This window comes from Triturus cristatus, chromosome 1_1 (genome assembly GCF_964204655.1).
Source record: "Triturus cristatus chromosome 1_1, aTriCri1.1, whole genome shotgun sequence".
NCBI lineage: Eukaryota > Metazoa > Chordata > Amphibia > Caudata > Salamandridae > Triturus > Triturus cristatus.
In genome coordinates, this window is record NC_140579.1 from 1072315094 (window position 1) to 1072459272 (window position 144179).

Below are 144179 nucleotides of genomic sequence, written 5' to 3' on the forward strand. Positions count from 1 at the left end.
GGGGGGGGGGGGGGGGGGGGGGGAGTGTTAAAATACAGAATTGGCTTAGGGCACTGTTACTGCTCGCCCGCCTGCCCATTAGGAGACCGAGGTTTGAGCCTTTGCTAAACCCTCGGTCTCCTAAAGGGCATGCGCCAGCCAGAGCAGACACTAGTGCGCATGACTGGGCATGGAGCGAAAATTCGCTCACCTTCCCCAATCATGCGCACTTGTGCTGCTACCTGTTGCCCCTGCCTGTTCCGTCTGACCGCCCACCCCCTTCAGACTCATGCTGTCATGCTGACTGACATGATGGTCAGTTCTCCCTCTGCTTCTTTGAACTTAAGTAAACTGATTCAGTTTACTTAAGTTCAAAGACGCCAACGCTGCGGGCGACGCTGTGGGCGGGGGAGCTACGCCCCAACTCCCTAATGGACGCACCGCTACTGCTGCCACACACACACCATTACAGAGATGCAGAGTGAAAGGAACATTGTTAAGAATGTGCTTTTTCCAGCGTGTCTCCGTTTCCAGCGTGTCTCCAGGGGATGTTCATTTACCCCACATTCGGAAGCAGTGCGGGGCCAGGCGCCATTCCTTTGAAGCGGTGTCCCTGGTTTTATTTCAAGGAACCTCAAAAGTTATGTCAATAAAATCTTACCATGGGGAAACACCCCACAAAACTATAGTCCTCGCAAATCCAAACATAACATTTATGTCCCATGGAAATTTAGACATTCCCGGAACAAAGTCCCATAGCTTAGGGAACATAATTTAAAATTGTAATGCATCCTTACCTGCAGCAATGTGCCGCTTGCGTACTGATTAACTCAGATTTGGGGAAATAATTGGAGGGCGGCAGGGTTGATGCTGCTTTTACTTCGCGAACAACGCGTGGCCAAATTAGCAGTGCAAACACCGCTGGTTCAAGAGTAGCCGAGTCCGCACCACTCACTAAGCAGCGATTTCATTGCCTTACTCGGCTGTTCATCATGAGCTACCATGCAATCAGTGAAGAATGCTCAAATTGTTGTGAATATGTACGTGTGACTGAGCAGCATGACCAGCCTGTGTCCTACTGAAGTGGCCCAACTGTCTGTATGTCTTGCTACAAGCGAGCACGGTGGTGTGCCTGGTGCTGTGCTTGGCTTACACTCCGCTCTTTACCATTCTAACGGTTACAAATAAAGAAAGGCTCGAGTTACATAACAAAGGGGAAATATGGGCCATGTGGACTAAGTACATTTAGACTAAAACACAACATGTTACATTAAACAGATTGCTTAGGGACTAGGAGCCCTTTTTGGACAATGCAAGGTTCTCCAGCGTTGCAGAGGGACCAGACAAGAGGCGCCAGTGGGGCACAAGGCAGACAGACATCCGGCATGATTAATGGGTTTGCGTTTCAACGTGTTACCGAGAAACAGGCCACAGGCGCCAGGAGAGCACAACCCACAATAACAGATTCCTCCTTAATTGAGGTTTGCCGTCTGAGCAGAGTGAGTTTACATTTAACTCCAAACATTCAGAACCGTAACAAGTATGGACTTTGAGGGGGCAAGGTTGGACAGTATTTTTAGATGACTCACATTTAAGCCTCAGACTGGGACGCTTTTTTCAGCATTTCACATTCTTGTCCAAACATTATGGCTTTTAGCCCCCCCATAAAATGGCAACTACAGATATGAACATTATTGCTGCCGCACAATCTAAAAGGGTTTTGGGTGATGTTTTTGAAAACTATAACGGCACAGACTTTACACATCACACATTACACTAAGTTATTGTCTCAGACATTCTCGTTTTCCCTCAACATCTCACAGCACTTACAAATCTATCCTTTCGTGTACTCTTTGAACAGGTGGATTTCGAACACACAAGCACGAGGACGAGTTTTAATGCACAGAGAGGAATTCACTTGCTTTGATTTGGTTACTCTCTCGGTAACACGCTCTACACTTATCAACATGTGGTTCGTGTATTACACATGTAAAACACTATCTGCATTTGATGCTTTCCTTTCTCGATACACACTTTGGTTTAGGTACACATTTTACCACTACTTCTCGCTAGGCACACTATTGTAGTTCAACCACTAGCCGCTTTGCCTACAAATCGCTCACAGGGTCCCTCGCACAGGCGCCATCGCATAGGCTACCTCCCAACAGGTTCGCTTACAGACTCCTTCCGACAGGCTAGCTCCTACAGGGACCCGCACCCTCTCATTGAAGAACTCACTCACAGACACACTCTCACACTACTTGACTCACTCTCACTCACTCACTCACTCGCTGTCTCACTAATTGACACACTCGCACAGGCTCATTCTCATTGGCTAACTCACACGGACTTACCTAATTGGCTCACTCTCACTGAGTCACTCTATCGCTATTTGACTTACTCTCACTGCCTCACACTAGCAATATTTGACTCACTCGCACTGGCTCACTCATTGGCTCACTCTCAATGACTCACACACTTGCTAACTGGCTGTTTGACGGACTCACTCTAGCGCTAATTTACTCATTCACACTGACTCACTATCTCAGTAATTGACTCTCACTGGCTCACTATATCACTCATTGGCTCACTCGATCACTATCACTGACTCACTCAGGAAATTACTCAATCTCAATACCTCAAAAGTTGACTCAGTCTCATTGACTCACACTATCAATAATTCAAACACTCGCACTGACTCACTCTCACAGTAATTGAGTTACTGTCAATGAGTCACTCGCTCACTAATTGACACAGCCTCACTATCTCGCTAAATGCCTCTCGCACAGACTCACTCTCACAGACTATATTGGCATAGCCAATAGGTCTCGCCTTTGGGACCTTATATGTGTTTAGCCATGCAACAGTTGATGTTGTTGCACCAAGGATATTGTGCTGCATAACTAAATACTTATAAGGTCCCAAAAGCGAGACCTATTGGCTATGCCAATGCTTGTTTTGTTTTCCAACTGAGAGTGCACTGCGGCCTTCTAACCAAACCTCGGTGCCAGTGTGCTCACCCATTACAATATGTATGGGAAAATTAGTGTTGTATACTAAACATTAAGATGGTGACTGGAGGTTGAACTTTATGAGATATGGTCGTAAGGTATCCTCAATTTAAACTATCTGTCAATGAGACTTGTAGTCCAATACAGTGCAAAAGAGTGAATATGTAAAAAATGATTTTATTGATTGTTGGAATTATGGGCATGTTCATAATAAGGAGGGTGGCCCATTCATTGATTAGTATATACATTACACCCCTTGTTATAGGTGGAACTTATCAAGGCTCCAAGATATATACAAAAGGAAGTGATGGATCACTATAGAGAGTACACATATTAACGGCGCTTGATAAAACACAGAAATCTTAAGGTGGGTGCGCTACGTTCAATCTTGGATAATGCTACAGGATATTTACATGTCGAAGTGTAGGAATGTGCCGGTGTATAATAATATGTGGTCACTCACATTGTTATTTTAGTGGCCTGAGTTGCTGACATTATACTGACTGGAATTGATGCCTTAATGGACACTGATTGTCAGATTGGGACCAACGATTTTATATAATTGTGGTGAGGAGAATTTCTTATTTGCAACATGTTATGGTCACGGTTATTATTATTTTTAAATTATTGTTTTAAAAAATAATGGAATAGTGGTCCATTAGCCCCCACTTGACTATCTATGACTTCTTTTCTGATCTTGGATTCACTTATTAGGTGTGACATTGTGGTCTTTTTGGTTGTTTTGAAATTTGCACTAAATTTTGGATGGTCTCTATCCACTTTGGGATATTTATTATGATGTGTGTCCCGGACCTTACATATGGGTGATTGGTGGTTTTGGTCTATCAATATCATTGATTTTGAATCACTGATTTCTTTTTTCTGATTTTGGATAAAACAATGGTATATTCTCATTAGTAGGTATTGTATTTTATAAAAAAGATAAAAATACCTTTCTGTATACACATATGCGACAACATATATGTTTTTATGTATAACTTGCAGCCTTGAGGAAGCCCTGTTTAGGGCGAAACGCGCGTCGGCTGGCTGCTACATGTCCAGAAAGAGAAATAAAAGTACCTTCTGAAAGATCTACAGCGACTATCTTGGAAACTTTTTCATTGAGATGACGAAATGGTTATACTTGAATGTTTAGATACACATTGGATTACAGTGATATATATATGGTGTGCCTCGGTGTCTTGTTCTGAACAATATGTATGGTGAATTGGCTATCCCCAACAGGCATAGGGTGACTTACTTATAAAGTACCTAATATATGATACCAAGGGTACCCAGGGCATGCAAGACAGAGTGCCTCCCCCAGGGCTGCAGCACTAATTGTGCCACCATGTGTGTGACATAGTACAAACTGGCGCTCCGCCTGTCACTGCAGCCTGGAAGAGCAGTTTTAAAACTGCTAGTTCAACTTTGCCATCTAAAAAAATGGCAAACACACCACTTTCCTTAATATACATGTCACCCGTAAGGAAGGCCTATGGAGCCCTAAAGTAGGGAGCTGTATATTATTAAGTAAGATATATACTCTTAGTATGTCCTAACATCAAAACTTCCAAATTGTTGTTTTTGCTGTGGAAACGTTAGTAGCCCCATTGGCTAACAAAGAGTTACCCCCAGACCTCTCGGTCCAGTTGACTTCTGAATGGGACTACTGAAAAAGGTACTTCAAGGCATCAAATTAATCCTGGCATTAAACCAGGCTTGACACTCAATTCAAATTTAATGTCACTTGTAAGAAAAGGCAACTTTAAAAAAGTTGCCCCTCTGTTGCCCAGCTTGTCCGGTGGCCTTGCACAGTTGCTGGCCACCAGATAGCCTCCTGGGGAGTTGTGTGAACGACTCCCAGGCTCCGGAAAATAGCCTGCAACAGAGGGAGGTGATACCTCCCCCTTGCAGGAAGCCACAAAGGGTGTTGACCCAAAAGGCAAACTTTAAAAGGTAAAGCCGCCTTTGATGGGCAAGTGGCGATTTTGCCCACCAAAGGCAGTTTTTTTCAGATAGACAGGCTGGCTGGCGGTGGAAACACAGAGGGAAGACCAGTGCCAAAACTGGTTTTCCCATGGAACTGTAGCCCAAGGGTAGCAACACTCCTAGAGTGGGCTACCAAGCTCTTAACATTCAAGGAAGGGATCAGATACCTGGAGAGTGGGCAGAATAGTGCACTCTAGGACTGGTAGATGCCACACATAGCTGGAAGTTGTTACAGGGTGGAAAGAATCCTGGCAACCCATTGGCCAGCGACCACATCATCACCACAGGTCACTTTCTGGGCATAAATATGAGACCCTAAATCTCAGATCACAAAAGAACTGGAGAAAGGACCAAAGAAGGACTGACCTCATGAACCCTGGATCTGGCAAAGTGAGTCTGCACTGTCTGCTGGACTGTACCTGCTGCACCTTGGGCTAGCAAAGGGAAGGCTGTGCCAGCTGCTCCTGGCTTGTGGAAAAGTCATTCCTGGGCCTCAGACCAAAGAAGTGACACCAAGGGTCAGTCGGATGACTCCCTGGAACCAGCACCAGGGCCATCAAAGCTGAAGAAGCCCACACCGGCAAGTCAATTACCACGTTCTTGAAATTGCCGCCGGGCAAACCAAGAAACCGATCCATGATAGCCCAAAATTGCACCAGAGTCTACTGGACCTGGGAGTATCGTCTAAGTCCAGATTGGTGGCCAAAGACGGACACCAGCCTTCAGCAAAGAATACCACTGGACCCGCTGTGTATGGAGATTGGTAGCCCAGCCCCAGTTGAGGCTTTAAGAGGACATCGAGGGACATGACTCATGTGGCCAAAGTCGCCCCACCTTACCGATGGATCGAGGAATACCTGCAAGGACATAAAAAGGTTAATTCAAGTAACCCTATTCAAATCCAACATTAATGTACTCTGCCCACAGATGGTTGTGCTACCTTAAACTAGCACCCAAAAAAATAAAAATTACACCTTGTCCATGGCCCATACGAAAAAGGCAAGTATTGCTGGTTTGCATCAATTTCTCAGACTGCAGGGTCGTCCCTAAAACCGTTCTTTACTGTGCCGGATCTATGGAACACACTTGCGATCTAAAGTGATATTTTTCTCAACAGTTGTATATATGACCGGTGTTCTAAGACAAACCTGTGGGAGAGGAGATGAGAATATTGCACTGCGAAGAAACCAACAACAATAGCAACAGATTTATTATTTCTACTTCTCACAAGCAACCACAGGGTTGTGTCTCGGGAAAAAGGGGTGTATGGCTTTGCCAATCACCAAATAAACAGAGCAGAAACAATCGGAAAATGGGGACTACTTTAATATGAAGGTTTTGCAGCAATTTACAGAGCATCATAAATATATACACTTCATTTAGGCTATGAAGCGGATAGACTTATGTCCTTCACATGGGCTAGGCATCTGACGTGCAGAGGATAGCTATACTTTGGCAGCTTCGTCCGGGCCTTTCACGCTAAACTTCGCCATCAGTTTCTTCCAAATGCCCTTCTTGTCATCTTCCATCTGATCCAAGCTGTCTGTGACAGAGAAAGAAATCCAGGTCATAGTTTCAGTTATTAACTGCCCCACTGCCTTTCTCACTGAAGTCCTGAAAACTCACACACCAGGTCTTTGTAAACTTAGTTGGCATAATTCTTGCTCAAATACACAACAGGTGCACAGGGGGGAAACAGGTCAGATCGCCCCCCACTCAATCCCTTATAAACATCACGAGACCTGACCTCCCCAGAACAGATATTTTTACAATTTTAGAACATCCAGGGAGTTTTTTGAAGATATTTAACTTACCTCACAGGACAGGCTGACTGCCAATAACCTGTTAGTCCGACTGTTCAATTTAAAGAGAAAAAAAACATCAACCAACCACATATCATATACACAAAAGAGTGATTTAGAACCATAGCGATTTTTTGTAAGACAAAAACATTTGTGTAAGACAAAAAATGTAAGAAAGGTCAGAAAGCACCTCACGTTCGTACACCCAAGTTGCTGCTGGATGGTACTCGCCAGTATGCCCACGTTATCATCATACGTTGCTATCGTGACCACAAAGAAAAAACAGGTGTGTTGAAATTCCTCAGAGGTGAGAAATCCAAGGGAAAAAAAAGTGTCAAGCAGCATTGAAAGTGCTTGTCTCACTCAGTGCCCACTGGTCCCCAAATGTGAAATAGAGAAGTACTATTCTCGAAGTTAAAATGGGGTATCACTCACATGCAAAACATACTTTATTTAGTACCGTGAGTGTCCTCAGGTTAAAAGAAAGGCAAATGTTTGGCCCACTTTCAAGCACTCCCTGGCTGTCCTAAAATTGTAAAAAGATCTGTTCTGAGGAGGTCAGGTCTCATAATTCTTTCTCACCCAATCATCAAAGCTTTCGAAAAATGTTTAATTTACTTAAAATTAAAACAGGATTATAACGGTTAGGTCTCAGGGTCTTTATTGGAATTCCAGGTGGCAGTTTAGTCTCAGGGATGCTTGCTTAGGGTTTCCATGATTAAGTCCTCGAGCTATTACTGTGGTCTTAGCCAGGGCAAGATTAATGTGGACGATTCAATGGCAAGGCCAGGGGCGCCACCCAAGGGTGGTGCCCGATTGCCCATGCTATGGAATGCCAAAGGGTGTGGCAAAACCTAGGGTGACAAATTCTTTGCATGGGCCTTGCTTCTGCATTAACTCTCCACTGCAATTCCCAACACGTCCATTGAAAAATAAACTAACAGATTCAATGCATTGAAAATAAATTTGACGTATAATCCAGGCAAAATCTTTCAGTGTCTTGAGAACTTCACCGATTTTTAATAAATTTCATGCTGATGGAAGGAAGTGGAAAATGTGAGTTGATCAGTTAATGTTTATGTATTCTACATATTGCCACCTATTAAAATATATTAAATAGTCACTTAGGCGAGTGGGGACATACTCTTTGTCCAGGACAGTCAATACGAATTTAGAAAACAAAGCGTTTGGAGGTCATTTTTTAACCCAGTGTAAAAGCAATTATCATTTGCATTTACACTGGGTTAATAAGTGACCTCTAAACGCTTTATTTTCTAAATTGTGAGTTCTAAACGCTTTGTTTTCTAAACTAGATCACATTTTATTTTAATCTACTATGTTTGTTGCACTAACTTATGGCATGAAAAAAAATCCCTTTCAAACTTCTTATGAACACCGCAGAAGCTCTTCACGTTCTTAAGTACACTGGAGTTGTATCGTTTACCTCAACTAAGACTACATTTTACATACTCCAAAGTGGAAAGAGTGAAAGACGTAATCTGTAGCTTTTCACTTTAAAACAATAAAAATAGTTAGTTATTTCTGAATTAGTCCAGCAAAAGGATGAGCCGTCCATTAGAAGCAATGTATTAACTGGACCTTTAAAGAACCAGCAGTGTTAGATTCCATGGTGGTGTCACCTCCCTCCCCAACTCGTAGTCACAATTAGAGAAAGAAGTGAGCTCTCTAGCAGTACAGTGGCATTGCCGACCACTGGGTAAAGACAACATCCAATGTTCCCTACAGAAAAACCAAGGACTGCTAAGGAAATGCTGCATACAAATCATCAAGATGACAGCATGTGCTGCATGAAAGCAGAAAGAGTAGGTCCCTTTTCCTCTCCATAGAGATATCCCTCTTCCAGGTGCTCCAACCTCTTGAAGGCCACAGAGAGAGAGAGACACAAATATGTGCCTGCTTCTTTTGGGATCACTCTTAGGGCTTTAGGAAGACTAATCAAAACACTGCAAAGCACCGTTACCTGTTGCTAGCACCATTTGGCACTCCTCTGCTGTCACTCCGGTAAAGCTGGTCTCCTTCAGACGGGGATACTAAAAGATAGAGGGGAAATTTGTTGAGCTGTATGGAAACGCCACCCTAAGCAGCCTAAAGCAAGACCTGGTCTGAGCAAAACTCTGGTTCAGCACTCCTTAAAAACAATCTGTATTTATCAGCAAAACAAAACTGACAAAAAAGGATAGCAGATTTTGCTTGAAACTGAACTCTTGCCTCAAGTCACAGTGTAGGTTTAAATATTGCATCCAATATTACATTCCACTGATCCAAGTATTACATTCCACTGCTGTTGTCCCTGCTGAGCGCAGGGACAACCGCAGTGGAATGTCATCTACACTTTAAAAAAAAAGACTAATCTACAGCAGCGGGAGCACAACACTCTTTAGCAACACTTCCATTGCAACTATGCCCAACCAATAGTGGGATTTCGCAAACAGCAGGAGTCAATAGCAGCAGAATACAATTTGTTCCAGTACTGGTTCAAACCCAGACCATTCGTTTGCCTCATGCCAGTGGAATCTGTCTGAAGAAAGTGAAGCTATGAAAGAAATTGTATCCTGTTGCTGTAGTGGTAGTCATGTACTGCTAAACTTGGCTGTGGAGCTGTCATATGGTGCTATTCATCTATGAGAGTTCTGGGAGACGATACAAGATTAATTATATCAAGTTGGGAAGAAGAAACTCAGGTAGTTAAACAGGGCAAAAGAAGGGGGTGCATCCTTTCTACTCACCCAAGCCTTTACTAGCCAGCATTCTTTCCCCATGTGCTCCAGGCACCTGCCATAATCGTGTAACAGGCTCGCTCTTCATGCATAAGGTGTACGGAAGACTAAAAAAAATGTGTTATTCCACACAGTACACATGGTGTACAGAGGCTACCAATTTCTAATGTTGTGTAGTAGCAAAAATATTGTAGCATAATGACCTTTCATTGCATTTTATTTTCCAACCCAGGGTAATGGGCGATTATTTTTTGGCAGCAACGTTTTGGGAAATTATTCAGTTGCCACAGCGAGGAACCTATTTTGGTAATGCTTGAGGAGCTATTACTTCATGCCATCGGATACCATTTCACAAAATGTAAGCTTGTCTGTGTAGTTATGAAGTAAGCGAACCATATGAAAATCAGTCTAACCAGTCCAGAATTTCATTTGGGAAAAGTCTCACTGCATATCAACAGTACTTCTATTGATGTTAAATCGCCTTTAAATTTCACGTAAAGCAAAAATGTAAGCCAAGAATCCGGTCCTCAAAGTAGCAGGCTGTTTAAAACGGCATTAGCACACAAGAAACCCCAAAACTGCTTCTGCCTCATTGGGCTTGGTAAGGGGGTGTAACTGGAGTACGTAGGTGTAGCACATAGACTCGTCCAATTAAAAAGACAAGAAAATCTCTGGTAATATTTTCCTTGCACAGTACACTGGCCATTTGACTTTGCATAGTATATTTGAGCATACGTCTTCAAGCTCAATACAATGGGAGGTACATATTTTAAATACATTAACGTCAGTGAGGCATAGGATTTGCTACTGCAACTTATCCTCTGGTGCCACTGGTTTCAAAGGTGCTAAACCAAGGATCTGAAAACAAACAGGTTTCGGAAAACCCCGGTTTGTTCTCTGCAAATTCCATGTTGCTCTTCCTTTAGATACTCAGAAACAAAGAGGGGGCAGCTGATGGGATATGAGTGGGAAACCATAAACGTCTTTTAGGGTTCGCAGCTCCGACTCCTTGGCTTGTCCCTTGCAACCTCTGGCACTTCTTTTGAGACCCCGGACCTCAGAGGCGGTAAAATCAGTGCCTGGAATACAGCAGCAGCTCTTCCTTCTGGACCACGGTTGGAGCTCCTTCTCCTCATTTGCTATTGATCTTAGTTACATTGATAGTGAATAGAATATTCCATTATTCACTATTAGAACATTGGAATGTTGGAAGCTCCATTGAAAACAATGGAGTGCTCCGGGCATATAATGACTGGTATAAGCCCGGAGCTCCAACATTCCAATGCGTCTTTGTTCACAGCTCTGGCTGTGAACAAAGGCTTCAGGGAGCCTGAGGGGATTTGAATCCCCTTGCGCTCCCTGAAGGCTTCATTTAATTGTTAGAAAATTCTGCCCTCTAGTGGCAGAATGTTCTAATAGCCTTATAGCCCTTCGTAGCAGGGCTATACCGGCTTTTAAAGTCCCTCTGCTTTGTTAAAGTCCCTCGCCTTCGGCTCGGGCTTTAACGCTGCAGCGGGCCTTTAATAGCCGATATAGCCCGCTATGGCGGGCTATAGGCCTATATTAATGTAATAAAAATGGAGTACAATTAGCTGAAATATGACCTTCCCTGGCAGCTGACGTAAGTAAAAAAATACTTTTTAATGTATGTTGTGTGCATGCTTGCGAGTGACCAAGTGTTTATGCAAGAGTGTGTGTATTTATAAAGGTGTGTGTGAGTGAAAGTGAAGGTCAAAGGGCGAGTGATGTTACTTCTGCTTCCCCTGGCATTTTGGTGAATTGACATCCATGGTGACAATTCAACTCTTTTAGATCATTGGATGCTTATGGGTGCGTGGTATCACTTCCACCACCGCTAGAATTTTGGTGATTCAAACGTTCAACCTAGCTTAGTAGATGCAGAAATAAACCAAATCACCATCCGCACATCTGCATACGAACACTGCATAAACCCTTGTTCTATCCTCCATATCAGCCAACTCTAAAATGCAGCCAGCTCTTTATGTCCTTATAATTATTTTTAATATATTTTATTTTTTACATTTTTTTTAAACCTGGCATAGATTGTCAAATGCTAGAGGGAGCAAGAGAGTTAAGATAGGTAGGTAGAGATAGGTGCACCAGAAGAATGAACTGGCCACGGGTAGGTTCCGCACTGGGAACCTCGAGGATACACTTAGTTCCCCTTGTGGCTTGAGCGAGTCCACAGGTTTGTCCCTGTTGAGGCATTTCTACCTCACTCTGTCGGTGCACCTATCTATGGAAGGTATAACTGTACCTCACTTATGATTTATTATTTTTTCACACACCAGGACGACTCAAGTATCCTGACGTAAGGGGACGTGACTTTGACCTTCGTCTTTCAGTATTTGCCGCCCCCCCTTGAGAGTAGACCAGGTTCATAGGTTCTGATGAATTGCCGCGATCCAGTTGGACTTTTTAAATAGGCAAGAAACATGTTGACCCTTTTGCACAACTCACTAGAACTGGCACAGGTCTAATTTCCCCTCTCAGTTCACAACTTTTTCAGTCTGTTTTTATTTATGGCCCAGACACCCCGTGAATAAATTCCCCTAGGAGTATCCAGGAGCTATTTATAAATCACACTGGCACATTCCCACATCTACTCTCTTCACATAGGCTCGCCCTCACATAAGATAATCTAGCTTCATGACGGCAAAACCGAGAAGACCTCCGGCAAAGAGCCCCCTCACAGGGCCCGTTGGGCATTGCAGCACCGGCACAACGAGGAGCTGCCCTATGATGAAGCATGACACCCCTCGGGTGTGTGAGGGCCCTTGCTCCTAATTGGAGCTATACCTGGACGAGCATTAACTCTCTTGCTCCCTCTAGCACCTACCTACGTCCTCCATTACTGATGTGTCCCTACTCTTCCCCCTTCTTCTCCCCCTCCAGCCCCCTAGGAACAGCATACCTTTAGTCTTCAACTTCTGATCGGGACCTGTATGCTGGACCTATCAAGCCCCCTGTCCCTCCCTGTGAGATTTTATAGATTGTCAAATAACATTGCAGAGCAACAAACCTTAATAAAGCTGATCGGTTTCGGTGATCTCGGTCATATTTCCCCCGTTTTTCGAACTCAACCCTCTCATATACTACGAGTTGCATATGTTACACCATTCCAACATATTTCCTCTCCATCATATCTCAAGTACGAGTTGTTCTTATGCCTCTCTACACCTCAGTGCCCTACCTCCCCCATACTTTTTCAAATGTGTGGGACGAAGCCCATCCCCTCGTACACTATTTTCTCTCTCATTCGACATACATCATGCCCTTTTTCCAGTCTCAGAGTTTCTGCATATCACGATGCCCCATTTCCTATCAATTTCCCTTTTTGCTAGCAGGAAACCTAGATTGGCGCTCTTGTAGGATATGTCCTCCAACTCCTGCCATATTCCCAGATCCTAATAATTATTGCATGTTTGTAATCCTTAACGGAAATAGGCTTTTAAACCTATTTCTTCCACTCACTTGTAGCACAATCCGTTTCAAGTAATAATTGCACTAAATGTTATCATATTTGTTGTCAACCTACCTCACTGAGACACTAGTGCAGAAGTGAGGTATCTTTTACATGCCCACGTGACTTGGACACTTCTCAAACATGGTGGTTGAATTCGGAGCCATCTATGGTAAACATTTTCAGTATCTTATGGATATTAGAAGACAGGTTGTCTGTTATTAAGTAAAAGTGTCTTCACAAAACCCCAACAATCCTTTTGTCTGCACTGTGCCATTAGATATCACTCCATTTTGAGTTGAACTGCACAGGTCCAAAAACAGGCTCCACAATTTTCAAACAATAAATAACCAATCAATCATCACCTTTTCCCTGTAGAAATTGCTGTTGATGCGGGCCAAACTCTCGTACATCAAGTCACAGGTCTCAGGATTGGCGATCTGTACAAAGGGAGGATAGACGTTGACACACGTGTTATTTATTGCATAACACCACTGCCCATGTATACTCGGTATTACAAACAGCACTGAGGCGGCCCTTGATCTTGTTAGGTAGGTCGCTCCCCCACCACACAGCTCCGCCTGTGTCCCCTGACCCTGCCCCAGCTGCCGCTGCTGTAGAAGTTGAGGCCCTCCTCCACCCGCAGGCTACCACATGCGCCTCATCCCTGGTGGCCAGTGGTAGGCCTTAGGTTTGTATCACTGTCGCTGTCTTTCCCTGTACTGCCCATACTGTCTTCTGGTGTCTGTGACCGCTGTTGTCTGTCTCCCCCCTGTGCCCGCATTCTTTTCTGTGCCCATTTCTCTTTGCCTTCTGTTCTCCTCGTTGCCCCTTCATTCTGTGCCCTCTTTTGCCTTCTGTTCCCCCTCGATGCCCCCTGATTTGTGCCCGTCTTCTGGTGTCTGTGACCGCTGTTTCCTGTCTAACCCCTGTGCCTGCATTCTTTTCTGTGCCGGTTTTTCTTGCCTTCTGTTCCCCTCGTTGCCCCTTCATTCTGTGCCCTCTTTTGCCTTCTGTTCCCCCTCGTTGCCCCTGATTTGTGCCCGGTTGCCTTCGGTGCTCTCGCCGCTACCTTTCCCGCCGCTGTGTCCCCGCCCCCCTCACTGCCCATTCGCTGCCCCTGCCTCCCGCTTCCCAGCTGCTCCTCCCTCCCACCTCCCCATATATGGCAGCCGCGCGCAGCGGGCTCGCCGCTGGCTCGCCGAAGGCGCGCCTAAGACTATGCCTGTCTGCGCCCGTCCATCCCCGGACCGCGCCCAGCGCCAGAACCCCTGGTCCCCGCACCCGTCACGACGACCGCTGCCACTACGATGCCAGCACACTCCACGCTCTCAACCCCAGACGGACCTCCACAGACTACATCCTCCTCGGAGACCTGAACTTTCACCTTGAGAACAACAACAGCAACTCCACCACCCTGATCGCCAACCTCGGATTGAGGCAACTCGTCACAACGCCTACCCACTCCGCCGGCCCCACGCTCGACCCAGTCTTCTCCTCAAGATCCCACGTCTCCTTCAGCCACACCACCGAACTCCTCTGGACCGACCACCGCTGCATCCACTTCACCTACCAGAAACCCACCACTCACCACCACACCCAACAGATCCCTCGCCGCTGCTGGAGCAAAATCACCGAAGACCAACTACACGCAAACCTTGCTCTCAGCCCACCCAACACCGACGACGCTGCCTACAACCTCAGACGCTGGATCAACGACTGCGCCAACACCCTCGCCCCGCTGAAGAAACCCTCCTACAGAGACACCAGCAAGAGGGCCAGCTGGTTCACCCCAAAACTCCTAGCCTCCAAGCGAGGCCTGCCGGAAACTAGAGAAGAAAATGGCACAGTGAGCAGACTCCGGACAGCCACGCAGCCCACAAGGACGCCATCCGCAACCACCTTCACCTCATCAGGACTGCCAAGAGGACCTCCTTAAAAGACCGCCTCGACAACAACGCACACAATAGCAAGGAGCTCTTCAACATCGTGAAGGAACTTTCCAACCCCAGCTCCAACACGAACAACATCCCGCCGTCGCAAGCCCTTTGCGACTCCCTCGCCACTTTTTTCCACCGCAAGATAGCAGACATCCACGACAGCTTCAACACCCAGACAGCCCCAACAGACATCAACACAATTGACTCTCCGCACACCATAGACCACGACCCTCTGCTAGCCTGGGCCAACGTGAGCATCAATGACACCATCAAGATGATGAGCACAATCCACTACGGCTTCCCGTCAGACCCATTCCCGCACCACATCTTCAACAAAGCCAGCAGCTCCATTGCACCCCATCTGTGCAACGTCATCAATCTCTCCCTCGAGACCGCGACCTTCCCAGAGAGCTGGAAACATGCCGAGATCAATGCCCTACTCAAAAAACCCAAGGCGGACCCAAGAGACCTCAAGAACTTCCGGCCCATCTCTCTGCTTCCGTTCCCGGCCAAGGTCATCGAGAAGATCGTCAACAGACAGCTAACCCGATACCTCAAAGAAAACAGAATCCTGGACCCTTCCCAGTCAGGGTTCCGCAGCAACCACAGCACCGAGACTGCCCTCATCGCCGCTACTGATGACATCAGGACCCTGCTGGACAATAGTGAGACCGCGGCCCTCATCCTCCTAGACCTCTCCGCCGCCTTCGATACCGTCTGCCACCGCACACTACGCGCACGCCTCCACACCATAAGGATCCGAGACAAGGCTCTGGAATGGACCACCTCCTTCCTCTCCGGCAGAACCCAGAGTGTCCGCCTCCCCCATTCCAATCCGAAGCCTCCGAGATCATCTGCGGCGTACCCCAGGGATCTTCCCTCAGCCCGACACTGTTCAACATCTACATGGCCCCGCTCGCACACGTCGCCCAACAGCACGACCTCAACATAATCTCCTACGCCGACGACACTCAACTGATCCTCTCCCTCACCAAGGACACCATCACCGTTAAATCCAGCCTCCACGAAGGAATGAAGGCCGTCGCCAACTGGATGAAGATCAGCCGACTGAAGTTGAACACGGACAAGACGGAGGTCCTCATCCTCGGTTTCAACCCTTCAGTCTGGGACGACTCCTGGTGGCTGACGGCACTGGGGGCAGCCCCGACACCCACCCACCACGCACGCAACCTGGGAATCATCCTCGACTCAACGCTCTCCATGACCAAGCAAGTCAATGCCGTCTCCTCCTCCTGCTTCAACACCCTCCGCATGCTCCGCAAGATCTACAGGTGGATCCCGACAGATACAAGAAGAACAGTCACCCAGGCCCTCGTCAGCAGTAGACTCGGCTACGGAAATGCCCTCTACGCGGGATCCCAGACCAAGTTCATCAAACAACTGCAACACATCCAAAACGCATCTTCTTACTGATCCTCGACGTACCTCACCACAGCCACATCACCCCCCACCTGAGAAACCTGCACTGGCTCCCCGTCAACCAGAGGATATCCTCCAAGCTCCTCATCCACACACACAAGGCACTCCACAAGACCGGCCCAGCCTACCTCAACAGATGACTTTCCTTCTACATTCCCAACCGCCAGCTCCACTCCGCCGACCTCGCACTCGCCGCCGTCCCTCGCATCCGAAGAACAACCACTGGCGGGAGATCCTTCTCCCACCTCGCTGCCAAGACCTGGAACACCCTCCCACTGAGCCTACGACAGACGCAAGACCTGCTGACCTTCAGGAGGCTACTCAAGACCTGGCTGTTTGACCAATAGCCAGCCCCCCCCTCTCAGCGCCTTGAGACCCTCGCGGGTATGTAGTGCGTTCTACAAATGATTCATTGAGGGGAGAACCAGTTGCAGCACCTATTCTTGTCCTGGAACTGGTTTCTTGTGATGTGTTCCATCGGGAAGAGTCCTCCTCACATCCAAGAGGAGCAATATTCTGCAGGGTTTGGATCAAAGTAGGTCAAATGAATGTGCATGGTTTTCATAGTTTAAAACCAATCAGAACTAGGCAGAACAAAACAGTTGCTGATGAATACATTGATAAACTCTCTCCTAAAGCTTCTCATGGACACCACCCGTGCTAAAACAAATGTTACATTGTGTGCAATTCTGTCATTACAGCTAGATGCAACCTTGAATGTGTACAAATGCTATTCAGTGTGTGAATGACACTGTTCTTGTTCATGAAGCATGTTTAACAATATACTACTGAGACATAACAATGTGAGTTTATCCATGTAGCGTAATGAAACGTCACAAGTCTCGGAGTCCTAACATCTCTAAGATAACCAGAGTTCTGGTTTACATTTGTGCAAATTTCAGAAAAACAGCTGCATTAACACCGGCTGAGAGGAGACTGGTGCTTACAACAGTCATGTGCAGAGGAACATGTGGACATTCAGTGTGTGCTTTGCCATATGCCACAGCTGTTGTAAGGGGATCAGGGCTATTTTATTTCTTGTCAATGCAGCCTGACTGCAAATGTCTCACTTCACGGGCAATCAGCAATTACTTTTTTCCGAGTTGTGTTGCGGCTGGAGGCAGATGGCCAAGCTCAAGCAGAGTGCAGCTAGCCGATTCCCCTCCTGCACCTACTCAGCAGCACATCAGGGATAAAACAAACATAAGCCCAGCGTGACCTGTATGGAGACCGAAAGTGCTCGACCTGCTCACTTTATACCCAGGACTAAGAAGTTGACTCCAATTGTTCGCTGGCTGACTTCCTGTGTGGCTACATGGACTCAAAAACTGCAAGAGGCTTTTTCCTGGAATGACCAGTGGCAAGTGGACCCAGACTGGACTGTGCTGGTGGCCTCTGTTGGAGGTGATCCTGAACTTTTGAGTGCTGACCCTGAGGTCCTGGGAGCCTTAGAAGTGACCAAGAGGAGCTACTGCAGAAAGTTGGAAAAAAATTGGGACTTTGAAAAACTATCAAATCGCCAGAGGACTGGGAAAAATCACCCAAGGCACAACCTAAGCAGGCTAGAAAATCATATTGGTCCCACTTGGAGCTTTTTGCCACCTGAAAGAATATTTCAACTCTCGTAGCCAAGGTATCTGGTTTCGGTGACATCAACCTGGTTATGCATTTCAGGTTGTGGAGGTTTACCAAGCTCCAGAAAAAAAACGAAACAGAGTTATTGACTGAAAGATCAAAGATTGATTGAAGTTGCTAAAATTATTTGATTGAATACACAGTTTTGGGGTCAACAAAATTAGAATTTTCCCACTCAAAACTTTTCCCGCCACAACCAATGGCTTCAGTGGTACCTCAGCCAACAAATTCAAGTGCCCTCAACAGACACAGCCTTCAAACTTCAATTTGCAGCACCAGAGGATTTTGACTTCCAAAAAGTAAACAAAGTCATAAGGTAAAGAAAATTGGCTGAGGGCTCCTGCTCGATTTATCGGACTACCATTATATCACTGTGATCCTGAAATTGCACCTAGTTTCAGGCGCGAACTGTGACTTTTTACTGCGGCTTTTTGAACTACTGTCAGAAAAAAAAAATCTTTAGTTTACTGACTGGATTTTAAAACTTTGGGTCATTTTTCTCATTTCTTTATTTTTAGAAACTAGTTTGGGAATTTTTAGTGTATAGCCAGGGCCACTTGAATTATGCGGCAGGGTTGAGTAAATTACGCAGCAAGAAAAGGCAAATAATGCGCCATAATGCGGCACATTTTGTAACAGTATCACTTCATCTTTTTTTTTAATAAACATATTTTATTGAGTTTTGTTTGTCAACATCATGCACCAGGTACATCAATATACAATTATTGGACAGAAATAATGTTGACATATATAAGCAATATAATAGTTACTTAATTTAACAACTTAACTCAAATAAAACAAAACACCCAACTCGTTACGATCAAGGAAAAATAAAAGTATATCTTTACATAATAATCCAGTCCCTGAATATTGTCCCGGTTTATCTGCTCAATCAATAAATTGACAACAGTATGTATAAAAGCAGTGTTATTAATTGGGTGACATATGTCCAGTATGGTGGGTGGTGGGGGCGGGGTCAGTACTAATCCTCTATAATCCACCCATCACTGCCATATGTGCATTTGTTTCTGAGTGCAGCCACGAGCCCTAAAGATGGGTTCTTCAAATCCCATAAAAAAATCCATACCCAGTTTCCAGATGCCTAGTAGCGGTGCTGAGGGTGTCTTCCAGGAGTGTGTGATGTCTTGTTTAGCCAGGGTTAATCCTAAGAATAACAAGTGTCGCTTGTACCGATTGCCCTCATTATCCTCTGCAATATGGAGTAAGGCTAGTCGTGGTGTTCTACGTATGGTCCATCCCAGCACCTCATTTAAGCATCTATGAATCCCCATCCAGAGAACCTGTCTAAACCCGTGCATGCCCAGACCATATGCAAGAAGGTGGCTTCTTCCACTCCGCAGTGCAGACAAGCAGGGGACGCAATGAGCCTGGCTCTGTATAGACGTACTCGTGTGTAATATATCCTGTGCAAATATTTTAGTTGCATCAGCCGCAATCGCGAGGAGATGGCCGCTCCTCGGGGGGACTCCAGAGCCCCCCACTATCGATATCGGCCAGCAATAGGGCGGCTGGGCGATAGAGGCGATCTACAGCCGCGATTGCATTGTGTACCCTGCGTTTATTATGTCGCGTGGTCCGTTGGGGCATGAAGACGGCCTGATCCGGGTGGATCAGATCCGGAAGGTGAGCCAACAGCCTGGTGGCGAGTGCTTTTGCCAGAAGCTTCGCCTCAAAATTTAAAAGAGAAATGGGCCTGTAGTATGCATGGAGCTCTGGGAGGCGTCCTGGTTTGTGGAACACAACAATTTCGGCAAACTGCCAATCAGGGGGCAGACCAGCAGTCTGGGCTGCCTCCTGTACCACCTCCAGATAATAGGGACCTAGCAAGGCTATGTAAGCTATTTAAAATTAGCAGGGAAGGCCATTTGGGCCCGGCGCCTTACCCGTGTGATTGGCTATTGCAGCGGTTATTTCCTCCAGTGATAGGGGGGGCCTCAAGCAATTCACGGGCCTCTTCGGAGGGATATCAATAAAGAATTGCACTATAATTGGGATCAAGTACCTCATTGGCGGTATATAGTGCTTGTTATTAATTAGCAAAACTGTCCGCCGACACTGCAGGGCCAGTAATCAGTGCATCATCAGAATCTGGGAGGCAGGGCATGGGAGCATGTGTACGTGTTTGTTGGCATAGTCGAAAGAGAAGTCTACCAGACTTGTCTCTCCACTGATAGATTTTGCTTTACGTAGCAAGCCACGCATTCCACGCTGCATCCATCCGCATGCTCGGATATTGTTGTTGGACAACCCATAGTTGCCGACGCGGGCCGCACCGTCTGTTTGCTGGGCCCGCTGTTACATTGTCGTAATCTGAGCTTCTAACTGAGTGAGTGCTTGCCGATGCCTACGACGCTCCGCCGTACAAAAACTTATGTTCACTCCCTGTAGTGTGGGCTTCATGGCCTCCCAGAAGATACATGCCGATGGTACTGTCCCTGTGTTATGTGATTTATACTCAGAAAGTGCGCTATGTATATGAGCTCTTTATGTAGGGTTTTGTAGATGCCACATGGAGAGCCATAACCAAAAGGGGGTTTTGCCTTGGCCAGTCTAAACATGTATAGCTACGGGCAAATTATCTGATAAACCCCTAGGTAAAATCGTTGCATTCGGAACTCTATGGGCATATGTACGGGGGCCGAATATATAGTCTATCCTAGAATAGGAGGTATGGGTGTGAGAAAAGTAAGTGTAGCTGGCCTCCTTGGGGTGGTGTGATAGCCAAGTGTCTACCCAACCCACCATGTCTATCCAGGTACGGAGCTTAGTGTCGGTGTTGTACGTGATTTAACGTACGCGTTTGTACCAAAACCCCGTAGTCCTGTTTCTGCTTGCATGCCGCCTGACGTCACCGGCCAATCCGGTGTCGAGGATGGCTGTGACGTCGGGGGGCGGGCAGGCAGGGCAGAAGAGCGCGAGGACGCGAGCCGGCGGTGATTTCTCCCGCTGCTCCTCGTGGGCCGTAACTTTGTGCAATAGTTGTAATAAACCGTATGAAGCATCTATCCTGTTTCGCCTCCCTCATTTGGTTCCACTACAAATGGCGACGAGGGTTAAAACGGACATTACGGCCCGCGAGTGAATTGATTGATGCCTGATGTCCCCATATGCTGTTTCCACACGCTGGTCTCGCCTCGCTGATTCCCGTGCGCAAGAATCTTGCTACTGATTTCTGCTGCCTGCCGTTGCCTCCTGCCTCGAGGCCCTGCTGGTGTGCTGCTGGGGGCTGCCTGCTGTCCTGTGGTGCTGTCTCGCCCCGACGACTCCGTGAGCTGCACTGGTGAGCTGCTGTGGAGGGAGCGCCTTCTCTGCTGGTGTTGGGTGCTTCCATCTCCTGAGGCTGCGTTGATTGCTGCGGCGCCTGACGTCTGCCTCCCTGCGGTCGAGGTGTCCTTCCGAGCTTGGTGGGGAGTGCCCAGGATCTGCGCCGCTGTCCCACGTGTACCTGCTCTCCTGCTATGGCGCAACCCATCAACATATGTGTGCCGCCCCTCTTTCTGGACTCGCCTGGTAAGCCATGTATGAAGTGGAAGGGGTGGCTGCGCGCATTTGAGAATTACATCGTCTCCATTGACGGCGAGGGTTATAGCGCTGCACGCAAGAAGTCGCTTCTGTTCGGACTGTTGGGGAAAGCAGGCCAGGAGGTTTTTGACAGTTTGCCCATCTATACGGACCCTCCGGGGGCCCTTGCCCCTCTAGACGTGTACCAGGAGGCGGTTAAGCGGCTCGAACTACAATACTCTGAGGAGGGTAATATCATGGTGGGGCGCCATAAATTCGCTTTACGGAAGCAGGAGGAAGGTGAGACTATCGAGGAGTATATTGCCTGTCTACGTGTGTTGGCACAGGACTGTGAATTCGGGGAGATGACTGATACCTACCTCAGGGACCAGGTGGTGTTCTACTGCCATTCCAAAAAGGTGCAGGAACGGTTGCTTTCTTGCAGGAATCCGTCGCTGAATGATGTGGTGGCCATTGCGAAGGCCGTTGAACGTTCCATGGTGTCCACGAAAGAACTTGCGAGCACGAGCCAGGCTTCTAATGTGTTCTTTGTGCAGGACAAACAGAGGTGCATCCAGAACCCCAGACAGGGTGGCGAGCGAGAAAGGGGGGGGCAGGAAGCCACTCGCTTGTTTTAGGTGTGGGTCAAGGGATCACCTGGCGGATAGCAGGACATGCCCAGCGCTGTCCAAGAGTTGTTCTAAGTGCAGGAAGGTGGGCCACTTCGCGGCAGTATGCAAAGCCAGGAGACCTGGTGGGAGCATGAAAGTGAGCTCGGTGAGCGACTGCGATGCCGATACTGATGCGGACATTGTATTGTCCATTGATGCTGAGGATGGGAGAGTGAAGGGGCCTATTGGCTCCGTTCTGATTGGTGCAGTTGAGCTGCCATTTACGGCCGATTCTGGTTCCCCCATTACCCTGATTTCTGACACCACGTATGAGTTGAAGTGGCAAGGTGTGAAATTGCATGAGACGGATGTGAACCCGAAGGCTTTTGGGGAGAAAGACAGATGATGGGGTACTTCTGGGACTTCCTCACCTTCAGGGGGTGAACAGTGAGAACGAAGATCTATGTGGCTGAGAAAGGGAGGAGCCTGGTGGGGTGGAAGGATCTGGCCAAGCTGGGGGTGATGCTAGTCCCGGGGGCGGATGATCCCATAGTCCTGAGGGATGATTGGGTCGGCTACGTGCAGCCGGATGATTTACATGAGGGATTAGCTGAGGTCATCGGCAAATTTGAGTCTGTGTTTGAAAACAAAGTAGGGCGTGTGAGAGGATTCGTGCACGCCATACGACTGAAAGAAGATGCCGTGCCGATAAAACACAAGGTCAGGTCTGTTCCCCTCTCTGTCAGGGGGGAGCTAAAGGTTGTTCTAGATAGGTTGAAGTCGGAGGGAGTGATAGAGGAAGCAGGCGCATCAGAGTGGGTGTCCGCAATCGTGGTGTCCAAGAAGAAGAGGACAGGGGACATTCGGCTATGTGTGGACCTGCGATCTTTGAACAGAAACATTCTGGTGAACTGCCACCCTCTACCCAACATCCAAGAGATCCTGTCTTCTACATCTGGGTCGCGATTTTTCACCTTGATTGATCTGAAGTCCGCATACCACCAGGTGTGCCTCACGGAGGAGTCCAAGGCACTTACCACCTTTGTTACCCCGTTCGGTGCCTACAGGTACGTCCGCCTTCCGTTCGGCCTCGCCTCAGCTTCCGGTGTCTTCCAAAGGTTGATGGATTTGCTCTTCGGTGACATGAAGGGGGTTGAAGCCTTCCAGGACGACATTCTAGTCCACACGGCGGGTGAAGAGGAGCACCTGGAGCTGCTGGGAGAAGTGCTGAGTGTACTACGCGACAAAGGGATGACTGTCTCCAAGGACAAGTGCAAGTTCATGGAGGGCAGGATCGACTACTTGGGACACGTGCTGACCGCGGAGGGCATTGCCCCAAAAGATGATTTGGTAAGGGCCATACGTGATGCCCCGTGTCCCGGAGACAAAGACGCCCTACGATCATTTCTGGGGCTCAGCGAATATTACTCCAAATTCATGCAGGGATATGCGACCATCGTGGAGCCCCTAAGGAAGCTACTGAGGAAGAACGAAAAATTCACGTGGGCGCATGCCCAACAAGCTGCCTTTGATGCCGTCAAGCAGGCCATCGTGGCTGCTCCCGTGCTACAGCCATACAACAGGGCATTCCAGAATGTGATTACAGTCGACGCAAGCGCCAAGGGTATCGGTGCGGTATTTTGCCAGTTCCATGGGAAGACGGAGAACACGGTCGCTTTCATTTCCCGGTCACTGAGTGACGCTGAGAAGCATTACAGCACCATTGAGAGGGAGACGCTTGCATGCGTATGGGCCGTGGAGAAACTGAGGAACTATTTGTGGGGCATGGAGTTCGAACTAGTCACGGACCACAAGCCTTTAATCTACATGATGGACGGCGAAGGCCGCGGCAACGGGAAGGCCAGCTCGAGGCTCTTGCGGCTGATGTCCAGGCTGCAGGAGTATCACTTCACCATTAGACACATCAAGGGCGGCCTCAATTGCAGAGCGGATTGCTTGTCGCGCTTGCCGGTCAGCGGCGAGGGGGACGGATCCATGGATGACACGGAGTGCGTAGTGGCGCTGGTGGACGCTACGGCCATATGCGAAGGATCCATTTCGGAGGAGGAATGGATGGCGGCCCAAGAGAAAGACACGACTATGCGTAGGGTGATGGATCACATAATGGCTCGCTGGCCCCCGATCCGGAACTTGAACGGTGCGCTCCGAAGTTTCCAGCAGGTTAGCCCCGAACTCTCCATCGAGGGCGGCTTCGTGAAAAGACATGAGCTGTTTGTGCCGCCGGAAGGATTGAGAGATAAACTAATCCGGTTAGCTCACAAAGGTCACCCGGGCTCTACCGCCACAAGGAACTTACTCAAACAATACTACTGGTGGCCAGGGATGTGCGGCGATGTCAGCAGTTTTATCGACCGGTGCGGACCATGCTTGAGGGCCGACAAGCACTGGAAGACGGCGAAAAGTGCGCTGCAGTTGGTGGACATTCCTGCTGGTCCATGGATCAAAGTCGCTATTGATTTCGCGGGCCCGTTTACCCTGCTGCCCGACGAGTGCAGACATCTCATCGTCCTTACGGATTACTTTTCCAAATGGATCCACTACAAGTTCGTCAGGGAGGTTACCACTGAACGTGTGATCAGGGAGCTGAAGAGGGTCTTCGCTAGTGAAGGACAGCCGAAGATTTTGATGTCCGACAACGGCACACAGTTGGTCTCCAGGCAGATGAAAGACTTCCTGTCCAGATTGGGGATCAAGCAGGAGAAAACCCCGCTATACAGCCCTAAGAGCAATGGGCAGGTCGAGCGCATGAATAGGTTCCTGAAGGAGGGTGTGCAACAGGCAATTGCCTCCAATTTGGATGTCGAGGCATTTCTGGCGGACAAGGTACACACATTTCACAACACGCCCAATGCTGTCACGGGGCACACTCCGTTCTACCTGATGAGAGGGAGAAGGTGTATGAGCGAGCTTACTCCCAAACTTGATAGGTGGTATGACATGAGGGAGGTACCTGAAGATGTATCCGATGAGAGGCTGAGGGTCAAAGAAAGGATTGTGGCCAAACAGGAAAGCAACAAGCGGTACGCTGATGAGGTGAATAGAGCCAAAGTCAAAGAGGTAGCGCAGGGGGATTGGGTGTTGGTGAAGAAACCAACCAAAGTGTTGAAGGGAGAGTCTGTTTTCCAGACCCCTGCACGAGTGCAAGGAGTGACCAGGGGAGCTGTCTGTTTGGAAGGTGGGGGATGGCGGAGCAAGGACGACATTGTCAGGCTCAAGGCAGGTCAAGAGGAGATCATCATGAGAGGCAGCCAGGTGCATGAGAATGAGGTCGATGATAGTATGTACGAATGGCAGGTGCAAGAAGACATTGATGAGACCACTGAGGACGGTACGAGTGCGTGCCATGGCCTAGCGGACGCTGAAAGCCATGGCGACAGCAGTCCCATGTCAGTGAGGAATGACAGTCGCAATGTGATGAGTGCGAGCCAAGGTGGTACGGGCAACCGCAGCGCGGGGGCCAATCTGCAAATCACTCCCCGCAGACCTACAAGGCATATCAGGGCACCTAAAAGGTTCGAAGATTTTGTTATGAGATGATTGTTATGTATAGTTCTCTATTTTGTTAAGAAAGGGAGATGTTGTACGTGATTTAACGTACGCGTTTGTACCAAAACCCCGTAGTCCTGTTTCTGCTTGCATGCCGCCTGACGTCACCGGCCAATCCGGTGTCGAGGGTGGCTGTGACGTCGGGGGGCGGGCAGGCAGGGCAGAAGAGCGCGAGGACGCGAGCCGGCGGTGATTTCTCCCGCTGCTCCTCGTGGGCCGTAACTTTGTGCAATAGTTGTAATAAACCGTATGAAGCATCTATCCTGTTTCGCCTCCCTCATTTGGTTCCACTACAGTCGGGCGGGTTTGTCTTGGTTCCTGTATGGCGCGACCTATCTATCTCTACAAACATTACATCATTCCAGGCCCCGCCTACTACCACCAGGACCTCTGGCATACCGCCCCATATCACGGCCAAGTGATCCAAAAACTCTAGTCCAGAGGCGGGGGTGAGGGCATAAACACTACGAAGCATCATCTGCTCACCTGAGACTTCCCCATGTACGAAAATAAACCTACCATGTGGGTCAACTCATTTTTATAGCAGTGTAAATGAGACCCAGCGATGAATAAGAATGGCAACCCCTCTGGAACCTCTCACAAATCCAGTATGTAAGGCGTGTACATATCCATATCTGACAAGACAGGGTGCCTTTGATCCAAGCATGTGTGTCTCTTGCAAAAGGAGGACATCTACTCCTATGTGTTTAGCATGGCAGAGCACCGCTCCCCATTTAATCTTGTCCTGCATATCCCTCGTATTCCATCCCGATCCCACAACATGCATCAGGCCTGGAGAGCATCCTGTTAGGTCTGTTGCCATTGGTGAATGTAGGGATAGTATGATATGTTAGCAAAACCGAGTGCGTGTGATCCTAGGGCAGACTTCTTCAATCTGTGGGGTGCGCCCCCCTGGGGGGGCACGCCATCATCTCAGGGGGGGCGCGCACTTCACGTGAAACCTCACCTTTGTTTTCAAATGTCCGACGTCGACTCGAAAGTACGTTTACTTCCTGCATTTCTTCCCCATTTCAAATGGGGATTTTGGATTGGCTAACTCCTGCACAGCAGCCAATCAGCACTTAGTAATGTCATAACTGATATTACACCAATGAAGGGGACAGCATTACAGATGGAGGAAGTGCCGCAAAACCAGGAGCATAAAGCTCCTGAAGTCTTTAACTTTTTGGGTAGTGTGCCGTTTCTTCACTCCTCCCGTTTGCTGCCTTTTACTTCCTTAGGTTGCTGTCCTGTCGAGGTTTTCTTGGTCTGAAATTTGCATTTTGCTTCCTCGCCGTGAAGAATTCTTCTGCTGATGCACTGGTGTTCTCCTGCTGCTGTCGGAAGATTTAAACCACCAGTTTATTTGCAGCGTGTGAGAAAATATTCTTTTGATGCAAACATTCTTTCGATGTTTTTTAAGTCAGGGCAGAGGTGGGTGGGGGGAGGGGGAGGTTGGGGTGGGTTTGGGGAGACGGAAATCGAAGGCACACTATGTTAGTTTTAACTATCTTGCACTGGGGCATGACGTGCTCATACTTTTGAAATTTAAAGAAACCTCCCTGGGGGTTTCAGCAAGGCCTGTCAGGAAGAGAGATGTGCTTCTTATCTGGGAGGCTTGCAAATGTCTTCTCGGTACCCCCGGTTTTGCAAGGTATTGTGAGCAGAAACTGCAATATTTTTCTGTTTCTGTACACGTTATTTTTTTCTCGATGGAATATGATGCATCAAGTAAAATTGATGTGGGGAGAGGGGAGGGAAGCTTGGAGCGAATGTCTGCCCACCCTAGTAAGGTTACCAGGAAACTCTAGCGCTCGTGTTCAGCAGGTTTTTAAAAATCAAATCTATTTAGGAAGGGCCTGTGGCTCTCTAGATCTCCGCCCTTCCTCGCTCTCACACGTGCCTGCCATGGACTTTTCTTTTACAAATCAGCAATGTGTTGTCTTCAGTTGGAACAACTAATCTGACCCGGTCTGCACTACAGCTCCCAGAATACATCATGCAGTTAATTAAAGTGAGCTGAGCAGCGCTGGTCACACTGAGTCACCTGGCAGGAAATATTTCTTGTTAAGGCCTAACTATAGTAATTCGATTTATTCAGCCTCAGTGTATTGTGCAGTGCACTTGCCACCCGAGTGTGTTTGTGTTAATTAGCAAATACCTTTTTGGCAGCGCGCTATCAGGCAACTGCCTACAGTCCGTGGGTGCCAGTTGTAAAGTGTGTCACATTACAACACATTCAGTTACTCACTGTGCTCAGGTGACACAGGTCAGACCTCCATTGCCCCGGTGCAGAAAGAGTGTAAATCATGATCTACTGTTACACTGACTTAGTATGCTATGAAAATGTGCTTTTGCTGGCATAGTCACGTTACTCAAATGGGTGCAATTCCAGATATGTATGTTTCCTTCATCTTCACTGCTTGAGTTTGCTCGTGAGAAAGTGTCACTCATAGTCAGTGAAATGTCACTCACAATTACACTGAAATTATGAAAATGTCACACATAGCAATCTGAAACCTTGGCAGCACGGCGCCTTCTCCTGTTCAAAGAGATTTTCATTTTTACATTATTACAAAAACTCTTATATCCAAATGGGAATCACCAATTCACTCTTAGGCAGCCACTTATTACCAGACAAAAGAACACCACAAGAGAGCAAAGACATTTTATTTTCAGGGAGTAAAGCAAGAGTGCCTCATCCTCACGGAATCTGTACACACAGCACAACTGCTATCAAAACTCTCTTGCCTTTTAGCTCTTCCTATTTATGTGAGACAGGCAAACCCGTCACATTAATGTTGGTGGTGTTATAATCAATCTATGTCATGTGTAATACGAAGCATCCTAGTAAAAACAATTTGCGCACATTTTATCTTGGAAAATAGTGTTTTGAGCTGTGTAATAAGCCTCTGTCATTTAACCACACCCACTAAACACTCTTATTGTGTTGAACATTATTTGCCGGATTTGGCCGGGATATGCGGGTGGTGGTCGAATATGTAGTGTACCAGATTCCAGAAATTTCTCTGTCAGGTGGTGGGGGGGCTCGACATTTAAAAAAATTCAGCTGGGGGGGGGCTCAACGTACAAAAGTTTGAAGACCTCTGTCCTAGGGACATTTGAGCATCGCGGCATACATAAAACAAGACAACATAGTCATTAACTCGCTCAACAAACCCACCTCTCCCTAGACCACCCCAATACCTTGCAACAACTGAAGTAACTGTCGCGGGAAGCCCCACGTCCGAACGGGGGGCGGAATGTTGGCTCTCCATTGGAACCCCTGAGTCCCTCTAATACCCCGGGTATTCTACAGAGGGGTTCTACAGAGGGGACTTGAGCTAGCCCACATGGAGGTCCCATTTTGTGACTTACATACCAACGCTGGTCATCCAAAGTGAAACGGTGCACAGCCCCTAGAGGCGAACAGAGCCTAATAATACCCAGTCTTATTTCCGTTTAGTCTGCATGTGTTCGTCGTCTACTTTATTGTTCTTAGAGCGCCAGGTGGATCAGGACCTATGACGTTGTCTGTCTTTTGGCTTCGGTGGGGGGTCTGGTCGACTCTCCAGTTGAGGAGTCGGAATCTCTGCATAGTGGAGTATGCGGCTTCATGGTCCGTTGTTCGTCAGTACATTTAAAGACTTCCTCCGGAGAGTAAAAAAAGATGGTGCGAGAGTTAAAAACCACACATGACGGGTCGGGTACAGGAGCATGTAGGAGATATTGAGGTTGCGAAGACGCGCCTTGGCCGCGGTGAACGACTGATGCTGTTGTTGCACCATTTTTGTATAGTCCGGGAATATCATGATCCGCTGCGATTCAAACATAAGACCGGCTTGCGTCCTCGCCCACTGCAGGATGACATCTCGATCCCGGAAATTTAGGATGCGTGCAATCATGGGTCATGGCATGGCCCCCGGTGGAGGCCTCTTCAGCAGGGCCCTATGCTCGCACTCCACCACAAAGCACGGTGAGAAGGCATCGGTCGGTCCAAGAATGAAGCCACTGTGTAAGAAACTTTCCTGTGTCGTTGCCCTCACAATTTTCAGGGAAACCTACGAAGCGTAGATTGTTTTTCCTCGCACGACCTTCTACATCTCCCACTCGTAGGGCAGTTGTTCAATGGAAGTAACTTTGTGCTGTAGTGTGGTTATAGCATCTTCCACCCCCGCACTTTTCATCTTGGCTGTTGCGATGTGATCGACGGCGTTGTGGACATCCTGTCGCAAAAGTGTGACCTTAGTCCCAACCGCACCAATCGGGGTCTCCAGCGCCTGCCTAGGCTGAGTGATGGCCGCCAGGAGGGCTGCATTATATGGAAGACCAGCCGTGGCGGCCACGGTGAACTGCGACGCTGCAGCCGTAAATCGGTCCACAGTACTCTGTTTCGGGCCTGCCCCAGAGGCCCTTTTGTTGGACATAGTGTGACTTTCTCTATTTGGGGGCCTATGCCACGTTCAGTATTCAGTTATGTGGGTCCCATAGTATCACCGGCCAAGCCCCAGCAACTGACTGTTTCAGTCCTAGTGGTTGATTGGAGGATGGGGCCTGGTCAACCCTGATGTCCTGTGGACCAGACCTGGACCACCCGGCGCCTACACAGCACCGGCTCCCCCAAATATATGCTGTGTAATCCAACCAGAGCACTCTCACTTGCCCCCACCAGAGTATCAGCCGTGTGGCAAGTCCGTATATCACTGATTCAGCATGGCTGGGCGCCGTCCTCACTTTAATTGCCGGTACACCAAACCCAGCCAGTACAGTAGGGCCTTGGGGCAGTAGTGCAGCTCTACATCCAGGAGCGAGCAGGAGGTTAATGGGGAGCCTTCCCCGATCGCATGCTGCACCAGAGCCTAATATGGCCGCCTCAGCGACCGCAATCACACCTCACTCTCCCCTAATGGGCGCCTCACCTCTCTGCCAGACGGCGGCCTCTGATTATATCGCTCGGCTGCGACTTTGCCAAAACACGGGCCACTGTCTCAGCCCGGCCGCAGGCATCCTCCTACAGCAGTCACCCCCGGTGGGACCACGACAGCGTCCCGTGCACCAATCTCTCAGATCAGCAGCCCGAAGCAGCTTCGGTCTTTTCTTCGCGCGCTCTAGGCCGCGGTCGGCCGAGCGCGACAGCTCACGGCAATCCCAGCTACACCAGGCACCACACAGGACGGGCACCGAGGAGTCATCAGAAAGGTGATGTGTAGCGCTGGTAGGTAGGATTTATTCAGGATGTTGTGCGGGCCTGCGGAGCTTTCTCAGAGCAAGTCCGCCATGTTGAGCCTCTCGGCTCCAGACCCCACTTCATCATTTTTAAACTTTGTAACACTCTGTGGGCATTGGTTGCACCTCATTTGTACCAGTTCACCAACATCCAAATACAGCATTAGAGCAACAGAAATGTGATCAGTCCAGCTTTGCAAAGGGACGTCCACTGCGCGGGAACGCATGTCGTCGCATATTTAGTAACTTTTGAGCCATTTGAGCTAGAAACACATTTTTTTGCAGCAAATCGATAATCATGTAAAAAAATCCCCACAGCCGCACAATTGCATAAATCAGATGTCCCGGTGTATAGTGTATTGATCTTTTAATCGTTTTGATACTGCTAAATACTTTACACACTTTTCCTAACTTAAACCTAACTGCTCTGTGCCACAGCTACCAGGGGTTGAGCCAAGGATTAAATTATTGAAACTATGTGTTTAACCTGACAGGATTGTGGACTTATTATTTGGGAAGGACTCACTCTTCCCCCAAGTAATAACCCATTTTCTTACATCTGGGTACCAATACCACACATTTGCTTCCCTTCCGAATGGTTGTTGTTTTTCAAAGAAAGGAAAAACAACAGCTTATGGTTAATAATTGGTATTACCAATGTTAGTTGACAATTTTGCTGTAGATGTTGCCTCTCTCCACTCAGCTCCTTCTCTTTTCTCTCACCTTTGTCATGAGCTTTGGTGCTTTCTAGCTAGGTTTCTGCTATATAAATCCCATGTGTACAAAACTAAATCGTAAAACTCATTGATCAAATACTATTCTAATCGTATGTCACCAGATTGTTTTTAAATACATGGAAGTCATTTTTCAAAAAGCAAAAAGAAACCTAATGCTTACCTTTAATTTAAAAATACAGGGCTATAATGGTATCATATCAATCAGCTTTTGCTGGTCATTGAGCAATATCCAGTGCTACAATCCTGAGTGATGTAATTTTCACAATCATCCCACAATAAGTGAGAATTTAATATTTAGCTATATAACCAAAACATACCCTGATCTAACGAAAGTTGTACTTTTGATTGTAAAAAGTTGAATGAGAGAGGAGTTCCATCGGAAGCGACAAAATAAGGAGTCATGAGTCATACTGTTAAATTGCACAACTGATACAACAATGATAAGATGGATTACTGTAATACCATTTAGGATTGTGAATTTTGGCTTTGAACTAATCAGTAAACAGTGGTTATGTTTCTGTTTCACACAGATATGCTGCGGCCTACTTAAAGATATAAGAATTGTTATGACATATAAGCAAATCTAATTGTCTTCATTTTTTTTCCAGGTATAACATACTGAATTCACTTTTCGATTAAAACCTTTTGTATAAAAACCTTTGACCTGAGCCCACCTCTTCCACAAAATCACTTCAAATCAAACTTTATTCCATTGCTAAAAGCACAGATAAAAGAACATCGTAAAAACACAAACATCTACAAGGCAATTGTTCTAAAAAAGCAAAAAGAAATGTCATACAAAATTTTATAAAGTCATAATAAGATTTGGTAAAAATCCCCATTATAACTCAACATAATGAAATAGGCCCTTCAGAACAATATACTCTTGCAATGCAGAGGGGCAGAATTTTAGAAAAGAGCCATTCTAAAACTCACAGCAATAGAGGAAAGCAGTTGTAAAAACATTAATGCAGGTCTGCATTTAATACAACCCAGTTCCTTTATAATCAGGAATAAAATTGTGAAAATACACCATAAATGTTGCAGAAAAAACACAAAGTGAAAAAGAGTCTGAGATGAGGTTTTGTCACAGGGCAATTGCAAATTGTTACTGTGTCGTATTGTCCCAAGGAAGAGTTGCCATCTTAAGCATCCAAACCTAAACCAAGTAAGGAGCGAGCATTCCCAAGAATGTAACACCAAGTCTAGGTATTGTTCCGAATCTGGGCAGGCTTGAGTCATAAAATACTCTTTATTAGATGGCTTTTTTAGTTTATCCTCATTACCTCCTTGGATCTTTGTTTTCAAGAAAGACGTTTTAAACCATCTTTTGTCTATAGGTGTCATTTCAGATGACTCAGTAAATACAGCAGGCCTACCCAATTTCTCAGTACCAGACTTTATGTATGTAATACATAAAAGTTTCAGCCCATGGCCACATGCCTAATGATCTTGTATTTTGGCTTTATTTAAAGATGCAATTAGATGCACCATAATGAACTCCATAAAACCAAAAGGTACCAATTGACTTTTAAATGCTGCCCCTTGGAAAACAGCGGCACTTGGCTGCTGTTCAATTGACAGAGCAGGAACAGTCAGAAAGCTGTGAAACAAATGGGCAAACCTAATTTACACATTAACTAAAGTAAATGTAAAGAAGAAAGAAAGCGTCCTAGCCAACTTATCTTTAGGAACACATTTAGTTTTAAAGACATCTTGCACTAAACATGTAAAAACATGATAAACTGCAAACTTCAAAAAAGTGTATTTTATTAACATGCATGAGCGTTTTACCTTAGTAGATCAGATTGTATCACTGTATTGAGAGGCATTTATTAGCAGTGATAGTTTTCCAACATGATTTTGGGAACATTCATGCAGCCCCATTCTGAAAACAATGCCATTAGTGAACCAAGAGGCAAGTCATTTGTCAAGCGCACCTTGAGTGTAGCCTTGTTTATTGTATATTTTAAACAACATTATAGTTTACTAAATAAAACACTAGAGAAGGTTTTGTATAGCACACATCTTAAACTTGTATATTTTAAGGTGCTCAAATATGTGGTAATGAAGAAACAGAGGCAAAGTGAAATTGACCAGTTGCCTAAGATCACACAATTTCATCAAGTGGGGAAGCCAGGACTGATACCAGGTTTTCTGGTTTCACACTTTGCAATTCAGTCACCAGATGAGTATCTCTTTTCCGTCTCATGTTTTACATTAGAAGTTAATAATTTTAATCAAATTTTGGGTGCATGAGAATAGAGCACTGGTCGCAAACAGTAGTCGCGTGAAGATTTGATTTGTTGTCTACAACATGCATTTGCTTTGCGTGGCCCTTGGCCCACCTTTCATCACCCTTCGCCTCGGGCATGCCACAGACAGTACTTTGCGGCCCCTAGGGAAGTGTTTGCGAGTACCCATGACCTAGTCACAGCTCTTCATGTGCTGCATAATATGATGTATGCCCAAAAGGCGCAAATACAAATTATTTTCTTTGCCCTGTAAGCTACTCACATCATTGTAACTCCAAAGTCCTACACCATATGTCAAAACAGGCAAACATTTTCTATTAAAAATTTCCTTAAGCTGTGCAATTTTTTTGTTTCTGATGTTAGCTGCCAGATAAAATAAAAATCCAATGGACTGCGCAAAAAGTTGCTTCTTAAAGAGAAGAAAGAAGCTCAAGTGATGGCAGAGTCAAAAGACACCCCTACGTTGCTCTCAATAAACTTTCCTTTAATTGAGAAGTCTGTGCCCTTAAGATTTTAGGCCCACACACCATGGTGAATATTTTCAACCTTGGTTCCTAAATTAATTTGTTCCATAAGGAAAACAAAAAGGTGTCAAATCTTTTTAGACCATCAGCAGTTTGGGATAGAAGTACTGTGTCGTCAACATATAGCATACACAGCATATAGTAAAATGGGTACAAGCTTTTTCAAGTAACATATCCGGTCCTTTCTCAATAAGCTTAACATCAAGATCATTAATATACAGCAGGCACATAATCTGTGCCATCTATTCAATGAGCCACAAAATAATTAGCTAACATTGACCGTTTCAAGATTGTTGTTCATACCAATCGCTATGATACATTTTTCTTACGTTTCGAAAAAAACTACATATGTAGAAAAGAGAAATACATTTTGAAGTTTATCATTTAGCCCCTGCATCGTAATGCACTTATCAGATTAGTGTTTGCGGACAATTTTTGAGGATAGATGATTTGGTGACTTGACTGTATACCTATGGAAAAACAAGCAATTGGGGTCTTTAAATACAGTGGTGTTTAGGGTACTTAAACATTTTGGAGCATAGAACTGTAGAATGCAAGGGCAATGTAGTGAACAACCAAAAGATGACAGCGTTGCACTGCGGTGGCAGATACTTAGAAAGCAGCGTGAGTTTCATTCTTCGTGGTTATACAGCCTTTATGGTTTAGAGGTAAACAGCGGAGTCTTAAATAAGAGGTTGCTGACTTTCTTATAATTATTGGGAACCCGGGCACAAAGCGAAAACAAGAATTGCCCTTCTCTGTACAGAGACCAGAACCGCTGCCACAGCAGTTCCGATCAACATGTGAAACATCCGACAGATGGTATCCTCCACCATAACTGCTGCTTTAAAACATTATTTTTACAAAAACAAGCTATTTTTAAGAAATAAAAAAAATAATGAGCCCCACATCTTGGGAGATGAGAGAAGAAAAAAAAATCAGCCTCTGCATACTCACACCTCTGACAAGAAGCAACCACTTTAGTACCAAACAATTCAAGCCCGGATTTGACAGTAGTGTCCTATGAAGAACTTTATAATCAACAGGCGTGTGTCTACTTTTTTTATATCCATAGATTGTGCACAATAAACTCAACTGTGCTTGTCCATGCCCAATCACCACCTAGCTGCCCCACTCACACCCTCTTCCCCCACTGGTCTAAGTGCACAGAACAATGCAATAAATCAACTGGATTATCGATCAACAAAGATGGCGGCTTCGGGTGCTAAAACTCCATCCAAAAGTTAGGGATTTACGAGGGATCAATACCTGCAACCTTGATAATCCAATACCACTCCCAGGTAACACGGGACACCGTGGTTTTCAAGGAAGTGAATTGTGGACAACTATGTGTCAGAACAGTGTCCAGCACACTGGGGTCCACTGTGTCCTTCTACACCAACAACTGTGGCACAGTATACTCTGACACACACGAAAGTATGTCTCAAAGTTTAATCATAAAGATAACTTTTCAAATATTTCCCATTTCAAAGCCTTCATAAACATAATTTTGTTCACAGCTCCAATACTGAGTTGACAAGGAATTCTATTTAAGAGTTGAATAACTCAGTGTTTCAGTTGCTCACCTGTGGGTCATAAATCTGACTGAGCGCTGCTCATTTCCAGTCCCAGACTTTCATTTGAAAGACTTGTGAGTTCTGTTGGTTACTGCTGCTGTTGAGCTAAGTAGATTGACACAACTGACAATGGATTTGCAATAAAACATGTTAGGACTGGAAATATAATATATAATATAATGCCCAGAAGACATGGATCTATGTTAAAGTACCTGATGGCTCTATTCCATTAATTCAAGCATTACACTAATCACTTTTTTGTTTTCTATGCGAGACGGCTTAAGTGCAGCAGGTTACCCAGACATGGGTCCCATGCTCACTGTTTTACAGGACTCAAGCAGCACCTTACTAATGAAACCCAAAAATGCCAAACCTGGCCTGCGGTTGCTTTTGATCCCATCTATGGGCACTGCCTTTGGCAGTTCAGGCTAGACTTTCTTTTTGTAGCATGTCCAAAACGGATTTGCATATGGCTGGTCTCCATCTGGAGTTATATGGTGATCAAAATATAATGGACAAGAGTGAGGCCCTGGGTACCAGCGACAGAGATTAATTCAAGCACTCCTGCCATCATCTTTTGTGATCCTAAGTGAAACTCTCTAAATATGATTGGTATGCCCCCAGAGCTGGGTCACTTACAGAACACTAGTGCAACCACTTACCAATGAGGCCCAACAAGTCCAAAACCTGCCTGGGTCTGTGATCTAATCTGGAGGGGCCGTAGTGTTTGGGGATTGCCTCCCACTGAGAGGGGTGATGTCCAGGTTATCCACACGGGCCCTCATGAAAGATTTGGTCTGTGACGTGTGAAAGCTATCAAAAGGTCGGAACCCCGAAAATGGGGGTTCAGTAGGTTACTGCTGTGCCCCGTAACAGTGAGTCTGTGTCAATCCTCCTGCCCTGCGACACCACAGGGACCTGACCTGCTTCTACTGGAAACAGCAAGACTGGTTTGCCTATTGTTAATATCTGCTATAGCATAAGGGGGATCAAAATGAACATTACTGGAGTGCAGCGCAAGTAATTTACAGTAGCAGCAGCTGCCTAAAATGTATTCAAGCATTCAACCCATTATTTTTTGTTTTTCTATAAAAAACGTCCCAACGTCATCAGGAAATTGCATTCAATTCCTGCATTCTTCCTTCAATATATTATTATAATGTGCAGATGTAGTCCAATTGAGGTGCAGCACGACTACACATGGATAGCTTAACAGATAGACTGACTTTGTCAGGTACACTCAAGGAGAGGATGAGGGGAGAGGATTTGGTCCGTCGGCTAGACTGCCGACTTTGGTGCAGGAAACCAGGGTTCGCGTCTGTGGTATCCCAGGCTAGGGATGCCGGGCAGGTAACTAGGCCGCAGGCTGGGCAGCGCCACAAGTATTGGACACACACGCTAGATACTGGTTACTGGGCCGAAGACCCCGAGCGGTCTCGGACCCCTTTTATTTATACCCTCGGCCGTGCCCGTCCTCGGGGTGCGTGAGCTGCGAGTGTGCATGGCTCCGTCGCTACAACTCTCCAATGTTTTAGATACAGCAACTCTTCACAGCAAAGACCCCACTAGGTCCTTCTGAGCACACCACGTAAAGTCTTTCAGTCTCTGACTGGGGGTCAGATTCGGCCGGAGACCATACTTCTGGCTCCAGGAGTTGTTTCCCGATTCCGACCCTTCGGGCTTCTTCTCCGGCGCGGGGATGGCGCCCTCTGAGTTTCTCGAGTCCTCCGCTGCCCTTGAGTCTCTCTCGGATTGCGATTGTGACACCTCTGACTGGCTTCTCGGGTCTTCCGCAGGGGCTATGTCTTCTCCACCTTCTGGCTCTCCCATGGGCTGGTCCGGCTCCAGCACGTCCTTGGGGACTTTCATGAACCATGAGATGTTCCTTGTGACCACCCGGGTTCCTCTCATGGCCGATACCATCGTACCCTGGATGTTGACTATTTCCCACACTTCGGGTTCAAAGGGAGTGCGATATTTCCAGCTCGGGTGGCGGTCCTTTACTACAACTTTGTCTTCCACCTGAATGCCCATGAACTAGGCCCTTCTGGCTTGGCTCGCTTTGTCGTTGGGAGGCCTTCCTTCTGGTCTGTGCTGCGCCTTGGTCCAGCTTGGGCGGATTCCATGATCGGTCTGCAGGCACACTGTCTCTCGGAGCCCGTCGAAACAGCAGCTGAGCTGGTGCACACCGGGTGGTACAACGCGAGGTTTGGCGATATGCGCTAAGAAATTGTGATAGGCACTGCTCGGCATCGTCTCCTCTTTCCACCCCAATCCTGAGGGCCCGGTTCATTTTGCACATGAACCGTTCCACCTCGCCGTTCACCTGGGGCCACTGCGGGGTGATCTTCTGGTGGCGGATGCCTCGGGAGGTCAGGTAATCCTGGAAGTCTCTGCCTTGGAACGGCGGACCGTTGTCAGATTTGATCTCTTCCGGCAGGCCCATCATGGCAAACGTGCAATCCAGCGCGGTCTTCACATGGGAGAATGCCATGGGCGACACTACTTCTGCCACCGGGAACTTGGAATGTGAGTCGACTAGCACCAGCGTACTCCATACATCCGGGAATGACCCAAAGTCGATGCTTACTTTGGACCACGGCTCGCAACAAGGGTCTTCCGTGATCACCGGATGGGGTGTTGGCTCTCCGCCCGTGATGCTGCAGGAGTGGCAGTTGCGTACAACTTCCTCCAACATGGCGTCCATCCTTGGGAACCAGACCTTGCTCCTTAGTCTGGCCTTGGCTTCGGAGACACCTTGATGCGCCAGGCGAACCACTTCTTTCTGCAGGCTCTTCGGGATTATGAGGGAAGCACCCCGCAGGATTACCCCGTGAGGACCTTCACTGAGTTCGCTTTGTACTCTCCACACTTGTTGTCAGAACGATTGTTCCTCTGCGGTGAGGGCGCTGACACCTTCCAGAAAGTGTTGCCCGTACCTGTCGACCAACTTGCTCTTGACCTTGACAAGGCATTCGTCGGATTCTGTCGCCTTTCCGACGTCCTCGAGTGCGAGTGCAACAGGACATGCATCCAGGGAAATCATTCGGACGAACTCCTCCGTGTACTCATCATCTGCCGGGGCGTGAAGCGGCTGAGGTGGGCCAGGGTGCCGCGATAGAAAACCAGCTGGGTTGTTGGCCATGGTCTGAAGATAACTTAAAAACTGTACATTTGGAGCTGGACGGCCCATCTTTCGATCCATGGTGGGGAGAGCGGTGCCGGCGAAGAGTGGAACCAGGGGCTTATGGTCGGTGATCACCCGGAATTCGTGTCCATACAGGTACAGATGGAAATGCTGGCACGCCCATTTGATGGCTAGAGCCTCCCGCTCTATCTGTGCATACCGCATTTCCGCAGCCGTCAGCGCCCGACTGGCATAAGCGGTGGGTACCCACTCTCTTGACTCAGTTTCCTGCATCAGTACAGCCCCTAGTCCTACGGGGCTGGCGTCCACCACCACCTCCGTGCGCCGATGCGGGCGAAAGTACGCCATGACTCAGTCGTCGATGAGGGCATTCTTGATCGCCTGAAACGCCAGGTCTTCTTTGGCGGACCAGGCCCACGGTTGGCCCGCTTTCGTGAGGATACAGGGCGGCTCGGACAGAGACGCAAGATTGGGGATGAATCGGCCACAGTATGTGGCCATTCCCAGGAAGCTCCTGACTTCAGTGGCCAACGTAGGTCTCGGGGCTGATCAAATAGCCTCCGCTTTCTTCGGGTCTACTCGCAGCCCTTCTTTGGAGAAGATATACCCAAAGAAATCCACTGAATCCTGATAGAACGAGCATTTCAATTTGTGCAGGGTGAGCCCGTTGTCTGCAAGGCGCTGCAGGGTGTCACAGAGGTGCTTGTGGTGCTCCTCAAGCGTCTTGGAGAACACAAGGATATCGTCACTTAGGTTTATCACGCCCTGCAGCCCAGAGAGTGTCTCCCTTATGGCGTTTTGGAACATCTCCGCGGCTGACGAGATGCCAAAGCTCAATCTTCTGTGGCAACGTAATCCAACGCGAGTGGAAAACGTTGTGATGTTTCGGCTGTCGGGGTGGAGTTCCAGCGGGTGATACCCCTCATTGAGGTCCAACTTGGTGAACCATTTGGTGCCGTTAAGATCAGCCACTATGTCGTCCATCGTGGGCGTGAGATGCCGTTCCCTCTTTACGGCTTTGTTCGGTAGGCGCATGTCAACGCATAACTGAATGGCCCCTGGCTGTTTGGGTTTCAGGGCCACGACGAGGGGGGACACCCAGGGGGTGGGGCCTGACACCTTTTCTATCACCCCCAGCTCCTCTAGCTTCCTTAGCTCTTCCTCCACCTTCGGCCGCAGGTGGAATGGCCCCCGCCGATGTCTTAGCGCCATGGGCCGAATCGTTGGATCCACGTGCAACTTGAATGTTTTTCCTTTCAAACACCCTAGGCCTTTGAACAGCATGGGGAAGTCTTTCAACACCTCTCGGGCGTGCTGATCGTGCACCTGATTTGCGAAAAACACAAACTCCAGGTCTTCCGCCGTGTGGCAGCTGAGTAGGGTGCCTCGTCTCCTCTCGGTGACATGGAACTTCGTGTTCAAACTCCGGCCTTCGCTGGCGACCTTGACCTCCATAACTCCGCGTAGAGAAAGTGGCACATCTTTGTCATACGTGTATATCTGTGCTTTGGATGGTAGAAGTGGCGGGCGTGGCGACAATTTTTCATACTGGTCACTGTCCATCACGTTGACTGACGCTCTGGTATCGATGAGGGCGCTCACGGGGGATCCAGCTACTGTGATGTCGCACATGGGTGGCGGTTGGCGCCTCGTCCCTTCTCTGCCAACGAATGCCACAAAGAATACGTCGCCTTCCTTCGTCCCAAAGTTGAACCCAGGCTGACCGTCATCGACTTGGTCTTTTGGGTCTTCCACCGTTAGCTGGCGTACCTTTGACGTGACTCCACGGAAGCCTGGGGAGTTGTTTCGTCCTCTCCCGCAGACCTATGCGAAGTGGTTGAGTATCCAACATTGCGAGCACGTCTTCCCTCTGGCGAAGCATTTCCCGCCAGGGGGATGGTCAAGGCCGCAATTGATGGATTTAACCCAGATCTCTTGACTGGGGTTGAATGTATTGATTTGTTCTGCATTCCGTACATCAATTGTGTGACTTTTGATTTCTCGCCCGAAGTGCGCCAGGTATGCCCAGACGTGGGTCCTGGGCTCACTGTGCCACTGGAATCAAGCTATCCTGGCTGAAGAGGGGTGAAACCCCGAAACCGGTCCTAGGATGCTTGTTTCCGGTCCAGGGAGGACCTGGCTAGGCAGTTGGGGCTGGACTGTTCCCATGAGGCACAGGGTCAAGACTGATTTGCATATGGCCAGGTCTAAACTGGGGTGGCATGGTGAGCAAAAGAATGATGGATTTAACCCAGATCTCTTGACTGGGGGTGAATGTTTTGATTGGTTCTGCATTCCGTCCATCAATTGTGTGACTTTTGCAAGGTCGCAGTTACCGCATGCGTTTTTCTGCGGAGGTCTCATGGTCCCTCTTAACTGGGGCGGCAGTCTTTGGATCACATCTACTCTTTCCTCCTTGATCGTGGGTGTACGCTGAGTCGCAGTGAGCCGATAGAGGGCTGCCTCCATTTTGTCGGCCCGCGCGTTGGATAGTTCGTGGGACCTGGCATGCACTAACATTTTGTCGAGGGTGATGCCGGTCTGTCGCAGAATGAGGCGTCTTAACTGTACTGACCGACAACATTGAATGAGCTGTGCACGAATCTCCGCCCTCTGGTCAGGTAGCGTGCATGTGGACGCCAGCTTCCGCAACCGGACGTTGAAAATGTCGATGGTCTTGGCCTCTCCTTGACGCGCTTGCCGGCGCTTGAACCATTCGAAGTCCGGGTTGATCTGAGGATCGAAGTGGCGGTTGAGGGCCGCGACAGCCCCAGCATAGTCGCCATCTTCTCCTCTATCCGGCAAGGTCTCGAAGAGGTCGTATAACTCTGCTCCCCGTAGCACATCAGAAGTGATCTCTTCACTCTCCCGTCTGTCTCCCCCATCCCGACAAAGTAGTGGTCGAGCCGACCAATCCAGGAGCGCCACCGCGCCGCAGCGGTGGACGGGTCCGACAGTTCACTGAACGGTGGCAGCGGGGCAGCCGTGCCATGACCGGGTGGTGCGGGAGCCTGTTGAGCGGCTTGTTGAGGGGGCGGCCCTGCTTGGGGGCACTCCCACCACTGGCGCCCAGGTTGCTCATTTCCAGCCGCTTGTCTGCGACCCGGCGTGTCTGAGCACAGGATGCTGTCGGCGTGGACAAGGCAACGTGTGAATGGGAGCAGTTCTGTTAATACGCCAGGCAGGCGCGAGGACTGATTACGCAGCCGTGGTGCTGCGACACTAAATACCCCTGGTGTCCTCAGGCCGAGGTTGGTGGTGGTGGCAGTTTGTGGGCGCTTGACAGGTGCAGGCTCTGGTCTGATAAGAGCTGACTCACTTTGGTGACCCATTTCTTTTTTTTAAATGTTTTTTTTGCTGTGACTGCCAGTCAGGTATGGTCACTGAGCTCGCTGGTCACTCTTCCCCTGGGACCTCAATGCTGTGTGTGCTGGCCACTCTGTCCACTCCTGCTTCCTTTTCCCAGCAGGGGTGCTTCCTCTCCCCCTGTGGGATACACCCAATAGGCCCTGGGTGCTGAATCTGCCTGATATGCTCTCCTCCCCTCTGTGGCCATGCTGCAGTTCCCAAGATTTATGGCAGGGGGCGCTGTCCTTCCAGACGTCTCTTCGCGAGGGTCGAATCCTCCCTCCGTGCGAGCGCACTTGCTTGGGGGAAGCCCTGAGGCAGTAGCGGAGCTTCGCCGGCTCAACCACGTGACCGTGGGAGCGCGGCCGGCAGCGAGGGAGCGCCTACGATCTAGGCAAAGCAGCGCTGTACACAGGCGGCGCTTGCACGCGCAGGGACAGCCTCACCTCGGGCGCTGCTCCCTGCGCCGACGAGATACACCTCCTCCTGGACTGCCGGCACTGGGGGCGCGCCCGTCTAGGCGGCGCACACAGAGTCCGGACAGCAGAGCAAGGACTTCGCCGCGGGGTGGGCACCCGCTCCGGAAAGAGGCCGGTGACGGCAGACCGAGCAGGCCAGGCAACGGGACGCTGCAGGCGGGACCACCGGTAAGGGCAGTGAACACGGGGTGTGGTGAGGCGTGGGGCAGACCCGCCTCGTCGCCAATGTGGTATCCCGGTCTAGGGATGCCGGGCAGGTAACTAGGCCGCAGGCTGGGCAACGCCACAAGTATTGTACACACACGCTAGATACTGGTTACTGGGCCGAAGACCCACAGCGGACTAGGACCCCTTTTATTTATACCCTCGGGCGTGCCCGTCCTCGGGGTGTGTGAGTGCGTGAGCTGCGAGTGTGCACGGGCCGGGTGGCTCTGTCACTACAGCGTCAACATCCTGTGATTCTTGGCAAATCACTTAATCTCCCCGTGCCTGAATATGTAATGTAAATACGGTGCTCATGTACAGCGCTCCAATACCTTCGGGTCGAGTTTGCGCTATATAAAATATGCACATAAAAAAAACAAGCATTGGCATAGCCAATAGGTCTTGCGTTTGGGACCTTATAAGTGTTTAGCCATGCAACAGTTGCATAACAAAATACTTATAAGGTCCCAAAAGCGAGACCGATTGGCTATGCCAAGCGGCCGCGAAAGTGAAAGTGATCGCAATCAAACATCAAAGCGGCCGTGGGGCCGCGAAAGTGAAAGTAATCGCAGTAAAGCGTGGCACGTGCGCCCGCGCACATGCACTGTAGCTCTAGGCTGGCCTGGTAGCACTTTTTGGAGCCCCCTCAATAAGTCTCGCCAGACCAGCGCATGCGCTGGGTCAGGCGAGACCTAAAAAGGAGACTGTCAGACTGAGCCACCCAGTTAAAACACCACGCCTCAATCACCTCAACGTGAGCGAAATTATATTCTACTTTTAAAAGCAATGAGATGAGACAACAACTGATTGGTCCAGCTGTTTTTCTGCTGCGCACGCGCAGCAGGGTTGCAGTGGGTTCGGGTGATTATCTTAGTCTTCCAGCGAGCTTACTTGAGTATTCTCGCCCTCGCGGAAGGCCTGAGCCACGCGCTGTCGCAGAAAAACCCCAAGGTCCCGGCCACGTTTCGTTTCGTCCAGTGTCCAGTGGCCACTCTTCGCAGAGTTTCAGGAAGCGACGGTACCCGGTGGCCGCCATATTTGTGACGTAGATTTCAACACTCCACCCGGTACGGTGCCCTGAGGAGGAGCAATTCAGTCCGCCTCCCGCCTACCCCTTTGACGTCATTCATTATTCCCTATACCCTATGCACATATACAGCGGAGGGCGGAGTTAGGTTTACTTTGTCCTAGGGAAGAAAAACACACCACGTTGGGGAGTGGAGAGATACATCGGTGAAACTGGTTGCTGTCTTTGTGCCTCCTACGAAGTGAGCAAACGTTTTTTATATCCACCTTGCCCAGTGGGATCTATTGGAAACATTCGATCCCAAGTTTTATTCATTTTTCTAACATAGTTCACATCACATAAAAGCAATAGGTCTCGCCTCTGCAAGAGCTATTGCTTTGCCAATATGTTTTAGCCATGTTGAACACCAGCGTGGCTGCTGTTCAATGTAGCTAAAAAATGTTTTGGATCTCTTTATATAGCGCGAACTCGACCCGAAGGTATTGAAGCGCTGTACATGACCACCGTATTTACATTACATATTCAGGCACGGGGAGATTAAGTGATTTGCCCAGAATCACAGGATGTGGACGCGACCGAGGCTCGAACCCTGGTTTCCTGCACCAAAGTCGGCAGTTTAAGCCCACGGACCACATCCTCTCCCCAATTGTTGGTGTAAAGGGTACATTTCATGGAGTGTCATGTCTTGGAGGGAGTAGAGTGTCGTAAAGTTTTGGAGTAGAGTGTCATAGAGTAGAGTGTGTCTTGTCTATACAGTTCTAATGACACAACACGAGGAGTGTTTAGAGTCTTTATTTTTATCATGGCAGCAAGAGGGAGCCACATGCTATACCTTCACTTCTGTGCATGTAACTAACCTCGCTTCTGGTGTCTTCCCCTTTTTAGGTCTCGGCCTGACGTAGGCAGCGCATGCGCTGCCTCGTCATACGAGGCTTCTTAGAATCGATACGATTCCAGAAGCCTCGTCCCAGCTCCGCTGTAACTTTTGATTTGTGCGCGTTGTTTTGCGTCGCAAATTATGCCAAAGGCAGCGAGTGCAATGATTGCACTGAAGGCATTGTTATATCTTATACTTCCTAGTCCTGGCTGCTCAGCCTGCATGAGTGTGATGTCATAGAATGTTGGGTGTGTGTATGCTTTGAATGAGGGTTCAGTTAGATCGAGTGGGGCTGAGCAGCAGGATGCTGCTCCCGGTGGGGCAATCCTATACCATCTTACTTGAACAATAAATCTACTTAAATATATCCCTGGTTCCTGGTCTACTTATGACAGCGCTACTTTCATCAGTTACAATAGGCATGTCACTCCCTTATTGTTGCCACCCGGTCTCCTTTTATCTACGCCCTGCGGGATTGGATCTTCTACCCCCGGCGTTACACTAGTGCCTTTATTTACTGTGGAAGCACTGTTTGTTTCCCCTTCCGTCTGTCTCTCTGAGACACAGCTGCTTACCACTGTTGTTCTGTACCATAGCCTGGATGGTTCTCTATTATGTTGATTCAAAAAGTGCTGATGTGAGTTTGTACTTCGAACTACAGCCGAATGCTGAATGGACCCTCTGTTCTGTTCTTTGGAAGTGGGTGCTGAATCGACGTTGCATTTTGTTCCTTAAGACAGCACAGAACGTAAACTTCACTATGTTCTGCCACACCAGCGATGTGAAGTCACACTATGTGTAAGCAGTTGCAGTGAAGCGACACCGCGTTCTCTCGAGCAGAGATAACTGTGACCTCACACTGCGTGTTAAGTAGCAGTGAAGCGACGCTGCGTCCTCTAAGTGTGACTCAGCGATGAAGTCACACTGCCTGTTGTTAACTAGCAGTGAAGTGCGTGTTGTTAATGGTCAAGTGACAGTGCATCTTGTTCTATGGCACAAAGATGAAATGACAGTGTAGTTTATTCAAAGAACGTTGAGATCACCTGTGTTTTCCCTTATTGTTGCCACCATGTCTCCTTTTAGCTACGCCCTGCGGGATTGGATCTTTGACCCGGGGCGTTACACTAGTGCCTTTATTTACTGGGGAAGCACTATTTGTTTCCCCTTCCGTCTGTCTCTCTGAGACACAGCTGCTTGCCACTGTTGTTCTGTACCATAGCCTGGACGGTTATCTCTATTATGTTGATTCAAAAAGTGCTGATGTGAGTTTGTACTTCGAACTACAGCCGAATGGACCCTCTGTTCTGTTCTTTGTAAGTGGGTGCTGAATTGATGTTGCATTTTGTTCCTTAAGACAGCACATAACGTAAACTGCACTATGTTCTGCCACACCAGCGATGTGACGTCACACTGTGTAAGCAGTAGCAGTGAAGCGACACCGCGTTCTCTCGGGCTGAGCTAACTGTGACCTCAAGCTTCGTCCCAGCTCCGCCTTAACTTTTGATTCGTGCGCGTTGTTTTGCGTCACGAATTATGCCAAAGGCAGTGCAATGATTGTACTGAAGGCATGTCACTCCCTTATTGATTATATTAACAGGTGTAAGGAATGTTGAAAATAGGCAAGGAAAGCTCATTGCTGCGAGAGAGAGTAAAGGTGATAACTGTTTTGTTTAATTACTTGTGGGAAGGACGTTGTTGGAAAAGAGGGATGATGATGGCCACAAGGGGAGAGGAGAGGTAGTATGGCGCATATGGATGTGCATTTGTTGAGAACTAGCAGGGAATGGTGATTGGGTGAGTGAATAACAGGCAACGTCAAGGGAAATATTGGTCTGTTCGGTAGAAGGAGGGTGATTATTTACATTATTATTCATGCTATGTTATATTGAAGGGATATACGAGCTACATGTAATGTATAGTGTAATTGTGATAAATCATGCATCAATTCAGTGCAATATGTTTAATTAAGAAACAAAAACTGATTGTTGTCTTATTGTTATTTATAGTGACCCCGGACGAAGGGCGCTTGAAGCCCGAAATGCATTGGGTATTTTCTGAATAAACACTGCCTTTTACGAACTATTACTTCAGTCGTGTTCATATAAAGAGGTCCGGATGGACACATTTTGGACATTAGAAACTTGGGAAACTGCAAAAATTCCATGTGTGGAGGAAAATATAAAATCTAGTTAAAATGTTAAAAAGAAGATGGAATACAAGGAATACATTGGTGAAAACAAATGAGTAATGTTTGCCAAAGTGGCTCAATCCAGCTGTGCGTTTGGTTTGGGGCTCAAGGCACGCCCATCCCCATGTAGTTGTTCTTGATCGGTGTCATATGGGCTGGCACCTCACCAGTCTGCACGCAATATCAGGAGAACGAAGGATAACATTTGAAAATAAGTAAAAAAATGGTGTGCATCCCACCCCCATTATTGAAGTTTCACATATTGCCCGTTGAGGATAGCACCCGCTCGATAAATAGTAAAATAGTTGAATGTGCTGTTGCAGGGATTCTGCTTATGCACAGAACTATGCGCAGGAAACCAGGACCTCAGAGAATTGTGGTGTACCAGAAACTCCCCTCAGAACTAAGAACCCCTATCCGACTAGCTTAGTGTCACATTCGTTATCCGAGATTTGGCTCGGCGGTCCCAATGTATAGACAACCCAGAACAAGCGACTTAGATACTCTCAGGAGTGGTGGGAACCCGAAATACCCGTTGGTAGCTGTAAGACCTGGGGTCTCCAGGCCCTATGGGGCGGTAACGTGACACGAGCGGTCAGGCCACCAAAGGTCTGTGTGTAAAGCAATCATACAACACGCACCTCTCATGGGACAAGGAACACACACAATAAGTGACGCCACACGGTAGGAGTTAAGTAAATACTCAAGTTTATCCAAGCAGATCATGTTAGATGCAGTTCATGAGGTAGCAGTACATTTCATAAGCTGGTGATACCACAAATGACATTCATAACAAACCAGTACTGCCTGAGGTACCACTACCCTTCACCTAGAGGTACACGCGCGCTTCACGTTCCTGTAGCGCCTTAGGGGGGGGGGTGAGGATGGCGCTAGGCGCGCTAACTGGTGACGACCTCAGAACGGGGCATCTAGCACAGAGAGCTACTCGGAATAGATGTCATTTAGTATTTCATCATGAACATGAATAACAGCGTGCTACTCGTGATCAATAGCACGTAGCACTTCAACATGGGCGTAAATAACAGCGCGCTACTCGTAATCAATAGCACGTGGTACTTCAATATGGAACATGAATAACAGAGCGCTACTCGTAATCACCAACACGTAGCACTTCAATATGGCACATGAATAACAGAGCGCTACTCGTAATGACCAGCATGTAGCTCTTCGATATGGCACCTGAATAACAGAGCGCTACTTGTAATTATGGACATTGACCACTTCAATCCGGCACAGGAATATCAGAGCGCTACTTGTAATGGTGGGCGCTGAGTACTTCAATGTGGGGTAGGACAGTCAATGCGCCTCACGAAGCTTTTAGCGGGAAGCGCCCGGGACGGGAGGAGCGAGTCTCTCGGCTCCGGTGCAGTTCGTAGGGCACCTCGCTTCAGAGCGGTCGCACAAGGAGAGGATCCCTCGGCGGGTTCTCTCCGTCGCGCTGGCAGGGGGAACTCCCACGGAGAGGGGACCCGGGCTGAGGGTGCGGTGCGGTTCCCGACCAGTAGGGGGCGCACCAGGGGCAATCCCAGCCTCCGGGCTTACCTCGTTCTCGGCGTCAGCCGGCGTCCGCTCCAGCGACGATGGGGGAACTCGGCCCCAGGCCTCGCGCACCTTCTCTCACAGCTGCGACGGCAGCGGCGGGGCCCCGGGCTTCTCACGGGCCTCGCGACTCTGCAGGGCATTTCTTCCGGCCTCCGGGCCGCGGCGGTGAGCGCGCTGGCTTCCACGTCACAGGGGGGGGCTCAAGTTAAGGTGGGGGACTCCGCGCTCAGCGGAGCACGCTGCCAGGGGTCCCAGGCCAGGTCAGGGAGCGCAGGGGTCACAGCGCTAATACCTGGTCGATCCCCGGTGGCTCTTCAATCTGCTTTGCATACGGCTTCAGGGGTCAGTCTGGACACGCAGTCTCAGTGCTTGGCATATAAGTTTGAGAGTTCAATCTGGACACGCAGTCTCAGTGCTTGGCATATAAGTTTGAGAGTTCAATCTGGACACGCAGTCTCAGTGCTTGGCATATAAGTTCTGTTCTCAGATGTTAGATAAAGGCTTGTTGGCGCAGATGTATCTGGCGCCCTTACAGGGGTTCTGTTACAGGGGGGTAGGGATGGAGAGGGCGACTAGATCCTTCCTAGTCAGGCTGGGCAGAGAGTCTCTGGGTCTTCCTACTGCTGGGCAAGATCAGTGGGTTTCACAGGGTCCCTCACTCACTTAAGAGGCAGCACCTAAATCCTGTCACTCTCAGAGGCATAAGTCCCTGGCTAGGCCCTACCGCCTACACTCCTGGTGGATTCTTCCAGCTCTGCTTCACCCCAATGGCCAACTCACCACAAAAAGTTCCCTCCCTCACTTAAGTAGCCCTAGGTCAGGTGACCTCTGGCCAAGGCGGCAAAAGAAAAACCACACCTCCCTTCTAGAAGGTTCCAGCACATTCCAGGAGCTTCCCCACTCTATCTATGGGACAAAAAGGCGGGCTGGAGTCGCAACATTGTTGTGGGGTTCCAGCCAGCTCCTGGCAGCTAGGGTGCTACTATGAAAGACCACTCTGCAGTAGCAGGGGCCTGTGGCAGCCATCTTGGGAGAAGGGAGCACCTGCACCTTAACACTGATTGGCAATGAAAAGGCGCCCGGAGACCTAGTCCAACATAAAAATGAGGGTGAAAAAAATGAGGCACGATACAAAAATGGAAGGGGAGACCACCCTAGGGCTGACAGGTCCAACATGCATCCCCCCCAGCCGAAAGAGGGGAGAGCTACCCAACCTCTAGGGAGTTCTCATCACTAAGGCGGAAAAACCTGGAGAGACCGTCAGCATTGGCGTGGTCAACTCCGGGCCGATGTTCCACCCGAAAGTCCATCCCCTGTAGGGAAATGGACCACCTCAACAACTTGGGGTTTTCGCCTCTCATCTGCATGAGCCAGCGAAGGGGGCGGTGGTCGGTCTGAGTAAGGAAGTGAGTGCCAAAGTGGTATGGCCTCAACTTCTTCAGTGCCCAGACCACCGCGAAGGCTTCTCTCTCAATGGTGCTCCATCGCCGTTCCCGAGGGAGGAGTCTTCTGGATATGAAGGCCACTGGTTGATCTTGGCCCTCGGCATTGAGTTGAGAGCACCGCACCTATGCCGTGCTCTGAGGCATCTGTCTGTACAATAAATTCCTTGCTGAAATCTGGTATTGCTAGTACTGGAGTGGTACACATCGCATGTTTCAGCGTGTCAAAGGCCTCTTGGCATGCAGCTGTCCATATGACCTTGCGAGGTTGATTCTTTTAGGTCAATTCCGTCAAGGAGGCTACGATGGTGCCATATCCCTTGACGAACCGGCGGTAATACCCAGTGAGGCCGGGGAAAGCTCGGACCTCTGTTTGGGTCTTGGGGGGCTCCCAAGCCAAGATGGTTTCGATTTTGGCCTGGAGGGGTTGCACCTTACCTCCGCCCACAAGGTGTCCCAGGTACACGACAGATCCCTGTCCAATCTGGCACTTGCTGGCTTTGATTGTTAAGCCAGCGCGTTGCAGCGCCTGCAATACCTCCTGGAGGTGTTGCAGATGCTCCTACCAGGTGCCACTGAAGACAGCTATGTCATCCAGGTAGACCGCTGAGAAGGACTCCAGGCCAGATAGTACCTGATTCACTAACCGCTGGAATGTGGCCGGAGCATTTTTGAGCCCAAAGGGCATCACTCGAAACTGGTAGTGGCCCTCGGGGGTGGAGAACGCTGTCTTCTCCCTTGCTCCATCGGCCATGGCAATCTGCCAATATCCGGATGTCAGGTCAATGGTGCTGAGGTACCGGGCTGCTCCCAGCCGGTCCACCAGCTCGTCTGCACGTGGGATGGGGTGAGCATCTGTCTTCGTGACAGAGTTCAACCCCCGGTAGTCCACACAGAACCGAAGCTCCGGTGTCGTACCCGGTGGGGCCGATTTTGGCACCAACACCACTGGACTAGCCCACGGGCTGCTGGAAGGTTCTATCACCCCCAGCTCCAGCATCTTTGCCACCTCACGCTGGATGCTATCCTTCACTCGGTCAGAGAGCCGGTAAGACTTGTTCTTCACCGGGGGGCTGTCCCCTGTGTCCACATCATGGGTACACAGATGAGTGATTGCAGGCGTGAGGGAGAACAACGAGGCGAACTGTCCCAGGACATGGTGACAGTCCCTCTGTTGCTCTGGGGTCAAGGATGGGGAGAGGACTACACCTTCCACTGAACCATCCTTCTCTTGTACCGCTAGAAGGTCAGGAAGAGCCTCACTCTCTTCCTCTTCGCTCCCATCCGTCACCATAAGGAGAGCAAGCTCTGATCGCTCATGGTGCGGCTTCAGGCGGTTGACGTGGAGCACCCTGAGGGGCTGACGGGGGATTTTCATATCGACTACGTACGTGGTCTGGCCTCGCCGCTCCACAATGTCGAACGGGCCAGTCCACCGGTCCTGGAGGGCACAAAGCTCCCCAGGTTCCATAACCCACACCTTCTGTCCAACGTCTAACTCGACCGTCCGAGCGTTGCGGTCATACCACTCCTTCATCACGGTCTGGCTAGCCTCCAGGTTCTCTGTGGCTGCCTTCCACAGCTTGGCCATCTGGCTGCGGAATGCCAGCATGTAGCTGACAATGTCACGGGGAAGCTTCTGTGAAGTCTTCTCCCACCCCTCTTTCACTAAACTGAGGGGACCCCTAACGGGATGGCCATAGAGCAATTCAAACGGGCTGAACCCGACTCCCTTCTGCGGTACCTCCCGATAGGAGAATGACAAGCAGGAGAGGAGGACGTCCCATTTACGCCTCAAGCCCTCTGGTAGGCTTCGGATCATCCCCTTCAATGTCTTATTGAAGCGCTCTACAAGTCAGTTCGTCTGGGGATGGTAAGGAGTGGAGAACCGGTAGGTCACCCCACACTCCTTCCACATGGCCTGCATGTAGGCCGACATGAAATTGATGCCCCTGTCCGACACCACGACCTTGGGGAATCCCACTTGGGTAAAAATCCCCAACAGTGCCCGCGCCACCACCGGTGCAGTGATGGTCCTCAGAGGAATAGCCTCTGGGTACCTTGTGGCGTGGTCCACCAAAACCAAGATGAACCGGTGTCCCGCTGCGGTCGGAGGGTCCAATGGCCCAACAATATTGATACCGACCCTCTCAAAAGGGGTCCCGACCACGGGGAGCGGTTCCAACGGGACCTTCAACTTAGTGCCCGTCTTGCCACTAGCCTGACAAGACTTGCAGGTCTTGCAAAAGGTGTCTGATGCAATCCTTATCCTGGGCCAATAAAAATGGGGGACTAACCGTGCAAAGGTTTTGTCCTGACCCAGGTGTCCGGCTAAGGGTATCTCGTGCGCTAACTCCAGCAGAAAGGCCCGGTAACATTGGGGGACCACTATGGCCCTCGAAGATCCATGTACCGGCACCCTGGGCTCACTGTATAGGAGACCATCCTCCCAATACACGTGATAACCTCCCAGTTCCCGACTGGCCACTTGGGCTTCAGCCTGCCGCCGCATGCCCTCAAGAGTGGGACACGCCCTTTGTGCCTGACAAAATTCTTCCCGGGTAGGACTTCCTTCCACATGCCAGTCAGCAAGGGTCGGCAAGTCCTCCACAGGAACGACATCTACCTCCGCGGACTCCGGGGGCACCTCTGCGGCCTCTCCATCCATCTCACGGGGCATGTCCTCTACCACCTTCTTTTTTCCATGTTTGGCTTTGGGTTGGGCCATGGTTCCAGGTTCCAACCCAGGGTGGGTTCCATGCCGGGCAGCCATGGACCGCGTGCTGACGCAAGTCCACCCTGGTAATCCCAGCATCTCGGTGTGAGCGTGAAACTCAACGCCTTTCCACTTGGTGTGCTCCAGGTCGTTCCCTAGCAAACACCCCACAGGCAAGGCAGGGCTCACAGCAACTCTCAGTAGGCCTCTGACTCCTCCCCACTCAAATGGAACACGAGCCACTGGATAGTGACTCATACTGCCGTCAGCCAAAACGGCCGGATGGAACTCCTCGGGGACTACTTGGTCTGGGGGACACCAGCCGCCGCACGACAGTGGTCATGCTGGCCCCTGTGTCCCTCAGAGCTTCCACCTCCTCCCCATTAATTCTCACCCTCTGCTGATATTTAGCAGTGTTCGGGGGCAGGGACACTACGGGGACCACTTCTCTATCCCCGAGTGAAACCAGCGTCAGGCCTGTCCACTCCCCTTCCCTATCTAAGGGCAGCTCCACCCCAAGCGCTATACTACTCACCCCGGGACATTTCCTGCCCGTTGGGGCTGGTGGTCACTTGCGACACTTGGGGTCTCCCCTGTAGTGTCCAATCTCCCCACACTCGTAGCACCGCACAATCCTAGGCTGCTGACTCCTGTCAGGGTAAGTGGGTCTTGTGGAATTGGACGGGGGTGGGGTTCCTACTCCCTTCCCAAACTTATTTTGGGGACCTTTCGAGAACTCCTCCTTTTTATCTCTCCCCTCTTTCTTCTGGGGGAAACCCTGTCCGCCTTTCGAGCCATCTCCCCCGGGGCCCTTGTGAGACACCCGGGTGCTCACCCAAATATCTGCCTCCTCTGCAAGCTCACGGGGATCCATCATCTTGGCGCAGCTCCGGAAAGCTCTTATCCAAGAGGTGCTCCCTTAAAAAAAGATCGTACAACCCTTGGTAGTCCTTCACCTCGCTGCCACGCACCCAACCATCTAGTGCCTTCCTCGCATAGTCAAAAAAATCTACCCATGTCTGTGTGGACAGCTTATGGCTGCCACGAAACTTTTGCCTGTACCTCTCGGGGTTGAGACCAAACTTTTTTAACAAGGCCTCTTTCATGGGGGCATACCTTACCTGATCCGCCTTGGCCAAATATAACAGGGTGTCCCTAACATTGGGAGGTATATACCGGTATAAACCACCTCCCCAATTACTCTCGGGTACCCCATGGGCCGTCAAGGCTACCTCGTATGCCTCCAACCATTTCATGATGTCGTCCCCCACTGTGTAATTGGCAATTACCTCTTTAGGTAGGTAGAACTTTGACTCTTGAGGTTCCTTAGGTATGCTGCCACCATTGTCGTTATTGGACGCGTTCAATTGGAGGGCGCGTAACTCCAGCTCTTTTAGCTGAAGCTCGTGCTCAAGCTTCTTCTCCTCCATTGCCCATCTCCTATTTTCTCTTTCCTGTTCCACTCTGGCCAATTCCCTTTCTTTCTCTTGTTCTAACTTGGCCAGCTCCCACCTTAACTGCCTCTCTTCCCTCCTGTCCTCGTACTCCTCTGGGGACGCGCTTCTCCTCGACCCTGTCCTACTACTGGCCCCAGAACGTCTCCCTGGGGGCACATTTTCAGACACATCTACATTCAATATGTCGGTCACTTCTTGGGCGCTCTCCTCCTGAGGTGCCTCTGGTGCCTCCTGTCCCTCATCCCCTCTCCCTTCTGGGTGGGCTTCTACCCATGCCCTAATGGCAGTGCGGAGTTCCGGTCCTTTGGCCTTCCGTACCCCAGGCACCCCCATCCCCTGCCCGAACTCCCTTAGTTGCTTCACTGAGTACCCCTCGAGGTCAGCTAACCGGAATTCCATGCTGGCAGGTGGGGACCTAGACACTAAGGAGAAAAATTCCTAGGGTATAGGTAACAGTTCTCAGCTAACCAGGCTTCCTGTACTCTCAACCTGGACAGTGGAAATAAAAATGCAGCAATCAATGGTTTCAGAGCTCTGGAACAATTAGGCGTTTAATTGTGGCGCCCTCCGCCTCACGGAAGGGTGCTGTATGGTCACAGGTCCTAAGGATCCCACCGCTCGCCAACAATGTAAGACCTGGGGTCTCCAGGCCCTATGGGGCGGTAACGTGACACGAGCGGTCGGGCCACCAAAGGTCTGTGTGTAAAGCAACCATACAACACGCACCTCTCATGGGACAAGGAACACACACAATAAGTGCCGCCACACGGTAGGAGTTAAGTAAATACTCAAGTTTATCCAAGCAGATCACGTTAGATGCAGTTCATGAGGTAGCAGTACATTTCATAAGCTGGTGATACCACAAATGACATTCATAACAAACCAGTACTGCCTGAGGTACCACTACCCTTCACCTAGAGGTACACGCGCGCTTCACGTTCCTGTAGCGCCTTTGGGGGGGGGTGAGGATGGCGCTAGGCGCGCTAACTGGTGACGACCTCAGAACGGGGCATCTAGCACAGAGAGCTACTCGGAATAGATGTCATTTAGTATTTCATCATGAACATGAATAACAGCGTGCTACTCGTGATCAATAGCACGTAGCACTTCAACATGGGCGTAAATAACAGCGCGCTACTCGTAATCAATAGCACGTGGTACTTCAATATGGAACATGAATAACAGAGCGCTACTCGTAATCACCAACACGTAGCACTTCAATATGGCACATGAATAACAGAGCGCTACTCGTAATCACCAACACGTAGCACTTCAATATGGCACATGAATAACAGAGCGCTACTCGTAATCACCAACACGTAGCACTTCAATATGGCACATGAATAACAGAGCGCTACTCGTAATCACCAGCATGTAGCTCTTCGATATGGCACCTGAATAACAGAGCGCTACTTGTAATTATGGACATTGAGCACTTCAATCCGGCACAGGAATATCAGAGCGCTACTTGTAATGATGGGCGCTGAGTACTTCAATGTGGGGTAGGACAGTCAATGCGCCTCACGAAGCTTTTAGCGGGAAGCGCTCGGGACGGGAGGAGCGAGTCTCTCGGCTCCGGTGCAGTTCGTAGGGCACCTCGCTTCAGAGCGGTCGCGGGGGCACAAGGAGAGGATCCCTCGGCGGGGTCTCTCCGTCCCGCTGGCATGGGGAACTCCCACGGAGGGGACCCGGGCTGAGGGTGCGGTGCGGTTCCCGACCAGTAGGGGGCGCACCAGGGGCAATCCCAGCCTCCGGCCTTACCTCGTTCTCGGCGTCAGCCGGCGTCCGTTCCAGCGACGATGGGGGAACTCGGCCCCAGGCCTCGTGCACCTTCTCTCACAGCTGCGACGGCAGCGGCGGGGCCCCGGGCTTCTCACGGGCCTCGCGACTCTGCAGGGCACTTCTTCCGGCCTCCGGGCCGCTGCGGTGAGCGCGCTGGCTTCCACGTCACAGGGGGGGGGGGCTCAAGTTAAGGTGGGGGGACTCCGCGCTCAGCGGAGCACGCTGCCGGGGGTCCCAGGCCAGGTCAGGGAGCGCAGGGGTCACAGCGCTAATACCTGGTCGATCCCCGGTGGCTCTTCAATCTGCTTTGCATACGCCTTCAGGGGTCAGTCTGGACACGCAGTCTCAGTGCTTGGCATATAAGTTTGAGAGTTCAATCTGGACACGCAGTCTCAGTGCTTGGCATATAAGTTTGAGAGTTCAATCTGGACACGCAGTCTCAGTGCTTGGCATATAAGTTTGAGAGTTCAATCTGGACACGCAGTCTCAGTGCTTGGCATATAAGTTCTGTTCTCAGATGTTAGATAAAGGCTTGTTGGCGCAGATGTATCTGGCGCCCTTACAGGGGTTCTGTTACAGGGGGGTAGGGATGGAGAGGGCGACTAGATCCTTCCTAGTCAGGCTGGGCAGAGAGTCTCTGGGTCCTCCTATTGCTGGGCAAGATCAGTGGGTTTCACAGGGTCCCTCACTCACTTAAGAAGCAGCACCTAAATCCTGTCACTCTCAGAGGCATAAGTCCCTGGCTAGGCCCTACCACCTACACTCCTGGTGGATTCTTCCAGCTCTGCTTCACCCCAATGGCCAACTCACCACAAAAAGTTCCCTCCCTCACTTAAGTAGCCCTAGGTCAGGTGACCTCTGGCCAAGGCGGCAAAAGAAAAACCACACCTCCCTTCTAGAAGGTTCCAGCACATTCCAGGAGCGTCCCCACTCTACCTATGGGACAAAAAGGCGGGCTGGAGTCGCAACATTGTTGTGGGGTTCCAGCCAGCTCCTGGCAGCTAGGGTGCTACTATGAAAGACCACTCTGCAGTAGCAGGGGCCTGTGGCAGCCATCTTGGGAGAAGGGAGCACCTGCACCTTAACACTGATTGGCAATGAAAAGGCGCCCGGAGACCTAGTCCAACATAAAAATGAGGGTGAAAAAAAATGAGGCACGATACAAAAATGGAAGGGGAGACCACCCTAGGGCTGACAGGTCCAACAGTAGCTATATATATCAGTCCACAACAGAATAACAAAGACACAGTAAAAGTTTAAAGAGTTTATTTTATAAACCTCGCGTCCTAAGATGCAGTACTTTGGCTAACACAAGCAGACAAATGGTTAGGATCAGCACCATCAGCATTGTTACAATACCATAGAAAATGAAAGGAGCAATCATAATAATAATGATCGTGGAACACAACCACCCTCCTTTCGCTAGCAACTAATAAGGTATTATTAGACTAATAGAAGGTCTCTTAGGCTTGCATGGGGGACCCCATACCTTATAGATCAGCTTAGTGGAATCACATCACAGGATCAGCTGGGCTCTCTCCTGCATCAGCTCTTCGTTTCGAATGCAACAGAAAACATGCTGCTCTGTAATATTAAAGGGCTTGTCTTTCAGGTATTGGCAGCTGTATGTATGTTATGGCTAAAAAGTGGTACGATCAACCTGAAAACAACAACCTGCCCCGTCTAGTGACCCAGACTCGTTCCTTACACGGTGTACAGACCAAGGTCACTGCTCGCTGTTAAGGATGTTAAACAGACGGTTCTCATGTGAAGCAAAATCGAGTCAGCAGTTCTCGAATGAATAACATGTAACAACAGTGTCGCGTGCAAAAGCAGCAGAAGCAGCAAGCTGGCTTTCTAACAGCCATCGAGGTTATGCTAACTTAACGTTGTACATAGGGCGTGGTTAACCCACACTACATCCCCTTTGATCGGACTACTAACCACTAGGGGCGCACTTATCAAGAACGCAGAGTTCAAGTTAGAAAGAACGGAACCAAGGGCATGAACTATAAGTCCATATAAGGTAAGTGTAAGTTCGAAAAGAAAAAAATATACAAAAAAAGAAAAAAAGATGTCAGGTGGAAAAAAAACATGAAAAATGGGAAAAAAAAAAGACACCGCTCGATACATCAAGGGTCGACCATGATAAAAAGTCAATCCATAAAAGTATAGGCACAATAAGTTGCAACAGCCTCCAAGAGGAAATCATTGGAGCGTTCCGCAAAAGTATCTCCAATCCAGTTTAACAGGGGAAAGGAACACGTGTTCACTCACAATCGGAGCTTCCAGCACCACACGGGGACAACAGGAAGGTTCCTCGATATAACTTCGTTCCAGAAAGTCAATCGCAGCCTCTTCGATGGCCCAATTACCAAGGACTCCATGTGCTGCACCCAAGGCCATAAACCCAACACCAGAACATTCAAACTCATGAGCCGTTAAGGGGCCCATGAGTTGACCAAAATCCGAGGTTGAAAGGCACAAATCCAGAGCCCACTGGAAAGGACAATCCAGGCAGTGAAAGACGGGTTGTACACAAGTAAAGAACGGAAACCGGAAGGACAATCCATACGCGACACAAAGTCGCCAGGGGCAACGTGCCATAGTAAACAAGCATCCGGTTGCGCAGATGAAACAGCTGGGGCATGTTGTCTCTGTACGCAAGTTGCGCAGCCATTGCGTAGGACGCAAACCAGCAAAAGTATTCCAGCAATAAGGGCAAGAAGCAAAGGAAGACCTCCGAAGACGCTGGAAAAAATAGAATGAAAAAATGCGGGGATCACACCAAAAATAGTCTGAAAGGAGGTCACGAGGCCGGAGCCCACTAGTTTAAAAAAATGCACAATGCCGGTCGTAGACGAAGCATTAAAGATAGTCTGTATCAATGTTCCAAAATGGAAGGGGAGGTCAGTATTCAAAAGCGCCTGCACCTCCGTGCGGGTGTTAGCCACTTGAAGAAGAAAGGTTTCACGGGATGAAGTTAAAGCGACCTCCCTTTGAGTCAAAAGAGCCCTTATTCTGCTCATCTGGTTGAACTCTGCGCTCAAAGTTGGAATCGAAGGCCAGATAGAAACATCGAGCCGGCCATGCGGGGGCGGGAAAAGGACATTATTACAGCAAACTACACGCTGGGAAACAGTGACTATGTACGGAATGCCCTTCAGCATCCCACAGCAATTCTCATTATTTAAAAGCAAATAACTACCGTTAGCAAGCAGTGTAAATGAAGGGGTTATAACTGGTACAGGTACACCTTTCAAAACGCAAGCCAAATTAGGAGCGTGTACATTGCAAGCACCATGTAATTGTATATGTCTACACACTACAGAATGATTAGGAGCAGAAGTGCATTCCTCACCTTTCAGATAAACTTCTGTGCCCTCCCGCATGCATCTATATGTAAATGGGAGCGACCAAACTTCGTGCAGGAACGCACTACCAAGTTGTTCATATCTGCCCAGAGCATAATGTTTCATGCATGAACTAAATTTAAAAAGCGAAAAAGGTAAAGCGATTACGCCGTGAATAAGCCACGTGGCCGAATTTAACTCGGCAATAGAGAAAGGTAACGGTTCTAATTTCTCAATGTGCAGTAATGAATAAGTGGCAAATTTCATAGACATAAACTGTTGCTTTGCAGTTAAATTAAAATGGAGGAACAAAGAGGAAACATTCATGTAATCCCATGGAACTTTCCCTGCCTTTAACGTCTGCAAAGTCCATGCAAATTGCATAACAGAACGCAACTGATTCTGGCCATGGTATAATACATACAAATCATCCTGCACAATATCTACGACAGATGAAACAATATTTTCTAAAGTGTAAATCCTAGAAGACAAGGTATTTATACTATTATCAATCACAGCCAACACTTTTTCCATATTGGCTTGGTCAATAGCACGTAATCTGGAGGCAGCCTCAATTTGCGACAATTTCCAAACTTCATTGTAAATAGCATATACCCATCTTTTGGACCTGCCTACTGCAGGACCTTTAATAAAATCATTCAAATCAATTTTGTCGTCTAAACGTGACAAATGTAGCTTAACAGACGCTAATGTGGAATGTTGCAGCCATGACTGGCATAACTTACCCACAGAGTAGGTAGTTACAGTGTGTGAAGATTCAAAACGAGGATCTACCCTGACTTGAGTGTACCCAGGTGCCAGTGCTAAAAATCGACGTTGACCAGAATCTGAACCAGTTTGCCAAACCAACCAACCCTCAGGATTAAATGCCGAAACATTAAAGGTGGAGTTGGAAATAAGGGACTGCAACTTAAGAAGGGAAAGATCTGTGTAATTACCCCATCCGGGATAAGCACCCAGATCCGGGATTGCGGGGGAATTCATCCTTTTAGACGTAGATAAGCCAAAGCAAGTTGTCTGAAAAATAGATGAATTTAAAAATAACATGTGGTTAGGGATAAGACAGGCACGATGCAAAGCTTCTGTCCCCTGAACCTGCCACGGTTTAGTACCCCAAACCGATTTAAGATCGACAGTAGTTTTCCATAGCTCGTAGCCTCCGACTGCCAATTCGTCCATAAAGGATTTGGAATATAATAATTTGGTATGTGTTAATCGTACCTTCGAGGCGGTTTCAGGTGCCATCTTAAAATAAAAGGAGGTCGGCTTAGACACACTGAAATCCGAAAAGTATGTGAACTTGTTCACTAACGTTGAAGAACTGCCCTGATCAGGGGCCGGACAATGTTCCCATTGTGTGTAATTAAAAAAATTTCGAAATGTATTTGCTCTGTGTAGGAAATGTGTGCCATAATGTTGATAACAAAATTGTTCACCATAATTAGCAGAATTTAAATATAAATCCTCAGCATCAAATGCAGCATAATATTTTAGATCAGAAAACAGTGCTTCTATTGCGTGTACATCCCAATCATCAGATCTAATATTCTGTTTAACAACATCACCCATAGAAACACGAAATACATTAGGCACATTAATCACTTCTGTAGGTCCATGAATTTGAAATTTAACAGCATCCCAAGCAATCCCATCACGCACAGGCCAGGCAGTAATGTTCACAAAAGTCTGGTCCCTTTTCATAATGTGTGATGAGGAATGGGGGACCAAAGTTCCAGCAATGGATTCAATTGAAGATCGCTCATTCAGGTAGTGTCCATTTATAATTTTAAAAAACACTACCACAAAGCCAATTGTCATGAACAAAAAAACACAGATTAGCACCAGCCAGATGTAAGTCCATGGTCTCACTAAAAAATGTCTCTTGAACCAGGCAAAAAATATAGCAATTTTGGATGGGGCAGTGGAAGTCATTGATTCAGTGTCAAAGGAAGAACGGGACTGGTCAATCGCTGTTGAATGTAAAAGAGGCAATGGGACACTTGCAGGATAAACATACTCAGGATCATCAGGCAAACCACCATCAACTAGCGGTATAAGAGGGAAAGCAACAGCATGCATCTCAACGGCAACCTCAGGCATGATGGTCGAGGGCGGCAGCACAACGGAATTTCGCAGAATGGAAGGGCAAGAAACTGAAGGTGTCATACTATGAAGTATCGGCCACTCGCTGTAGCTTGACATTGTCAATCGAGATGTACCTGTTTTCCTTGCGACCAGGAAGTGGTGGTAAAATGACTGTACGGGTACTCTGGACTCCAAGCACCGGGACTGGTGCACGATAAGAGGGGCCAAACTTTCTTGTTCTCCACCTTCTCACGGACCAGATCACCAACTCGAGGTAGCCAGCCGACTACCGGAATCTGGAGCTCAGCTTCGCATGTAGAGGGTACGTGTTCCTTCGCCAGAATGTCTCTTGCTTCTTGTAGATTCTGCAATACAGCACAGTGATCATCTAGGTCAAAAGGCGCGGCAGCCGCCGCCATGTCTAGACCCTCAAGGTCCGGAACAAACATTCGTACTCCAAAGAGCATCATGTATGGGGTCCACCCACCCAGAGACCTTCTAGGGAGATTATTAAGTGCACGTTGCACGTCATACAAGTGGGTCAGCCAGCTTCTGCCTGTACCTAATACCCTTGCTGTCAAAGATTGTTTTAGGTCACGGTTCATTCGCTCCACAACACTATTGCCCTCAGGCCGGTATGGAGACGAAAATTTGACTTGGACCCCCAAACTTCTCATGGCTTCTTTGTAAGCCCTAGAGGCAAACTCAGGGCCCTGATCAGAATGAAGGGTACCACATGCAAAACTCCCAATAAAGACACGCAAATCCTTGATGACCGTCCGGGCATCAGTACTCCTTTGCGGCCACACCCACAGAAAACGTGTGCACGAATCCACTGCAACCAAGATGTACTTGTACGCAGTATCAGAGGAAAAAGGACCGCAGTGATCTAAATAAACACACGCAAGTGGTTGATTAGATATAAACAGCTGCGTTTGTGGTGGACGCGCGACAGTAGAAGGTTTAATCTGCTGGCAAATGTCACATAAAAGGACATAAGCTCGCGCTTGATTGTACAAACCGTACCACCAGTAACGCTACTGTAAAAGAGACACAATCGCCGACGTGCGCTGACGCAACACCTTCGTGGGCAGCTGTAATCAGAGATGGTCTGCAGTCCGCATTGGGAATCAATCTGTCACCAACGTCGTTAATCCTCACTAACGGAACGTTATCAGGACTTAAACGATAATGGTAGCGGGAAGGGAATCCTTTTGGAACGCCCGTCCCTGTCTCGGACGCAGCAATAGCTGCCAAGATGTCATCATCAATCCTAGTTTTGGATCTTGTAACTGCTGTTACTAAATATGTAGCCACTGCGGTTTTTGCTGCCTCATCAGCCAAACTGTTACCGACAGCATGGACACCAACACGCTGGTGACCAAGAGTGTGAATTACATTCACGAGGGGCAGGCCTTCTTTAAGTTCTGCCACTCGAACCCAAAGCATCTTGTGCTTAACTGTGCTACCTTTCGAATCATGAAAGTCATTCTGACTCCAAAAGTGTAAATTCTCGTTGTATGATTGAACACAATAAAACGAGTCACTCACTATAAGAGTGGTGACCCGAGCATCAGCAAACTCCAGTGCAAGCACCAGAGCTTTCAGCTCTGCCAACTGCGCGGTACAATCACCCAATGACTGCGTATGCACGACATCAGACTGGAACTCACCGTTCACGAAAGTACCTACTACAATTGCGCAGGCCGCTGTATAGGCGTGCTTTGAGCCAGTTGCGGGTTGCGCAGACCCATCAGTGTATATGACACAATGGTACTCCGAGCGGGCGCAAAGTCAGAGGAGCCGGATGAACAAATTCATACTCCAAGAACTCCTGTGTCTAATGCCGCGTCAAAAACATATGTGACGTCAGGCGAAGCCAAGGATGTTGCCCATTGTATCCACCTTGGATGCAAAGCCTTAGAATTAGGTACACTGGCTTTAGTAACCGCCTCAAGGGCAGGGTGCGGTGTTACCACCAGCTTGTGCTTTCCCTGTGATAGCGCTCGCTCTTTCAAGATCGCCATCTGAACTGCTGTCAGTACTTTCTCGACAGCGGAAAAGCGCAGCTCAGCCGAAGTGTACAGATGAGATTTGTATGTAATGGGGACTGTGTCGCCCTCATTGAACGTCAAGTAGGTGAAACCCACTGCACCCGGTATGATTCTAATGACCAGGTTAGTGTGGTTATCACGTGTTTGTAAAAACTTTGAAGCTAGAAGATCAGACTGCAATGCTTGCAAAGCAGCTGAATGCTCAGGCAGCCAGCAAGATTTGGTATAAGTAGGTTGTACCAAGGCATAAAGCGGCTTGATACGCTGGGCATAATCAGGAATGTAGGTACGACCGAAATTCAGAAAGCCCAGCAAAGACTAATTTCTTCAGTGTCGAAGGAGTACTGAGGCGTGCGCATTTCTCAAGGAACTGCGGAGTCAAGCCTCGACCCTCATTATTGAGTTCGTACCCCAAAAACAACACTGAACTCGGCAATGTGGGACTTGGCAAAGTTGAACTTGTAACCATAGTCAGCAAACATAGTTATTATGTTATCCACACGAGCAAGGTGTGGAAGCAACTCGCCGTCCGTTAGGTAGATGTCATCTACATACGAATATGCTTCCGGGTCAATCATCTCCAAGAGTGAGACCACACGAGCAGCAAAGACCCCGGGGCTGTTTTTATAGCCCATTGGGAGCCTCTTGAACCATTTTTGTTTGCCACCCGAGGTAAACGCCGTCCACTCATAGCTATAAGGAGACAGGTTGTGGCTATAAAAGCCATTGGAGATGTCAAGTGTAGTTTTAAAACGTTTTCTCACAAGACTATCGACGAGAGCCGAACTGTGTGTATTCTGTACCGCACATGTCCGGCAGTGCGAATTTAAATGCCGGTAATCCAAAACTAGGCGGTACGAACCGTCAGGCTTCGTCACAGTAAATAAAGGATTATTCATGGGTGACACACATGTTTCAATCACTCCCTGATATTCCAATTGCTCAAGGATGGACGCGACGTGAGATCGGGCTTCGCGCCGCATGGGGTATTGGGGTTGTGGCTGGGGTTCCGACCGCAACGGAATCTTATGATTGGGAGAAAATTTGTCCCAGCCAACCTGAGTGCAGTACAACGCAGGCGCGAGCACCTGCGCCCACTCCCCGGCTAACCTGTTAGAATGTTCCAATGGCACAGTGTGCCCAAAGGAAGGGAGGATTACCACCTCCCCTCTAGGAGCCTCCAACACGAAAGCCGGGGGCCAATCTGCCTCCGCCAAAAGTATATCATAGGTGGAGGTTAGATGATCCCAAAATACCACCTTAATTTTACGCTGTATGTCACCTTCAATTAAAAGGGCAATTTTAAACATTCTTTCAGGGGGTGCTACGCGAGTATCAGCAGTTTCAACACTTACAAATGTATCAGTTGCTGTCGCCGCCAGAAACGGACGCAGCGCTTGTCGCACTATTGTAACTTCCGCCGCGCTGTCTAGCAGCGTTAGTGCTCATGTCTGGTTCAGAAGCTATGTCCGTACCATCTGAGGCATATCTCGCAGTCAGTGCAGCAACTTTCTTCTTTTGAAACGGGGGTCTTTGACGTGCAGACTCGTCCTGTTTGCCTTTACCGTCAGTCTGACGGGGCTGCTCACGACCTTGAGCACCCTTTCCCTTTCCACGATCTCCGCCACCGGATTGATAAGCCGATGTTTCCTGTGAAGAACGAGGAGAGCGTTGTTCAGGAACCTGAAATCTATCAGGTGACTTAATGTTAGAACGATCGCGCAAATCATAAGTGCGTTCACTCTGTGTCTGCACCGGTGATGCAGAACGAGACCTCCGTTTCTCTTGCTGCTTCCCCTGTTTCTTAGCTCGCCAACTTAGTTTTGGAAAGTTGGGCTTTTCGTCTTTAGTTGACGAACTCACTTTAGGCTGCTGTACTGCAGTCGGAATGACTACGGCGGGTTTCACACCCAAGGCGCTACGACCCACCATTCTGTAGGCTTTCGCTATTACTTTAGCGAACTCCTTTGGCCTGTCGCCAGGATCCACAAGCACCATCATATTGCACACCTGGAATTGCATGGCATCTCCTTTGAGGTTGCCCATAACCATTGAACTAACCACATCGAAGCCATCGACAAGCCTCAATCCCAACTCAATCGCCGCCTCGGCACCATGATTGTCTTGAACCTTCTTGATGACCGAGGGCAGTACAGACATAGACGGAGTGCCGTAACACTTCGCATAAGTCGCAGCAAAGACCTTGCCCCAATTGTCACAGTCGACAATATCCGGGACCAGGTCCTTAGGTAATGTTATAGTGAGTATCCTGTGTTTATCCACAGGAGAAGTATTGGAAAACACAGCTTCCAATTGATCAAACTTTTCAGCAAGCCAGTAAGGGAATTCATCCCTCTGCTGGGGGCGCTTGCCGACAACCGAATTAACCATAACTGGACTAATGACCGTCGCATGATGGTCAGTCGTGTGTCCCGCAACCGCAGGTGCCCCCACCTGCACATTGCGAGATACGTACTGCACTAACGCCCTATGGACCGTAATCAGGGCAGTGTGTAGCACTCGTAACTCCGCCACCGCCACAGTCATGTAGCGGGGATGGGGAGCATAACCGGCTAGCACCGGCCATGTGGCCCCTGCAATTGACAACGGGCCCATTCTCGCCGGCGCTACCACATGGGGGAGGGCGCCATTAAACCAAATAGTATGCTGCCAGGCACTAAGGGGTATTTCAAGTGTCCGATATGGGGCATAGGCAGCAGGCATCGCGGTGTGAGTATAATCGTGGAACAAATTGTCGTTTGCATCCACTTTGTCAAACGTCACCCAAGAGTAAAACAACTCATACGGGAACGCCGCATCAGCGCCTACAACTAAAATAACAGCAAAGCCATCATCGGGGACCCCATAGACCCTCAAATGTGCGGTCAGGGGAACCCTACTATGCGCGGCAACGTTGACCGCCATCGGAACACTTGAAAGAACAACGAAAAGCTTTACTATAGCACTGGGTTCAGAAAAAGAAATTTTTTTTAATTATCATGCATGAAAGAACCTTTAGTCGAAACCTAGGTAGGTTAAGCCGTCACTCAAGTTATCCGGAAACTAGAGTGAGGGCGTTGTGGACTAATAAAAGCACTACTAAGGCGTTTCAGATCAAAAGACCAAACGTTAGGTGCGCCATGTTGCAGGGATTCTGCTTATGCACAGAACTACGCGCAGGAAACCAGGACCTCAGAGAATTGTGGTGTACCAGAAACTCCCCTCAGAACTAAGAACCCCTATCCGACTAGCTGAGTGTCACATTCGTTATCCGAGATTTGGCTCGGCGGTCCCAATGTATAGACAACCCAGAACAAGCGACTTAGATACTCTCAGGAGTGGTGGGAACCCGAAATACCCGTTGGTAGCTATATATCAGTCCACAACAGAATAACAAAGACACGGTAAAAGTTTAAAGAGTTTATGTTATAAACCTCGCGTCCTAAGATGCAGTACTTTGGCTAACACAAGCAGACAAATGGTTAGGATCAGCACCATCAGCATTGTTACAATACCATAGAAAATGAAAGGAGCAATCATAATAATAATGACCGTGGAACACAACCACCCTCCTTTCGCTAGCAACTAATAAGGTATTATTAGACTAATAGAAGGTCTCTTAGGCTTGCATGGGGGACCCCATACCTTATAGATCAGCTTAGTGGAATCACATCACAGGATCAGCTAGGCTCTCTCCTGCATCAGCTCTTCCTTTCGAATGTAACAGAAAACATGCTGCTCTGTAATATTAAAGGGCTCGTCTTTCAGGTATTGGCAGCTGTATGTATGTTATGGCTAAAAAGTGGTACGATCGACCTGAACACAACAACCTGCCCCGTCTAGTGACCCAGACTCGTTCCTTACACGGTGTACAGACCAAGGTCACTGCTCGCTGTTAAGGATGTTAAACAACAGACGGTTCTCATGTGAAGCAAAATCGAGTCACAGTTCTCGAATGAATAACATGTAACAGTGTCGCGTGCAAAAGCAGCAGAAGCAGCAAGCTGGCTTTCTAACAGCCATCGAGGTTATGCCAACTTAGCGTTGTACATAGGGCATGGTTAACCCACAATACAGTGCAATGTAATCCACACGGTTGGCGAAAGATCTGGGTTCATTTTTAAAGCCGGTGTTGAACTTCTGTTGGTAATGAACTTTAAAATATTTATGACGTAAACAATGACAATGGTGTTTTGATTTCGACAATTACCAGTATGTTGGAACACAGCTATGTAATCAGATTATGGATGTAGAGCTCGAGCTCTTCTCAGTACATTAAACTGTATGATGGGACATGGAGTATTTTACATGTGAATAGCACTAACGGCGGGAAAACAATGCAGGAATGGGCCAATTGGGAGAGAACAGGGCGGGACAATTTGGTTAAATAAGGAAGGGGGAATGCAGCGAATGATTTCTTGCTGCAACAATGATACGGATGGTTGATTTTAAATGCTCATGGCAGGTATGGAAACATATGCGAGTGTGACAGCAATTGTCAGTTAGAAGATTAGTGGGTGTTTAAAATGAACATCGTGTGAATATATTTATGGGAGGTTATCTATCCACATCAGCAGTTACTTTGTGGTTTAAATGGTGGGTGAAACCGGGTTTGAAATAGAATGGGGCAGTTGGGAACATAGGTAGAAAAGAGGGAGGAGGAAGCAGGGATAGAGCTTGGTAGGCGATTATATTAACAGGTGTAAGGAATGTCGAAAATAGGCAAGGAAAGCCCATTGCTGCGAGAGAGAGTAAAGGTGATAACCGTTTTGTTTAATTACTTGTGGGTAGGACGTTGTTGGAAAAGAGGGATGATGATGGCCACAAGGGGAGAGGAGAGGTTGTATGGCGCATATGGATGTGAATTTGTTGAGAACCAGCAGGGAATGGTGATTGGGTGAGTGAATAACAGGCAACGTCAAGGGAAATATTGGTCTGTTTGGTAGAAGGAGGGTGATTATTTACATTATTATTCATGCTATGTTTTATTGAAGGGATATACGAGCTACATGTAATGTATAGTGTAATTGTGAGAAATAATGCATCAATTCAGTGCAATATGTTTAATTAAGAAACAAAAACTGATTGTTGTCTTATTGTTCTTTATAGTGACCCCAGACTTGGGGCGCTTGAAGCCCGAAATGCATTGGGTATTTTCTGAATAAACACTGCCTTTTACGAACTATTACTTCAGTCGTGTTCATATAAAGAGGTCCGGATGGACACATTTTGGACATTGGAAACTTGGGAAACTGCAAAAATTCCACGTGTGGAGGAAAATATAAAATCCAGTTAAAATGTTAAAAAGAAGATGGAATACAAGGAATACATTGGTGGAAACAAATGAGTAATATTTGCCAAAGTGGCGCAATCCAGCTGTGCGTTTGGTTTGGGGCTCAAGGCACGCCCATCCCCATGTAGTTGTTCTTGATCGATGTCATATAGGCTGGCACCTTACCAGTCTGCACGCAATATCAGGAGAGCGAAGGATAACATTTGAAAATAAGTAAAGAAATGGTGTGCATCCCACCCCCATTATTGAAGACTCCCTTATTGTTGCCACCCTGTCTCCTTTTATCTACGCCCTGCGGGATTGGATCTTTGACCCGGGGCGTTACACTAGTGCCTTTATTTACTGGGGAAGCACTATTTGTTTCCCCTTCTGTCTGTCTCTCTGAGACACAGCTGCTTGCCACTGTTGTTCTGTACCATAGCCTGGACGGTTATCTCTATTATGTTGATTCAAAAAGTGCTGATGTGAGTTTGTACTTCGAACTACAGCTGAATGGACCCTCTGTTCTGTTCTTTGGAAGTGGGTGCTAACGATGTTGCATTTTGTTCCTTAAGACAGCACAGAACGTAAACTGCACTATGTTCTGCCACACAAGCGATGTGACGTCACACTATGTGTAAGCAGTGGCAGTGAAGCGACACCGCGTTCTCTCGGGCTGAGATAACTGTGACCTCACACTGCGTGTTGTTAAGTAGCAGTGAAGCGACGCTGCGTCCTCTCCGTGTGACTCAGCGATGACGTCACACTGCCTGTTAACTAGCAGTGAAGTGCGTGTTGTTAATGGTCAATGACAGTGCATCTTGTTCTATGGCACAAAGATGAAATGACAGTGTAGTTTATTCAAAGAACGTTGAGATCACCTGTGTTTTCCCTTATTGTTGCCACCCTGTCTCCTTTTACCTACGCCCTGCGGGATTGGATCTTTTACCCACGCCGTTACACTAGTGCCTTTATTTACTGGGGAAGCACTGTTTGTTTCCCCTTCCGTCTGTCTCTCTGAGACACAGCTGCTTACTACTGTTGTTCTGTACCATAGCCTGGACGGTTATCTCTATTATGTTGATTCAAAAAGTGCTGATGCGAGTTTGTACTTCGAACTACAGCCGAATGCTGAATGGACCCTCTGTTCTGTTCTTTGTAAGTGGGTGCTGAATCGACGTTGCATTTTGTTCCTTAAGACAGCACAGAACGTAAACTGCACTATGTTCTGCCACACCAGCGATGTGACGTCACACTATGTGTAAGCAGTACCAGTGAAGCGACACCGCGTTCTCTCGGGGTGAGATAACTGTGCATTTTGTTTCCTAAGACAGCACAGAACGTAAACTGCACTATGTTCTGCCACACCAGCGATGTGACGTCACACTATGTGTAAGCAGTAGCAGTGAAGCGACACCGCGTTCTCTCGGGCTGAGATAACTGTGACCTCACACTGCGTGTTGTTAAGTAGCAGTGAAGCGACGCTACGTCCTCTCCGTGTGACACAGCGATGACGTCACACTGCCTGTTAACTAGCAGTGAAGTGCGTGTTGTTAATGGTCAAGTGACAGTGCATCTTGTTCTATGGCACAACGATGAAATGACAGTGTAGTTTATTCAAAGAACGTTGAGGTCACCTGTGTTTTTGGTATGGTAGTGGCTGAAGGAAAGGCCTCTTATTATTTTGTATCGTACAAAGTCGAAATTACAACGTGTACCTTATTAGTTAAAGTAAGCGCGCCCTACAAATGCACGCAAGATAACATAAAACAATTAAATAAATAACGCACCGTGGCAGAGAGTGTTGAAGACAGCCCATATTTTCAGTTCGGTAGTAGGGCTCGTTGAAGTGACACTATTTAGATCTGGACAACATACTTCTGAAGTTACAATGTATTTTGCTCGATTGAGAGACCGGCATTAGAATGCATTCTGCTCTATTTCAGATAATGTTATAATCTATTTTACTCGATAGCCGAGGATATCGAAGTGGCCCTGTATATCTATTTGGTATCAGAAACTGTTGACGTTGCATTATATTATTATATTTTGATCAATAACAGAGTGTTCAGAAGATTTACATTGTATTTTCTAGTAGCAGAAAGCGTCGAGGCAACGCTGTACATTTATTTTAGATCAGACAATGTTGAAGTCACAGTGCTGTTTGCTCGGGAGCACAGAGTGCTGAGGTGACCCCGTATATTTGCCTCATAGAAGCCGTTTTGTGCGGTAGCAGAAGGCACCGGGGTGACCTTGCATATTTGGGTCATACAAAATCATTTGTTCGACAGCAGAGAGCGCTGAGGTGACCCTGTATATTTGTTTTGAATCAGATAATGCTAAATTAACAATGCTGGTGCTGAGGTGACCCTATAAATTAGCCTCATACCAGACATTTTGCCCGGTAGCAGCTCTCTACTGCTCTCTACTCACTCTGCTCTCTGCTACACACACTCTGCTACACACACTCTGCTACACACACTCTGCTACACACACTGCTACTCTACTCACTCTCTACTTCACTCTCTACTACTCTACTTCACTCTCTACTACTCTACTACACTCTACTACTCACTCTCTATTACTCTCTACTACTCTACTTCACTCTCTACTACTCTACTACACTCTACTACTCACTCTCTATTACTCTATACTACTCACTCTCCACTACTCACTCTACTACAATCTACTACTCACTCTACTACAATCTACTACTCACTCTGCTACTCTCTACTACTCTCTACTACTCACTCTCTACTACTCTCCTCTACTACTCTCCTCTACTACTCTCCTCTACTACTCTCCTCTACTACTCTCCTCTACTACTCTCCTCTACTACTCTCCTCTACTACTCTCCTCTACTACTCTCCTCTACTACTCTCCTCTACTACTCTCCTCTACTACTCTCTACTACTCTCCTCTACTACTCTCCTCTACTACTCTCCTCTACTACTCTCCTCTACTACTCTCCTCTACTACTCTCCTCTACTACTCTCCTCTACTACTCACCTCTACTACTCACTCTCTACTACTCACTCTCTGCTACTCACTCTCTACTCACTCTACTACTCTCTACTCACTCTACTACTCTCTACTACTCTCTGCTACTCACTCTCTGCTACTCTCTACTCACTCTACTACTCTCTACTACTCTCTACTACTCACTCTCTACTACTCACTCTCTGCTACTCACTCTCTGCTACTCACTCTCTGCTACTCACTCTCTGCTACTCACTCTACTACAATCTAATACTCTCTACTACTCTCTACTACTTACTCTCTACTACTCTACTACTCACTCTCTACTACTCACTCTCTACTACTCACTCTCTACTACTCACTCTCTACTACTCACTCTCTACTACTCACTCTCTACTACTCACTCTCTACTATACTACTCACTCTACTAACTCTACTACAATCTACTACTCACTCTACTACTCACTGTCTACTACTCACTCTCTGCTACTTACTCTGTACTACTCACTCTCTGCTACTCACTCTCCGCTACTTTCTACTACTCTATTACTCACTCTCTATTACTCACTCTCTACTACTCACTCTACACTCTCTACTACTCTCTACTACAATCTACTACTCACTCTCTACTACTCTCTTCTACTCACTCTACTACTCACTGCCGACTATTCTCTACTACTCACTACTACTCACTCACTGCTACTCACTCTCAGTTACCCTATACTACTCACTCTACTACTCTCTACTACTCACTCTACTACTCTCTACTACTCACTCTACTACTCACTCTATACTACTCACTCTCCACCTCTCTACCTCTACCTCTCATAAATACAAATATATGCATGCAGACATATACATATATATGCATGTTATGTACATGAAAGTTTGAAAAACACTAATAAAAGCGAAGCTAAAAAGCCACCTAATTACAAACAGGACTGCTTTAACTTAAACGAGGGCGAAACCTATTGCATTTTCAATGCTGGTTAACTTCCTGCCTCTGGCTGAGGCCGTTATGACATGGCTGGAATCAGAGTCTGGGTCCTAGAGAGCCAGACTCTACTCCTCCACGGTTTAAACATGGCTGCAATGTTCTTACAAAATCAGATACCTTCAATAAATCAGTGAGGTCTATTCATCACTCTGCCGGACCGGATGGTCGTCAGTGGAGGTGTCAGCAGTATACACCTCTGGTCACTCAGGACGGTAGCTGGTACATCAGAGCTCACTGTTGTCGCGGAGAGGTCATCATGGTCTTGACCATGCTCTGTGGTCCTGAAGTGTGAGGCATTCCAGGTGATTTATCTTCCAGGACGAGACGCTGTGACCATGCTCCCTTTAACTGCAGTGACTTGAAACTATTGGGTGTTGAAAGGGGTGTCTGCCTTCTTCCGTTGCCTCTGCTTGGCTACCACCTAGTCACCCAATTCAAAGAGGGCTTTCCTCGCTCGCCGTCTAACGTCAGCATGAGCTTTCATCTTCTTTTTCTTGTCTGTGACCCTGACCACAGCAGAGCTCATGTGTCGCTCTGAAGTCCACTCACTGCGAGAGCTTGGTATAAACAGATCTGCCAAACATGGGTGTGGCCGGACTTTCTCCAGTTGTTGACAGTGGGGTAGTCCGGTACGCCCGCAGAATCTGATAGAGGGCTTCTTCAAGCACAAGTTCCTCCTCTGTGGCTCTCTCCACAGTTTTCTTGAGGATACCTATGAACTGCTTTGCTATTGCATTGGCTTGAGGCCAAAGCGGGATTATTCATTTGTGTTTAACACCAAGGCATTTCATTAAGTCTATGAAAAATCACCACTGGTGAATGGTGCCCATTGTCAGATTTTAAAGCCATACGATAGGTCATTCAGAACTTTGAGGACCTTGGTTAGACCATCTTGACCAGTGGGAACTAGGATTATTAGTCGATCACTACTAGGAGGTATTTACCAGACTCTAGTGGGCCAAATAAGTCGACCACTACCCTCTCCCACACACATTCTGGTATTTCCAACAATTTTCAGTGGCAATGGGAGTGTAACTGGCGGCAGGCAGATGCAGAGGTAGCATTTCAGTAGCTCTATTTCCACCATGACGTTTAGCCCAGGGAACCACAGTCTATCTCAGAGTGCCTTCTTGGTGGCAACTATTCCTTGGTGTCCTTCATGGGCTAGGTCAACAGCTTGGTTGCAGAGTTTCTTGGGGATCACAATGCGTTCTCTCTCAGGACAAGTCCTTCTTGATTGACTACTAGTTCATCCTTGATGTTGTAGAATGCCATGATCTCCTCAGAGTCATCACTCCACTCTGCTCTGTTTCTACTTTTGTTTTATCAGATGCATGAGGAGCATCACAGTGCTGTCATCCCTTGTGGCTTCTTCTGTTTGAGGAATTGAGGGCAGGGGATATGTACTCATGCGGAGTATGAATTGGAGGTATACCTCAGTTATGGATGAGTGTCTTTTCTGCAAGTTTTGTAGCTTTCTGGAGAAGTAGTCGGCTTGCCAGGCTTGTGGATGATGATGTAGTCATATTCTTGGAGGTGTATTCTCCACGTTCAGTCCTAAGGCCATTTTGCCTCTGGGGTTCCCAAAGATAGGAGGGCAGTATGATTCGTTATGATGGTGACTTTTTTTGCGTACAGGAAGACATGAAAGTGCTCTCCGGTCCACATCACTGCAAGACTTTCCTTCTCAGGTGGAGAATAGGCCAATTCAGTATCCAAGAGGCTTCTGCTACCATATGCAACTACGTGACGTTGGGCCTCCTGGGTTCCTGAGTGAGAATAGCTTCAAGACCTAACGGGCTGGCGTCAACCGTTACTTCAGTAGATAACTTGGGGTTAAAGTAAGCCATGACGGTAGCTTTAGCCAGAGCAGTCTTTATTTTTTGGAAACTTTGTTCACAGTCCAGAGACCACAGAAAAGCTACGCTTTTCCTTGTGAGGTGTCGAAAAGGGGGCACTGATAGTGACATAGTGCCGGATATATCTGGCGTAGTAGCTGGCCATGCCGAAGAAGGAGCAGAACTTTTTCTGGGTCTGGTGTCCTACCCTCTTCTGAGAAGAGGTTCCAAATCATTTTAACTTGCGTTTGTGGAATTCTTATTTGATGGAGTTGAAGGTGAGGTCAGCTTCTAGTGCACAATCATGTGCCTCACAGGTGGCCCCAAAGATGATTATGTTGTCACTGTAGTTTAATGGGTTGGTCACAGGCTGGATGATTTTACGAATGACTTCCTGTAAGAATTCAGCTGCTGTCGACCAATCTCTTATAGCAAAAAAGGCGCAAGCGAGTGGTACATGTTGTGATGTAATGGCACCATTGCTACAACTCTGTCTGATGGTAGTCCTTGTTGAGGTCCAATTTGGAGAAGAGCTTCGAACCATTGAGTTGGGTGATCAGGTCTGCGATATGCGGACCAGGATGCTGCTCTCGATGTATTACCTTGTTCGGCTGGCGCATATCTGCGCATATGTGGACAGCCCCTGGATTGTCTTTCTTCAGGACAATCACGATGGGAGACAACCCTTGGAATTGGGCCCTCAGATTCCTCAATGATTTCAATGTTGAGGAGATTGTTGATTTTTCTTTCCACCGCTTCTTGGGGGTGGAATGTGACTCTTCTGTGTCTCTGTACAACCAGGTGGACACTCGTCAATGTGAAACCTGGCATGAGTATCTTTCAGTTTGTTGACACCAGTGAAGAGGGCTGGGAAAAGATGAGTGATGTCTGGGACTGTCTCAAGGTGGAAGTTGATGGAGATGAGTTCCATTGCTGCTGCCGTGGCAAAGCTGAGAAGACAAGCTTCAGATGTCTTTCCTTGTAGCACATGGATGGGAGCTGTGATGGATTTTTTGCCATGTGACAAGGTAGCAGTGAAGGAACTGTGGCTATGTTGAGGCTTGGATGCAGGTCAAGTATAGACAGTGACAGGCAAGTGGGCGAGTTTCGATTCTGGGTCTAGTTCGTTGAATTGATTGAAGGACATTACATTGATCGATGCACCCACTGTCAATGATGAAAGGTACGAATTGCCCATTCAGAACTAGGTGCACAACTGGGCAGGTGCTTGTGGCATTTGGAAGGCGTACCTGATTGAATCATTTTGATACCCGCAGTATTCAGGCTCAGGACCCTGGGCATGGGTACTCCGCAGTCTGGAACATAGAAAGTAGCAGTGCTGCTTTGCTCACTGTACTTGAGGGATGTTGTGAACTTCCCTAGGCAGCGTATTGACGTATCTTGTATGCACACATGTATTCTCCTTCAAGTGTCAATCAACTGTACGCAGCCTTGGAGAGAGACAAGATCATGTTGGCTGACAACATTAACAGCGGTACCTCTGTTGACGACGAAGTTCATGAGTCGCCTGTTCAAGGCGAGGATGACGGTAGGACTAGAGGTTGCAGGTCTGCATGTTGACTTCATCATGAGGTAATCATCTTCCTCACTATCGCTAGCCGGTGATGTGGTGGATTGAGAGGATGGTGATGTCGGCGGCTGGCCACTGGGCATGGTGAGAACAGCCTACAGGTGATGGTGTGGCTTGTAGCTTGACTTGAAACGACGTCGGTGCTTGTTACCCAGTTTTTCTCTGCATCTGCTGCGATTGGAGGAGTGTTTTGATTGGGTGGGGCAGACAGATTTAAAATGGTTTTCTTTGCCACAGCCTTTGCACACTTGTCCGAGAGCTAGGCACTTTCCATCATGGGACTATGACAGCCCACATCTGTAGTAGAATGTTGGGGTATCTGACAGCTGTGTCTTGAGTTTGTATTTTTGTACCTGGTGGCTGTTGCTTATGGCCAGTACGTATTTTACAGTGCTTGCATCTGCTTCCATGTCCGCTGCCTACTTGTCGGCATGTTCTTCTGAGCGGTCTGTGGTGAGCATCTTGGCTAGAGAGTGAGTTTCTCGAAGCATTCGCCTTCAAAAGGCTTCAGATTGACAGCCATCTATGATCCTTAGACGCATGGCCTCCTCATTGGCGAATTTGGTGAAACAGTATTTAATAAAGGTTCCAGGTGCTCAATGAAGTCAACCATCGATTCCCCTGGCTGTTGGCAAGCCTTATCAAATATGTACTGTTCATAGTCCACATTGGTGGGAGGGAGGATCAAACTTTTTTGCAAGTTCTTCTTTGATCAAGCATTATGTACTGGCTTCTTCTTTGGGAATTTTCTGGAGAGCTTCTTTTACGCAATCCCCTGCAAGGTTTTTGAGATGGCGAAATATTTTGGCATCGAAGGCCTCAATTAAGTCGTGAAATATCTCAATCCAGTCAGCTCACCGTGCCCCGATATTGAGCTTTTTGGATGTATGGTGGTGTCCTTAGGAATGCAACAGCATCATAGGCAGGCCGCCTGTCAGGGAACATGATGACATGTGGTAAACTGTGCGCACGGGGCACTTACACTGAAGGAATGATAACAAGGCATGTTCTGGCCACACCAGAGGTAGCAGGCAATAATCGGTGAAAGTCGTGAGCTGGAAACAGCCAGGAATGTTGCAGTGGCAACAATGTTGACTGTTGAGCAATGTTGAATGGCAGCCAAGCAGAATAGACACAAAATCAGGAGATGATGGCTCTCCCAATCCAATATGGCTGTCAGCAGGAAACAGGTTCGGTAGCAGTGGACCACCCCAGTCCAAGATGGCCACCAGCAGTCAAAGAGGCCTGACATAAGACAAACAGCTTCCAATTCAAAATGGCTGCTGTCAAGTAAGGTAGTTTCAGTATCTGGGCAGGCCTCCCAATCCAAGATGGCCGGCAGACAAGGAGTATGGCCAAAAGCACTGGGGCAGGCGTGCAGGGATCCCATGTGCCACTGAGAGCCACACAGGTGAGGAGGCTCGAAGGATGCTGAGGTGGGGCTCCAGGACTTGGACAAATGCAGTGCTTAGTTGTATGCCGCACAAGGCCATTAGATGAGGTGACTGCAGTGGTTCATGCAAGACTACCCTGGGGCCGGCTAGTGTCAAAGCGCAACGTGCACTCAGTTGAGTTTAGGCCTGGTAGATCACTGCACGAGCAAACGCTCACCTTCTCGTAAGATTTTCCGGGGCTGGCCAGCGTCGTAGCGAGTTATGCACGTGGCAGGATAGCAAGTACTTACCTCCTCGTCGCCAGTTGTCGTGTCTATGCAGTAGTAATGACATGACACAACGAGTGTTGTTTTGAATCTGTATTTTTATACTGACAGCGAAAGGCAGCCACACACTATACCTTCACTGCCCTACATGTAACTAACTTCCCTTCCGGTGTCTGCCCGTTTTAAACTTGCTGCCGCCTGCTGAGGCAGTTTTAGGGTCCTATAGAGCTCGACTCTACAAAGTGTCATAGAGTGTCGTAGATAAGAGTATCGTTGATTTGAGTGCGTAGATCAGAGTGGAGTGGAGGGTGTTGCGTAAAGTGGATTAGATTGTTGTAGAGTGGAGTGGCTTGGAGTGGAGTAGTGTAATGTAGACTGGAGTAGCGAAGAGTTGAGTGGTGTAAAGTGTCATAGAGTGGAGTGGTGTGTCATTGAATAGAGTGCAGCAAAGTGCCTTGGTGTAGAGGGAGGTGCGTAGATCATTATAGAGTGGAGTAGTGTTGTTGTGTGACAGAGTAGAATAGAGTGTTGTGGAGTGGCATAGAGTGGAGTTGGGTGTCCAAGAGTGAAGTGGCGTAAAGCGCAGAGTAGGTTGACGTATACTGTAGTGGCATAGAGTGCATGGATTCTGAGTAAAGTGGTGTGCATAGAGTGCAAGGATGTAGAGTAGAGTGGTGTAGGGTAGACTGGCATAGAGTGGAGTGCCACAGCATTGAATGCAGTGGTGCAGAATGAAATTGAGTGGAATAGAGTGCCTTGGGGTAGAGTTTAAATTGTTTCAGAGAAGACTGAAGTGGTGTAAAGTGGAGTGGTGCAGGGTAGTGGCGAGGTGTAGCGTGGCTTAGAGCAGAGTGGCATAGAGTGCATTGGCCTAGAGTAGCATAGAAATGAGTGGTACAGAGTAAAGTGGCATAGAGTGCTGTGGGATGGTGTAGAGAGCAATAGTGTAGAGTACAGAGGTGCCGCGTAGAACAGAGTGGCGTAGAGTGCAGTATATAGAGTGCAATGGTGTCAAGTGGCGGAGTGTGCAGTGGCATAGAATATGGTGCTGTAGAGTATAGTGGCGTACAGTGCAGTGGTGTAGAGTGTATTGGTTGTCAGTAAAGTGGTGTAGAGCATATTGGCAGAGAGTACAATGGTTTAGAGTAGAGTGGTGTAGCGTGCAGAGTAGATTGATGTAAATTACAGTGGAGCAGCGTAGAGTGAAGTGGCATGCAGTGGTGCAGAGTAGAGTGGAGTGATACAGAGTAGAGTATATTGGCATAAAGTGCAGTGTTGCAGAGTAGAGTGGTAAAGAATGGAGTGTCATAGTGTGGAGTGTAGTAGAGTAGATTGGAGTGGCCTAGAATGGAGTGGTGTAGAACGCTGTGGCGAGGGCAGGGGTGCATTGTAGAGTAGAATGAGGTAGAGGCACTGATTTAGAGAAGACTGGTGCAGACTAGAGAGGCGTATAGTGTAGCGGCGTAGAGTAGTGCAGAGTAGAGTTCAGTGGCATAGAGTGTGGTGGCACAGAGTAGAGTGGAGTAGAGTTCAGTGGCAGGGAGTGAAGTGTTGCAGAGTGGAGTAGAGTGCAGTGGTGTAGAGTGGTGCAGATTAGAGTGGCGTAGAATGTATTGGCATAAAGTGCACTGACGTAGAGTGGTGTAGGGTATAATGCATTGGCATAGATTCGAGCGTTGCAGAGTAGCGTGAAGTGGTGTAGAGTGGAGTGGTGCAGAGTATAATGCAGTGATGCAATGTGGAGTGATGTAGAGTAGAGTGCAGTGGTGTGAAGTGGTACATGGAGTGGAGTGGGGTAAACTGGAGTACGCATGGTGTGGTAGCGCTCTGCCATTACATACAGCACCTCTTCAGTTGAAATGACCATTACATTTGTACATACAGTTTTATTGATGAAAGTATATAGCGCATAAATGATAGTGTAGAACTATCATCACCTACTGAATTGATTTTTTTTAATCGTATCAAAATATTTGTTTTTCCACCACACTTCCTAATTACCACAAAATGTACTTCATTTGTCCTTCCCTAATTCTGATATATTCTGAAATATCTGCACAGTTCATTTCCTTGTGTGCTAGTTAATCAAGTATTGGCATAGCCAATAGGTCTCACCTTTGGGACTTTATAAGTGTTTAGCTAGAGCTATTGGTTTTGCCAATGTTTGTTAGCTAAGTTGGAATGTTCCAACCTCACAGGGAGAATATAGCATGCTTTGCAGAGCAGCACATGCATGCTGACTCTAGGCTCGACCTAAACATGTCCCTGGCTAAGGGGCCCCTCCCCCTTCCTTTACTCCCTGCCAGCTCAGCTCACTGATGTTTCTTTGGATATTCTCAAGGTTCCCGCTCCCACCCGAATACAATAAAATGCTGAACCAAAACAAAACATTTTTAAAATAGGAAATCACATGCAAAGAAAGATGTTTTTACAAACTACAACAGCTAAGCATATGGTAACAACATCCCCTATCCAAGCAGTCTTCTGTCATATGATCAGAGTTCTATGTTAGTGCAGAAACTACAGATTACAAATTCTTGTGTTTTAAATTAAGCCCAGGGAAAGATTGCCGGTATACAAAATGCACGCTTTAAAGGCAGGATAAAGGCAATTTAGATGCACTTACACAGCAGCCAGCTGTCCACGGTGCAAGGATTTTAGAACATCTCCCTGGCAGGTTTGTAAGGTGTGTCCCTAAAGACATGTTTCAAGGAGATAAGTCTTGAACAGTCTCGCCAAGCTATCCTCCCATGTAAATCGGGTTCCCCTTTTGATCCCTGCCTCCCTAAAATTTTGCATGCAGTCATCGATATTACAAACCCAACTATCTATCAAATAATAAACTCCTCCTTTAGGCAAGCAACAGAACCAGCAAATTGGAAAAATCGCCTCAGTCAAGCCCCTCCAAAAAAAGCAATTACGGGACCGAACAACCCTCTCAAATCTCAGGCCCAGCTCCCTGCTACCATGACTAAGCAAAATAACAGAGAAGCTAGTAAATATGCAGTTAAATGATTTTTTGCTGGAAGCTAACATTTTACACCCTAGGCAATCGGGTTTTAGACATGGACACTCAGAGTCAGCACTGCTTCATACTACGGAAACATTAAAATTTGTCCTAGATCAAGGGAAAAACGCAGTGCTGATTCTGTTGGATCTATTGGGCGCGTTTGATACTGTCTCCCACATCTTGGGAGACCAGTTAGTTACGAGTGGCATCTCACATAAGGCCTTGGCCTGGCTAAAATAATTTCTTGAGAACAGGAAACAAATAATAACCCTTGGCAACTACCAATCAACTGAGAAACAGTTGCTCTCTGGTGTTCCACAGGGCTCGGCCCTGAGCGCAACACTCTTCAATATATATATGGTACTTCCGCTCAACCTGATTGCATCTTTTGACATCGAGTCTATCTCGTATGCTGATGACACTCAGCTAATCTTAACTCTAGACAAAGATTCCACCGCGGCAGAGGAAAACTTTCAGCGCTGCCTCTCCGCTTTCATTGACTGGATGAAATCTAACCATCTCAAATGCAATAGCCAAAAAACAGAGATCATGCTGCTTGGGAAATCTAACATCTGCATGCCCAAACAGTGGGGGCGACCTCCTCCTAACACAGTGGATACTGTGAGGAACTTGGGGATTAGATTTGATACTTCATGGTCCTTCCACCAGCAAGCTGTCTCGGTAGCCGGCCCTTGCTTCCTCATGATAAAAACCTCCCATTTTTTTTTTTTTTTATCTACTTCCAGTTACAACTAGAAAGACAGTCACAGTGGCCTTAATCCTGTCTCGTCTGGATTACTGTAACAGCCTATACACGGGAGCCAAGAAGGCAGTTCTGAAAAAACTACAGATAGTACAAAATGCAGCAGCCTGTCTGATATTAAAACTGCCAAGCGGGTCCTCGGCATCAGCAGCACTCAAATCCCTCCATTGGCTGCCCATACAAAAAAGGATTCTTTTTAAGATCCTAGTAAATACCTTTAGAACTTTCAGGTCAATTGGACCTAAATACCTCAGGACGAGAATCAAACCTTATGTTACCCAACAGCTACTGAGATCATCCTCTGAACATTTTCTAGCACCTCCCAGCTTTCATCGGACGTCCAGAGGGGGAAAGTCAATGGCAGTCCTGGGAACAAAAGCTTGGAATAGTTTACCCACCCATCTCAGACTCTCACAGTCAGAACCTATGTTCAAGAAACTTTTGAAAACCTGGATTTTTGCTGCCCAAGATAATATAGTGTTTTCACTCATCTGATTATTTCCTGACTGTTCTTATGACCTTCATACCACTGCCCCCCACATTAGCGCCAAGTTGCTCCTCGGAGTGATAGCTGCGCTCTATAAATTACATCATTCATTCATTCATTCATGTCTGTGTCTGAAAGTCTGCCTATGTGTCTGTGCTCACACGTGTGCCTGTGTGATGTTTATTTTTGCCACACAGGGCAGCAAAGACGGGAATGTGCATCTTTTATTAGTTCAGCAGGTCTGAATATGTAAGAGATTAGCTATCCTTAGCAGTAAAGGCTGTAAAAAATGAGGTGTACTAGGTGCATAAAAGGATGCCTGCATTACATGAGACATGAGTGTGTTTGGCAAGTTTCCTGTTACCTCCGCTCAGGCTGGCAGCATTTTTGCAATTAAAAGGGCTGGTAATTTGCCATTTGGGGCAAAACGTGGCGAGAGAAACAATCAGAGAATTGGGGGAAGAAGTAGAAATTTGTGCAACTGCTCGGCTAATTGACTGAAAGGAGACATTGACAAGCATTTGCAATGCAATAGGTCTCGCATTTATGCGAGTTGAAGCTATTCGCATTGTAAATGACACTACCTTTTATTTATGTTTTGGTACATAAATAAAATGCATTGTCATTTACAATGCTAATAGCTTAAACTCGCATAAATGCAAGACCTATTGAATTGCAAATGATTGTTTGGGAAGTCTAGTCAAGCGAACGGAGCTCCCAGAGAATATACAGCGATTACCTTTTTGGTACTCCGTGATCGCGATGCACTGTAAGGTGTCAGAAAGGTGACTTGTTGGCACTATACAAAAGAAAGGACTTGTAATCTCCAAAGAATAATAATAATTAAAAAAAAAATCTCTTTACCTTAAAGGCTAGCACAGGCGCCTGCTAAAATATGAAGCGCGGCGAGCGTGTTGTTAATACTTAAAGTTGAGCCCGGGTGCGGGACAGCGAGGAGGAGCAAATAGTGGAAAAGCTGGCACCGTGGTGCAACCTAAAGCTCGGTGCCCGTGTTGTGAAAATAAAAGAGGAGATGTTGATGGAGTTGGGCGAGCCGTGCGGCTGCCATTGATTGCTTAGTTCTCTGTCATTCGTAATTATATGTATTATAGGCATTACGTACTGTTAAAAAAAATGCAAAGTAATACTTATTGACCAAAAAAAGTGGGCGCCTGCTAAACTATTAAGCGTGGCGCCGTGGCCTGCTGCCATGTCGTGAGTGTAATAGGGAAAGATCATTAAAGAAAGTAGTGCTGACTGACCATATAAAGCACACCGTATAACACCACAAGTAAAAGGTCCAGTCCTTGCGGGAGGTTACAAATGCAGACAAGGCGGTACCAAGGAGTGACTAGTAAGCTTATTTACCAATGATGAAAAGGAATTTATAATGCGCTACTTTGCCCGAAGGCGTCAAGGCGCAACTGATGGAAAACAATCAGCCAGATCCAAGATACGGAGAGAGAGAAACATTTAGGGATACGCTTCAGAAAAGAGCAACGTTTTGAGGCCTCTACGGAATAGGGTAAGAGATTCCTGATTCCTGAGGACAAGGGGAAGCTCATTCCAGAGTTTGGGGGCAAGAGCGAAGAAAGCTCTGCCTCCCCACCTTGCTTTCGCAACGCGAGGGATGGTTAGTAACTTCTGATTAGCAGAACGCAAGGCCCTGCCTGGGGTGTAGTACGACACAAGAGACCTAATGCCCTCGGCCCCTGCTTCATGAAGAGCCCGGTGGATGATAATCAGGGTTTTGAATTTAATCCTGGCATACACCGGAAGCCAGTGAAGAGGTTTCCTGATCGCAGTTCCTGAGGAGCGTCTAGGGGCATTAATAACAAACCTTGCTGCCGCGTTCTGGACCACTTGCAGCCGATGAACCAGTTTATTGCTCATGCCAAGATATAAGGCGTTACAGTAGTCGAGGCGCGAAGATAAAAGGGCAACCGAGACTTGTTTCCGGGCAATGAACAGCAACGATTTAGGAAGGGTGGTAACAGGAGCCATTTGAAGAGATGGGCAGGGAAATGGGCGGAGCTTTTATTCTATACCCAATACAGCATGCCTCGCAGAGTGAGCAGTGCATGCGTGCTGCCACTAGGTTTGACTTAAAAATAGTAAATAATTTAATTGATAAAGTAGTGGGGAATGGCTGCATCTCGAATGTGTCTGTAAAATGTACCTTTTGTCCTGAGTTTTGATCCTTAGTTCTGGATTTTTTACAGTCCTGTCCTGAATTTGCTTCCATGCCAGGTGGCCACACTACCCAATTGCCCCACTACCACTGTTTAGTACTAGTAAACCCCCTCGCCCCCTTTTTAGGTCTCGCCTAGCTATCGCGTAAGCGATCGCTCAGCGAGACCTATGTAGGGGCTTCAGAAAATGCTCCCAAAGGCTTCCCAGGCGGATCGGGTGGCGGTTACGCGCACAACCACGTGCATTCCATTTGCCACCAGCTACTTCCTGCGCATGCGCCGCCTCACGCATTCAGAGAGATTTAGTAAGGGGCACAAGACCTTAGGAATGCGGTTTATGGCCAGTGCATGTGAGGCATTCAAGCGCCAAGCTGGCATCTGGCATCGGACTTGAAAGCAGCAGACTGCTTTCGCCAGCGCGCGCTCGGCCTCACTTCCTGCATCCCCTCTTACAACAATTAACTTTCATTATAACTCACACCCCATATGCTCGTTCCCTCCCACCCTTCCTTTGATGTCGGCTTTTCTTGTTGTTTACAAACCACGCCACACACTGCTGCACGCCGCACACTGCTGCACGCTGCTGCACGAAACACTGCTGCACGGCGCACACTACTGCACGGCGCACACTACTGCATTACTCACTGCTGCATGCTGCACGACACTGCTGCACGCCACACACTGCTGCACGCCACACACTGCTGCACGCCACACACTGCTGCACGCCGCACACTGCCGCACGCCGCACACTGCTGCGCACACTGCTGCATTACACACTGCTGCACACCGCTCACTGCTGCACGCCTCACACTGCTACACGAAACACTGATGCATGCCTCACACTGCTGCACGCCTCACACTGCTGCATGCCTCACACTGCTGCACGCCGCATACTGCGGCGTGCTGCTGCACGCCGCACAATGCTACACGAAATACTGCTGCAAGCCACACACTGCTGCACGCCACACACTGCTGCACGCCGCACACTGCTGCACGCCGCACACTGCTGCACGCCGCACACTGCTGCACGCCGCACACTGCTGCACGCCGCACACTGCTGCACACTGCTGCACGCCGCACACTGCTGCACGCCGCACACTGCTGCACGCCGCACACTGCTGCACGGCGCACACTGCTGCACGCCGCACACTGCTGCATGGCGCACACTGCTGCACGGCGCACACTGCTGCACGGCGCACACTGCTGCATTACTCACTGCTGCACGACACTGCTGCATGCCGCACACTGCTGCACGCCTCACACTGCTGCACGCCTCACACTGCTGCACGCCTCACACTGCTGCACGCCTCACACTGCTGCACGCCTCACACTGCTGCACGCCTCACACTGCTGCACGCCTCACACTGCTGCACGCCTCACACTGCTGCACGCCTCACACTGCTTTTATGCGAGTTTATGCTACTGACATTGTAAATGACAATGCCTTTTATTTGTTTTAAAACCAAAACATAAATAAAAAGCATTGTAATTTTACAATGCCAATAGCTCAAACTCTTATAAATTTGAGACCTAATGCCTTGCAAATGCTTGTTTGAAATGTTAAGATCTGGTTGTGCGCCTGGTCTCACCACAGATTCAGCACTTTCTCAGCGCTACTTATGACAGCACTTCTGTCGATGTCACTTTTGGTGTTGTCGAATAGTTGAAAGATCGTGCCTTATCCTCATTCCCTTTTTTCCTCCATTCTTCATTCTCTGTCACAACGAGAAGATTTAATTACGGGTATGATTGACATCGCAGGGCAAAATTTGGTCCTGCACTGTAAATCACACTGTCAGAGTTAAGCTGGCAACCGATTTGTCTCATAACTTGCGCAAAGTCTAAGCCTCCTCCACCCTACTTCTGCTTGGGCCTCAGGGGTACGGGTAGGTCTGGCTTCCTGTTGCCATGTCAACTAAAAGTTCGCCCGCGGGCTGTCCAGAGGAAATGATGAAATATTGACAAAAGTTGATTTTGGAGCACGTGACCTGCTGTACGAGCCTTTCCAAGTGTATTGATTAGCGGGCAGAAAACAAATAGAGACCTTCGGCTGGTAGGACATTCCAGCGCTGCTCTGCACCTTCAAACCATCCTGAAGACTTGGTCTGAAAATCCCACCATATTTCACAAGTGAAGACTTAGCAAGATATTTGACTTTTACTTTGACAGACGTGTTAACGTAATAAAGTTTAATAAAATATGAATTTTCTTTGACTGATTGGAATTTTAGTTAACTTTCATGAGCTAGTATTAAAAAGTAATTCAGAATTAATTAGATTAATTTCAGGTTTATTGCATAACTTTTTGTTGTATTTTCTTTCTCGTCCGGATTTGACCAACTCTAACATGGCCACTACATGTGCAGGACGCTAGCTCTTGACAATTGGATGATTTTCTGCCTGTCTTTCTGTTTCCAGTGCAGTGCCTTGTTCAGACAGAAGTGCGGATCAGCGGGGCAATACATGCTTTAACACCTGGAACTCTTTAGTCACCTGAGGGAGAGTCGAGGATGCACTGGGGGTCTCTAGGGTTGTGGCACACCACATCGCTCGGCTTCTTGGGTCTTTGTTAAGTTCCGGAAGGACTTAGGTGTCGGGGAGCTTACTTACTAGCAGCAAATGTTCAGGAAGGGCAGAGTGGTGGAATTGCCAGTGCCTGGCCGGACAGTCATTTACGCAGCTGGGAGACTGTGGGCAGCAAGTGCCATGAGTGGAGCATACACCCATCGCAAGCTGGGAAGGGGACATCTGAGCTCTGCTTACAGGTGTTGTTGGGCTCGCCTTGCTTCATGAAGCTGTGCAGCCTGGACAAAGGTAAGGGTATATTGAAGCAGGGTGTTGTGGGAGTATCGTTTGGAATGTGTTGGCATGTGTGGGCATCGCTGGAGAGGCGTAGGTATGACTTGGTGCTGGCGCCCGAGGAAACATTCAGACTACTAGTGCAGCTACGGCGGAGTGGCAGATCGACACGTTCCTTGTACAGCCCATGCTGTGCACCAAGAAAATAGTGCTCTCTGACCATATAAAGCACACCGCATAACACCACAAGTAAAAGGTTCAGTCCTTGTGGGAGGTTACAAATGCAGACATGGCGGGACTAGTAAGCTCATTTACCAATGAAAAGCAACGATTTAGTAAGGACGGGAACAGGAGCCATTTGAAAAGATGGGTGGGGAAATTGGCAGAACTTCTATTCCATACCCAATGCAGCATGCCTCGCAGAGCGAGCAGTGCATGCGCGCTGCCGCTAGCCTCAACCTAAAACAAGCATTTGCAATGCAATAGGTCTCGCATTTACGGGAGTTTGAGCTATTGGCATTGTAATTGACAATGCGTTTTATTTATGTTTTACAAACAAAAACATAAATAAGAGGCATTGTCATTTACAGTGCCAATAGCTCAAACTTGCGTAATTGCGAGACCTATTGCATTGCAAATGCTTGTTAATTTGGAGTCTACCTTTCAGCTGAACATGCTTTCCGAGTATTTACATAAAAGACAGAGTGCTTCACAGTTGACCTCCCCCATGACCCTCCAGCTGGTCCGACATAATTGCCAGGCCTACTTTGGGGTTCCAGTTCGGCCCTGTTGTTGAGTATCCTACCCAGGGCTTTAAGTGGGATAAAAAAAATGGGTGGGGGTGGGGGGCGGTGTTGCGCGGGGTCTATATGACTTGTATTTTGCTGTCTCTTTTGTCATTGCATCCAGGCATAATGATACAGCAAGTAACATGATACCTACAGCAAGTTAGGACTATTGGCTTTGTCAATCGTTGTTAGTTGCATAAGATAAATTAGCAGTAACCGTGGCTTGTATATAATATTGAAAAAGCATCCACTTGAAGCTCTAGTGACACCACGACAATGTTACTGCTCCTGAGTTTCAAAAAGAGACAACAATATAATCATGCAGTGGCTGAACTCGACAGATTAAGAAATATATCCCAAATTATATATAACAGTCAGTAGACGCATGCCTCTACAGTGTTCTCTTATATCTTGAAACCAGAATTGGTCAAGTTCGTATCCTTTCAAAGTTCCCTTTTCAAACTATCATTATCAACGCCAAGTCTGGCCCTGGCACGGTAGTGCGATTTGTGTTTAGTATTAATAAAATTTGACACTTCAGACAGCAGTTTCAGCAGAGAGGACAAAGAAGGAATGGGCATGGAATCCAAATACAGAAACTTCTCTATCAAGGGGAAACATCACTGCCAAAGTTCAGAGCTTGTGAAAAAGCGACCAGCGAAATCACTTGATAGTTAATGTCTGGGGGGGTGTGGGGGGGGGGGCGGTCTAAGCAAAAATTTCGGGGGGGGGGGGGCTGAATCTTTAAACAGTTGGCAGAGTGGCGCTGATTTCGGGGGTGGGGGGCTAAATCTAGGCAGAGTGGAGCTGCGGGGGTTCTTAGAAGGGGTGAACCAACAGCGAGGCCTCATTAACATGCAAATGGTCTTTTTAAAGACCTGTGAAGTGCTCAGGCGCGGCTTTGTGTCTGCCCAGGAAGCGGTCTCATCCCGGGCTGCCACACACGACGTGGGGGAGGGGGGGGGGGCTGAAGCCCTTTGAGTTCAATGGGTGATGCGCGCCTGATCACAGGTAAATGCGGGAGAGAACGGGGTTGTTGAGCAGGGCCGGGCTGGCTTGCCCGGGCATCGGGCATTTCCTGTAGCAAAAGTGCTTCACAGTTAACCTCCCCCATGACCCTCCAGCTGGTCCGACATAATTGCCAGGCCTACTTTGGGGTTCCAGTTTGGCCCTGTTGTTGAGTATCCTACCCAGGGCTTTAAGTGGGATACAAAAAAATGGGTGGGGGTGGGGGGCGGTGTTGCGCGGGGTCTATACGACTTGTATTTTGCTGTCTCTTTTGTCATTGCATCCAGGCATAATGATACAGCAAGTAACATACCTACAACAAGTTAGGACTATTGGCTTTGTCAATCGTTGTTAGTTGCATAAGATAAATTAGCAGTAACTGTGGCTTGTATATAATATTGAAAAAGCATCCACTATCACTAGGAGGCCGCTCAGAGGGACAACGTGGTCTCGGTCGCCTGTAGCTCAATGCAAAAGGCACGTTAAAATTACATATGATGGAGCCATCTCAAAACGAGGAGTGAAGGGCGAAACCATGCATTGTACATGATAAGCACGTGTGGAATTCAGACACCACAGCTTGAATGCAGACAGTGGGTGACCTTTCCTAACTGTGCCTCAATCCTAGTAAAAACTAGGCAAACAATTTTGCACATACACATTTCACAACTGTCCCAAGTAATACAGATTATTATACAAAATAAAGTAGATGAACAGAAAGAGACTAATCAAACAAAACAAAAAACAGAATTTACATTCTTTGGCGGATGGCCCCGCCCCCAGGGCCTATCAGGAAGCTACAGCTTGGTTTAAATGGGTGGGTGAGAGTGCGTCACAATGGTAACGAGGACAGCCCCAGAAACAGGCTTTGCTGCTGGAACACAAGGACAAACATCTAAAGATAAGCATCGCGATCACGATAAAACATCAAAGCGGCCGCGAAAGTGAAAGACAACGAGTGCTTTCAGGCTGCCAAATGGTGCGCGCGCCCGGCACACATGCACAGTAGTTGGCGGCCTGAAAGCACTCGTTTGCACTTCCAAAAGTGCTTACTATAAGTCTTGCCAGAAGAGTTGGGTAATGGCCTTCAGTCACGTATTTAAATCACCAGCACTCTTTGTCTTAAATGCCGTGACATCAATATTAATTTTGGGAAACGCTACATAAAGTAAGATGCTAAAAAAAGGAAAACGAACTAATGCCACTGTTCAAATATTTGCTTACAATGAATTACAGATATATGTTTTTAATTCATATTCTGAAATATCTAACACACCAAATACTAGGTGACCTGAAGGTCCAACTTTCATTAAATACAGATATAGCAAAAACTCAAGAATAGATAACACCACCAACAAAGTTACATTTCCTTATTTATATACATTGATCACAACTCCATACGGAGCTGGGGAGCCTTTGCAGGTTGTTAAGTGGCAAGGTGGTTTTGGCTCACCTTTACACAATGTGGGTCTGCAACAGCATGCACGCTGACCCTGGCATTTGATGGTGCCAACCCAGGGACGGGTGCAGACTGGGAATCGCTTTCCCTGTATTAGACAGTGTTAGGGACAGGGCTGGCAGATTGCTTCAAAGTCCGCACAACACTATGTTACTGGGTTCAATTTAATACATCTGTGCATTGTAATCTTGGTTAGATTTATGAGCAATTATTAGAAAAGCACATAATAATTTGGTATCCTTCTGACATAGTTTTATCTGGCAAGCCTATTTAGGGAGCATGTGTAGGCTTATGCCACAAAACTATGCATGGTTAAAACTAGCTCTGGCACAAAACTGTCACTATGTGACACTATTTGTCCTAAGCAAACAGAACTAAAGGCAAGACGTGTTAGGTAAGTAGACCTCCTTGTGTAGTTTTTTATTTTATAGTGAGATATTCTTGATTGCCATTTTTTCTCTTGCCTCAACATTTTTCCCCAATCTGTTTATTTGGTTTTTACCTTATTGCATAATACATAACACCCATATCAAAAGATAAACATTTGAGTAAGTGGACATCTGGTGTGGTCATTGGCATGCACTACCGAGTAGTGTATGTTCAGTGAGTACACAATTGTAATGGAAGTACTTTTTTTCGTATACCTTATGTTGCTCTTTTTTTCTTTAGAACGGGTATACGTACAAGGCTCCAGGGTATAAAGCTTATCTACAGTAAATGCACTTGTTATGTGAATTTATTGATATTCATGTTTCAATTATATGGTATTTGATTGTATGCCTGTTTCCCTGGTAAACTGCTTTCTGTACCCCTCCTAATACTTCAGGCAACTTGATGCTATTCTGTGTTTAGTTCTGTTGTGATTAATCACTTCCCCTTACTAGTGTTCGTTATAAACCTATATCTTCGAGGTCACGCCCCCTCACTTTATACATGTGTATCTACCGGAAGCGCAGCGGACGAGCGCAGCGGGCGCGCCGATTGCGCGCCGAAGGCGCGCTTAAGGCAAGCTCGTCTGCGCTCGTCCGCGATCATGACGCGACCGGGGCCGGTTCCCCTGCCCGATTCACCAGCACTACCCCCACAATCCATTCTCGGACCATGTTGCTGTCTGAGACCCTCTCCTTGCCTTACCTGCCTCTGGTCTATCCCGGACGCCCAGAGTCACGTTTATGTATGTGAAACCTGCCAGTTCTCACTACCCTCTCTGGACTCAACTCTTGGCCCGGCCCTCGCTCGGCGCTCTGCCTCCTCTCGTGGAGCCGACCCTTCTCTCGCCCTCAGAGCTGCACTGATTAACTGCAGGTCTCTGAACAAACATGCAATCGACATCTGGCAGTCCCTCCAGGATAACAACTGGGATCTGCTTTTCTTAACTGAAACCTGGTTGAATGAGACCACTAACCCCACCATTACTCTTGCCTTACCGGACGGCTATAGCATCGCCTGCGCCAATAGACCTAACGTTAACAGGGGGGTGGAGTTGCCTTAATCCATAAATCCAAATGGCGGCTTCCTTCCCTACATATGACCCTATTGACTGCATAGAGGGTCTACCTTTTACTATCCATTTTTCCTCGTCCACCTCCTGCTCTGGAATACTTATTTACCGCCCTCCCCATTCCAACCTCTCCTACCTGCCGGCCTTGACGGATTACATCATTCAGCTCAGCACTCGCTACACCAACTTCACTGCTTTAGGAGATTTTAACCTTCACGTAAACTATGAATCATGTTCGCACAGCAATAATTTTATTTCTACACTGGCGACCTGCAATCTAGAGCAAAAAATAGATTCCCCCACTCATAAAGCGGGACATACCCTTGACCTGATTTGTTCCAACCTACCTAGCATTCTGGTAGCCTCTCCCATCCCGGTCACCTGGTCAGACCACTTTCTCATCCCTTTTGAGATCGTCATCTCCCGCTCTATCAGACCTACCATCGCCCCCAAAGTATCAGGCAGAAACTGGAGTCGTATCACCCTTGAAACGCTCCAGGAACACCAAAATAATTTTCTACCCTCCCCATCATCTGATCCGGATGGTGGTATTGACCATTTCGACGCCTGGATCGGCCAAGCCCTAGAGGCTATGGCCCCTCTCAAACCCATAAAAACCTACAGGGCCACACCATCCGCACCCTGGTACTCTGACATGCTTCGCCAGAAAAAGGCATCATGCAAAGCCCTCGAACGCTCCTGGAGGCAGAACTATTCCCTCGACAGTAAAATCACCTATAAAACAGCTCTCAAAGAATACCGCAGAATGATTGAGGATCATAAAAGGGACTTCCTGGCTTCCAGAATTAAACATGCCAGTAACGGCGCCAGGGAGATTTTCAACATAGTCAGATCCTTCACGGACCCCAGCGCTCTGACTCGAACTCAACCAGCCTCCCAGTCTGTGTGATAAACTTTCACAATTCTTTGAGGAAAAAATCCAGGCTATTTACTCCTCCTTTCCCATCACCAGTAGTGAAGGGTCGGTTGAGGAATCTACTACGTACCCGCTACAGTCACCCTCATTGCTAGAATTTGCAGATATCTGAGGCTGACACACTGGTAGAATTACTCAATTGTAAATCTGGCTCCCCCAAGGACCCTTTGCCAGCCAAACAATATAAAAAACTGGCACCCCTGCTCAATCCATTCCTTAACCATATCTGGAACAAATCCATGAGAACGGGCATTTTTCCCGCAAAATGGAAGCATGCGTCCCTAGTCCCCATCCTTAAGAAGCCTGATCTTGACCCAGATAACCCTAGTAACTACAGGCCCATCTCTCTCCTGCCTGCCCCAGCTAAGATTCTGGAAAAACTGGTGCACGCCCAGCTTGCCAATTACATCGAATCCCATGGGCTCCTGCATGACTCAGCACGGCTTTCGGTCGGGCCACAGCACGGAGTCGGCCCTTGTCGAAATGGCTGACTCTGTGAGATGGACGCTGGATCGAGGATCGAGGGCGGTGTTAGTGCTGCTGGATCTCTCAGCAGCATTTGACACCGTCTCTCATAAGATCCTGCTGAGAAGGCTGAGAGACCTGGGTTTCGGCGGTACAGGGTTGAGATGGCTCTCTTCCTACCTGGGTGACCGTACTCAGCAGGTATACACCCCTCCACCGCTAGACCACTAAAATGGGGAGTTCCACAGGGCTCCTCCCTGAGCCCGCTCTTGTTCAATGTTTACTTCTCCCCCTTGGCTAAACTGATTGCGCAAACTGTGATTAAATCCACCTCCTACGCTGATGACATTCAGTTACTCTTCACTTTTGATACCCCCACTGCCTCTGCCTTCGACCCATTGAAAAACTGTCTAAGAGACATCTCTAGCTGGATGGACTCCAATTCCCTCCGACTCAACGTTGGAAAGACAGAGATTCTGTTTAACTCATCATCCCCTCTTGATTCTAATTTATGGTGGCCGGATGATCTCAGCCATGCCCCCACGCCTAAAGACTCGGTGAGAAACCTGGGAGTGCGCTGGGATAATCATCTCAGTTTTAACGCCCAGGTTCAAACAGTAGCAGCATCCTGTTTTGCTAAGATCAAGACAATTAGACGGCTCATTAACTACCTACCGATGGACTGCCGTAAGACTGTGGTACAAGCCCTGATAATATCTCACCTGGACTACGCCAACGCACTATACCTTGGCATCACAGCAGGCCTATGCCACAAGCTACAGACTGTCCAGAATGCTGCTGCTCGGCTGGTGGAGAGAATTCCTGCCAGACATCACATCTCCCCACACCTCCGTAAACTCCACTGGCTCCCCATTTCCAAGAGATGTATTTTTAAGGCCATGACCTTGGCTTTCCGGGCCTCCAAGGGCAAAGGCTCGGCCCATCTGAGAAGCACTCTGAAACCGTATGTCAACATCAGGACATTACGTTCAAATTCCCTACTTCTGCTGGAAACCCCCAGATTTAAACGTACTCGCGCCGGAGGGAAAACATTCGAGGTCTGTGCCACTCTGTGTTGGAATAACCTCCCGGTTGCATTACGAGCCTGCCAAACCGAATTAGCATTCCGAAAGTCCCTGAAAACACATCTCTTCCCCATATAATGCCCCATTGGTGCCTAGCTTCTAAGTTCCATGATTTATCAGCGCCGGGACGCCCCGTTGGGGCAGCTGTTGCGCTTTACAAAATACACAAATAAATAAAAATAAATATGACATTCACGGCAGCCTAGCGTCTTAGTTTACAGAGCGTTTCTGCCCACTAAGCTAGATCTTCAGCAAGTGTTTCGTCATGTTTAGGTTTCTTCATCTGGCCTTCTTCTGCAATCCATCATTCCGTCATATCAGTCATGTTTAGGCGGGCGTGGACTCAACAGTGAATGGCAAGGCGTCTTTTGGCTAGTACAGTTTTTTTTATCAATCGTATTTTTTGTACCTTTTAGCATTACTAGTGGAGAGCAGTCCCAGTATTCGTTGTTTTATTGTTAGTTTTGGGTATCCAAATAAATGTGTTTCTTCTGTCCAGAATTTATAGATTTCTGGATATTACCAAGCCATATGTATAAAATCAGACACATAAATTTCACAGCTGGGGCAGATAGGAGAGTCTCTTTAGTAAATTATACTACATTGACATGGATTCAAGTAGGTCTTGTGCATAAAATTATACTGAACCAGTTTGAATCGGGCATTGCGCAGGACTCTTATAACCCATTGGCATGCTTTTTCCTACTCCCACTTGGTAAGTGTTCCATCTTTATTGAGATCCATTTTTGGTGCCCACGTCAGTTTTCACGGCTCTGTCTTGTCTCAGTGCCCTGCAAAATCATAGCCACCATCCATTTACATTTTTCCAAAACGTTACTGTGATAGTCTTGTGGTTTCTGTCTAAGGAAAGGCGGACCAGATTTCTCTACCAATTTGTGCAATCCTTGCATATTGCAGGAATGGATTTGGCCTTTCCCAAACAGTTCTTAATCCTCCGTAAATGAGACAAATATACCATGTTGGTATAAGTCGCCCAGTGGTTCGCAGCCACCAGCCCACAAATTCTGGTCTGCCATACTTATTTGAAGAGCCAGGTCTTCAGCCTCTTACAGAACTGAAGAAGAGATGAGGCTCCGAGTGTAGTGGGAGATCGTTCCAAGCAATAAAGGCTATGTACGAGAAGACCCTGTGCTTCTGGATCTGTATGAGTGGAATGTGTGAGAGTTAGAGTCCAGCATATTAGAGGTCTCTGGGTGGTAGATGGAAAGAGAGGAGGCTGTTCAGGTAGGCTAGGCATAAGTTGTGTAGTACATTGAATGTGTGAGAGGAGTTTGAACGGAGCGTGTTTGTGTATTTGCAGGCAGTGGAGCTCCTTAAGGTGCGATGTGCACTTCTGCAGGAGGCTGAGGATGAGTTTGGCTGTTGAGCTCTGGGTGGTTTGTAGCCTTCTGGTGAGTTGCTCGGTGATTCTGATGTAGAGAGTGTTCCGGTAGACCATTGTGCTGATGACAAGGGAGTGCGTGATGGCTTTACTGGTGGTACTGGTTAGCCATTTGAAAATCTTCCTCTGCCTCTTCAGGGGATATGGGGACGTTAATGACTTGTGTAGTCAGGACCAGTTTGTCAATGATGAACCCAAGGCTCTTGGAGTGGATGCTGAGTGGTGCGAGTCCAAGGTCAGCCGGTCACCAGGTGGAGTCCCATGGTGAAGTGTTCGTGCTGAAGATCACTACTTCTGTCTTGTCGGTGCTGAGCTTCAGACAGATGAACTTCATCCAGTTGGTAATTACTGTCATGCAGGCAGTGAACATGTTCCTTATGTGGGGGGAGTCTTGTCCAAATGGGTGAGAATGAGATATAGGTCATTTGTGTAGGAGAGAATGTTGATGTCATGTGTGCAAATTTCATTGGCCAGAGGGTTCATGTATACTTTAAATAGGGTTTCAGACTGACGGATTAACCTTGAGACACTCCACAGATGAGTTTGCAGCCTTCGAAAGAGTATGGTGCCATGCTGACAGCTTGAGTTCTGTCTGTCAAAAAGAGAGATCCAGAGAAGATTGGCTTCTTCGATGACAGTCTCATGGAGGAGACTGATGAAGATGGGGTGAGAAACTGTCAAATGCTGCAGAGGATGAGGGCCCACAGTGTCTCCTCTGTTTAGATGTCTCGCACTCATTCCTGATGCATATGGGGGTGTTTCATGATTCTTTAAATTGCTATGTCCCATACTCTATACTCCTGCTCTTCTACATAGTGGAGATGCTATGGTATGTTAGCTCCATCATAAGTAGTGCCTTCAATGTCCTAGAAGAAAATATATACAGCTGTATCACTCAGGTATGGGGAGAGAATGTGGCCTAATGGCTAGAGCAGTCGACCTCAAAGATGGGGAAGCAGGTTCGAGTCTCAGCAGGGATGCTCAACGTCCTGTGATTCTGGGCAAATCACTTAATGTCCCCATGCCTAACATAAAATGAATGTGTCCATCTGCAATGCAACTGGTGCTCATGTAAAGTGCTTTGATACCTTCAGTTCAAGTTTGTGCAATATAAAAAAAATAAAAAAATTACCTTTGGTCTGAGATCGAGATAATTTTTTACATTTCACCAACTGTACAATAAATATTGCTACGGGAATTTCTAATTTTCTGGAGCTCCATGGGATGGTACTGTTGCATTGGGGCTACAGCTGGAAATTGAGAAATTTTACATTATTTCTGGAAGTCACTATAAGATTTAACTTTTGCAACTTGAGTGCACACTCAAAGGGACAAGATAGAGTGGCCTGAGAAATACAACACCTCATACCAACATAGTTTTAGAAATATTTTTCTACAGGTCTGGCAGAACTAACAAGCTCCCCTGAAACTCCTGTGCTTCTTTGCCAATTCTTCTTCCTTGAAAGACTGAAGACTGGAAGATTATTGAACCAAAGGAAGAAAGAGGGACTCCTTTGTCACCTTGCCAGCCCAGTAACCTCTATCTACATTGCTGGGGTACAATCAACTAGTGGTATGGATGTGCCAACTGGTAAGAAGGTGTTTCCTTAGGGGGTTGGGGTTCAAGGAACTGAATTTGCATCCTTGGTTGTGATTTTTGTTGTTATCGTTAATTAGGATGTTGGTTTAATTGTTTGAAAATGAAGATTCCATAGATATTATTGTACTGCTGATAAATGTACGAGCAACTCGTTCTTACGAGTAATGAGCCTGTGTATGCTCACTGGAAGTGTTCTTAACAGTATCAGTGATATTCTGACCATACCTTTTGGAAATGTACTTATACTTGATGTACTTGAACGCAGTATTTAATAAAAAGAAGTTTAAAAAAAAAAAAGAAGTTGTTTCCAAACAAGCACACCCAATACCAACTGGAAGTCAGACAGAGATCGTAATCATTGAACACAGATTTACATGGACCAGTCATTAGTGGAGGTTGAGACGATGCATCTATATTGGAAAGGGGGTAAGCTTACAGCTGAGTTAACTTTGTGTTTAAGATGCCACTGTCTCTATAGTTTGTCTTTTAAACAGATCATTTTAGGTTGTGAAAAGGGATTGAGACCTTTTCCTGAATCGAATTTAAGTCCACCAGGGCTTTAGATGTGCCAGGTCCCTTCTGGTCTCAGACCTGGTGGCAACTTAAAACATTGTCGTTTAGTCAAAGGAGAAAGAAAGAAGCAGAGATTAATTTGGCTACCATTGGATATAGTCAAAAATCAAAGAGGAATGAACCACACATCCTGTTCTTAACAGGGTCTAGAGTTCTTGTATCGTGAAGACCCTCAGGCACATTAAGCATACGGTGTGGTATATCTTGATTCTCTGCTCTGTTGTTTAAGTGAGTAGTGTTATCATTGGGTATTTTATCACTTGAGTGCTCGGTTCTCCAAGTGGTCTCCTTATCCTCCACCAGGAGGTAGACTGTCTGGTTTTGCAACAGTTGTGAAAAGTAAGTGCAAAGGTGTGTTGTGAAGAGTGAGGTTAAAATTGCCCCTGTCCTCAGTTACATCTTTTATTTACCAAGGATGGGGCAAGGTTAAAAAGGTGGATTGATGGGGCTGTAGTGAAAGTGTCAATGTCCTACTGCGCCTGATTGTACATCGTAATAGGTCGATATGTTTCGGCCCTTGGTAGCCCTCATGGGTCTGTGGGCCTTCTTCATGACCAAATCGAAGCAAGCTACATTAGAGGTAGCTTATGGAGGGTAGGCAAATGGACTCACCCTGCTTCCTCACTGAGACCATCTTCTCATCTTCATGTATGGGTTATAGAAGATACTACTGTCTAGAACTGGGTGAGATAAAAGACACAATAGACAAAAAATCATGGATACTTTTTGTACATTACAATACAAGTGCGATACTATTCATTATTTGTAGGAATATTTGATTAATGCTGGAAGATGCAATCATAGGGTTCAGACTATAGCAAGATTGTTGCTACGCGCTTAAGGCACAGGAAATGGAATTATACTAGAGTAATTGTGTGAAAAAAAGCACTGGGAATTAAACATCGATGTGAATATTATCACTGCCCAAATGTGCTCATTTTAGTAATCTAAGGATTGCCATAAAAATGCTTAGTGCACTTTCCTTTATTGGATTAAAAGGTTTTTTTAAGGCACACGGGGTTAATCGATGGGAATCGTATTGCATGTTTTGTTTGGCCTGTCTTTTTACCTAGTGGAATCCCGAGGTGGTGTACGGTACACCAGAAGTGGAATTTGCATTTAATGCTATTCATTCCGTAAAGAACGGTGGCATAGATAAATGATATTCATTAAAGGAATTCCAGCCGCTTAAGCTGTAGTATTGCTTATTCACTGTTGAGCTTTTTTGTGTTTTTTTTACAGTGGTCCATGATGAGCTATCAAGAGTTCCCGTTAATCACAAGCAATGGGAACTCCATTGTGAAAATTGTTTCAGCAATTTTGGCTGCTACATCACTTTTTGCAAATAAAAAGAAAATAAGAGTTTTGAAACATGCAAGTTCATGTTGCATCATGCTATTACACGGATATCTTCAAGTGGGGAGGCATAGCGGATTCGTCCTAAAAGAAATCAACATTGACTTTTCTTGTGATAAAGCCAAAAAGAGATGTTTTACACTGCAAATAAAACATTTGGGCAAAGGAACCGTCTTCGCTGATTTCTGAAATGAAAGGAACCCCTAAAAACAACTTGCTAAAATGTATACATGTGAAAGTAAATAAACTGCTCCCTAAACAAGCATTTGCAATGCAATAGGTCTCGCATTTACGGGAGTTTGAGCTATTGGCATTGTAATTGACAATGCGTTTTATTTATGTTTTACAAACAAAAACATAAATAAGAGGCATTGTCATTTACAGTGCCAATAGCTCAAACTTGCGTAATTGCGAGACCTATTGCATTGCAAATGCTTGTTAATTTGGAGTCTACCTTTCAGCTGAACATGCTTTCCGAGTATTTACATAAAAGACAGAGTGCTTCACAGTTAACCTCCCCCATGACCCTCCAGCTGGTCCGACATAATTGCCAGGCCTACTTTGGGGTTCCAGTTCGGCCCTGTTGTTGAGTATCCTACCCAGGGCTTTAAGTGGGATAAAAAAAAAATGGGTGGGGGTGGGGGGCGGTGTTGCGCGGGGTCTATATGACTTGTATTTTGCTGTCTCTTTTGTCATTGCATCCAGGCATAATGATACAGCAAGTAACATGATACCTACAGCAAGTTAGGACTATTGGCTTTGTCAATCGTTGTTAGTTGCATAAGATAAATTAGCAGTAACCGTGGCTTGTATATAATATTGAAAAAGCATCCACTTGAAGCTCTAGTGACACCACGACAATGTTACTGCTCCTGAGTTTCAAAAAGAGACAACAATATAATCATGCAGTGGCTGAACTCGACAGATTAAGAAATATATCCCAAATTATATATAACAGTCGGTAGACGCATGCCTCTACAGTGTTCTCTTATATCTTGAAACCAGAATTGGTCAAGTTCGTATCCTTTCAAAGTTCCCTTTTCAAACTATCATTATCAACGCCAAGTCTGGCCCTGGCACGGTAGTGCAATTTGTGTTTAGTATTAATAAAATTTGACACTTCAGACAGCAGTTTCAGCAGAGAGGACAAAGAAGGAATGGGCATGGAATCCAAATACAGAAACTTCTCTATCAAGGGGAAACATCACTGCCAAAGTTCAGAGCTTGTGAAAAAGCGACCAGCGAAATCACTTGATAGTTAATGTCCGGGGGTGGGGGGGGGGCTGAATCTTTAAACAGTTGGCAGAGTGGCGCTGATTTCGGGGGTGGGGGGCTAAATCTAGGCAGAGTGGAGCTGCGGGGGTTCTTAGAAGGGGTGAACCAACAGCGAGGCCTCATTAACATGCAAATGGTCTTTTTAAAGACCTGTGAAGTGCTCAGGCGCGGCTTTGTGTCTGCCCAGGAAGCGGTCTCATCCCGGGCTGCCACACACGACGTGGGGGGGGGGGGGCTGAAGCCATTTGAGTTCAATGGGTGATGCGCGCCTGATCACAGGTAAATGCGGGAGAGAACGGGGTTGTTGAGCAGGGCCGGGCTGGCTTGCCCGGGCATCGGGCATTTCCTGTAGCAAAAGTGCTTCACAGTTAACCTCCCCCATGACCCTCCAGCTGGTCCGACATAATTGCCAGGCCTACTTCGGGTTTCCAGTTTGGCCCTGTTGTTGAGTATCCTACCCAGGGCTTTAAGTGGGATAAAAAAAAATGGGTGGGGGGCGGTGTTGCGCGGGGTCTATACGACTTGTATTTTGCTGTCTCTTTTGTCATTGCATCCAGGCATAATGATACAGCAAGTAACATGATACCTACAACAAGTTAGGACTATTGGCTTTGTCAATCGTTGTTAGTTGCATAAGATAAATTAGCAGTAACTGTGGCTTGTATATAATATTGAAAAAGCATCCACTATCACTAGGAGGCCGCTCAGAGGGACAACGTGGTCTCGGTCGCCTGTAGCTCAATGCAAAAGGCACGTTAAAATTACATATGATGGAGCCATCTCAAAACGAGGAGTGAAGGGCGAAACCATGCATTGTACATGATAAGCACGTGTGGAATTCAGACACCACAGCTTGAATGCAGACAGTGGGTGACCTTTCCTAACTGTGCCTCAATCCTAGTAAAAACTAGGCAAATAATTTTGCACATACACATTTCACAACTGTCCCAAGTAATACAGATTATTATACAAAATAAAGTAGATGAACAGAAATAGAGACTAATCAAACAAAATAAAAAAAAACAGAATTTACATTCTTTGGCGGATGGCCCCGCCCCCAGGGCCTATCAGGAAGCTACAGCTTGGTTTCAATGGGTGGGTGAGAGCGCGTCACAATGGTAACGAGGACAGCCCCAGAAACAGGCTTTGCTGCTGGAACACAAGGACAAACATCTAAAGATAAGCATCGCGATCACGATAAAACATCAAAGCGGCCGCGAAAGTGAAAGACAACGAGTGCTTTCAGGCTGCCAAATGGTGCGCGCGCCCGGCACACATGCACAGTAGTTGGCGGCCTGAAAGCACTCGTTTGCACTTCCAAAAGTGCTTACTATAAGTCTCGCCAGAGCAGCGCTAAAGCGCTGTCTCAGGCGAGACCTAAAAACGGCAGATATGCAGATTACAGGACTGTAGTTTCTGATTGAAATAGATGCAGCCCCTCCAGCATTAATAGGAATGTGGTCACGAGGATAGCCTAGGTACCGAGGCCTCCACCCGAACGCCCACCATGCTCCAGTCCTCACCGGCATAGTAATTTTTGGCAGTTTTTTTTTGGGCGGGGCAGAGGAAGTGCCAGGTCCGAAGGGTCTGGTCATTGTTTGGAAGAGAACTAGAGCGTTAGTGTAGGAAAGTAGGATCTGCTTCTTATGGTTACCCCCACTTTTTTCTTTTTGCTCCCTCTGTTTTGACTAGTCTGGCTGGGATCCTGCTATTCAGGACCCCAGCCTATCTGCTTTCTCCTCTAAATTGATCTGTATGTACCTTGGTACAACTCCGGATTGAATACTGGGGTGCCCTTATCAGTCCCTTGTATATGGTACCCATGCACCCAGGGCATAGGTACCCCAGAGGCCTTCCATGGGCTGAAGCATGTATTATGCCACCCATGAGAGGCCAGGCAAAATGGAACCTCAGGTCTGCTACTGCAGCCTGTGTAAGCTGGTGCTTGCACTACTTAAGAGAGATATAGGTTCACTATATCTATATATATCACTACACTTAAAACATTAAAAGCAACGCCTATAGCAGGCCTTAACAATCATGGAGGCAGGGTGCTGGGTCTTACAAGAGAAGGTGCTCCTGCATGAGTGGGGCCCCTCTGCAGTCTTAGGAGACCATTCTCCTGGGCTGTACGTGATACTGCCACACATAGGTAGAGGTGCATTATAACCTCACGGTAAATGCTATCTCGAAAACAACTGCAACGAAGTATGTCATGTTTGGTGTCAAACACCTTGAAATTATACCTTCACACCAGTAACTGCACGAGGGGCACATTTGGTGTCCCTATGCATAGTCCAGCTCACACCAATTCTCGGAGCCATTTGCTCCTGCTCTGGCGCAAAACTGGACAAAGGACATGGGTGTAGCCACCTGTCAGGATCTGTCAGCAGCACAAAACAAGTAATGCCACTAACCTTTTAATTCCACCAGCGGGGACGAAGGATTGCAGAGAAGCCCCCCTACTCTCCTAAGCGCAACCTCCCATAGAGTAATAACACACTGCTATGCAAGGGAACACTCCAGGGAAAAGGGAAGTGGATAAAATAACAAACGATGCTGCTAGGATGGTGTCTTCTTACGCCTAGGTCTGGTCTAGGATCTTGGTATGTGTTCAGAAGCCACCCCACAGGTAAGTACTGCATGCGAAAGAAAAGAGAGCTGTGTAAGAGGCAGCACAGGGAGTAGCATATACACCACTAATCTAGAACACACAAGTGTTTTGCATACTCACAAACACTTATTCAGCAATACACAAAAAGCGAAACATGAAACGATAATCCTGTTGAGACACCGCATAAATCAGAGAGACAGTGAGGAGCGGGAATAGAGGATAGTCTCAGATTCAAAGAAGGCACTTGGTTGATTAGAAACAAAAGTCACGAACAGTTTACAGTGCTAATGCCAAAGTTTGCGCACTTCTGCAATGCTATCGCAATCCTGAAGAAAGTATATTTATCCTTTAAGGCCTTTGGTGAAACTACAGATGATAGAAGCACAGGCTTTTCAAATCACAGCGATAACTGTACTCATTCCGCTGTTGCATACACAACGTAGTGAGCATGGCGAAAACCGCCCACGCCCTCCCCCTGTAACAAACAGCGGTGCCAGGCTGCAATGAACAAAGTCACGTATGTGGAAGGAGCGCTCCTGCGCTTTCCTCCCGGCTTCAGATTTACGCTACCTTACACTGGGGTTCTTTGCTTGCAGGGAAGGGCGAGGAACACCTGGGAGGTCTTCTTCTCCGTTGGGTGCAGAATAGCCAGCCAACAGCGTCTCCGCTTCTGAGAGGCAGCAACGAGAAACCCTTCTGTGTATGAGGACGCCTAATCCGGAATTGTCAAGCCCTGATTTGAGGAAGGGGAGGGGCTTTATAGTACCGGACTTCCAGGCGGTGCCTGATCATGCGTCCCAAGGGATTCTGGGACTTGTAGTTTACTGGGCGCCGACTGCTGGATAATGGCGCCATTCTCCCACCGGACATAGCATCATGCACACAGGGGAAGGGAGTCCTATGTGTGGATGCAATTAACCCCTTCACCCTCAGCCCCCGCTGAGTGATCACGACAGAACCCCCTCTCAAGGAACAACAGCTCGGCGGTCGCCCAGGCTTACCCGGAAACAGGGTGTGAAAGCATTCCAACAGTAGGGGACAGTGGAGGTTGTTTATGGGTTCCCAGGTTCTGTCTTCAACCCCAAACCCCTTCCAATCTACCAGATACTGCACCCGCCCTCTCACTAGTCGGGAGTCCAAAAGCTCCCGCACCTCCTATTCCTCCTGACCATCTAATTCCAAGGGCTGGGGTCTCGCTAGTAATCTCGTGCTTACTGGACAGGGACGGAGTAGAGACACGTGAAAGACTGGGTGTATGTGCCATGACCGGGGCAAGGACAACTTCATGGCAACGGGGTTGATTACTTTCTCCACACTATAGGGGCCTACGTACTTTGGTTTCAGATTGTCTACCCCCTTGAGATGTAGATTTTTGGTGGCCAACCACACCTTATCACCCACATGGTAGTCGGGTTCCGGAGCCCGCTTCCTATCAGCAAACTGTTTCTGCGTTTCCTGGGCTGTAGCCCAATGATGTTTGGCGTCGACTAACACCGCTCTGAGATGGGCATGGTGTTCTTGTATGGAAGGGTGATTGGAATCTATAGGCTATTCGAAAGGAAGCATGTTCGGATGGTGCCCATACAGGCAGAAGAAAGGGGAGCAGCCCAATGTAGAATGTTCTGCATTATTATAGGCAAATTCCACCATCCAGATTAATGTGTACCAGTCTATGGCATTCTGCAGGGTTAAGCAGCGTAAGTACTGTTCCAACGTCTGGTTGAGACGTTCTATCTTTCCATCCGTCTGAGGGTGAGAACTGGTGGACAGCCTGGTTTCCACCCTCATGGTGTCACAAAGCGCTCTCCAAAATTGTAAGGTAAAGAAGAGGTGGGCAGATGTTTCAATGGAATAAAGTGCCCCATCTTCGTCAGGTGGTCTATCACAACTAGGACAGTGGTATACCCGTCACTGGGGGGCATTTCCACGATGAAATCCATTGACACAGTGTGACAAGGGCGAGGGGGAATGGGTAATGGACGTAACAACCCTATGGGTCTCGTGTGACTGGATTTCCCTTGTGCACATACAGCACAGTTCTTCAGGTGCTCCCTTGCATCTTTTTGTAACGTAGGCCACCAGAACAAACGCTCAATGCAAGAAAAGGTTTTGTATTCTCCTAGATGCCCTCCTAACGTTGAATCATGAGCCCAAGCCAGTACTTGTAGTTGCAAGGCAGTAACTGGTAAATCTAAAGCATGACAATGGTACAGTAGATTCCCATTTTCTGTTCGGTGTTCAGGGTCTTCTTGTTTCCAGGCCAGAATATCCATGTCTGCCGAGGACACCTTTACGTCCTCTATGAAGTCTTGTGATGTAATCAATGCGAGGGCCTTGCAGTGGAATACGGTTTCGGGGAGGATTGAGGGCAGTTCAGGAATACCTTCCTGTAGGTTTCCTTTCGGTCCTTCGGTACGGGAGAGGGTATCTGCTTTTCCATTTTGAGGACCAGGTTGATACTTTATAATGAAATCGAAATCAGAGAAAAAGAGGGACCATCGCAGTTGACCTGGCGTCAAGGCGCTGGCAGTTTTTAGGAATAACAGATTGCGGTGGTCTGTATATATCTCAACAGTGTGATGCGCTCCTAGTAAATAATGCCTCCACTCCTCGCAGGCCCCTTTTATAGCTAGCAACTCTTTGTCGGGGATGGAGTAGTTTACTTCGAAGGGGTGAGTTTCTTGGAGAAATAAGCCACAGGATGTAGCTGTCCTGTGTCCGGATGCCGTTGCGACAAAACTCCCCCTATGGCATACTGAGAGGCATCCGTCTCGACGACAAAGGCCAGTTGTATGTCAGGATGTCGCAAGATGGGAGCCTGAGTGAAACGTTATTTCAGGGTTTGGAACGACCGGTGTGCTTCACCGCTCCACACAAAGAGAGCATTCTTTCTCAGCAAGCTGGTTATAGGATGTATGATCTTGGAGAAATCTTTGATGAAGCACTGGTAGAAGTTAGCAAAACCCAGGAAACTTTGTACAGATTAAATGTTATGAGGAGCCTTCCACTGCGTGATTGCTTCAACCTTGCCAGTATCCATCTGGAATCCTTGTGCGTTTATTACATAGCCCAGGAAGCTGACTTCTATGACATGGAAGAGGCATTTCTCCAATTTAGCGTATAATGAATGTTGTCGGAGTCTGTTCCGCACTGGTTTCACATGGGTAACATGTTCTTGGGGGGTCGATGAATAGATAAGAATGTCATTGATATAGACAATACAGAACTTCTCCAGGAAACCACGAAGTATCTCGTCCATAAAATATTGGAAAGCGACAGAGGCGTTGCACAGCCCGAAGGGCATCACTTGGTATTCGTATAATCCGAATTTAGTTCGGAAAGCTGTCATCCTCTCATCGCCACTTTTTACTCTTACCAAATGGTAAGCTCCCCTCAAATCTAATTTAGCGAAGAGCCAAGCACGCTTAAGCTGGTCCAGAAGTACAGGTATGAGCAGCAGAGGGTACCGTTTTTGTTGCCTTGAGCCTCTATCCCGTGTAGTAGGGTCTATGCCCTCACCAAGCCTGAGACACGGTATCTGAAAGACTACCTGGAAGAAAACCTTGCTTCCGGCTTTATCAGGCATTCCTCATCCCCAGCCTCTTCCCCTCTCTTCTTCATTCCCAAGAAGGATTGAGACAATCTTAGGACATGCATAGACTACAGAGCCATCAATAGGGTTACCATAAAAAAAGGTACCCTCTGGAGGTCCAGGCTGTGCTGCTGATGCACATGCAGGTAGGCGCAGGGCAGGGTTTGGTACATTGATTTGGCAGCACAGCAGCTGCTTTATTTACAAGATCAGAAGAAAGCATGCAGGCATCGTGTTGTAGATTGATTCATTTTTTTAAATATTTTGCTTCATGAAGAATAATGGTTGTTTTTACAACCGAAGAGCTGTTTCTCTTTCTTAAGCAAAGAACTAGTTCAATTCTCTGAACAGCAAAAATTAAAACTATATTCATTTTTTATGTGATAACAGATTCCGTTCTCTGTAGCACATTCATAAATGAAAAACACAAACAACTGTTATTAAAATTATTGAAGGCATGGAGGCCTTGCTCATGACTATGATTAATTTTTTACAAGTGAAATTTGGAGAGTTGTGTATAAACAGTGAAGTAATATTTGGGGAATAGTTATTGCTACAAAGAAAAAAGGTCAGATGGGCAGGATAACTTGGATATGGATGGTGACGCTCCACAAGATGAGCCAGGGGTGTCCAATACCCATTATCCTGCTTTTGTCCAGGAGGAGTCTGAAGACCCCTTACTGGATAATTCTAGTCCCCCAGGGAATATTTCTAGTGACACAGAGGGAGGCCCTAGAGGTAGGACCCTTTTATTCCTCCTGGGACAGTACAAAGGGTTCAGGGGAAGTCCAGGTCCTTCTCAGTTAATTCAACCTCCTCTGCCACTTCAATAGGGACCTCCATCCCTAGCAAGAGGGAGGATTCTTTAGAAAGGGAATACCACCTGCTCATACTTGAGAGAGCCACGCTCAGAATCAAGAAAGAACAGTTGGCCCTAGATAAATAAATCCTAGAAGTCCAGAGGGTTAGGAAAAAATTCAGATTATAATCCAATGGTGGCAGCACTAGTGAACCTATATTCAGGGAACATTCAGTTGTCACTAGGAACTTGAGAAGGATAGTCCCTCCTTACCAGGAGGATGATGACATCCATAAGTGGATTACCGCTTTAGAGAGGTCTTGTAAAGTTCAGAAGGTTCCTCATTGGCAGTGGACAGCTATCCTGTGGCTGTCCATTGCTAACAAAGGTAGAGACAAACTCTTGACTGTAAAGGAAGATGATGCAGACAGTTACAAAGTCTTGAAGAGTGCACTCATAGATGGGTTTGGGTTAACCACTGAGCAATACAGGGTTAAGTTTAGGGATGCACAGAAGGCACTCGCTGAAGGCTGGGTAGATTTTGTAGATAGTACTATTAAGGCTCTGGAAGGCTGGTTTTCATGTAAGTAATAGGCATGATTATGAAGGACTGTACAATTTACTTGGGAGGGAGCACATCCTTAATAACTGTCAAAATCAGCAACTGCACCAGTACCTGGTGGACTCGGATCTGACCTCTCCCCAAGAGTTGGGAAAGAAGGCAGACAAGTGAGTCCACACCAGGGTGAAACAAAAGTCTTATGGTGGTGGTGACCAGAAGAAGCAAGATTCTTCTAAGGCGTGAGAGAAAGATGGGGAGAAATCTAAAGAAAAGATAGTCATCTGAAGGTCCCCAAAATCTTTCCTCTGGAGGTGGGGTCCCAATCCTCTTCCTCCTCTAACAAGAAACCTTGGTGCTATTTGTGTAAGAAAAACGTCCATAGGGCAAAGGATGCCAATTTTGCTAAGTCTAGCACCAATACTGCTACTACTACTAAACCTCCTAGTGCCCCTAGAAATAGCATTTGTAGTTGGAGAGGCCCCAAGAGTTTAGCTGGGTTAACCTTGGATACTGAAGTGTGTTCTGGCCTAGTTAGGGCATCCACTCAGGCTGTTTTAGTCTTTGTTGGTGGTACTGAGCTTGCCCCCCTTAGTGTGTGTCCTGAGCAGATTCTACTTGGTCAGATTTACCAAGTGACCAATGCTAGCAATGTCAGGACAGATCATTCCATGGCAGTTGTCAATCTCAGCTGGGGAAGGGTAAAAGGTCCAAAAAGAGTTGTGGTATCCTCATACCTACTTGTGGACTGTCTACTGGGCACTGATTTTGAAACTTCAGCCTGTTCTGAAGTGGAGTTCAGGACTCATTCAGAAATTGTGGGAATTTCAGCCAGTGTCTTTGCTGTCACTAGGGCTCAGCCAAGAAGTTAGGCTCTGAGGGAACCCTAGATCCTAAACAAAATCGACCAGCCAGCTCCCAAGAGAAGGAGCAGGAAGGGTAAATATGTACCCTCCTCTCAGACTCCCAGTGATATCAGCCTCCTGAGGGAGATGATCTCAGTACCTGTGAAGGAACAGTTCCAGAGGAGCTTGGACCTGACAAGGCAGAACTACTGGGGGCAGGGGGGCCTTCCAGTGAAGACATCAGCCTGGAGCAGAAGGCCTGCCCCTCTCTTGAACAACTCAGACAGCAAGCTGCTGCTGAGGAAGCAGGGAATGTCAGTGGGTCCCACAGGACTTATTGGGAAGATGGAAACCTGTTTTCTGAAAGTAGAGAACCCAAGCCTGGTGCCACCGGGCGGTTGGTCATACCTGATGAAGTTCAGGTGATTCCTACTGACCCTGGCATACGACATCGCCCTTGCAAAACATCTTAAAGCAAGACTTGGGACAGGCTTGTCCCCCATTTTCACTGGCCCTACATGTCTGAAGACACCAAGGAGTGTTTTATCACTCCTGTGCCACTTGCCAAGCCACTGGTAAGTCAGGCGGCACTGCAAAGGCCCCCCTTAATCCCACCACAAGTGGTTGGGGTTCCCTTTGAGAGGGTAGGGATAGACATAGGTTCCTTAATCCCTCCAACAGCATTTGGACATAGTTTTATCTTAGTAGTGGTGGACCATGCCACTAGATATCCAGAGTCTATTCTCTCTAGTACTACTACTGCTCCTGTAGTGGCCAGGGCCTTCCTGGGAATCTTATCCAGAGATGGGTTCCCTAAGGAGGTCTCTAAGGAGGTCTTGTCAGACAGCAGTACTAACTTTATGTCTATCTACCTCACTGCTATGTGGAAAGAGTGTGGTGTTAACTATAAGTTTACCACACCCTACCATCCACAGGGCAATGGGCTTGTTGAAAGGTTCAACAAGACCCTCAACGGTAGGATCCTTGGACTCCCAGAAAAGATGAGGCTAAAATGGGCTGTCTTACTACCTTGCCTTCTCTTTTCCTACAGAGAGGTTCCTCAGACAATGGTGGGCTACATCCCATTTGAACCTGTTTGGACATCCAGCCAGGGGTCCATTATGTCTAGTCAAAGAAGGATGGGAGCAATCTCTCAAGCCTTATAAACAGGACATAATAGACTATGTACTCAGCCTGCGTTCTTGCATCGCTGAGTACATGAAGAAGGCCAGCAGACATTTTGAGGCCAGCCAGGAGCTTTAAAAAGCTTGGCATGACCAACAGGCTGTACTAGCAAGTTACCAGCCGGGACAGAAAGTGTGGGTGTTAGAGCCTGTGGCCGCAGCAGCTCTCCAAGACAAGTGGAGTGTTCCCCACACTATATGGAAAAGAAAGGTGCGGTCACCTACTTAGTTGACCTAGGTACTCCAAGAAGCCCTTACAGGGGACTTCATGTGAATCACTTGAAACCTTTTGTTGACAGGGCTGATATGAGCTTGCTCATGGCCACTGATGAGAGACAGGATGAAGAGAGTGACCCTTTCCCTGATCTCCTCTCTCAGGACCATGTTGATGGATCAGTTGAAGGAGTATTCTTGGCAGACAGCCTCACTGATCAACAGCAAGTTGATTGCAGACAGGTTGCCAATCAGTTTCCTGGTCTCTTTTCTCTGACACCCAGTCAAACCACCTGGTATATCCATGAAGTAGACACAGGTGACAGCCTGCCTGTGAAGAGCAAAATTTACAGATAGCCTGACCATGTCAGAAATTGCATCAGGACAGAGGTCCAAAAGATGCTGGAGTTGGGGGTCATTGAGCCTTCAGATAGCCCTTGAGCTAGTCCTATAGTCCTTGTACCAAAACCTTACACCCAGGATGGTAAGAGAGAGATAAGGTGTTGTGCTGACTATAGAGGCCTTAATGCAGTCTCTAGGACTGATGCCCATCCAATTCCAAGGACAAATTAACCGAATGATAAGTTGGCCTCTGTCAAATGTCTCAGTACATTTGACCTGACTGCTGATTATTGGCAAATAAGATTCTATGAGAATGCCAAACCAAAAACAGCATTTCCATCCCCCAGAGGGCATTATCAATTTCTTGTAATGCGTTTTGGTTTATAAAATATACCTGCCACATTTCAGAGGCTGATAAAGACAGTCTTAACAGGTCTGGAAGCCTATAGTGCAGCATATCTAGATGATATAGCTATCTTTAGCTCCATCCGGGAGGATCACCTGGTCCACCTCAGAAATGTACTTGAGGCCCTTCAGAAGGCAGGCCTTACTATCAAGGCCACAAAGTGCCAGACAGGGCAGAGTAAGGTTGTGTACTTGGGCCACCTTGTAGGTGGAGGCCAAGTTCAACCATTGAAGAGCAAAATTCAGACCATCATGGACTGGATTGCTCCCACTTCCCAGACTCAGGACAGAGCTTTCTGGGGCCTAACTGGGTGCTGCAGGAGGTTTGTTAAGGGCTATGGATCCATAGTGACACCCTTTAATGATCTCACCTCCAAAAGGAGGCCTAAGAAGGTTCAGTGGACAGTTAGCTGTCAGAAGGCGTTTGATGTCCTGAAGCAAGCCATGTGCTCTACTCCCATTCTGCAAAGTACTGACTCTCCAAACCATTCATTGTCCAGACAGATGCTTCTGAGATAGGGATATATGCAGTATTATCACAGCTTAATGCTGAGGGCCAGGATCAACCAGTAGCTTTTATAAGCAGAAGGTTGATCCCCAGGAAGAAGCATTGGTCAGCTATAGAGAGGGAGGCCTTTGCTGTGGTCTGGATCTTGAAGAAGTTGAGGCAATACCTGTTTTGCTGAGACAGGACAAAGACAGGGGAGTATTCTCTCTGTCCAGCTTCTCCTCTTGGAGGGACCCCTGAGTTGTTCCAACCCTTTCCCTAGGGTTCTTAAAAGCACCCTATGGGTGGGTCCTTAGATTCATCGTGGAACAAGAATCACCTCTGAAACCAAGACACTCTTCGACCGTCTGGACACTTGGACTTTGTTAGACTTTGACTGGAACCAAGACTGCATCAAGGAAGACTCCTGCTGCTCCTGGTCTCGCTGTTCTTCAAGTCTTCTGCGTTGTCTGTGCCTGTGCTTCATCCAGGTTCTCCAGAACGCCTGTGGGCATCAAGGACATCTGAAGTAATCTCCCATGGAGTGAAGGAGTCACTTCCCTTCATCTGCAGGCACCACAACAAAGGTGACCGGCCTGCTGTTTCTGTGGTCCTACAGACTTCCTGAGACCCAGCTACACACTTGGTGATTCTGCAGCTCCCTAGAGGCCTGACCTGTCTTTCTGCAATTTTGAGGACAGTATCTCTCGTTGGAGCTGCTGGGACCAAACCCCTGTGCACAGTGTCGATTTGCCATAGCCAAGGCTTGTTGTCTCTGCTCTCCAGAGATTTCCGGGCTACAAGAAGTTCCAGCCTCGCTGCATCCTCTGCACGCTCATATTTGGTGAGCTGCCTGAAGTCCTCTTGTGACTCCTGTGCCTTCGGCCTGTGGGTCCTCTTGAGTGTCACCTTTGCTTCAGTGGGCTCCCCTGCTTCCCCGGGACTACGCTGACTCTGCTGCACTTGGTGAGTCCTTTGGGCCTTGCTGGTCCCAACAGGTACAACTTTTTGCTTTCTATGGCAGTTGCAGCTACCAATGCTTTTTGGTGCACCCTCCAGACACTGACCACCTGGACACACACCAGATGTGGGACAACTCGTGCACGGCTCCTGGTCTTCCTCAGCATTGCCTGGTCCTCACAGCTGCAGCGCCACGGTCACCATATTTACTCTTGAACCTCCCCACATCGGTGGGCATTGTGCTTCCTGGTCACTACAGAGTGGCATAGATTCTGTCCCCTCTGCTTGCAGGTCTTCCTCTTCAAAAATCCAGTCTTAGATTCCACCTTACACCTTCACCGGCTTCTCCAGAGGCATCTTCTTCGAAGTCTTCCATTGTTGCCTACGACAGGTTCTGACGTCACTTCACCACCATGCACCCGGCTTCCCTGGTGCAGGTAACCTGGTTCCTGGGGCATCCACAGTAGGGGTTGCTCTCCAACCTCCTGTCTTCCAAAGGGTTTCTTCGGGGTGCTCTGGGAAGGGTCCTTCTTCTTTAAAACTGCAACTTGACTTCTCCATTGACTTCCACTCTGAACACATCCTCCGTGGGGTTCCTGGGTACTTAATTGGGGTGGTTTCTTGTGTCTCCGGCTCCTCTGAGTCTTCTGGTCCAAGTCCTGTTCTCCTTTGCAGTTCACATTCCACTTTCCTAGTATTTGGTCTGGAGACCAATGTATATTTGTGCTACTTACCTGATTATTTTGAAGTATGCTTGTGCGTATTGTTGATTTCTCCAGGCAGGAGATATGCCAATGTGTTAGTGACTGTGTTGCATAATAATTAGACTTTTATTTATAGACACTGTGTGGTTCTTTTTCACTTAATCTACACTATTGATTAAATGTCCACCAGCTCGGCCTGGGACGACTCCTGGTGGCCAACTGCACTGGGAACAGCACCAACACCCACCGACCACGCACGCAACCTGGGGTTCATCCTCGATTCTACTCTCTCCATGACAAAGCAAGTCAACGCCGTCTCGTCCTCCTACTTCAACACCATCTGCATGCTCCGCAAGATCTACAGGTGGATCCCCACCGAAACAAGAAAAACGGTCACCCCGGCCCTCAGCAGCAGGCTGGACTACGGACACACCCTCTACGCAGGAGCCTCAGCCAAACTTCTGAAACAACTTCAACGCATACAGAACGCCTCGGCACGCTTGATCCTCGACATCCCGCGCTGCAGCCACATCACACCCCACCTGAGAGACCTGCACTGGCTTCCCGTCAACAAGAGGATCACCTTCAAGCTCCTCACCCACGCACACAAGGCACTCCACAACACCGGACCGGCATACCTCAACAAACGACTCACCTTCTACATCCCCAACCGCCACCAAGACCTGGAACACCCTCTCCATCCTCCTACGGCAGACCCAGGACCTGCTAACCTTCAGGAGACTACTAAAGACCTGGCTACTCGAGCAGTCGCAGCATTCCCCCCCCCCCCCGCCTTGAGACCCTCACGGGTGAGTAGTGTGCTCTACAAATGCTCTGATTGATTGAATGTGGTAAAACAAACTGTTTTACACTCCCTCAAGATAAGCCTGAAGGCTGCTGTCCATAGCTACCACTTTGTGAGTTTTCTATGGTTATCAAAGACCACTAAAATCACCATAAGTGTTGCCTGGATTAGTGCAAGGTGCATCGCTCCTGAGGGTGTGCACCATATACTAAGCCAGCCTCCTACAACCACCAACACCAGTTCTCCATTATACTTCTCCCACCAGGGAAAAAGACCTCACATAGGTTAAGCAGGTTTATCATGAGTACATTTGAGCGCATTACACTATTTATCAAATAAGATTTTGCATTGCAGTTGTGCCAAAAAAGTGATGCAAGACCTAGGCATCTACTTCTACATTTAGTTATTAAAATGCTGCCAGAATGAAATTGGCACCAAGGAGAAAAGTGGCAGTATATCTGTTCTGCCTAATTGGTTGCAAAATCTGCATTTTAAAATATCTTAAGGAGTTAAGGCACCTGCTGCATAGATCTTTATGTACCCAGTAAATAATAATAATGGTAAAATAACTCTGGTGGTTAATACACTTGCTGAAGAGACAGGTGTTTAGTCTAGTCCCGGTTTCAAATTAAAGTAGCATAGGAGGTTAATATGTTGCCCCCAAATCACATCATGTGACACACAGATGACAGATTTTTATTTTATGTAGATGGGTAAATGGGTTACTGCTTTTAACATAGAGATCCTTTAGCTACTTGCTGTTCATAAATTGTAATCCTTCTCATATAGCACAGCAAATTATAAAGGAAAGAACATGTGACTCCTACACCTTGTAACCCTCACTATCTTATGTAAGACATCCTGTAAATTGATTTACACACATATGGTTTATTGTCAATGTATAATGTGTATATGTGATGTAAAGTGTTCCGACACCCTGGATTGGGTTGAGTAGCGCTATAAAATAAATAAGACAAACTAGTGGTATTTAAATTGTTATTTGTGTAAATATTAAGGCAGACCAACACATCTGATACACCGGGGCCTAAGATGTGCGCTTAGACTATGTCTGTTGCTAATTTGAGGTTCAACTGCTCAAAATAAACATTTCAACAAAACATTAGCCTTTGAGTGGCTGAGTTGCGCAGTGCGAAAATCAAATAAGGTAGGGTCCATCTGAGGAGGGGCAGAATGCAGACAGCAATCAACAAACTACCTCAAGACTCTTTCTTTGTCCTGGCAGCCAGCGGGAGGTGAGAAAAAAATTCCTGGAGGAATGCAGCACAACAAAAGGGAAGGTCACAGGTCAAGTGCAGGGCCATTGACATGTCAAAGCACTAGCGCTTTGACTTGCCAATGGCCTTGACTGACAGAAGAGAGAGAGGAAATTCTTTTGTCCCCTTGTTCCCCCCCCACCCTTGCCCCCAATGTCCCCCCACTACAAAATCTGGGGGGGGATATATCGACCGCGTCCCCCACACTTCCTACGCCCATGGCCCAGCTCTATTACGAAAAGAAATACAGCAAGTCTTCAAACATGGCGCGTGCTTTCGGAATCACCTGAAACCACACGCCGTGGTTGTAGACTTGCAGCATTTCTTTTCTTAATAGGGCTGGACTGCGGGGTGATTGTGTATAATTGTTAATGTTTTCACGTTAATTGCAACGTCCTTCATGAGCTACAATTATCATGAAAACTTTAACAAATGCACACAATCACCCCGAAGCCCAGATCTATTAAGAAAGGAAATGCAGCAAGTCTACAAACACGGCGTGTGCTTTCAGAATCACCTGAGAGCACACGCCTTGTTTATAAACTTGCTGCATTTTCTTTCTTAATAGAGCTGGGCTGCAGGGTGATTGTGTGCAATTGTTAATGTTTTCACTTTAATTGCAATGTCCTTCATGAGCTACAATTATCATGAAAACTTAAACAAAGGCACACAATCACCCCTCGGTGTGTGCGCGCTTCACACACGGCACTGCGTGCTTGGCGGGGCCCACGGGTGCGCACCTTGCAGGGAATAGTGGTCACCACTCCATTTGACATTCAGTTTATGGCAAACAGACACTCCATTTGTTCAGTGCGCCATTCCCAGATATTGGTCGAAGTAGTGACATTCTATGTAGAGGTACAAATCTAAGTTAGTAAGAACAAGTATACTGAGAAAAGGGCGTTGACTTCACAACTTCTCTTGTATCTGTTTTACCTTGCTAGCACTATTGCGTCTGATATTTCCTTTCTCTAGTAATTTCACAGTTTTATTTGAAAATGAATGCAATGTTTGAATGGTTCAGAGTTAATGTCTTGGTAAGTCTTAAATGTCTTGGTAAGTCCTAATGCCGTTTAGCTTTCATGTTTCTTCAGGATAGGAGGTGTCTTCTGACTTTATACTATTTTTTAGGTCTCAGCTAGCGAAGGCTGCGCTTGCGCAGTCTCGCTCGCGAGATATAATGACTTGGAGAAGAGGGGCTTGAACCCACCCCTCTTCTCCCCTCTTCTCCATTGGCTGGCCTCTTGAATGCTGGCCAGCCATTGGAGAAGAGGTCCGTCACTCCGAACAGGCCCCGTCCTTTTCGGATTCGGGGGCGTGTTTTTTGCAACTTTTCTAATTATCGCAGCCCGGCCCTTTTTTCGCTGGTGGGCGTGTTTTTTTTTTTTTTTCGTTTCACCCTTTCCAGGGTTATTTTCGTGTCTGTTGCTGTGAGGCGAAGGCTTCCCGAAGCAGTATGGTAAGCGATGTTTTATGTTTGTTATTGTTTTGTTGTTTGCTTGCTTTTTTTCTATTTTTGTCTTTGTTTCTTTGTTACAGGGCTTCCCCGGTGCTTCCCCGGTTTGTTTTGTTCCGGTGCAGCGTCGTACATGTAGCGCTTTCCCCGGTATGTATGTTGCTGTTTGTGGGACTTAGGTAAGGCATCCTCTGTGTTTTGTAACTAACTCATTTTTTTTTCTGTTTCTTTACAGGGCTTCAGCGGTCTCTGTCGTTCCGGTGCAGCGTCGTGCAGGGAGTGCTTTCCCCGGTTTGTATGGTGCTGTTTGCGGGTCTTAGGTAAGGCATATTGTGATTTTTATAACTAACTCTGTTTTTTTTCTGTTTCTTTACAGGGCTTCAGCGGTCTGGGTCGTTCCGGTGCAGCGTCGTGCAGGGAGCGCTTTCCCCGGTATGTATGTTGCTGTGTGCGGGACTTAGGTAAGGCATCCTCTGTGTTTTGTAACTAACTCTGTTTTTTCTCTGTTTCTTTACAGGGCTTTAGCGGTCTGTGGCGTTCCGGTGCAGCGTCGTGCAGGGAGCGCTTTCCCCGGTATGTATGTTGCTGTTTTCGGGACTTAGGTAAGGCATCCTCTATGTTTTGTAAATAACTATGTTTTTTATTTCTGTTTCTTTACAGGGCTTCAGCGGTCTGTGGCGTTCCGGTGCAGCGTCGTGCATGGAGCGCTTTCTCCGGTATGTATGGTGCTGTTTGCGGGAGTTAGGTAAGGCATCCTCTATTTTTTGTAACTAACTCTGTTTTTTTTCTGTTTCTTTCCACGGCTTCAGCGGTCTGTGGCGTTCCGGTGCAGCGGCGTGCAGGGAGCGCTTTTTCAGGTATGCATGGTGGTGTTTGCGGGTCTTAGGTAAGGCATATTGTAAGTTTTGTAACTATGTGTTTTTCTGTTTGTTTTTAGGGCTTCAGCGGTCTCTGCCGTTCCTGTGCTGCGTCGTACCTTCTGCTTTTAGGTAAGAGTACGCAATTTTTAAATATTTCATTAAAATATTAATTTGTGTAGTGTTTTACGTTGAACCTTTATTTAATTTTCTTTTTCATGTTTTTGGTGGTATAGTAATAGAGGTGTTTCTTGTCGAAAGTGCTGCTTACTTTTTGGGGAGGTGCAATTCATTATTTGATTATGGGACGGTGGTGCACGTTTTGTAGTGAATCTGCTGTTGTCGGACTGTTGATTGTTTTCCGGATATCACGGTAGGCGGAAGAGAGCTACAAACAGGTAAGTGAAATTTTTGTATAAGTTTAATGTTGTTTTGACGATTAATTTGGAGGTAAATATAATATGTCTATGTATTTTTGCTAATTGTCTGTTATTTGTCTGTTTTCGTAGTGTTTTGTATCTTTTTTAAAATTGTGAGTAGCGTCGTCTCAAGGTAAGTTACAGGTCTACCCTGGCCCTTAGCGTTGTCCGGTACCGTTGTATATGTAATACTTTGCCAAGGATGTATGCTGTTTCCATCCGGGTTTTAGGTAATTAATCTTGCCTAGGTTTGGTAACTAAGTCTGTTTTTTTTCTGTTTCTTTACAGGGCTTCAGTGGTCTGTGGCGTTCCGGTGCAGCGGCGTGCAGTGAGCGTTTTCCCCGGTATGTATGGTGCTGTTTGCGGGTCTTAGGTAAGGCGTCCTCTATGTTTTGTAACTAACTCATTTTTTTTTCTGTTTCTTTACAGGGCTTCAGCGGTCTCTGTCGTTCCGGTGCAGCGTCGTGCAGGGAGTGCTTTCCCTGGTATGTATGGTGTTGTTTGCGGGTCTTAGGTAAGGCGTCCTCCATGTTTTGTAACTAACTCAGTTTTTTTTCTGTTTCTTTACAGAGCTTCAGCGGTCTGTGGCGTTCTGGTGCAGCGGCGTGCAGTGAGTGTTTTCCCCGGTATGTATGTTTCTGTTTGCGGGACTTAGGTAAGGCATCCTCTATGTTTTGTAACTAACTCTGTTTTTTTTCTGTTTCTTTACAGGGCTTCAGCGGTCTGTGGCGTTCCGGTGCAGCGTCGTGCAGGGAGTGCTTTCCCCGGTATGTATGGTGGTGTTTGCGGGTCTTAGGTAAGGCATATTGTGATTTTTGTAACTACCTCTGTTTTTTTTCTGTTTCTTTACAGGGCTTCAGCGGTCTGGGTCGTTCTGGTGCAGCGTCGTGCATGGAGTGCTTTCCCCGGTATGTATGTTGCTGTTTGCGGGACTTAGGTAAGGCATCCTCTATGTTTTGTAACTAACTCTGTTTTTTTTCTGTTTCTTTTCAGGGCTTCTGCGGTCTGTGGTGTTCCGGTGCAGCGTCGTGCAGGGAGTGCATTCCCAGGAATGTATGGTGGTGTTTGCGGGTCTTAGGTAAGGCATCCTCTATGTTTTGTAACTACCTCTGTTTTTTCTCTGTTTCTTTACAGGGCTTTAGCGGTCTGTGGCGTTCCGGTGCAGCGGCGTGCAGGGAGCGCTTTCCCCGGTATGTATGTTGCTGTTTGCGGGACTTAGGTAAGGCATCCTCTATGTTTTGTAACTAACTCTGTGTTTTTCTGTTTCTTTACAGGCCTTCTCCGGTCTGTGTCGTTCAGGTGCAGCGTCGTGCATGGAGTGCTTTCCCCGGTATGTATGGTGTTGTTTGCGGGTCTTAGGTAAGGCATCCTCCATGTTTTGTAACTAACTCTGTTTTTTTTCTGTTTCTTTACAGGGCTTCAGCGGTCTGTGGCGTTCCGGTGCAGCGGCGTGCAGTGAGCGTTTTCCCCGGTATGTATGTTGCTGTTTGCGGGACTTGGGTAAGGCATCCTCTATGTTTTGTAACTAACTCTGGTTTTTTTCTGTTTCTTTACAGGGCTTCAGCGGTCTGTGGCGTTCCGGTGCAGCGTCGTGCAGGGAGTGCTTTCCCCGGTATGTATGGTGGTGTTTGCGGGTCTTAGGTAAGGCATATTGTGATTTTTGTAACTAACTCTGTTTTTTTTCTGTTTCTTTACAGGGCTTCAGCGGTCTGGGTCGTTCCGGTGCAGCGTCGTGCATGGAGTGCTTTCCCCGGTATGTATGTTGCTGTTTGCGGGACTTAGGTAAGGCATCCTCTATGTTTTGTAACTAACTCTGTTTTTTTTCTGTTTCTTTTCAGGGCTTCTGCGGTCTGTGGTGTTCCGGTGCAGCGTCGTGCAGGGAGTGCATTCCCAGGAATGTAGGGTGGTGTTTGCAGGTCTTAGGTAAGGCATCCTCTATGTTTTGTAAATACCTCTGTTTTTTCTCTGTTTCTTTACAGGGCTTTAGCGGTCTGTGGCGTTCCGGTGCAGCGGCGTGCAGGGAGCGCTTTCCCCGGTATGTATGTTTCTGTTTGCGGGACTTATTTAAGGCATCGTCTATGTTTTTTAACTAACTCTGTGTTTTTCTGTTTCTTTACAGGCCTTACCCGGTCTGTGTCGTTCAGGTGCAGCGTCGTGCATGGAGTGCTTTCCCCGGTATGTATGGTGGTGTTTGCGGGTCTTAGGTAAGGCATATTGTGATTTTTGTAACTAACTCTGTTTTTTTTCTGTTTCTTTACAGGGCTTCAGCGGTCTGGGTCGTAACGGTGCAGCGTCGTGCATGGAGTGCTTTCCCCGGTATGTATGCTGCTGTTTGCGGGACTTAGGTAAGGCATCCTCTATGTTTTGTAACTAACTCTGTTTTTTTTTTTTGTTTCTTTACAGGGCTTTAGCGGTCTGTGGCGTTCCGGTGCAGCGTCGTGCAGGGAACGCTCTCCCCGGTATGTATGTTGCTGCTTGCAGGACTTAGGTAAGGCATCCTCTATGTTTTGTAAATAACTATGTTTTTTATTTCTGTTTCTTTACAGGCCTTCTCCGGTCTGTGTCGTTCCGGTGCAGCGTCGTGCTTGGAGTGCTTTCCCCGGTATGTATGGGCGTTTGCGGGTCTTAGGTAAGGCATATTGTTATTTTTGTAACTAACTCTGTTTTTTTCTGTTTCTTTACAGGGCTTCAGCGGTCTGGGTCGTTCCGGTGCAGCGTCGTGCATGAAGTGCTTTCCCCGGTATGTATGGTGGGGTTTGCGGGTCTTAGATAAGGCCTATTGTAAGTTTTGTAACTAACTCTGTTTTTTTTCTGTTTGTTTGCAGGGCTTCAGCGGCCTGGGTCGTTCCGGTGCAGCGGCGTGCAGGGAGCGCTTTCCCCGGTATGTATGGTGCTGTTTGCGGGTCTTACGTAAGGCATCGTCTATGTTTTGTAACTAACTCTGTTTTTTTCTGTTTCTTTACAGGGCTTCAGCGGTCTGTGGCGTTCCGGTGCAGCGTCGTGCAGGGAGCGCTTTCCCCGGTATGTATGTTGCTGTTTGCGGCACTTAGGTAAGGCATCCTCTATGTCTTGTAACCAACTCTGTGTTTTTCTGTTTCTTTCCAGGCCTTCTCCGGTCTGTGTCGTTCCGGTGCAGCGTCGTGCATGGAGTGCTTTCCACGGTATGTATGGTGGTGTTTGCGGGTCTTAGGTAAGGCATATTGTGATTTTTGTAACTAACTCTGTTTTTTTTCTGTTTCTTTACAGGGCTTCAGCGGTCTGTGGCGTTCCGGTGCAGCGTCGTGCAGGGAGCGCTTTCCCCGGTATGTATGTTGCTGTTTGCGGCACTTAGGTAAGGCATCCTCTATGTCTTGTAACCAACTCTGTGTTTTTCTGTTTCTTTCCAGGCCTTCTCCGGTCTGTGTCGTTCCGGTGCAGCGTCGTGCATGGAGTGCTTTCCACGGTATGTATGGTGGTGTTTGCGGGTCTTAGGTAAGGCATATTGTGATTTTTGTAACTTACTCTGTTTTTTCTCTGTTTCTTTACAGGGCTTTAGCGGCCTGTGGCGTTCCGGTGCAGCGTCGTGCAGGGAGCGCTTTCCCCGGTATGTATGTTGCTGTTTGCGGGACTTAGGTAAGGCACCCTGTATGTTTTGTAAATAACGATGTTTTTTATTTCTGTTTCTTTACAGGGCTTCAGCGGTCTGTGACGTTCCGGTGCAGCGTCGTGCATGGAGCGCTTTCTCCGGTATGTATGGTGCTGTTTGCGGGAGTTAGGTAAGGCATCCTCTATTTTTTGTAACTAACTCTGTTTTTTTTCTGTTTCTTTACAGGGCTTCAGCGGTCTGTGGCGTTCCGGTGCAACGGCGTGCAGGGAGCGCTTTTTCCGGTATGTATGGTGGTGTTTGCGGGTCTTAGGTAAGGCATATTGTAAGTTTTGTAACTAACTCTGTGTTTTTCTGTTTGTTTTTAGGGCTTCAGCGGTCTCTGTCGTTCCTGTGCTGCGTCGTACCTTCTGCTTTTAGGTAAGAGTACGCAATTTTTAAATATTTCATTCAAATATTAATTTGTGTAGTGTTTTACGTTGAACCTTTATTTAATTTTCTTTTTCATGTTTTTGGTGGTATAGTAATAGAGGTGTTTCTTGTCGAAAGTCCTGCTTACTTTTTGGGGAGGTGCAATTCATTATTTGATTATGGGACGGTGGTGCACGTTTTGTAGTGAATCTGCTGTTGTCGGACTGTTGATTGTTTTCCGGATGTCACGGTAGGCGGAAGAGAGCTACAAACAGGTAAGTGAAATTTTTGTATAAGTTTAATGTTGTTTTGACGATTAATTTGGAGGTAAATATAATATGTCTATGTATTTTTGCTAATTGTCTGTTATTTGTCTGTTTTCGTAGTGTTTTGTATCTTTTTTAAAATTGTGAGTAGCGTGGTCTCAAGGTAAGTTACAGGTCTACCCTGGCCCTTAGCGTTGTCCGGTACCGTTGTATATGTAATACTTTGCCAAGGATGTATGCTGTTTCCATCTGGGTTTTAGGTAATTAATCTTGCCTAGGTTTGGTAACTAAGTCTGTTTTTTTCTGTTTGTTTACAGGCCTTCAGCGGTCTCTGTCGTTCCGGTGCAGCGTCGTGCAGGGAGTGCTTTCCCCGGCATGTATGGTGGTGTTTGCGGGTCTTAGGTAAGTTGTCCTCTATGTTTTGTAAATAACTCTGGGTTTTTTTCTGTTTCTTACAGGGCTTCAGCGGTTTGTGGCGTTCCGGTGCAGCGGCGTGCAGGGAGCGCTTTCCCCGGTATGTATGTTGCTGTTTGCGGGACTTAGGTAAGGCATCCTCTATGTTTTGTAACTAACTCTGTGTTTTTCTGTTTCTTTACAAGACTTCTCCGGTCTGTGTCGTTCCGGTGCAGCGTCGTGCGTGGAGTGCTTTCCCCGGTATGTATGTTGCTGTTTGCGGGACTTAGGTAAGGCATCCTCTATGTTTTGTAGCTAACTCTGAGTTTTTCTGTTTCTTTACAGGGCTTTAGCGGTCTGTGGCGTTCCGGTGCAGCGTCGTGCAGGGAGCGCTTTCCCCGGTATGTATGTTGCTGTGTGCGGGACTTAGGTAAGGCATCCTCTATGTTTTGTAACTAACTCTGTTTTTTCTCTGTTTCTTTACAGGGCTTTAGCGGTCTGTGGCGTTCCGGTGCAGCGTCGTCCAGGGAGCGCTTTCCCCGGTATGTATGTTGCTGTTTGCGGGACTTAGGTAAGGCATCCTCTATGTTTTGTAACTAACTATTGTTTTTATTTCTGTTTCTTTACAGAGCTTCAGGGGTCTGTGGCGTTCCGGTGCAGCGTCGTGCATGGAGCGCTTTCTCCGGTATGTATGGTGCTGTTTGCGGGAGTTAGGTAAGGCATCCTCTATGTCTTGTAATTAACTCTGTTTTTTTTCTGTTTCTTTACAGGGCTTCAGCGCTCTGTGGCGTTCTGGTGCAGCGGCGTGCATGGAGTGTTTTCCCCGGTATGTATGGTGGTGTTTGCGGGTCTTAGGTAAGGCATATTGTAACTTTTGTAAGTAACTCTGTTTTTTCTGTTTCTTTACAGGGCTTCAGCGGTCTGGGTCGTTCCGGTGCAGCGTCGTGCATGGAGTGCTTTCCCCGGTATGTATGGTGGTGTTTGCGGGTCTTAGGTAAGGCATATTGTAAGTTTTGTAACTAACTCTGTTTTGTGTCTGTTTGTTTTCAGGGCTTCAGCGATCTCTGCCGTTCCTGTGCTGCGTCGTACCTTCTGCTTTTAGGTAAGAGTATGTAATTTTTAATTATTTCATAAAAATATTAATTTGAGTAGTGTTTTACGTTGAACCTTTTATTTAATTTTCTTTTTCATGTTTTGGGTGCATAGTAATAGAAGTGTTTCTTGTCGAAAGTGCTGTTTACTTTTTGGGAATGTGCATTTCATTATTTGATTATGGGAGGTTAGGGCACGTTTTCTAGTGAATCTGCTGTTGTCGGACTGTTGATTGTTTCCGGATGTCACGGTAGGCGGAAGAGAGCTACAAACAGGTAAGGGAAATATTTCTATAAGTTTAATGTTCTTTGGACGATTAATTTGGTTGTAAATATAATGTCTATGTATTTTTGCCAGTTGTCTGTTATTTGTCTGTTTTCGTAGTGTTTTATATCTTTTTTTAAATTGTGAGTAGCGTTGTCTCAAGGTAAGTTACAGGTCTACCCTGGCGCTTAGCGTTGTCCGGTAGCGTTGTATATGTAATACTTTGCCCAGGATGTATGCTGTTTCCATCAGGGTTTTAGGTAAGTTATGTTGCCTATGTTTGGTAACTAACTCTGTTTTTTTATGTTTCTTTACAGGGCTTCTCTGGTCTGTGTCGTTCCGGTGCAGCGTCGTGCATGGAGTGCTTTCCCCGGTATGTATGGTGCTGTTTGCGGGAGTTAGGTAAGGCATATTGTACGTTTTGTAACTAACTCTGTGTTTTTCTGTTTGTTTGCAGGGCTTCAGCGGTCTGGGTCATTCCGGTGCAGCGTCGTGCATGAAGTGCTTTCCCCGGTATGTATGGTGCTGTTTGCGGGTGTTAGGTAAGGCATCCTGTATGTTTTGTAACTAACTCTGTTTATTTTCTGTTTGTTTACAGGGCTTCAGCGGTCTGGGTCGTTCCGGTGCAGCGTCGTACCTTCTGCTTTTAGGTAAGAGTACGCGATTTTTAATTATTTCATTTAACTATTAATTTGGGTCGTGTTTTACGTTGAACCTTTAATTTTCTTTGTCATGTTTTTGGTGGTATAGCAATAGGGGTGTTTCTTGGCGAAAGTGCTGTTTATTTTTTTGGGATGTGCAATTCATTATTTGATTATGGGAGGGTGGGGCATGTTTTGTAGTGAATCTGCTGTTGTCGGACTGTTTATTGTTTTACGGATGTCACGGTAGGCGGAAGAGAGCTACAAACAGGTAAGTGAAATTTTTGGATAAGTTTTGACGATTAATTTGTATGTAAATATAATATGTCTATGTATTTTTGCTAATTGTCTGTTATTTGTCGGGTTTCGTAGTGTTTTTTTATCATTTTTGCAAATTGTGAGTAGCGTCGTCTCAAGGTAAGTTACAGGTCTACCCTGTCCCTTAGCGTTGTTCGGTAGCGTTGTATATGCAATACTTTGCCCAAGATGTATGCTGTTTCCATCCGGGTTTAAGGTAAGTTATCCTGTCTATGTTTGGTAACTAACTCGTTTTTTCAATGTTTGTTTACAGGTCTTCTCCGGTCTGTGCCGTTCCGATGCAGCGTCGTGCATGGAGCACTTTCCACGGTATGTATACTGCTGTTTGCGGGTCTTGGGTAAGGCATATTCTATGTTTGGTAACTAATTTTGTTTTTTTCGGTTTGTTTACAGGGATTCCCTGGTCTGTTCCGTTCCCTTGCAGCGTCGTGCATGGAGTGCTTTCACCGGTATGTATGGTGCTGTTTGCGGGTTTTAGGTAAAGCATCTTTTATGTTTCGTAATTAACTCTTTTTGTTCTTTTTTTTACAGGGCTTCCCCGGTCTGTGGCGTTTCCCTGCAGCGTCGTACCTTCTTCTTTAAGGTAAGAGGAAACTATTCTAATATTTTGATTTAGGATTTTTTTTTTGTAATCTTTGATTTAAACTTTGTCTAATTATATATTTGAAGATTTTTTGATTTAGAGTAATACAGGTGTTTCTTTACGAAAGTACTGTCACGTGTATTTTGTGTGGGATGCATTATTTTAAGACGTGAGGGTGGGGCACGTTTTTTTATTGAATCTGCTGTTGGGGAAGTGTGACATTCTTTTCCAGATCGCATGGTAGGCGGGACGCAGCTACAAACAGGTAAATGTAATTCTTTTATACGTTTTATGTTCCATTTGCAATTACTTTTACTGTGATTATAATGTTTGTAATTTATCGATACTGTTATTTTTTGCGATGTATTTTCTTAGTTATTGTTGGATGTTAGGTTGTTTGTTTGATAGTAATACAGGTGTTTTGTAACGAAAGTACTGTCACGTGTATTTTGTGTGCAATTCATTATGTGGTTGCATGAGGGTGGGGCACGTTCTTTTATTGAATCTGCTGTTGTGGGAGTGTGACAGTCTTTTCCAGATCGCACGGTAGGCGGAACGCAGCTACAAACAGGTAAGTGTAATTCTTTTATACATTTTATGTTCTATTTGCAAGTACTTTTACTGTGATTATAATGTTTGTAAATTATCGATACTGTTATTTTATTCGATCTATTTTATTAGTTATTGTTGGGTCTTAGGCTGTTTGTTTGATAGTAATACAGGTGTTTTGTAACGAAAGTATTGTCACGTGTATTTCGTGTGCAATTCATTATGTGATTACGTGAGGGTGGGGCACGTTTTTTTCATGAATCTGCTGTTGTGGGAGTGTGACAGTCTTTTCCAGATCGCACGGTAGGCGGAACGCAGCTACAAACAGGTAAGTGTAACTCTTTTATACGTTTTATGTTCTATTTGCAATTAATTTAACTGTGATTATAATGTTTGTAATTTATCAATACTGTTATGTTTTTTAGATGTATTTTATTAGTTATTGTTGGGTCTTAGGCTGTTTGTTTGATAGTAATACAGGTGTTTTGTAAGGAAAGTACTGTCAGGTGTATTTTGTGTGCAATTCATTATGTGACTACGTGAGGGTGGGGCATGTTTTTTTAATGAATCTGCTGTTGTGGGAGTGTGACAGTCTTTTCCAGATCGCACGGTAGGCGGAACGCAGCTACAAACAGGTAAGTGTAATTCTTTTATACGTTTAATGTTCTATTTGCAATTACTTTTACTGTGATTATAATGTTTGTAATTTATCGATACTGTTATTTTTTGCGATGTATTTTCTTAGTTATTGTTGGATCTTAGGCTGTTTGTTTGATAGTAATACAGGTGTTTTGTAACGAAAGTACTGTCACGTGTATTTTGTGTGCAATTCATTATATGGTTACGTGAGGGTGGGGCACGTTTTTTTATTGAATCTGCTGTTGTGGGAGTATGACAGTCTTTTCCAGATCGCACGGTAGGCGGAACGCAGCTACAAACAGGTAAGTGTAATTCTTTTATACGTTTTATGTTCTATTTGCAATTACTTTTACTGTGATTATAATGTTTGTAATTCATCGATACTGTTATTTTTTTCGATCTATTTTATTAGTTATTGTTGGGTTTTAGGCTGTTTGTTTGATAGTAATACAGGGGTTTTGTAACGAAAGTACTGTCACGTGTATTTTGTGTGCTATTTATTATGTGATTACGTGAGGGTTTGGCACGTTTTTTTTATTGAATCTGCTGCTGTGGGAGTGTGACAGTCTTTTCCAGATCGCACGCTAGGCGGAACGCAGCTACAAACAGGTAAGTGGAATTCTTTTATATGTTTTATGTTCTATTTGCAATTACTTTTACTGTGATTATAATGTTTGTAATTTATCGATACTGTTATTTTTTGCGATGTATTTTCTTAGTTATTGTTGGATCTTAGGTTGTTTGTTTGATAGTAATACAGGTGTTTTGTAACGAAAGTACTGTCACGTGTATTTTGTGTGCAATTCATTATGTGGTTACGTGAGGGTGGGGCACGTTTTTTTATTGAATCTGCTGTTGTGGGAGTGTGACAGTCTTTTCCAGATCGCACGGTAGGCGGAACGCAGCTACAAACAGGTAAGTGTAACTCTTTTATACGTTTTATGTTCTATTTGCAATGAATTTAACTGTGATTATAATGTTTGTAATTTATCGATACTGTTATGTTTTGTAGATGTATTTTATTAGTTATTGTTGGGTCTTAGGCTGTTTGTTTGATAGTAATACAGGTGTTTTGTAAGGAAAGTACTGTCAGGTGTATTTTGTGTGCAATTCATTATGTGACTACGTGAGGGTGGGGCACGTTTTTTTAATGAATCTGCTGTTGTGGGAGTGTGACAGTCTTTTCCAGATCGCACGGTAGGCGGCACGCAGCTACAAACAGGTAAGTGTAATTCTTTTATACGTTTAATGTTCTATTTGCAATTACTTTTACTGTGATTATAATGTTTGTAATTTATCGATACTGTTATTTTTTGGGATGTATTTTCTTAGTTATTGTTGGATCTTAGGTTGTTTGTTTGATAGTAATACAGGTGTTTTGTAACGAAAGTACTGTCACGTGTATTTTGTGTGCAATTCATTATGTGGTTACGTGAGGGTGGGGCACGTTTTTTTATTGAATCTGCTGTTGTGGGAGTGTGACAGTCTTTTCCAGATCGCACGGTAGGCGGAATGCAGCTACAAACAGGTAAGTGTAATTCTTTTATACGTTTTATGTTCTATTTGCAATTAATTTAACTGTGATTATAATGTTTGTAATTTACCGATACTGTTATTTTTTTCGATCTGTTTTATTAGTTATTGTTGGGTCTTAAGCTGTTTGTTTGATAGTAATACATGTGTTTTGTAACGAAAGTACTGTCACGTGTATTTTGTGTGCAATTCATTATGTGATTACGTGAGGGTGGGGCACGTTTTTTTAATGAATCTGCTGTTGTGGGAGTGTGACAGTCTTTTCCAGATCGCACGGTAGGCGGAACGCAGCTACAAACAGGTAAGTGTAATTCTTTTATACGTTTAATGTTCTATTTGCAATTACTTTTACTGTGATTATAATGTTTGTAATTTATCAATACTGTTATTTTTTGCGATGTATTTTCTTAGTTATTGTTGGATCTTAGGTTGTTTGTTTGATAGTAATACAGGTGTTTTGTAACAAAAGTACTGTCACGTGTATTTTGTGTGCAATTCATTATGTGGTTACGTGAGGGTGGGGCACGTTTTTTTATTGAATCTGCTGTTGTGGGAGTATGACAGTCTTTTCCAGATCGCACGGTAGGCGGAACGCAGCTACAAACAGGTAAGTGTAATTCTTTTATACGTTTTATGTTCTATTTGCAATTAATTTAACTGTGATTATAATGTTTGTAATTTATCGATACTGTTATGTTTTGTAGATGTATTTTATTAGTTATTGTTGGGTCTTAGGCTGTTTGTTTGATAGTAATACAGGTGTTTTGTAAGGAAAGTACTGTCAGGTGTATTTTGTGTGCAATTCATTATGTGACTACGTGAGGGTGGGGCACGTTTTTTTAATGAATCTGCTGTTGTGGGAGTGTGACAGTCTTTTCCAGATCGCACGGTAAGCGGAACGCAGCTACAAACAGGTAAGTGTAATTCTTTTATACGTTTAATGTTCTATTTGCAATTACTTTTACTGTGATTATAATGTTTGTAATTTATCGATACTGTTATTTTTTGGGATGTATTTTCTTAGTTATTGTTGGATCTTAGGTTGTTTGTTTGATAGTAATACAGGTGTTTTGTAACGAAAGTACTGTCACGTGTATTTTGTGTGCAATTCATTATGTGGTTACGTGAGGGTGGGGCACGTTTTTTTATTGAATCTGCTGTTGTGGGAGTGTGACAGTCTTTTCCAGATCGCACGGTAGGCGGAATGCAGCTACAAACAGGTAAGTGGAATTCTTTTATACGTTTTATGTTCTATTTGCAATTACTTTTACTGTGATTATAATGTTTGTAATTTATCGATACTGTTATTTTTTGCGATGTATTTCCTTAGTTATTGTTGGATCTTAGGTTGTTTGTTTGATAGTAATACAGGTGTTTTGTAACGAAAGTACTGTCACGTGTATTTTGTGTGCAATTCATTATGTGGTTACGTGAGGGTGGGGCACATTTTTTTATTGAATCTGTGTTGTGGGAGTGTGACAGTCTTTTCCAGATCGCACGGTAGGCGGAACGCAGCTACAAACAGGTAAGTGTAATTCTTTTATACGTTTAATGTTCTATTTGCAATTACTTTTACTGTAATTATAATGTTTGTAATTTATCGATACTGTTATTTTTTTCGATCTATTTTATCAGTTATTGTTGGGTCTTAGGCTGTTTGTTTGATAATAATACAAGGGTTTTGTAACGAAAGTACTGTCACGTGTATTTTGTGTGCAATTCATTATGTGATTACGTGAGGGTGGGGCACGTTTTTTTAATGAATCTGCTGTTGTGGGAGTGTGACGGTCTTTTCCAGATCGCACGGTAGGAGGAACGCAGCTACAAACAGGTAAGTGTAATTCTTTTATACGTTTTATGTTCTATTTGCAATTAATTTAACTGTGATTATAATGTTTGTAATTTACCGATACTGTTATTTTTTTCGATCTGTTTTATTAGTTATTGTTGGGTCTTAGGCTGTTTGTTTGATAGTAATACACGTGTTTTGTAACGAAAGTACTGTCACGTGTATTTTGTGTGCAATTCATTATGTGATTACGTGAGGGTGGGGCACGTTTTTTTAACCTCTTCAGCGCTGCGCGGATTCCCGCGCAGTGCTGAAAGTTCTGAGCGCGGGCGGGGCCATGACGGAACGGTTCCGTCATAAGCACAGCCCAACCGGCGTGCATGACGGAACCGTTCCGTCATCGGCATCGAAGAGGTTAATTAATCTGCTGTTGTGGGAGTGTGACAGTCTTTTCCAGATCGCACGGTAGGCGGAACGCAGCTACAAACAGGTAAGTGTAATTCTTTTATACGTTTAATGTTCTATTTGCAATTACTTTTACTGTGATTATAATGTTTGTAATTTATCAATACTGTTATTTTTTGCGATGTATTTTATTAGTTATTGTTGGGTCTTAGGCTGTTTGTTTGATAGTAATACACGTGTTTTGTAACGAAAGTACTGTCACGTGTATTTTGTGTGCAATTCATTATGTGATTACGTGAGGGTGGGGCACGTTTTTTTAATGAATCTGCTGTTGTGGGAGTGTGACAGTCTTTTCCAGATTGCACGGTAGGCGGAACGCAGCTACAAACAGGTAAGTGTAATTCTTTTATACGTTTAATGTTCTATTTGCAATTACTTTTACTGTGATTATAATGTTTGTTATTTATCGATACTGTAATTTTTTTCGCACTATTTTATTAGTTATTGTTGGGTCTTAGGCTGTTTGTTTGATAGTAATACAGGTGTTTTGTAACAAAAGTATTGTCACGTGTATTTTGTGTGCAATTCATTATGTGATTACGTGAGGGTGGGGCACGTTTTTTTATTAAATCTGCTGTTGTCGGAGTGTGCCATTGGTTTCCAGATCGCACGCTAGGCGGAACGCAGCTACAAACAGGTAAGTGGAATTCTTTTCTTTTAATTTCTAGTCATTGTCTCAGTTTGTTACCTAACTAAATTTCTTTCTGTTTTTTTACAGGTATGCCCCTCTCCGGGCCGTGCCCGGGAAGCAACGTGCTTGGAGTGCTTTCCACGGGTATGTATGATGCGGTTTGCGGGTCTGAAGTAAGGCATCTTGTCTGTCTCTTATCTAACGCTTTATTTTTACTGTTTTTTTTACAGGGATTCCCCGGTCCGTCCCTTCCCTGGGCAGCATCGTGCAAAGATTGCTTTAGCCGGTATGTATGTTGCTGTTTGCGGGTCTTGGGTAAGACATCTTGTCTGATTTTTATTTGACTTTGACATTTTTTTTTTTTCTTTACAGGGCTTCCCCGGGCCTGCCGTTCCCGTGCAGCATCGTGCATAGAGTGCTTTGCCCCGTATGTATACTTCTGTTTGCGGGTCTTAGGTAAGGCATCTAAAGGTAAGTTTCTTTACTTATTTTATTAATTTGCCTGTATTTATAATGCGTGATGTCTAGTATTCTTTTAGTAGGTTTTAGCTTTACAGCGCATTTGCGTTCAATTCCCTTTGAAAACACCTTTGTACGCAGTCAGACAGGTTGGAGCCGCATTTCCTTTTACTGCATCGCTATCTGTTCCATGCATGCTTTCACATTCGCTTCGCACGGAATTCACACCTCCTCACTAACAATGACACACACTCTCAGGCAGACATTCCTTTCATCCTTCCAAGGAAGCACCCCACCGAAACATTAGCATACGGCTAGACACCAACATTTTACACACGCGCTGTTCGTAAACAAGTGTTGCTTCTCTTTTGTTATTCATTTAAGGTAACTCCCCTTTCCTTTGGTTTTACTGTACTTAAACTCGAAGAGCAGCCATTCTAAAACATTTCGTGGGTCAATGTCTTCCGGTACGAGCTAAACTATCTCTGTTGCAAAAAGGTAAGTAACTTCAAACATTGCAATTGAAATACGCTTGTGCTTTGCCGTTTTTAAAATAAACCCATTGAATGTCTTAAATCGTGTTTATCGAATGTAAAGTGCAGTTGTTTTACAATTTAAACCTTTGCGAACATGTTTTGCTTTTTAATTAATGAAGTTCGTTTGGTATCTTGCTGCCTTTAATTTTCCAAGCTGCGATTATTTTAATTTGCAATGAAATTATTTGCTAACATATATTGGCCAGAATTTAGAAGGGAAACGCACGCACACCACATTACCTTGCTACTTTTGCTTTCGCCGCTATTACTATATACATTACGGTACCGCTTCGCTATCGTTTGCCGTGCATTTCATACTTAGTGAAGCGCTCTCTGCATAATAGACTTTCCCCTCGCTTGCATTTCAGACTTGCTACTGTTGTCAGGGGTCGTACAATTATTCGTTAAAACACAACTTAGAATGCCTTTTGCTTTGGAATCGCTTACTACTGTTAGTTGCATGTATTACAACTGTTTCACTTTTGTTATCCATTTTAAGTAACTCCCCTTTATTTCTCTTTTCTTGTACTTGAACTGGAAGAGCAGCCATTCTAAACATTTCGTGGGTCAACGTCATCCACTATACATTGTGAGCTGAAGTATCACTGTTGCAAAAAGGTACGTAACTTATAACATTGCAATTGGAATACGCTTGTGCATTGGCATTTTTTAAATAAATGCATCGAATTTCTAAAAAAGTGTTTATCGCATTTGAAGTACAGTTGCTTTACAACTTGCATCTTTGCCAACCTGTTTTGCTTTATCATTATGGAAGTTACTTTGGTATCTTGCAGACGTTAAGTTTAGATGCCGCCACTTTTTACCTTTGACCCGAACTGCTTGCCTAACATATTAGTCATACTTTTAAAGGAAACCGCACGCGCGGTACATTAACTTTCTGCTTTTGCTTTCACCGCTAATACTAGACTCATTACGGTAACGCTTCGCTATCATTTGCCGCGTATTTCATACTTAGTGAAGCACTCTCTGCATAAGATACTTTAGCCTCGCTTGCATTACAAACTTGCTACTGTTGCCAGTGATCGTACAATTATACGCTAATACACAAATTTAGCAGCCTTTGAATTTTAATGCGCTGACTACTGTTAGTTACATGTGTTACAACTGTTTCACTTTTGTTGCCAAAATGTGTTTCGTGATGCAAAACGTTTATGTCAAGTGCGTTTTTGCGCATGTCTACTTTTGTATCTCACTTTTTGCCTAGGATTGCAAATATGATGCGCGCATTCAATAGATTTTCGTTCATTGCTTTTCGTCATGCTTTACATTCGAATACATTTACCATCTTCCTTTCGGGCCTCTTTGCAGATGCTTTCAGGTTACATTGTTTACTTATAAGTTTCATCTAAAACGCGTATTTACCTTATTTACTCTGTGACGCTTCTATGCAAATTTATCCAACTGAAACAAGTGTGTGACGAGGGGGGGAAAGGGGGGGATGCTTATCCTTATACTAACAGTGGCATTTTAATGTGTGATGTTGGTTATCCTTTAGGGGGGGTGGGGGGGATTTCACAACGTACACTTGCGGGACTAGGTATACTTCTCAAAATAATTTCATTGATTCTCATTGGTTACTTATTTTCATTGTGTGCTGTACAGACATTGTCCTTGATGTATGTATTAACCGCAGTAATGCAGATATTATTGCACAATTGTTTTTTTGCAATCACGCTTCACAATACATTTTTTAATTCAGAACGTATGCTTTATAGCTTACAAATTTAATGTACTGCTTAGCAATTAAGAGTGCTGCATTGGCAGTTTTTTACATACTGCATATATACGTCCATACCGCGCATCCTGAAACTTTTAGTGCAACAAAGTAGCACATCTTGTGGAGAGAGTTGCCATGATGCTAAAATTCAAAGCACAGAAGGCATAGGGTTGCTAAAACACAATGGTGCCGATTACGATCCTGTAAAAATCGGGTACGAACCGTCGGACGGAGCATATTTCCCGTCTGACGCGTACCTGGTCGTAACAAGATACAAACATGGAAGTACGATTCGCACGGAAATACTATTTCCGTACGAATCGTACAAAACACCGACCGCCGAAAATATACGTACAAATGTGATCCGGGAAAGCGCCGACGTGACGTCGGGGCGCACACAGCCTGCCATTCACGAACCAGGAAGTACGATTCGCACCGACGTCATCCCGCACGGAGAATATTTTCCGGCAGCCCAAAACTGCCGGGAAATCAGGACGACGCGAACAAGGAGTACCTGCACGCGACGGACAGACATGGACCCGAACCTACGTGTCATCCCGGCCCTCATAGCAGTCGACCTCCTCTACAGGTTACGACGCAGACGCCGCAGAAGGTCAGAACAACAAAGGGAGGGGGGAAGGGGGGGGGCAGGAGCAGGGGCAGGCCACAAAACCCCCACCAAAGTCACACAGCACACATGCCCTGGACATACCTGACCCCCAGGCCCTGGTCACTACGAGGGGGTGGGGGCGTGTCCAGCAAAGCCAGCTTCCTCCACAACGGAAGTGGTTGATGACGCGAACCGGTAACACAACAACACAGGTACGTCCCGAACCCACGCCTTAAGAGCGTGGGTACGAGTCGTACCACGCCCACACCTACGTCACCCCAACAATGGCGGGACGGCTGTACCCACGTGGCAAAGGCCTGGGTACGGCCCGCACAAGCATTCCACAGCGTGGGTACGGATATGTACGGACCGTACCCCCACCCCCGTATGCATGGAGCGTACCCCCCATGCCAACAGTGTACGTATGGACCGTACCCCCCCGTATGCATGGAGCGCACCCCCACCCCAACAGTGTATGTACGACCCGTACCCTCACCCGCATATGCATGGAGCGTACCCCCACCCCAACAGTGTATGTACGACCCGTACCCTCACCCGCGTATGCATGGATGCATGGAGCGTACCCCCACCCCAACAGTGTATGTACGACCCGTACCCTCACCCGCGTATGCATGGAGCGTACCCCCACCCCAACCGTGTATGTACAACCCGTACCCTCACCCGCGTATGCATGGAGCGTACCCCCACCCCAACAGTGTATGTACGACCCGTACCCTCACCCGTGTATGCATGGAGCGTACCCCCACCCCAACCGTGTATGTACGACCCGTACCCTCACCCACGTATGCATGGAGCGTACCCCCACCCCAACAGTGTATGTACGACCCGTACCCTCACCCGCGTACGTATGGAGCGTACCCCCATGCCAACAGTGTACGTACGGACCGTACCCCCACCCCGTATGCATGGAGCGAACCCCCACCCCAACCGTGTATGTACGACCCGTACCCTCACCCGCGTATGCATGGAGCGTACCCCCACCCCAACAGTGTATGTACGACCCGTACCCTCACCCGCGTACGTATGGAGCATACCCCCCATGCCAACAGTGTACGTACGGACCGTACCCCCACCCCGTATGCATGGAGCGTGCCCCCACCCCAACCGTGTATGTATGACCCGTACCCTCACCCGCGTATGCATGGAGCGTACCCCCACCCCAACCATGTATGTACGACCCGTACCCTCACCCGCGTATGCATGGAGCGTACCCCCACCCCAACAGTGTATGTACGACCCGTACCCTCACCCGCGTATGCATGGAGCGTACCCCCACCCCAACCGTGTATGTACGACCCGTACCCTCACCCGCGTATGCATGGAGCGTACCCCCACCCCAACCGTGTATGTACGACCCGTACCCTCACCCGCGTATGCATGGAGCGTACCCCCACCCCAACAGTGTATGTACGACCCGTACCCTCACCCGCGTACGTATGGAGCGTACCCCCCATGCCAACAGTGTACGTACGGACCGTACCCCCACCCCGTATGCATGGAGCGTACCCCCACCCCAACCGTGTATGTACGACCCGTACCCTCACCCGCGTATGCATGGAGCGTACCCCCACCCCAACCGTGTATGTACGACCCGTACCCTCACCCGCGTATGCATGGAGCGTACCCCCACCCCAACCGTGTATGTACGACCCGTACCCTCACCCGTGTATGCATGGAGCGTACCCCCACCCCAACAGTGTATGTACGACCCGTACCCTCACCCGCGTACGTATGGAGCGTACCCCCCATGCCAACAGTGTACGTACGGACCGTACCCCCACCCCGTATGCATGGAGCGTACCCCCACCCCAACCGTGTATGTACGACCCGTACCCACACCCGCGTACGTATGGAGCGTACCCCCCATGCCAACAGTGTACGTACGGACCGTACCCCCACCCTGTATGCATGGAGCGTACCCCCACCCCAACCGTGTATGTACGACCCGTACCCTCACCCGCGTATGTATGGAGCGTACCCCCACCCCAACCGTGTATGTACGGACCGTACCCCCACCCGCGTATGCATGGAGCGAACCCACACCCGTGTATGTTCTAAGCGTACATATCCTGAAATAGGAGGGGTGTGTGCAGAGTCCTCCCAGCAGTGCCCAGACACAGGAGGGGTGGGTGCCTGACACTCCCAGCAGTGCCCAGACACAGGAGGGGTGTGTGCAGAGTCCTCCCATCAGTGCCCAGACACAGGAGGGGTGTGTGCAGAGTCCTCCCAGCAGTGCCCAGACACAGGAGGGGTGGGTGCCTAACACTCCCAGCAGTGCCCAGACACAGGAGGGGTGTGTGCAGAGTCCTCCCAGCAGTGCCCAGACACAGGAGGGGTGTGTGCAGAGTCCTCCCAGCAGTGCCCAGACACAGGAGGGGTGGGTGCCTAACACTCCCAGCAGTGCCCAGACACAGGAGGGGTGTGTGCAGAGTCCTCCCATCAGTGCCCAGACACAGTAGGGGTGTGTGCAGAGTCCTCCCAGCAGTGCCCAGACACAGGAGGGGTGGGTGCCTAACACTCCCAGCAGTGCCCAGACACAGGAGGGGTGTGTGCAGAGTCCTCCCAGCAGTGCCCAGACACAGGAGGGGTGTGTGCAGAGTCCTCCCAGCAGTGCCCAGACACAGGCGGGGTGGGTGCCTAACACTCCCAGCAGTGCCCAGACACAGGAGGGGTGGGTGCCTAACACTCCCAGCAGTCCCCAGACACAGCAGGGGTGTGCGCAGAGTCCACCCAGCAGTGCCCAGACACAGGAGGGGTGTGTGCAGAGTCCTCCCAGCAGTGCCCAGACACAGGAGGGGTGGGTGCCTAACACTCCCAGCAGTGCCCAGACACAGGAGGGGTGGGTGCCTAACACTCCCAGCAGTGCCCAGTCATAAGAGGGGTGTGTGCAGAGTCCTCCCAGCAGTGCCCAGACACAGGAGGGGTGTGTGCAGAGTCCTCCCAGCAGTGCCCAGACACAGGAGGGGTGGGTGCAGAGTCCTCCCAGCAGTGCCCAGACACAGGAGGAGTGGGTGCCTAACACTCACAGCAGTGCCCAGACACAGGAGGGGTGGGTGCCTAACACTCCCAGCAGTCCCCAGACACAGGAGGGGTGTGTGCAGAGTCCACCCAGCAGTGCCCAGACAGAGGAGGGGTATGTGCAGAGTCCTCCCAGCAGTGCCCAGACACAGGAGGGGTGGGTGCCTAACACTCCCAGCAGTGCCCAGACACAGGAGGGGTGTGTGCAGAGTCCACCCAGCAGTGCCCAGACACAGGAGGGGTGTGTGCAGAGTCCTCCCAGCAGTGCCCAGACACAGGAGGGGTGGGTGCCTAACACTCCCAGCAGTGCCCAGACACAGGAGGGGTGGGTGCCTAACACTCCCAGCAGTGCACAGACACAGGAGGGGTGTGTGCAGAGTCCTCCCAGCAGTGCCCAGACACAGGAGGGGTGTGTGCAGAGTCCTCCCAGCAGTGCCCAGACACAGGAGGGGTGTGTGCAGAGTCCTCCCAGCAGTGCCCAGTCATAAGAGGGGTGTGTGCAGAGTCCTCCCAGCAGTGCCCAGACACAGGAGGGGTGTGTGCAGAGTCCTCCCAGCAGTGCCCAGACACAGGAGGGGTGTGTGCAGAGTCCTCCCAGCAGTGCCCAGTCATAAGAGGGGTGTGTGCAGAGTCCTCCCAGCAGTGGCCAGACACAGGAGGGGTGGGTGCCTAACACTCCCAGCAGTGCCCCTGCAAAGAAAAGGGTGGAGTACTCACAGATCCAATGGACACAAATGTCAGTCAGGTGCACAAAGATCCTGCAGTACATGTACCACATGTGTGCGAGGCTGGGAGTATACACATGCATAGCGGCGAAAAGAAAACATGTCCACATGAAGTCATGACAACAGTCTACATACACAAGTACAGTGACCACCAAGGACGCCACGAATGATGCAGGTGGTGACATCGCTCAGCATGCATGGCCCAAGTCTAACGAGTCCGTCACACACCCAGCCAATGTAGACACAGCTCAGCACCACATATTGGAATGACCCTGCTGGGAAGATGTCAGGTTACACAGAGGAAGGAACACACCTTGGGACGATGTCACCATGCAGTAACTGCTCACATGAACAAAGCGATGTAGCCAACAGCTTGTGATGGCACACAGATACCAGAATCCACCCTATGACCAGCACAAGACTACAATTCCCACACACCCAACACATTATCACCACCCAAAATAATGGAGCAGGTCCACCAACAGCAATACCAGACAGACAGTAGTGTACTAAGGAAAATGAAATTGCTTTATTCAGCATCCAAAAATCTGTTTGTCCCTTGAAAGTTCAAAATGTACAATGCCCATATTGCAATCCAAAGTTCAAATCCAGGTGGGGGACACAGTTGGACGCGTGTCCCCTAGCTTGCCTGCACAGTCAGACTCCTTCGCCTTCCAGAGGGGGGGCATCATGTGGGGGGGAAGGACCAGGCAGCGCAGGGACATGAGGGCGAAGGGTAGGCGTCGTGGGTGCAGGGATGGAGGACTCCACCACAGGGGGTGGGGCAGCGCCAAAGGCGGAGGCCAGGATGTCGCTGCACACCTTAGCAAGGTCCTCCAGCGACTCCCCTGCACCCGAAGGAACCACAGGCCCCAAGGAGGGGGGGGGGGGTCAGAGGGATGGGTCGCAGCGCCACTGGAGGAGGGTGTGGACAGGGGGGGACTCAACCACCCTGACCGGGGACTCCCTTGACCGCTTGCGGGGTGGTGTCACTGTGGGGCTCAGGGACAGAGCGGCCATGAAGGAGTCTTTGCTGGATATGTGGCCAGGAGAGCTAAGGGGAGGGGATTTGGAGGGAGTGGATTTGGTGGAATGCGGACTCCCTCTCTGGCTGCGTGTCTTACGTTTGCCCCCCGACCCAGTGGGTGTGCCTACTTCACCCTGTGTGTGCGTGCCAGGAGGTGTGCGTTTGACCTTCCCTGCTGGTGTGGTGCCTGTGTCTGTTGTGGTGGGTGCATGCTGACGTCTGGGTGTATGTGGGACAGGCATGGGAGTGGGAAGTGTGGATGGGTCAGGGGTAGGGGGTTGGACGAAGCGCTGCAGGAGACCCACTGCTGCAGTCAGTGTCGAGTCAATGGACCTCAGCAAGTTGCGTTGGTCAGCCTGCGATGAGAAAATGCCCTCCAAGTATGCCTCCATGTTGTTCAGCACTTGGCTGTGGCCATGGAGGACATTAAGCATCGCAGCCTGACCAACCTGCAACTGCCGCTGGATGTCCACAGACTCGGCATTGGCGGCAGCAGTGGAGACAGGGGCAGGGGGTGCGGTGCCTGGCAGGAAGGAGACATGTGGTGACCGGGCACGCTGGGAAGGGACACGAGCAAGTGGGAGGCGGCTGATGGCAATGGAGGGGGCGGGGAGAGATGTTGTGCCGCTGTCAGCTGCTGGTGTAGCCTCCGCCCACTCGGAGAGCTCATCCTCGGACCCGTCAGCTTCATATTCTGTGGTGGCACTGGACAGGTCCTCGGCCTCACTCTCCTCCGCCTCAGTTCCACTCGATGTGCCAGCCAAGATGTCACCGCTGGCACTGGTGCTCGGTCCCTCCGCTCCGTCTGTGCTGATGTCTCCCTCCGTGTCCCCCGACGATGCTGTGGGCAAGGTGAAGAGACAGCAATTAATCATACACCTGTATACATATGTCACATGAGTCCAATCTACATAGGTTACAGTGCATAGCCTGAAAAGAAAGATGAGTAACATCTACAAAACAAGGTACATATGTAGGGCATGCTACACACAGTTGGTTGACCCACCATGCCACTGAAAAACTATGGAGAGCATGACACAATTGCAAATGACATGAAATGGATTTTGACAGAGGAGCCAGGCTCTGGGGACAATCCAGCACTGCATCTGCACCACACAGCGTTGCCGAAAATAGGGATGAGCAGGGACCATATCCATGAATTTGAGGCACATGCTGCATAGGTAATACTGAAAACATGCCCACCATGACTGGCTCACTGCTTCTTGAGTGTATGTCCAGACAAACATCACACACTGGCCAGACCTAGCAAGGAGATATCAGGTTTTGACATGTAGGCTTTGCCCGCACCAACCACCCCCTACATGAGACAATTTGTTGAGACACAGGAAGCACTTACATCTCTTCGTCTGGGTGAAATACACATGGGCTGGATAAATGCAAGATTGGACACAAAATACCCAAGGTGCGCCTGTCCAAATAATCATGTACAAATGGTCATCATCAGATGATTGTAACAAGACACACAGGCACTGGCCACCGTGAGTATGAACAAGCGAAATCAGGTCAGGCTGTACAGTGGACACTTGTACTACATTTTACGTCAATATACATGGTGCCAGGGGACAATGGCACAGAGCACAACCTATGCTGTAGACACTGAGAGTGTCCACATTTTGTGATGACACACATGACACCTAGGAAATTATGCCCCAGGGGACAGTAGTGGCCACACAACTCCATGGTCCTGAATGGGAATGACTGCAACACACGCCACGATCCCTGCACCATGCGTATCGCACACCCATGCACATCATGTCACAGGCCACAACATAGGACATGCGTGCTGTAAGGCATGACACTTGAAAGACTAACTCTCATGTCTGGACTCAGCATCAGTGCCAACTGACATGGAACCCACAAGTACTGAACTGGACAGGGCACAGGCAAGGTCCCAAAACCTGTAACACACCACCCCCACACATGATGCTACAGGCATTGTTCACGTGGATAAAGTGCCAGCCTAGATAACCTTGTGAAGGAGTGACTACACACAGACCAGGGAACACATTGCAAGGAGGGGAAGGGAGGCAAGAGAGCACCGCTATAATGTGGGTAACCGGATCTGCACAGCACCTTTAAACCCTGGCAGTGTATCCATGCAACTGTGCACTTAGAAATGCTGGTGACACACAACAAACACACATGTACCTACCCCCTTCCTGCTGCTGCTTCTCCTGTAAGCGCCTGTCCAAGTCTGGAAAGACCACCGCCAGCACACGCTTGTGGATGTGGGTCAGACGGCGGCGCCCGCGGTTCTTATGGGTCTCAGGTGAGTCCCCCAGCAGGACCCGTGCGATCCTCCGCGTCCAGCACCGGATATCCTGCCAGCTTTTTCTCACCTGGGCCAGGCGCCGCTTGCGACCCTCCGTCCTCCTCACGGCACTGACGGCGTTCATCCAGATCTGCTTCTTGGCAGAGGCGCCTACCTGTGAGGATGAACAAGTGACACTACATCAATACACCTGGCACATGTCACAGAGACACATATTAGAACAAATTTGCTGTTTACAACAAGGCTTAGTATGCATCCAACGCATTGCACCTTTGTCATAGGGACATGATCCTCTGGGGAAGGGCAAAAGCAGTACGTGCCATTGAAAGTACACAGGTGGAATGAGGGCAATGACACAATCAATGATCCAGGCTCACACTGTGCATCACAAGCTACACCAGGATTATGTGCAGCACCTCTAAGCAGTCACATGCCACAGGCCACTGACGCTACCTCAGCAGAGTACACAGACACACATAGGCACAGGACATTCACCTGCCATTGCCAAATGCAGCGACAAACCTCACTCTGCACATGTGCCACTAGACGGAGGGGGCTCACAGGTGTGGGGCTGGCTCTGCACGTCAGACACACAGCACTGCTCCCTGCTCACATCAGATGGGCAGGGTATATCCATCCCTCATGCAGCCCGGGTGCTACACTCCACATATGCACCCACCCACATGACAGGGGACTTACACACACACCGATGTCCAGAGTACGAACACATCATGTGGACACTCTCAGCACAGGTACACAGAACTAACACATATCTGTGGGTACAGTCACCTGTCACACTGGGCTGACCACATAATCACATGAGGACTGTAGAGGCTACATTCCCAGGAGGATGAGACAGGCAGAATGTGGCATGCACCATGCAGTGATTGTCACAGTAAACACAATGCAAGTGAGGACGGCAGACATGCACCACAGCATGCTCTGGCTGGGAGACATCAGGCATTCCCCCCCCTGGGACCCTCCCTACAGTACATTGCATGTGTGTCACACCTGGACACAATGCCAGAAGTCACAGTCACAAAAAAGGGACACAGTCTGTGCTAGTAGACTCTGCACTCACCTGATACCCTGGTCGCCCATACAGCAGGGGGTACTGTGGGAGGATCACATCCAGCAATGCCAGGTTCTCCTCCAGGGTGAAAGGCTGTGCCCTCTCCACAGACCTTGACATGGTTCCAGGGAATCAGGAGCAGCAGCTGGGTCGTAGAATCCAAAGATGTGCAGGCAAGTGCTCCCTCATGGGACCTGGCTGCCTTATATCTGCCTTGCTGGCCTGCACAGGAGTACAGAGTGATTGGTCACTCACATTTGCATCCTATGTTTCCTCCAATCCCTTCAAACCTAGCACAGTCAGTGGGTTTTTATTGTTTTTTTCTTGAGCATGATGTCAACTCCAGAACCACATTGCAACAAAGTAGATTCATTCAAACTGACTTCTGCTGTGCACCTGCAGAAAAAAATTCATACTTTAAATTTGGTCTCCATGACAACCAGCATGCATGTAGGCCTTTATACTTGTCCCTCATGTGTCCCCTATGTAATTTGGAGTTTCACACACAGGTACGGTGCGTTCCGGTGCCCTAGGGCACCCCAAAAGCATAGCAACGGCCCGTACAGGCGTGTGTACGGTCCGTATCACTATGGGTGTGCTCGCGTATGCGTACCCATAGTGATACGGACCGTACACACGCCTGTACGCTCACTATCACTATGGGTGTGCTCGCGTATGCGTACCCATAATGATACGGACCGTACTCACGCCTGTACGCTCACTATCACTATGGGTGTGCTCGCGTATGCGTACCCATAATGATACGGACCGTACACACGCCTGTACGCTCACTATCACTATGGGTGTGCTCGTGTATGCGTACCCATAGTGATACGGACCGTACACATGCCTGTACGCTCACTATCACTATGGGTGTGCTCGCGTATGCGTACCCATAGTGATACGGACCGTACACGCGTGCGTACGCTCACTATCACTATGGGTGCGCATACGGCAGCACTCCCATAGTGATAGGGAACGTACACAGGCCCTCTGAGCGAATGTACAGTGCCTTTCACACATCATAGTGGTGACAGGCAACACACAGGAAGGAATAGAGCTGACATACTTGTCCATGGATGGACATCAAGGCATTGTCTGGGCAGTACTACATGTGTGGGGCACAGGTGTGAAAGGCTGTGATGTGGCACATTACTCCTGAGTTGTGAAGGCAATAGATGTATGATG

At 47.4% G+C, this 144179-nt stretch overlaps 1 protein-coding gene across 1 annotated transcript; it reads right to left on the reverse strand.

Annotated features, from left to right (window-relative positions):
• Positions 1–6290: 6290 nt before the first annotated feature.
• Positions 6291–104160, reverse strand: UQCC2 (ubiquinol-cytochrome c reductase complex assembly factor 2; the record flags this gene model as incomplete). Its single annotated transcript, XM_085647150.1, has 4 exons — positions 6291–6525; positions 8766–8835; positions 13372–13446; positions 104005–104160. Coding segments are annotated over 4 exons (399 nt in total), but the record flags the coding sequence as incomplete, so codon positions are not given.
• Positions 104161–144179: the final 40019 nt, after the last annotated feature.